The sequence below is a fragment of the Miniopterus natalensis genome, chromosome 11 (assembly GCF_054644295.1).
Source record: "Miniopterus natalensis isolate mMinNat1 chromosome 11, mMinNat1.hap1, whole genome shotgun sequence".
NCBI lineage: Eukaryota > Metazoa > Chordata > Mammalia > Chiroptera > Miniopteridae > Miniopterus > Miniopterus natalensis.
In genome coordinates, this window is record NC_142091.1 from 42,229,054 (window position 1) to 42,355,162 (window position 126,109).

The window sequence follows — 126,109 nt, forward strand, 5'->3', positions numbered from 1 at the left end:
CTGTGGCCAGTTATTAGCAGGCTGGGTCAGAGTCCCTGCTCTGCCTCTTACTTGCTGTGCAAACACAGCAGATCCTTTTCCTAATTTTGGTTCCCTGTTTCCTTCTATGTGTAGATAGTCCAGAAGAAGCCAGTTTAGGATCTGGATTTAGGGTCATCTAGGCAAAAATGATGTTTGTCCCTCATCCCTCCTCTCCCTTACCTCCCACAGCCTCACTTGAGCTAGAAACCCTTAAAAGAGATGCTACTACCTCTCAATTCAGAGAAAGAAATGAGCCCAGCTGGGGTGGCTCGCGGTTGAGCATCGACCTAGGATCCAGGAGATGGTGGTTCAATTCCAGGTCAGGGCACATGCCCAGGTTTCGGGCTCGATCCCCAGTAGGGGGTGTGCAGGAGGCAGCCGATCAATGACTCTCTCATCATTGATGTTTCTCTCTCTCTCTCTCCCTCTCCCTTCTTCTCTTTGAAATCAATAAAGATATATATATTTTTAAAAAGTTCAAAGAAAGAAATGAGACTGTTTCACAACCAGGTCCCCTTGCTTCAAGCCAAGAAGCCCTCTGGTTTTATTGTAAGGAAAACGGGGAGAAGGCTCTGGCCCAGACTTACATCAGAAGCCCTGTTAGTGCCTGCAGCCCAGGAGGCTGTTCATTCTGTGGGGCTGGGGAAGGGCCTTGGCTGCGCTCAGCTCTTCCACATTGCTGTAGCAGTACAAATTGGGGCCATGGATGAGGTACAAGCCGGAGCCATTGGCAGAACATGAATTGGGGCCGAGGGACTTGTCCGTGCACAGGGCCCCATCAACTTTCTCATGGGGCCAAGGAAGCTCTGTCCATGTGGCTTGAGCTCCTGACTTCAGGTCCAGCCACCACAGCTGCCGTCCTGGGAAGAAGGCACCAGATATAATATGGCTTCTACATCATGGGGATCTTGACCTAACCCTTCTCAGGCCCTGATGGGGATCTATGTCATGGAGAAGGAGAACAAGCCACCCCTTAGCACCCAGATGCCCCTCACCTGCCATGATGTGGAGTCGAGAAGACCCAGGACAGATGAAGGCTGCATCCACAGCCTCAAGGCTCATCCCAGGAGGGCTCCCTATTTCCTTCTCCAGTCGTTTTGGATAACCATCTACTAAGGTGTAGCCTCCCTTTGTCAGGAAGATATACACCTGAGCACCCTAGAAGGCAAAGACGTGAATCAGCACAGAGCTGGACATCCTCCCAGTCTCTACCTCAGGTCTCTCCCCCAGCACGTACCTGGATAAGATAGAGTTTATCATCCCAGGAAAAGGCAGCATCCACTGTTAAAGGACCACGGGGCCACTGATGCTCAATGGGCCAGCTATGCCACCCATCCTTGCTGGTGTCCAAACGCCAGTAGTGGGACCCTGTGGGGTATCAGAGGAACCTCTAGTGCTGGTGGTAAAAGGCCAGGCAGTGAAGAGGCAAGTGACAGATACAGGGGTGAATCCTGAGAGGAAGGAGAAAACGCATCCAGAGGCAAAGAGGGAAGAAGACTTGGACATAGAGAAAGACTTGGTTGGCAAGGTTGGGCATTGTGACCTGATTGGAACTGGAGCCAGCAGGGGCCTGACAGAGTCTGCCAGTGGTCCCATGCACTTGCCAGAGCTCCATGGTCTCCTGATACTTAAGTGCTTTGACTATGGCATATACTCTTGGCAGAGGTCTATATTTTCACTGCAGGTCTGTGTTTCATCACAGATGTATGGTCTCATTGCAGCATGCATTCCTGTTACAGGGATATGATCTTGTGACTGCATTTTTATTCATAGCTTAGTAGTCATATCTGATCCAATTTGTCCAGGAGTTAGGTGCAAAAAAAGGATTTTCACTACTCTCTGTTCTCACCTCTATTTGACACTTGTATCTGATCATACAAGTGACTTGGGCTGAGTATAACATGGTTGCTCACTCTTGTCTCTGAGCTGTCCTCGAGTGTGGGTCAGCACCTGTCACTAACCCCAGAGCATCCCAAGGTATCATTAGACAGCTTTTATCAATTAATGCCATAAGTGTAGAGAGGGGTGTCTCCACTGGTCACTCAAAAAAGAAAACTCCTTGGGCTAGTGAAGCTATCTCCTAAAGGTCTAAGGGACCCAATAGCTCTTGGCTGGTTTTCAGTACTGGGAACATCTCATACCCAGGTAATGCTGTTCCCAGAGGTCTGGACAGGAGCCAAGCACCGGGGAAAAGATGGAGCTCCTGAGGATAAGCTCAGGGGGCACCAGAGGACTGGGAAAGGCACAAGAGCAAAGGTAATATGAGGAGTCCTAGGGACCCAGCGAGCTCCAGAGAGGGCACAGGCATGGGAGTAGACGGTACCGGGAGGCCGGAGTTAGAGGCCTGGGCAAGGAGAGGCAAGTTGAACAATATGCATCAGAGGAGAAGAGGGATGAAAGGCGTGCTAAGGATGGAGCTGAAGGACAGAGTAAGGGACACGGTGAAAATGGAGGGAGCGTATCAGGGATGGTAGGCAGGTGAAAGGGGTGGGAGGTGTGGAGGGCAGAGATGGGGGACTTGGGGGTGTCTCACCACTGAAGGCATAGGTGGCACCATGGTTGTCAGACAGCAGTTCAGACAAGACCACATCTGGGTGGCAGCGCACCTCCCCGTACCCATGGTGGGTACCATTTCCACGGTTGGTCCTATTCCTGTTTCCGTGGCCTTGGAGGGAGAAACAGGCAAGGGGGAACAAAGACAGAGGCCGGAGGTCAGATGAGATCTGAGTGGAGGACATGGCTGGGTTAGTGGAGCGCGGGCTTCCACCACACGAGGACAACTGGGAAGGGCCAGAATAGAGATGGGACCAGGGCAAGGGCCAGGGTCTTACGCCACAGACGTAAGGTGGGAGCTGGGGCATAAGGATGGATTCCAGTGAGTCCCAGGGGCCGGGGCTTTCTCACCTCTGCCAGGGCAGGGCATGAAGTAGTCTCGGACATCCAGAGGGTACCTAGGAAGCACCCCTCCGGTGACAGGGTCGAAGCGCAGGAATTGGTTACCCTGGAAGCAGAAGTAGCGGCCGAGCCATCGAATGGCAGAGGAGCAGTTCCTAACGGCAGGCCAGTTACGCTCCTTTTTGGTTCTTGTAGCCAAGTCCCAGAACCACGTGTGGTTACCTTTGTCCAATCAATCAACAAGCATTCGGTGAGGCCAGTCTGTTCCCTCCTCTGTGCTTATGCTGGGCTCTAGGATGGACTAGACACGGTCCTGGCTACTTGGAGCTCACAGTCCAGCAGGGGAACAGTTGAAGAGAGTGATCATACAATAAAATCCCGCAGAAAAGTGCACCTGATCAGCTCAGCAAGGGGAGTGGGAAGAGTCAGGGAAAACTTCCCGGAGAAGGTGACCCTTAGAATCTGAAGCAGCAGTTACAAGGCAGACATGAGGGGGAGACGGAACTCTAGAAAGAGGAAAGTCTGAAGCATGGAGGAAACGGTGCACAGGGGCAGCAGAGGGCTTCTGGGCTTCACATTCAAGGTGAGGGGATGATGAGAGCCGAGGCTGGGGGGTCACTAGGGCCTTGGTCATGGAGGACCGTGTATGTAAGACTGAGGAACATAGATTTGTCCTAAGGGTCATGGGGAACAATGAGGAACTTTTAGCAGTTACACCCACTTACCTTCCCCAGGATAACTTCCTCTCCTTCCCCTACTTGACCTTGAGATCATAACTGGCCTATTTCATTCCTTCCATGTAGTGACTCCACAATCACCCCCATTCCTACCACCACCAGCCACCGTGGCTCCAGCCCCTCGTTCCAGCGTGAGCTGACCTTGGAAGAACAGGATGCCCTCGTCCTTGCACTCTCCCCGGTGGCACTCCACAGCGGCGTCCACTGGGAATGGGATCCCAGGAAACACATCTTGAAGCAGCTTTGGATATTCTTCCTCTTTCTCCTCAGGAGGGTACACCCAGACTTTGTCACCCTGCATACAAAAGCGCTTTTTACCCATGGTGCTCCCCTCGTTCCACCGTCCTGCATTTACACACATCTTTGGCCTGCTGCATGTATACAGTACCCTCTGGGAGCCCCCACACTCCCAGTCCATCTGTGGACACCAATGTGCTGTCCCGTTAAACCAGGGGGGATGGGAACCTTTTTCTGCCAAGGGCCATTTAGATATTTATAATATCATTCTCGGGCCATACAAAATTATCAACTTAAAAATTAGCCTGCTATATTTGGTCAAATATTTCATTGAATTTATTGAATTTTGAGTCCCGCCTGCTGTTGTCGTGGCAGGGCCAGACCAAATGATATGGCCCGGGGGCCGGACGTTCCCTACCCCTGCCTTAAACAAATACATACCCTCAGTTTGTGTAAATCCCGCCACTATTACAATCACACACACACACACACACATCTGGTTTGTACAATGGACACCCCAATGGCACACTTACTTTCAACACCATTAGTGTTGACAAACACATCCAAAAATAGTGGTCCTGCAGTCACTCATCCACTTATACATTCATTTGTTCATTTGTCCATTCATGTATTAATTCAAGAATGACTACTATATACCAGATATAGGGGGTTAAGGGATAAGGCTCTGTCTCTGCCTTCAAGGAGTTCTCTGTACAAATACAGAAAGGGATCCCACTGTCCCAGCCATGTAACACCAAGATGGATGTGAAGTGCACGGGGAATATAGGGGGAGTGTCTGATCTACCTAGAGAATGTCTGGAAAACTTCACGGAGGAGGAAGCATTTGGGCCAAGAATTAAAAACTGAGCAGGAATTTTCCAAGTAGACAAGTATGGAAAAGGTGTCCCCAGCAGAGGGAGCAGCACATACAGAGCATGCTCAGAGTGTCCTGTAGCTGGCATAGTGAATGTGGCGGGGGATGGGAGATAAACCTGAAAAGGGAACCAAGGGCCAGATCTTGAGAGCCACGTGCACCTGGCTTGCAGGAACTGGCACATGGTGGTGCCACTTACTGAAATAGGGAACACAGGAGGAAAGGTCAACTTGTAAGAAAGATACTAAGTTCAGGTTGGGGGGATGCACCGATGGGACATCTAAGTCGAAGGTGTCTGCCAGGAAATTGGAAAGAGATGTCTGGAGCTCCAGGGAGAAATCCAGATCTGGTGCCCACACCAGAGAGAGACCTCAGAGCCAGGGCAGTGGTAGACATCACCAAGGGAGAGCGTATGGAGGGGTTGGGATGGATCCCTGAGGAACATTCAGGGACTGGCCAAGCATGAAAAGCCTGAAAAGAGCAGGAAAAGACACAGGAGGGAACAAAAGCTGGCAGTGAAGACCACCCCAATCTCACAGCGCTCTGTGCAGGTTAGGAGAAGGTGTCCTTCCCCCTGGCAGACACAGCTTGGGCCAGGGCACATGACTCCATAAGCACAGTAGGCTGGGTTTCATCCATCCCTCACCCCCTGGGCCAGATGCCATTGTGTGTGAACAACCTGGGCACCACATGAAGAGGACCTGATGCAGGGTCACGGAAGCCAAGGGAAGAAGTCACCACGAAGGGAAGGATGGCCACAGGGTGAGGAGCAGCAGAGAGGTCTGGATGAAGATTGGGATGCAAAATAGCCCTTGAGGCCCGGCCGGGCGTGGCTCAGAGGTTGAGCATCGACCTAGGATCCAGGAGATGGAGGTTTGATTCCCGGTCAGGGCACATGCCCAGGTTGCGGGCTAGGCAGCCGGTCAATGACTCTCTCATCATTGATGTTTCTCTCTCTCTCCCACTCCTTTCCTCTCTCTGAAATCAATAAAGATATATTTTAAAAAAAAATAAAAATAGCCCTTGATACTGTGCCCGCCAGGCTCACGTGCACACGCTGCCTTCGCCTGAGTTTTTTCAGGAAAGGGAGGCACAGGGGGAGGAAACCTGAAACTTATTGGTAAGGGCTTGGTGCCAGGACCACTTTGGGGAGAGTCTCTCATGTGGATTCCACCACTTCCTGGCCCGGCCCTGACCTTGACCCATCAGTACCTTGATCAGGAAGACACTGTGGCCACCAATGCGAAAGGCAGCATCCACAGAGCTGGTCTTCCACGTCTCTGAGATCAACTCCCGGTCCCACTCGTGAGCCTTCCACACGTACTCCCCTGAAAAATGCACTCACTGAGAGACCCAGAACAAAGTGTTGGCCTACTGAGATAATTACAGAGAAGCTGTGAGCGATATTCTCAGATAATTCCTAAGATTTCCCATCGATGGATACACCCTCGGTAAAAGGGACCAAGTCTGAGGTCCCAAATGCCCCAACCCCAGCCTCTCCTACCTTTAAAAAACAACATGGTTCCATTTTCACTCATAGTAGTGGCATCAAAGCTCCAGCCATCTGAGCAGAGTTCTGAGGTGGAGATGGGGAGATGACAAAGTAAAAGACCAGTCAGATGGTAAAATGCAGAGACACAGAAAGATAGACACACTCAGGGTGTTGGGGCCTCACCGAGCATGTCTGGGTTCAGCTTGGTCCTAGTCCCACCTTCAGCTCCATGCCCAGAGGCACCAGTCCTAGAGAGAAGACAGAGAGATGTCTGGGTCCAATGGACACAATCTGTCTTCCTTAGCTCCTAACCCTAAACTTACCCAGGCCTGAAAACTGGCTCTGTCCCACTCTAGCCCAGATCCCAGTCCTCCTTCCCCAGCATCAACTTTACTCACGAAGAAACAGGGTGGGCAATGGCTAGAGACCAGCACAGGCCCAACAACCCCAGGGCAACTAGTGCTCCCGGTGCCCGAGCCATGCTGAGCTGGAGAGACCACAGGACAGCTCTGGTCACCTGGCTGAACCCCCTTTATAGAGATGGCAACAGTACCGCCCCCACCTCCAAGCCTGCTGGGCATGAGCTGCCTCTAAGGACTAGGCCAATATTGGCTGATTACATCAGTGTAAATAAGGTCAGGGTCCAGGGAGAAATCCGAGTCCAAAACTAACTCTTCCCGGCAGGAGGCCCCATCCCCCTTCAATGACGGTTGAGCAGTAACTTGCCTGCCCATGCCACTGATGCGCAGCTGTGGCTCTCATCGCCTTGGTGATGGATCTGGTGGCCCATAAGATCAAGGAAGTGGGTAAAGTGATTGAAGATCACCTTTCTGGGGTTGGATTTACCTCTGCAATGGGGGAGGAGAAAAGAGGAAGACACTGACCTTTTTGTGTACTAAGTGTTAAGCCCTGCCCCAAGTCAGCTAAAGACACTGATACTTATATATACTTACAACCACGCACACAAACATACTTAGAAACACTCAGAGAACAGCTATTTCCAAGTCTCACCAAGGGCCTTTCTGGGGCATTCCCAGCAACATCAGCTTTTTAAAAAATGTTTATTTTTTAATAGGACCCAGGCATGAAACAGCTCTGGTCACCAACACAGGCAACAAGCCAGCATGAACCAAGGACTATAAGTCTACTTTGCCCTTGACTGATATAAGAGCAACGCCACCAATCAGGTGTCTCCTTGCCCATTGCCAGGCGGTGTGGTGAATCTTCAGCTTTACCCTTGATAAATCAGTAAGATTTCACCGGCAATGCCCAAGTCCCACCCTGGCCCCACCCCACTGGCAACTTCACAAAAATCACCTAGGAGAAAGGGCTGACCGTAATGGCACAGGAAGAGGTGTATCTCTTCCAGAAAGCACTGCTAGTAATTAGGGTTTTTTGGTAGTTTCCACATTAAGGGAAAAGTGCTTTATTTACCCATCACAGAATAAATAGAGTTCTGTAACGAATATTCTGTAACGAGTTTCACAATATTTACAGCAGATTCTTGCTCAAATGCTATCTTCTCAATGAAGCCCTTCATGATCACTTTATCCAGCCATTTTAAACCCGTGTTTGTTTCCTTTATGACACTTATTAAAATTAGAAATTATTTCATCTGCCTACTTATTTGTTTACTATTACATTTTCTCCACCACAAATAGGTACCTGGCATATAATAGGTGCTCAATAATATTTGTTGAATGAAAAATCGATCTCAAGTACTGGCTAGTGTTGCAGCCAAATTTCTGGCAATTTCCCTTCTGGGGTAAGAGGAATATCAGGGCCTGGGAGGGGGGGTGTTATGATGGGAGGCATATTGTGATTGAGGGGTCACAGGCCCCCTTGTCACTGCCCTTCATCTTAGGGTTTTGTTTCTCTTTCCTATGCATATGTTGGCCATCCTGGTGCTGGTCACAGGGCTCAGTATCTCCGCCCCACATCCCTCTCTTCCTCTTGCCCTGGGAACTCACCTATGATCTCCAGTACTTGCTATCTTCAGTACTCCCTGGGGCCTCTCCCAAGCCTGCCCCATTTCCACCTGAGACTCCCTGCTGAGGCCAAAGACAAATATAAGCAGAGTGAGCTATGGGCCAGGCTGACTGGCTCTAGGGTCCCTATTTCCTTAGCCCAGCCTGAAAGGGTCCCGATCCCTCTCACATGGCCCCATGCCCCTGACATCTCCCTATATAACCTTAGCAAAGGTCTCAGATCCCTTCTGTACTCTGCAAAGACTCTTCCAAACAGGAAAACAAAGATTTCTGGGACCTCTGGGACAACATGTCACCAGGCTTTTGCCATCAGGGTCAACATCCTCTCCTGACTTACAAACGTGCCTTGCTGGCCTCACTCCTTCCCCTCGGTTAGTGGGCAAAGCTGGACTTCCCAAGCCCTTGGCAGCATGAGCAATGCCACGGCTCCTGCAGCAGATGCCCGACACCCACCTTCTCCCCTCTGCAGGGCGTCCCTGGCTGGACCTGCTCCACCCCAACTGCTGTGCACTGGGCTCTGGAAACTGCTATGCCCAAGCTCCCACTCACCTCCTCTTTTCCTCTCAGCCTCTTGAATCTTGTAGAACTTTCCTGGGACTCTCCCTCCTGAGCACTTTGCATCAGCAACACCCTCAACAACTGTTTTTAGCTCCAGAACTGTTTCTGTGTGCCCCTCAGGAGATGGAAGCTTTCACACCAAGTCACTAACACCCCCAGAAAACCCCTAGTGAGGGTCTTCAGTAGTCATTTCATTGGGGCTCTGCTCAGACCTGCTGGTGCAGGGGCACGGCCTCCTCTCTGGCCTGGCACAGCTCTGCAAGGGGAGAAAGCACATACACTGGATGATGGGTTTTCAGCTGGGCCTTTTTTTGTTTTGTTAATCCCACCCGAGAATATTTTTTCCATTAAGTTTTAGAGAGAGTGGAAGGGGTGGAGGGTGGGGGGGGAGAGAGAGAGAGAGAAACACCGATGTGAGAGAGACACATGCATTGGTTGCCTCCAGCACACACCCTGACTGGGGCCTGGGATCCAGCCTGCAACCCAAGCACATACCTTTGACCAGGAATCGAACCCAAGGCCCTTCAGTGCACAGGTCGATGCACCAACCATTGGCCAGGGCTGACTTGGATTCTTCTTCCCCGAATAGCTCCGGTTCCCTCACCCCCGAACTATCTCTAAAGAGGGCTTTATGACCTCTTTTCACTGTTTTCTAATTCACTTGTCTACCCTGAGATGGCTTAGATACCATTACAGGAGCCTTCCTCTCTGCCCCAGGAGTATGCCGGCAGGGTCTTCTGCATGGCAGGCACCTCAGGGTGAAGCTCAAGTTCCGAGCAGCAGCCGAGAGGCAGAGGAATAACCATTTGGAAGCCAAGTTGTGGATATGTCGTCCATCTGGTGCTGGTCACAGGGCACAAGGCAACTCTTCTTGGAGGATCCAAGACTAGGCTGGCCTTGCTTCCCTTCTCACTTGAGGTGGCACTTCTCCTTGCCCTGGAACCCTTCCCGGCTCTCTGACCTGAGCTGAAGAGAGAGTGCTTGTCCTCACTTGGCCTGAGCACCCCCTGGAGGCTGCAGGCGTCAGTGCGCTCCCAGCCTTCAACCAGAGGCCACAGCCCAGGAGTTTTTTCCTCCCTGAAACCAGCTCCCCACCACTTTTCTCCCTCACTCCCCTCAGCCTGGCTGCAAGGCCTCATCTCTGCTGCTCAGAGTGGGTTGGGAGCCTCAGTTTGATTTCCTGGGGAATTCAAGCCCTGAAAAATCCAATGAGCTGCTTTTCCATGTAGTCTTCTCAGTACTCCTGACCAGCAGCTTTCTGGTTTCCCCCTCAGGGAGTCTGGAAGCGGGCCTGCCCATGTCTGCATGGAGAGAGCTCCCTCTTGCATTGCCAGGGGCCACATTTAAGCTGGACACTGACCCACTGTCCCTCGGAATGGCCATGTCCAGCCAGCCCTGCTGCTGACACGAGTTCTCTGACCTCAGTCATTTCCCCTGGGCCACTGAGTGCTGGGGTGCTGGGCCTGCTGCCCACGCTGTGTGCTGCAGGGAGCAGAGACTGGACTCCTCCTTCCCTCAAGCTGAGAAAGCTAAGGGGTAAAGCTTCAGGCACCAAAAAGGGCTCACTGTTCCCAAATGACTCCTTCAACATGCACATTTCTGCTTGCTCTGCCTATAACTGGCTTTCCTACATAGTCCATTCGTGCTTCTCTAGGAATAAATCATTATAATAATAATTTGCTCATATCCATGGGCACATGAATGTGCCTGGCACTGTGCTAAGCACTTGATAGGGATTATTTCATTAAATCATATATATATACATATGATAACATGAGTCCCATTTTACAAATGAAGACCCTGCCATTAGGTATCTTAGCCAAATCCCACTGTTAGCAGGTGGTAGAGCTCTGGCTTCCTGACTCCTGGGAGTGTGCTCCACAGCCTACCAAGGGCTGTGCTGGTACGTGTTTAAGAGCCAGCTCTCCAGAAGGATAAAAGGCCCCGATTTGCAGCATCTGTTCATTTCTATGGTGTAAATATTGCGGCCATCTTCAAGCTACCAACAAGACATCCAAACGTGCAGTTGGGAAGAAATGCACAGGAACATGCTACTTACGATGTGGTATTTTCACCAGGCAGATCTGATAGATGTAAATAAGCTCAAGAGCACAGGGCTTAGTAAAATGCAGCAAAATAATCAGGAAGTGATGAGTTCTGAGTTTTATTATCTTTGATTTTAACAAGGTGTGTTTAAATTTTAAGTTTTCATAAATCAAATTTAAATAATGGCTGGGTTTCAACAACCAGCTCTCAAAATTCCTGAAAAGTTGACAGTGAGCTCTTGTAAGCCAGTGCAAACCGGCATAAGGACCCCGCCATCCCCCACACTACCTTAATCAACAGCACAAGGACTTTATCGGATTTATTCGCCTCTACATCTTTAGCACCTAGCGCAGTGCCTGAAACACTGTATGTGTTTAATGAGCATTGAATCTTGTTGTTCCTACTTCCTAATTAGACCTAAACTCTGCCTGCCTCTCTGCCTCCCTCAAAGTGCAAACACCGTTTCTTGTCTAACCAGTGGAATAGCCCCTGCCTCTCTGCTTCTCCTTCCCCTCTGCAATTCCCTCTTTGTAGCAACCACCATCCTCTTCAAAAACATATCTGAAGTCGCCTTACGCACCTGCGTAAAAGTCTTTTTTTCTTGAAGATAAAAGTCAGTTTTAATTCTACTAATCAGAGGATACCACTGTTAACATTTTATCTATCCGGGCCTTTTTCTATTCTTACAACATCCTTTTTAAAATGAAGATATAATTTTATAAAACTTCTCTTTGTCTTAACAGTATATCTCAGATATCAGCATTTTTAAGGGTACATACAATTCCATTATATGCTTAAGCAGAACTTTATGTAACAACTCCTTGCTGATGGATATTCAGGTTTTGGGGAGGTTATTTTTCTATTGTAAATAAAGCTGTAATAAACATTGGCGCACACACCTTTTTGTGCCTTTGCCCAATTGTTTTCTTAGAAAATATTCCTAGAACTGGAAGACCATAGATGGTATTAAGGTATCCATGGTCTTCAAGAGGAGCAGTTTAGAGATGTTCAATTTTCTTATGTTTTTTATTCTCACTTTTCTTCCCTCCCCACAGAGCTACTGTCTAACTGCCAGTTCAACCCATAAGCATCCTTTCATCTTTATCACTTAAACCTTTCCATGGTTTACTGTTGTACTCCACATCCAATCCAATCTCTTTACCTGAGTTAAATGATCCAACTCAGGCCTGACTCCAAACTTGTTTTTCTTTCTCACTCCACCTCCTTCCTCTCCAAGCACCCTGGCCTCCTTTCAGGTCTTCCAGCACACCAAGATCTTGACCCCTGGGGACCTTTGTACCTGTTCTTCTTTTGTCTGGAGATCTCTACCCTTTTTTCCCCCTTAGCTCACACAAAGGCAATTTATTAACAGCAAACAATAATTTGAGGAGTCCTGTTCACAGACAGTGACCTCAGTGACCCACCTTCCTGTGGGTGCTGTAGGAGGGGATGAAGGTGACATCCTCAACCCATCCATCTTCAGAACTTTTGGGCAAAGGTTCTGAGAGCTGATTGGGCTGCTAGTCCAGGGGTCTTGGTCCTAGCTCCTCCTGTGGCCTGGAGTTTGATGGAAGGCAGTGATGCCCAGCTCCTTGCACCTCTGGGCCACATTCTGGGCAGCGACATATGGAGAAGACCCATCTCGGTCAGCCTTTACCTTCATCTCACCAGTCACGTGGCAGATGGTTTCCTTGCCAGAAAGATCCGTGATACAGACAAAAGTGCCGTGGAAGTACATAAAGATATGGCAGACACCAAATGCATTTTCTCCTTCAGCCACCTGAGGTCTGAGGCTGATGACCTGTTCTTCCTTCTTTTCCTTCCTCCTGCGAGGTGCCATTTCTGCTCATCTTCTGCAAACTCCGCCACTGGAAAGAGAGCTCTGTTTCCTCTTCTTAACACAGCTGGTTCTCTCCCCACCCTGTCTCCCCCAACCTGCAGGTCCCTGCTTGAGGCAGCCTCCCCTGCCCACCCTCCTTAACAGCATATTCTCTACATTATTTATTGCATTCTGTTCCTTCCCAGCTTTAACACAACTGTCATTACACATCTAGTTCCGTGTGTTTACTTGGTTGCCTGCCTTCCCCAGTGAACTATAAGCTCCAGAGGGAATAGGCCGTCTCTGTCTGTATTCTCAGGGCCCATCACTCTGACCCACAGTAAGTGCCCAGAAGTGCTTGTTGAATGAATAAATGAACCTGCAGGCCACCTATGGCCAAAGGGCTGTTCTGGGCACGTCCTATACAAGCAAGGTGTGAGCCCTTTCAGGGCCACAATAACTTTCTGGCCTGTCCCAGCAGTGGCTCTGCTGCAACCCCAGCAGATCATTTAAGACCTATGCCAATTAAGCAGGCACAGTCTCCACTGCCAGGCACCACTTCCACCTACTTCTGGGCCCAAGGCTTGAATTGTGAAGAAAACGCCCACAGTGGTCAGGTCTAGGAGGAAGTGAGTGGCCCCACTGTGAGACACCTTCTGCATGGCGTAGGCAGTCTACCTAATCTGGTATCTATGGGATCAGCCCCAGCAGCTTATTCTCGGACTGATAGGGGAGGCAACTGGGACTTCCCACCCAAGAAAGTTCACCATTATTGCCATTTTATTCCCCTGCTACCTTTAGGTGTCTAAAATGTAAGCACATGAGAGGTTGAGGGCTAGGAAGTTGGAGCCTCCATCCTTATGTCACGGCTGATGCTTTGCACAAGATGAAGATGCAGTGGAGGAATAGACCATCATCTGAGAGCTCTCAGGGGAGGCTCCACTGGTGCTGAGTGACTGATGATTGAGCAACCATCTCTGCTGGTCCCGGATTGGCCTCACGCAATCCTACTCATAATCAGATCACAAGCGCAAGCCCTATAAGAACACTTTCTCTAGAACCTTCAGGCAGGTCATCTGTCCCTCCACCTGCCTACCAGGTCCCAATGAGTGGGGACAAAGAGGACCAGGGAGGTGAACATAACTGAGACTTCCATGTTGTCCCCCGATCTCTGCAAAGCCCCCATGGTCTTCCACAGGTCCATGGACAGGCCCCCCTTCCTAGCCCAGGAATTGTGCTACACCAGGACAATGTCTTGAGCTTTCTCATGACCTTGCATAACTAACCTCTCAGATCCATCATTCCCCAAATCTTGCTGAGAGCCTTCTTGGCCAGTCACCACGCAAGGTGCATGGGACATAAGAATAGATGCTACAACTTACCAGTTAGGAATACAACAGCTACAGATTCAGGTCTGGGCTCTGCTCTTCATCAGCAATACACCCTATTTCTCTAAGCCTCAGCCTTTTGTAGAGAGCGAGAATCATAGTCCCTACCTCCCAAATTACTGAGTGCTGGTTGTCATTAGCTCTGGAACTGGCAGACTAGAGCTCAGTGGGGGGTGCTAGAACCTTTGTTCCATGTGGGAAAATGGCAGCAATCTTGGAATGGAGAGCAGGAAGATGAAACAGGGCTCCAGGGTCCCAGGGCTTCCAGGTCAAACTCTAAAAATTGGCCATGGAGTCTTCCACACCCAGCTTCTACCTGGGCTAGCCCAGGTCTCTAAACCCAGGCCTGGGCCTCAAGGATTGCTGTCAGACCCTGACTGTTCTTCCTGCAGGTGCTGGCTGTGTTCAAAACAAGGGTCATTTCCCAGGTTCTTCTCAGCAACAGAGCAGGTAGACAAAGGACTTGCTATTTCTGCACAAGATTCAGGGCCTGCAGATGGGGATTTGGCAGGTGGCTCGGGAATGCAGGGGTTCACCCTCCCTTGCTCTCCTCTCCTAAAGCTTCAAGACAGCAGGACCCATTTGGGAATCTGGGTGCTATGCCTGTCCACTTGTCTTTTAGTCCATAGCTAGTCCCACCATCCCATCCCCTCAGCCCCACCCCACAAGAAAGCAACAAAACTACGTGGCAAACACATTTATTTAATATGGGGGTGGGGTATTGCTGTCTCTGTCAGTGTGTATGGGGTGGCAGGGAGACAACCAGAGGGACTTCTGCTCTGGAGTAAGAGGCTGTTCTGGCCCCAGGCTGCAGGGTGGGGAGCAGACTGAGGGGACAGGGAAGGTGTGTAAAGGGGGTAGGGTGAAGCTCTGCACACATCCTTGGGACCACAGTCCAGGCCCACCCAGTCACCAAAGCAAGAACCGAATAAATAAAGTGCAACCGTGGAGGTGGGAGACGGGGAGAGGGAGGGCACTGGGCGCACCCATGCCCACAGCCCACATTCAGCGCTGCCAGGCCTGGCCACCTGCAGGCCAAACCCTCCTGTCCAATCACCCCTATGTCCGTCCCTCCATGAGCCAGCAGGGCCCCTGTGCAGCTACTGGAGGTAGCGATAGGCCTTAAAGCAGTGGTTGCCAGCATCGGCCACCACCACGTGGCCATCCGAGGTCAGCGCCAGGCCCTGTGGGCCGTACAGTGGCTCTGCAGATGTGTTGATGTAGGACAGGAAGGAACCAGAGCTGTCGAATACCTGGGGAATGAGTGGAGAATGAAGGAGAGCTGAGATCAGGCCAATGAGATGTATATTTGGGGGGGGGGGGGGGGGTTTGCACTGGGCACAGCAGGAAACCACACCTTTATGCCATCCCTGGGCCTTACTCACCTGGATGCGGCTGTTGCCCCAGTCAGCCACGATGATGTTCCCATTGGAGTCTACAGCTACTCCCGTGGGGGCGTTGAACTGCCCGTTGCCCTCGCCATGGGAGCCAAACTTGAAGAGGAACTCTCCGTCGGCACTGTACACCTGCAGGGCAAAGGGCTGGGGACTGGGGACCTGGCCTCAGGCAGAGGGCAGGGTCTTGGAGGAGGGTGGGGTGAAGCCCCAGATCTGCAGCTATAGTCTAGTTTTTCCCAGGCTTCCTATCCATGCACCCCACTGCTACTGGACGTCTCCAGCTGATGTCCCTCAGACATATCCAATCTAAAGCCCATCTTCCCTGGGAAAGCAGTTCTGACTTCTCTTTCAGTGACTGGCAACACCCATTTGGCCATGAGTCATTGTCAACTCCACCTTCTCCTCTGCTTGACAGCCAGTGAGTTGACACAATTGCCGATTCTCTCTCAAATCTGTACCCTATTAAGATATTGCCACTGCAATGGTCCTTATCTGGATTATTGCAAAAGAGTGACCTTCCTGCCTCTAGTCTTGCCCCGGCCAGAGCGATCTAAGGCACCACAGGACTGTGTCACCCCGCCTGCCTGTAATCCTGCAGTGACTCCCCATAGCTCTTAGGCAGAGAGCAAGCTCCTTAAAGGACACACAAGGCTTGTCCTCACGAACCCAGTCTGAACTACTTGTAGTTTCTTGAACTACAGTCCTCAGCTCCTCTGGTCCCCTTTGCCTCGAATCCTCTCCTGTTCTCTACCCTCTGGTTAATTCCCACTGATGCCTTAGGTCATTCTCAGTCTCACCTGAGCCAAATGCTTCTACTATGCCCTCACATTTCCCTACCCTTCCTCATCACAGAATCTATCACATCATATTGTAACATGCCAGGCAACTCTTCTCCACTAGACTATAAGACAACAGGGAAAGTATCTGCTTCATCCATCACTGTATCTCCATCATTTCTAGCACAGTATCTGAGTCAAAGTAGTCATGCAATAAATGTCAAATGAATACTGGTCAAATGAATGAGCTGAAGGGGGGAAAAAAGGAGGCGAGGGAAGACACTCACCTTCACTGAATGGTTATGGAAATCTGTCACTACAATCTCATTCTTGTTGTTCACAGCCACAAAATGGGGCCCTGAAAATATAAAGTGGTCTCTAGGGCAGTAGTTGGGATACTGAGTGGGATGGTGAAGGATATCTGAGATGATAAAGCTAGGGTGTTAGGAGAAGGGTGGGGTCTCTGGGATGATGGTGCTAAGGTACAGTGAAGGGAGGGGGTTCTCTAGGGCCCAGACACAGGAGGAGGGGCCTTTAGAGCTGGAGTTCCCAGGGGGTCCTCTGGGATTGGAGCATCAGAATAGATGTCTGAGTTGTCTCCCAATACCTGCAAAGTGACGGTCAGTGGCCCCACGGCCCCCAAAACGGCCAACCAGCTTTCCATTGGGTTGGAAGGTAAAGACACAGCAAGACTTGTTGTCGACCACAATGATATGTCCATTACGGTCTACGGCCACCCCCTTGGGGCCCATGAGACGGCCAGCTCCAATCTTGGTCTGGAGGAAGGAGATACGTTTTAGGGCCTTCATTCTGCCTGGTGGGGAGAACAGTCCCAGCCTTGCACCAAAGCAGAACCTTGGGCTGGGGATGGACCAATCCAAGCCTGACCACCAGAGGGCACTAGAATGGTCACTTCAGCTGATCACCAGGGTAAGGTTCTCACCTTGAACTTGCCCTCAGGGGAGAAGATGCTGACCCAACGGTTGTCATAGTCTGCCACAATAATGTCTCCGTTGGTGTCCACTGCCACACCTGTGGGGCGTTGGAGCTGCCCTGGTGAGCGCCCTCGGACCCCAAAGCGGAACTTGAACTGGCCTTCGTTGGAGAAAACCTGGAGCACAGGATCAAGGGAGGGAGGGGGAGGAGGGGAGAGACTGTGGGCACAGAGAGAAAGGAGCAGGATCCTGAGGGAGGAGACCCCCCCCCATTCATTCAGTCACTCAACAAGCACCAATGACACCGTGTCAGGAGCACAGAGAAGAATTAGACATGGCCTCAGACAGCAGACCTAGGGGACACGCAGCAGAGGTGTAAATGGGACTGTATGAATATGAAAAGGGTGAAGGAAGTAGTCAGAAAGGGCTCCAGGAGAAGAGGAGATCTGAGCTCATAGCTAAAAAGGATGCTGGGATATGAACTGAAGTTGGCCAGTAAAGAGGCAGGAGGCAAGGCATAAGCAGAGTGGACAGTGTGTGAAAGGCAGAGTCCAGCATGGGCCCTGCTTATCCGTGAACAACAGGGGTCAGGTTTTATCCTGGATGTAATGAGGACTCACTGAAAAATTCTGGGCAGTGGAGTGATGAGATGAGATTTGCATTTGTGGTATAAAAAATGTATTTGGTCACTGCCCTCAGTGCCTGGCACAGAGTTCCTCAAAACCCAGGAATTTCCTGAGTGATAGGAGTGTCTTTTGTCATTCAAAGGAGCTCCTTTTGAGTTTACGCTACAGCAGAAGGCCCCTAGATAGCCTCAGGATGAGGCTGGTCATTAGAGAGACAAAATGATTGAAGGGCTGGAATTTACAGCCCCACCCACCAACCTGTGGGAAGGTGCCTGTGGTAAGCACACACATTAAGCTCTAAAGAAACTCTTGAACGAGATTCAATGAGCTTCTGGGTTGATACTGAGAGAATGGTGCAACCCAGTTCCACAGAGATGGAAATTCCTGCACTAGGGACTCTTCCAGACCTCGCCCTATGTCCATCTTCATCAAGCCATCCATCTGTATCCTTTATCAAGTCCCGTACAGCAAAGTGGTAAACATAACCCAATGTTTCTCTGAGTTCTGTGAGCCCCTCTAACTAATCGAACCCAACGAGGGGGTTGTGGGAACTTCCAATTTATAGCAGGTCTGTCAGTGCATTGGTGACAACCTGACTTGTGACTGGTGTCTGAAGTGGGGGCAGTCTTATGGGACTGAGCCCTTAACCTGTGGGATGTGACGCTATCTCCAGGTACATCGTGTCAGAATTGAGTTGAATTTGGAGAACACCCAGTCAGTGTCCACTGGAGTTGGAGGACTGCTTGGTAGTGTTGGAAAAAACACCTTGGAGCTTCTAAGAAAGAGCACTCTGGGTGCAGGGAGGAGTCAAGACTGGAAGCTAGCCAACCAGTCAGAGGCCGCACAGCGTGCAGGTGTGAAATGATGACGACCTGGTCCAGGGCACTGCTGGCCGGCAGCCGATGGACTCAAGAGCCATAGAGTAGGTAGATTCAACCAACTTGGCAGCAGACAACAAAGGGGTGGGGGTGGGGGAATGGACAAGGATGAGCCCTTCTAGGCTATGGGGCTGACAAGGCAGCCTTCCTCATGGACAGTTAACCTTCCAGCCTCTTGCCTCTGCCTCCTCCGCCTTAGCGCCCAACATACTCAGGTCTCCCCATCCTAGAAGTACCTCCTTTGTTGCTCTTTCCTCTACAGCAGGGGTGGGGAACCTTTTTTCTGCCAAGGGCCATCGGGATATTTATAACATCATTTGCAGCCATACAAAACTATCAACTTAAAAATTAGCTATGAAAAATGCTCCTAGATTTATTGAATTTCAAGTCCCGCCTGCAGTCACCTTGGCAGGGCTAGATCAAATGATTTCTTGGGCAGTATACGGCTTGTGGGTCAGATCCCACCGCTGCTCTACAGCTAAGCCTTCTTGCTGCTGCTTCTTTGCAGCCAAGACATCACTCACCACTTACTGCATAAGTCTCACACCCTGCTTTGTTATAGGCTCTGGGGACGTAAGATGAAGCAGAGCCAGGAGCAGCCTTGGATAACTCAAGTTTTGGGTCTTGGCCATAGCACTCATCCAGACCTGCTTCCTCCTCAGTGGAATGGGCCCCCTGTCCCCACCCCATCCCCATCTCTTAGGCCTGCAGGGCTGTTTGAATTGGTCCCACCAAGGGACATCACTCCCTCCTAATGCGGACCATACACCATGCCCTCACCTGTTCTGCTCTGGTCCCCTGTGGTGGGACAGCACTTGCTAGCATGAGAAGGAAGGGATCACGGACTGGAGAGTTGATGTGAGAGAGACTAAAAGGTCCCCCCAGGTAAGCAGTGAGATTATGTCTGTGCCTCCTCCAGTCTGAGCAGCTCGGTTTCCAACTCGAAACTGATGCAGCTTTGGGGTGGGGGGGGGAGTGTTACTCTTCCTCTCCTATCTCATGTACCCCTTACATCTGGCCAACTCCTATTCACCTTTCGATTCTCAGAATTTCCAGGTCACTTATTCAGAGAAGGCTTTAATGACCAACTCACCCCCTGAATCAATGTATACACATACAGTTAGGTCTCCGTGATATACGCTTTATAGCTCTCATACAACCATCACTTCTGTAACTAAGAATGTGAGTTCCAGACGGGGCAGGAACTGTGTCTGTTCTTTGCTGCTGCATTTGCAGCAACTGGCACATAGCAGACATTTGACAAATGGGTGAATTCCTTAGCTCAATTTCAGGCCAGAGCTGGACATCTCCAGTTGTATGCCACACAGCAATCTCAAGCTCAACACATGCAAAAGTCAATTCATCAGCTTATACCTAGACCTGCTCCTGAACAGCAACACCACCTACCCAGTGCACCAAGTCCTGCCATTCCTGATCCCTCCCTCTCTCTTGACATCTGATGGCTCACCAAAACCTGCCCTATTAGCTTCCTTAAGATCTCTAGAATCTGCTGGTGCCTAGTTTGATCTTTAACATCTCTCTGCTGTATCACAGTAGCATTAAGTAACTTTGGGATCTGAGCCTAGCGGGGGAGAGAGACTAAAACAAAATAAAATGAACCAGTGATCCTCGTAAAGTATGAAAAATGTTACAGCAAAAGGCTGAGGAGCTCTGAGGAGAATATGATTAATATTCTGCCTGAAGGAAATGAGCAAGTTCCAGAGCAGAAATGATAAATTTCTGGACTAAGACAATTACTCAAATGTCAAATCAAATATACAAATCGAATTCTTCACTCAGCCTTCACCATAGACGGGCCCAAAGGAGGAACAGTTCATGAGGAGCCCAATCCTCATGAAATGAGGGGTGCAGATCGCAGTCCATGTGGGAGCCGAGCCCATACCAGGCCTGAAGCCCCCGAGTAAGAGAAGCAGAAACTCAGCTTTGGAATCTGAGTCAGGCTCCTAGTATCTAGGAACTTGGGGTGCAGGTGGGAGTGGGAGCAAAGAGGACTGCTATAGGACTAGCAAGTGTTTGGAAGGCAGGGGCGCTATACCAATTCTGCACCCTTTCAATTCTGCACCCTGAAACAGTGGACAAGCACAGCCCCTCATCGGAGAGACCAAGTGGCACATGTCATTCTGGGCATGCGAGCACGTGCATGTATGCACACCAAGAAGGTTTCCCAAATCTCAGCATTTGTGCCAGAAAGCACCCCTGGCATAAGGAGCAGGGGAAGAGTTTGAGGGTGGAGGGAGTGACTAAGTAGGGCCTCAGCATCACCCCCACTCCCTGTACCCCCCCATCCCACCTCCTCCTTACTATCTTGTGCTGTACCGGGCCTCTCCATTCCTCCGCTCCCAGGAACAGGGTGGGGATGAAGGCTGGCTGGAAATACGGGACTGGGAATATGGTCATGGGAGGGCTCCTGGTAGGTGGGAAGCAGGGGCCAGGGAAGATGTGACACTGAGGTGATGGACCTCTGGCAGAGCTGGATCTATGATGGGGTACTCATGATGGGGTACTCAGGCAGGTCATGAAGAAGTATGAATGTATAGGTGTTGAGAAATAAGGATCTTCGGGGAAAAGTTTTGCTCCCTGATAAAGTGTTTCCAAGAACTGAAGCTCAGGGCAGATACAAACAATCCAGTACAGGATAAACTCAGTGTGACCTCAGCGACTTGGCTCCTAATAGTAACCTACCTCCAGCTCCTCTGGGATCCTTCCAGTTCCCTGAACAACCCCCTCCCGCACTCTCCCACCTCCTGGTTTTTTTGTTGACAGCCTCCACCTGGACAATGATATTTTTAACTAACATTAGAAGGTTCACTAGGTGTCGGGCATGGTACATTATGTCATGTAATGCTTCCAGCAACCCTCTGAGGTATTCTTTTCCTAATTTTACACATGAGTTCACTGAAGCTCAGAGAGGTCACATGGCTTGTCAGTAAGTGGCAGAGCTAGGACTCAAGCCCAGGTGTCTGGTTTCAGAGTCTGAGCTGTGAACTGCTCCGCTGTGTCTACCACACTGGGCTCTGGGTTTACTGCAAGGAATAAACAGAGAAAAACCACACTTTCTGGCTTTAAAGAGCTTGAAGTGCAGCAAAGGCCATGTCCATTTGTGTGGTGGATGCTCTAATCAGGTGTGTGAGGGTCTGGGAGGACCAGGGGCAGCACCACCGGTGAGTGTACACTACAGTCTAGCCACTGAAGATGCCCCTTTTCACAAGGTAACCCCATTTGACTGTCTAGTTGACCAGATGTTTGCAGAGACTGGTGCAGACAAGATACATTCTGGAGTCAGGAAGGTATGTTGGAACACAGCAGGAAAGGGCAGAGCCAACATCCTGACCACATGGTAGTGAGAAGGGAAGAAAGTGAGCCAGTCATGGAGGCTCAAGTGGAGGCAGAGGGGAAGGAAGAATGAGCCAGATCTCTGGGGTACAGGAGCTGGTCTGGGCTGAGCCAGGCCTGGGAGGTGGAAGCCCCCGGCACAGTCAGCGCCGGAGCCTAACTGTGACCGCAGTTCCTGGTGTGGCCAGTGGGGGCGCGGTTGCAAGTGGGTGAGTGAAGGGCGGTGCCGTGATTTATGGCTCTCTAAGGAATGGTACTATGTCAGGAGGTGACCTATACAGCCTGTTTTTTTTCAGGCTATAGCTGAAGGGCCTTTATTTGGTGTTGGGGGAGCTGGACAGGTGCTCACCTGAATACATTGGTTGTTGCTGTCTGCTACAACTATGCGGCCGCTGCTAGCTGCGGACACACCCTGTAAATTGGTGAATTCGCCCTTCTCCCTTCCACGGCTGCCTGTGGGAAAGGGATGGGGGGGGCAAAGAATTCACTCGCAGGTCATTTTGAAACCCCCTTCCCGCTCCGCCCCGCCTCCTGCCTGGGCCCGCCCCTGCCTGGCTCCGCCCCCCGCCGTCTGTACCAACTCGGAACACCAGCTCATCCTCAATGGGGTTGTCCTTCCGCTTGCCGCCTGTGCTGTACATGGAGCTGGGCCTCCGCACCGCCTTCTGCCGCACGTGGCTGCCGGGGCCACCGGGGGACTTAACCCGGCGCTTGACGTCGTCGGGTGAAGGCGGCAGGTCCCCAGGACGCAGGGCACGCACGCGGAAGGGGCTGCCGCGCACCGGCTGGCCGTAGAGCAGCACCGAGAGGAGCAGCTCGCCCTCGGCGCGCGCCGTGTACACCAGCTCGTACGTGCCGTTCTTGTGGTCCACCACGGGCACGGGGAGGCGCGCGCCGTCGGGGCCCGTGAGCTCCGCGCGCAGCTCGGCGCTGCCGGTGCGCACCAGCCGCCCATCCTTGTCTTTGGTAGTCACGGTGAGAGAGGCGGGCTGGCCCACCAGCGCCTGGCGCAGGCCTTCGCCCGTGGCCACCGTCTCGTGTGCGGTGGCGCTCGTCGTGAGCAGCGCGCCCAGGTTGAGCACCGATCGCCGCAGCCCGTCGACCTCGAGGACCAGTTCCAGCTGCGCGTTCTCGTGCGGCCGCTCGGGGAAGGCCTGCGCCGCCAGCGCCGCCAGCCGCTCGCGCATGTGCTTCCGCACCAGCAACACCTCCGGCGCCGAGCCCAGGCGCAGGGCCTGCTCCGCGAAGCTGCAGCTGCTGCCAATGTGTTCCTGACCCTGGCGCAGTGTGTCCAGCTGGGTCTGCAGCACCTGAGGAGGGGTCACAGGTGGGTTGAATAAGAAGACTGGCACGGGGGGCGGGGGTCTCTGTGATGCCCGATGAACTTGCAGTACTATGGCATGAAAGAAATACAAGAGAGTGTAGACAGGACCCAGATGCCCGCAGCACCCTGGGGCCACGTCAGGATAGACTAGGGAAAGGGGTGCCAAGTGTGGAAAGCGGGGACGCGCGGAGGCCATAAGGCCGTCTCCTGGCGGACGGTGGTGGGGAAGGGAGAACACACGCACCTTCTGCTTCGCCCCACAAATGGCCTCCAGGTCGCTGACCAGCGCCTGCTTGCGCTGCTGCAGCGCTTGCTCCAGGTCCTCGAAGGCTGCGCTGATCTGGGCCAGGGCCTCCGCCTTGCGCTCCTGCAGCTGCTGGCTGATGCCCCCGACTAAGGCGATAGCTGCGGACAGCTGTGGCAGGCTGGGGAGGGGAAACATCTCATACCGGGGCGGCTTGAGGCGCCCTTACCAAACCATTCTTTCTCCCCACTGCTGCCCTCTCTCAGAATTTTATCTGTACCCTCCCCAAGGCCCCCCGGGCCCCGCTGGGACGCTCTCCCCGATGGCCCCGCCAGTCCAGGTTCCCCCCAGGCGCCTACCGGCCGCGCACTGCCTCGAGCTGGCGCTGCAGAGCGGCCTTGTGCTGCTCCACCACGTCGCGCAGCAGCACCGTGCCGTGCTCGCGGTGCTCCCCGGCGCGGCACTCGCCGCACATGGCCGTCTCACAGGCCTCGCAGTAAAACTCCATCGTCTGGCAGCATAAAGACTCCAGTCAGGCAATGGCTACACACCACACTTCTTTGCCCCGCCCCGCCCCCCTCTGCCCTCCTCGCCCCTTACCTTCCAGGTGTGCCCCCTACCGGGACCGTTTATCCAGAGAAACACCTCTCACCCACAGCCACTCGGCCCCTCCCCCCTCCCCCCCCCTCCCCCCAAGTCCTGGCCTCACTGGGCCTGCTTGGGCCCACCTTGCCTTCATGGTTGGGGCAGGAGAGGGGGCGGCCAGCCACTGCGCTGAGGGGGTGGGGGTCCTCGGGGTCGTGGGCCCCATCGGGTGCCTGCTGCATCGCCTCCATAAGGCTGCTGATGAAGAAGTTATTCTGCAGCGCGGAGACGCCCTGCTCGGGGAGAATGGACGTCTGCCGACACACGGGGCAGGACAGCGTCAGGCTCTGGGCAGGGATATAGTTCTGGAGGCATCTGGCCAGGGAGGAAAGGAGGGGGTGGAGCAGCGTCAGTGCACAGCTCACACTTTCCGTGGGTGCTGATCCCTCTCCTCACAGGGCTGCCCTTACACTTCATTTGGAAACCCCTCTGGTTGGCGCACACATCTTGTCCGGCCAGCAGATATAAAAGGCCTCATCTCTCAGGGCTGAGTAGAAGCACATCCCTGACCTCTCTCAGAACAGCTGACATACCCGCATTCCTCACCGTGTACACAAACACAGGTTCACCTTTCACAGGTGTTTACAAACCTTTCTCACAGAAAAATGTGCAACTAGCCCGGACTTTATTAACTCATTAAACATTTACTGACTGCCTACTCTTGTCGAATTTGTGCCAAGCTCTAGGGATAGAGAGATGAAGCACAATGCACACCTCTAAACTATTTCCAGTCTACCGAGGAGTATTCACAGAAGTACTGAAATAGAGAGTTCATAGAAGTAAACAGTGTAATAATTAAGGGTATGGATACTGGAGCTAGGCTGCCTGGGTTCAATTCCCAGATCAGTCACTTATTAAACTGTGACCCCTGACAAGTTACTTAACTTTTATGCGCCAAGGATTCTTCCTTTGTAAGATGGGGATAGTACAGACTTCATAGGGTGCTGGAAGATTAAATGTAAAATGCCTAACTCACAGAGAGCACTAAATGTTATAGGATATGAGTATTTGCCTAACTCACAGAGAATGCTACATATTGTAGGCTATTATTTATCATTAATAAAGGGAATACAGTAGACTGCACTGATAAGAAAATGCACAGAGGGACATCTGGCCCAGGGTGGGTGGAGAGGGAATCCAGGAAAGGCTTTAGAGGAGGTGATGTAAGCTAAATCTTCACGGATGAATAATGGTAGTCTGACCAAAGGAAGGTACAGGGAGAGGAGGAAGGGTGTTCCAGACGCAGACGGCATCCAGAAACAGCATAGTGTGGGTAGGGAATTATAAACAGCTCAATATGGCTAGAGACCAAATCAATACAAGGAATGGTAGCAGGAGTCTAGAGAGAGACAGGGGCCAGTTTATGGAGGGTCTCGTGGGCCACACCAAGGAGCTTAGAAGTCATTGCAACAGCAAAAGGGAGCCACTGGAGCACTGGACAGCCGGGTTTACATTTTATCAAGCTCCTCCTCACTGCCTCTCGGTGGAGGGTGACTGTGAATGTGACAAGATGGCAGACAAAGGGTGGTAGCATCATCAACATCATCATCCATTGACCATTTATTAAGCACTATGTGTCAGGCACTATACTTTACACTTTGTTTATATAAACAGACTCAGAAAAGGTAAGTAGTCCAAGGTAACGAAGCTAGTGAGCACTGGAGCCTGGATCCTAATACAAGGCAAAGCATGTGCTTAACCAAAATACTCTTGCAATAGTTTAGTCAAGAGATGAGAAGACCTGGATTTAGGCAGTAGCAATGGAGGCTAAGGTGGAACAAATCTGAGAAGTATTTAAGAAGTACAGCTAGATATAGATGAGCATGCCATCAACACTTCGATGGCCTCTGTAGCCATGGGAGAGGGTGCAATCAGCCAAGAAGGGGTAGGCAGTGATAACAGCAGGACAGAGCACCCAGCAAATACTGAACGAGGGGAGCAAAGAGCAATGGGCAGAGGGACGGTGGAAAGACAGTGTCAGAACAGCAAAGTGAGCAGCACAATTCTAGAGGGAGGGAATGAGTAGTCATCAGTGTCTGCAGCAGCGGAGGAGTCAGGGAACGCTAAGGACTGGGAAATGCCCATCCAATCTGGCCAATGTGAGAGTACTTTTGTCTGAAAGGAAAACAGAGAGATCAGAGTGGTAGGGGAAGAAAACCTTGACTGCTGCCAGTTGAAGAGCGAACAGGAGGTTGGAAGTCTGAGTAAGAAAGGGGTTGAGGCATGAATGATACTTAGGGGGGACAAAGGCACAAACAGTTCTCATTTGTTTGTGATGGGCGCCTTGAGCATGTTTATAAGTTGAGGAGCCAGTAGAGAAGGAGAGGTGGAAGAGACCAGAAGACGTGGGGCCAGGTCTAGAGATGGGGAAGAGGCTCAGATTGGTCTGAAGAAGAGGAATGGACCACATCCTCTGACTGGAGGAGGGAAGAGAGAGACGGATGGATGTACTTGAGCACAGGGGCAAAGTCAGAGAGACTGTGTTTAACTTGTCTCAGGCAAGGTTAGCTGCTGAGAGTGAAGGAGGGAGGATTCAGGAGAACCAAAGGGCTAGGATTAGTCACTGAAGGGTGGAGGGGAAGCTTACAGACTGCCAGTAGCATGTGTGGAGACCATGAATTTGTGGAGGGAATGTCTGCATGGTGCAAACTTTCCAATATCCTCAGTCTTTTCTGTTAATGTTCTCTATACCTCTAGATCTGAACTAATTAATTTTATTTATTTAACAAACAGTCTGTGCCAGGCATGACTCTAAGTGCTTCACAAATATTAACTTATTTGTGACCTAGTTTCCCCTGCAGTCCTCTCAAGTACAGAGTGGGTTTTGTCTCATATTCCACATTCCTTGGGGCCAGAAGGTGGGGTTGAGTCCTCCCCACCCCCAGCTGGAACATTTCTAAATGATTCTTCAGCTCCTTGGAAGTTCACGCCTCTGTCTACACCACCCCTCCTTTTCATTGTCTCTGCTGCCTTAATGGTTGCTTCCCCAGTTGCTAAAATCTTGCGTCTGGCTTACTGTCTTCTGTTCACCCCTGTCCAGTAATCTACCTCCCCCCAACACACACACACACACACACACACTCTCTCTCTCTCTCTCTCCTAACATCAGCTCCAGTAGCTCTGACATCCGTGAGGTGACCCATCCACTATCAGGATTTCTTAGTTCCTTAATCTCCTTACCCCCAGTGATCTTTTCCTCCACTTCACCTCAGCTGTCCACTCCCATGCTCCCACCACCGCCCATATCCCATCACTCGTCACTGCATCAACTCTAAACTCTGCATTTCTACCATTCCACTCTGTTCCCCAGTAGCCCTCTGCCCATCTCATGGAATCTGGTGTTCCTCCTGCAAAATACCTTCGAACTCATCAAGACCTCCTTACTTTGGTTGAGCATACCTGGCTTACAATAGCTTCCTAACTGGATTCCTGTTTCTACTCTTACTTCTCTACAATCCATTCTCAACACAGCAGCCAGAGCAAGCTTTTAAAAATCTAATTTATATCACATTATTTCCCTGCTAAAATAAATCATCTAATGGTTTTCCACTGCATTTAGAATAAAATCCAAACACTTTCCTAAGACCACCAAGCTACTCCATAACTGTCCTGACTCTTTTGGACCTCACTTCATCCCATGTTTCCCCTCACTCAGCCACACTGGCTGCTTTACTGGTCTCTGAACATGCCCATTTACTCCCTCCTGGAGGCCTTTGATGGAACACTGCAAAGAATTTCCCATTGCCTGGAACAATCTGCATGTGTCTTGCCTCCTTCTTATCCTCAGATGTCAGGTCAAATATTACCTCCTCAAGGAAGCCTTTCCTGATGACTCTATGTAGAAGAGCCCCTGGCCCAACCACCTCCACTTACTCCCTGTTTATTTCCTACAAAACACTTAGCACAAGCTGTGACTCACCTAATTATTTGCTTGCTTACTACCATTCACTTCCCCCTAGAACATAAGTTCTTTAAGAGCGGGGACCAAAAGATAAATGAGTGAGGAGTAGTTAAGAGTGAAGGCTCTATAGAATACTATAAACAATTATACTCTAATGAATTGACAAACCTAGAAAAAATGCATAAATTCCTAAAAACATACAACCTTCCAAGGTAAAGCATGAAGAAACTGAAAATCTGGATGGACTGATTGCAAGTAATAATACTGAATCAGCAATTTAACACTGCCCCCAAAAAAACAAAAGTCCAGAACCAGATGGCTTCACATGTGAATTCTACCAAAGATTTAAAAAAGAGTTAATACCTATCCTTCTCAAATTATTCCAAAAAAAAAAGGGAAGAAATGCTTCCAAACTCATTTTATGAGGCCAGCAATACCCTGATACCAAAACCAGACAGAGGCCCCACAAAAAAAGAAAGTTACAGGCCAATATCCTTGATGAACATAGATGTAAAATTCTCAACAAAATATTAGCAAACCAAATTAAAAAACACATTAAAAGATCATACATCATGATTGAGTAGGTTTATTCCAGGGATGCAAGGATGATCCAACATCCGCAAATCAATCAACACATTAACAGAACAATAAAATTCATATGATCATATCAATAGATGAAGAAAAAGCATCTGGCAAAATTCAAATTATTTACATTAATTTATAATTTTAAAAACTCTTAACAATGTAGTGGTAGAGGAACTGTATCACAACATCATACTCAATGATCAAAAGCTGGAAGCTTTTCCTCTAAGATCACGAATAAGACAAGGATGCCCACTTTCACCACTTTTATTTAACTTAGTATTGGAAGTCTTATCCATATAAAATTAGGCAAGGAAAAGAAATAAAAGGCATCCAAATTGGAAAAGAAGTAAAACTGTCACTATTTACAGATGGCATGGTATTTTATAAAGAAACCCTAAAGACTCCACCAAAAAACTATTAGAACTAATAAATAAATTCAGTAAAGTTATAGGATACAAAATTAATCTATGGAACAATTTTGTGTTTCTATACACTAATAAGCTATCAGAAAGAGAAATTAAGAAGACTATTCCACTTACATTATTTTCAAAAACAATAAAATAGCTAGGATTAAATTTAACCAAGGCAGTCAAAGACCTGTACTCTGAAAACTGTAAGACACTGATAAAGAAATTGAAGACAACACAAATAAATATAAAAGTATACCATGCTCATGAACTGGAATAATTAATATTGTTGAAATGTCCATTCTACAGAAAGCAATCTACAGATTCAATGCAATCCCGATCAAAATACCAACGGCGTTTTTTACAGAGCCAGAACAAATCATCTTAAAATTTGTAGGAGACTACATGATAGCCAAAGCAACCATGAGAAAGAAGAACAAAACTGGAGGTATCAGACTTCTTGATTTTAAACTTACTACAAAGATATGTATAGTAATCAAAACAGTGTGGTACTGACACAAAAACAGATACATAGATCAATGGAATAGAAATAAACCAAATAGAAATATATGGTCAATTAAACTATGACAAAGGAGGCAAGAGTATACAATGAATAAAAGGCAGTCTCTTCAATAAATAGTGCTGGAAAAACTGGACAGCTCCATGGCAAAAGAATAAAGCTGGACCACTATCTTATACCATATACAAAAATAAATTCAAAGTGGATGAAAGACTTGAATACAAGACCTGAAACAATAAAAATCCTAGAAGAAAACATAGGCAGTAAGCTCTTTGACATTGGTCTTAGCAATATTTTTTGGACCAGTCTCCTCAGGCGTGAACAACAGAAGCAATAATGAACAGGTGGGACTACATCAGTGTTACTGATCACAGGATCATGAGACATGAGGCATGGACAAAGCGAAGCCACGATGGAAAACTCAAGAAGTTTGGACTTTGCCCTTTGGACAATGGATAACTGTTGAAGGAATTTAAGCAGGAAGTTAGTGACAAGATGGAACCTGTTTTATTTTATTTTTATTTTTTTAATCCTCACCCCAGGATATTTTTTTCATTGCTTTTCAGAGAGAGTAGAAGAGAGTGAGAAACATCAATGTCAGAGAGACACACTGATTGGTTGCCTCCCACTCGAGCCCCTCCTGGGCCTGGGGATGGAGCCTGCAACCAAGGTATGTGCTCTTGGCTGATGCTCTAACCACTGAGCCACACCAGCCAGGGCTGGAATCTGTTTTAGAAGCCTCATTCGAACTGTGAGGGGGATGGAGGAGAAGCACAAGTGAGGAGTCAAGGATACATACCAGTTAGAAGGCTATTGCTGCGTCTCAGGAGAGAACTAGTGGTGACCTGAACTGGGGGCAGTAGCTGTGTGGTTGGAGAAGGGGGATAAGATATTTAGGAGGCAGAATCCACAGACCTAGATACTGACTGAATGTGGAAAAGAATGCAGTCCTGGGCAGTAGAGCTGGAATCTGAGAGAACAGGGCTAGAAGGGAAGCAGAGTCCCTGGGGCAGAGCCAGGATTCCGTGCAGGCAGGAGGCAGAGGGAAGGCATGCATGGAGACAACAGTAAGAAGACCCAGGGACCAGGTTATTCAAGTCAGAGCAATGAGGGATGAGGGCCGGAGAGAGAATATTGTCCAAACACAGAAGTGATCATGTTTAAAACCCTGCAAAGGCTTCATGTGGCTCTCTGGGAAAGATTCCCTAACAGGTCCACACAGCTCCACGTGGTCTGGCCTCAACCTTCCTCTCTAGCATCATCCTGTGCCACTCTCAATCACACTAGCCTGGCTCCTGCCTGGCCAGGCCTCCTCTAGGCTCTCTGACCTGACACAGTCACTCATGCCACATGGCCTTTTCCCATGTTCTTCCTTCTGCCAGCAATGCTCTTACCATTCCCTCAATTTAGTTAACTCCTACTCAGACTACAGACTGCACCTCAAGGAAGCCTTCCTTGATTCTCCAAACTGTAAGATCCATATGCTAAGCTCTCATAGCTTAGCACTTTATTTGCAGCACTTAAGGGTGCAACATTACATTTACCTGTAGCCTGGCTATGTGATTATTTGAATACTTTCTCCTTCACTATACTATTAACTCTTTTTTTAAAAAATTTTTTAAATTTATTGATTGATTGTAGAGAGAGAGGAAGAGAGGGGAGAGAGAGAAAAACACTGATTTGTTGTTCCAACTCATTTATGCATTCATTGGTTGATTCTTGTGCCCTGACCAGGGATCAAACCCACAACCTGGGTGTATTGGGATGATGCTCTAATCAACTGAGCTACCTGGCCAGGGCTATACTGTAAACTCTTTAAGAGCAAAGATATATCTGCTTTTGCTTATCACTGCTGGGGACAGGGCTGGCACACAGTAGTTGCTTGTTACATAAATATGTGTTGAATGAATGAATAATGGATAGAAGCTTAGAGGCTGGAAGGGGTTGCCTTTTACCCAGTGCCCCAGGACAACAATGAAGATGGGCAGAGGACAGGCCTAGCTTCAAATATCCTCCCACTGATCACAAACTCTTCTGGTTCCAGAGCTGGTTTAGAGTCTCAGCTCCAACTTCTCTGGCGCTGTCGAAGGCGGTCTTGGGGCTTGGGAAGGAGGCAGAAAAGCCCTATTCTGGGCCCCTGCCATAACCAAGGCCCAGTGTTATGAGCTTCCTGTTCTCTCATGGGTTCTTGCATCAAACCTCATCTCCTGCAGGGTGGGGTTTACCTGTTCTCTGCATATGTACACAAATTTCCCTCTTATAGATTTACACATGCCACTCCCCTCTCAGGGGGCCCTGCAAGGCCTTCCTCCCTCCCAAGACACATACCCCCGTACCTCTCACAGAAGGTATGCAGGCAAGGCAGAACCTTGGGGCACCGGTACCGATCCAGGCAGATGCTGCACACCAGGAACTGCTTGTCCATGGGCTGGACCTCCGGGCCAGGGCTGTCCTGCCTCTTCGCCATGGTGCCCACGGATGGCTCCTGCCACTCACAGCAGCCTGTGTATGGAGAAATGGTCAGCACTAGGGAAGTCAGCACTCCCTCCCCTACCTGACCCCCCACCCCATTCAAATCCCCTGCAGAGACCTAGCCCCATTTTGTCCCTGCCAGGGGCAGGACAGGCAGTGAGTGATCTGGAGGAAGCAGAGTGAAGCAGGTGGGCTGAGTAACCCATGGTTAAGAGCACAGACTTAGGGTTAGATTGAGTTTCAAACCAGTTCAGCCTCTTACCAGCAATGTGACCCGGCATAGTTCCCACAACCTCTGAGCCTCAATTTCCTAATCTGCAATTATGAGAATAACAATCCCTAACTCAAATGGCTGTTTTGAGAATTGCAATAGAGCACGTCGGTTGCATGGTACACGGATGCCCACTCTCACTGACACTCCCATCCTATATCTCCTCTGCCTCCCTCAAATCCTCCAGGAGACCTTCCTGATGGTGTGTCTCTCCTCTGACCACCTACAGCCTCTCCTACCTCTGGCCCCCCTCTCAGCACAACTGCCCAGGACTGCATTCTTTTCCACATTCAGTCAGTATCTAGGTCTGTGGATTCTGCCTCCTAAATATCTTATCCCCCTTCTCCAACCACACAGCTACTGCCCCCAGTTCAGGTCACCACCAGTTCACTCCTGAGGTGCAGCAACAGCTTTCTAACTGGTACGTATCCTTGACTCCTCACTTGTGCTTCTCCTCCATCCCCCTCACAGTTCAAATGAGGCTTCTAAAACAGATTCCAGCCCTGGCTGGTGTGGCTCAGTGGTTAGAGCATCGGCCTGCCGACTGAAGGCTCCTGGGTTCGATTCAGGCCAAGAGCACATACCTCAGTTGCAGGCTCCATCCCTGGTCCTGGGAGGGGCTCAAGTGCGTGGGAGGCAACCAATCGATGTGTCTCTCTGACATTGATGTTTCTCTCTCTCTTCTACTCTCTCTGAAAAGCAATGAAAAAAATATCCTGGGGTTAGGATTAAAAAAATAAAAATAAAATAAATAAAACAGGTTCCATCTTGTCACTAACTTCCTGTTTAAATTCCTTCAACAGTTATCCATTGTCCAGAGGACAAAGTCCAAACTTCTTGAGTTTTCCATCATGGCTTCGCTTTGTCCATGCCTCATGTCTCATGATCCTGTGATCAGTAACACTGATTTCTTTTCAGTTCTTGGAAAACTCCTCCTTCTCTCTTACTACTACGCAGTCACACATTCTGTTCCCTCTGCCTGAGACCCTCTTCCAAGCTCCCCTTTGCCTGGCTGACTCCCACTTGTCTTTCCAATCACTGTTGTAAACATCACTTCCTCCAGAAGGCCTTCCCTGACTTCCTGCCGTCTGGGTAAGGCACTCCACCTTTGTGTCCCACAGCACCCTGTATTTCCTCCATCCCAGCCCTCATACACTCTACGGTAATTTTCTTGTTACTTCTCTGCTTCCTCCACTGTACGCAGAGTTCTTGAGGTCAGGCGTTTTATTCCTAGCACTTAGCACAGAGCCAGACATAGGATTGATCTATAGTTACTGAATTAATTCAGTAATTTGACAAATATTTATTAATGCATAGGCATTTGGGATAGAGTGATAAACAAAACAGCTATGGCCACTGTCCCTATGGTAGAGAGGTGGTGGCCTATTTTAAAAGTAAATAAACAAATGCATAATTACGAATCGGGAAGGGGGGGTAAAGAAGGAAAGGATGCTATGAGGAAGAACAGTTTTTTGATTGGGTGATCAGGGGAGGCCTCTCCACACAGATGAGTTTTAAGCAGAGCTCTGAGGGATGGAAGGAAAATGGTAGGGATGAAGGCGGAGGCATCAGAGAGTGAGTGAGGGAAGTCATTCTGGGCTAAAGGAGCAGCACATATGAAATTTCTGAGAGGGCTCATTAAAAAATCGAAAGGACTATGCAGTTACAACAAAGTAAATAAAAGGCAAGAGGTGCCCGGTCAGCGTGGCTCAGCGGCTGAGATTTGACCCATGAACCAGGAGATTGAGGTTCGATTCCTCTTTAGGGCACATGCCTGGGTTGTGGGCTCGATCCTCAGTAGGGGGCGTGTAGGAGGCTGCCGATCAATGACTCTCTCTCATCATTGATGTTTCTATCTCTCCTTCTCCCTCTCCCTTCCTCTCTCTGAAATCAATTTTTTTTAAAAACTAAAAAATTTTTTAAAAAAGGCAAGAGGTGAATTTGGGAAGATAGGCTGAAATGAGATCAGGAAGGACCTTGATGTTAAGAATCTAGATTTTCTCCTAAATTGGAAGAGCAATGATGCAATTTACAAAAAATAAAAATAAACTAAAAAGCTACTTTGGCAGCTATGAGGATTGAAAAGGAGCCAGAGTAGAAGCAGGGAGACCAGTTAGGCAGCTACCCCAGCTCTTCAGTAAGACGCTGGGTATTAGCAGAGCTACAGGTAAGAAGGTATATTGATTTGAGAATTACTCCTGAAGTTAAATCAAAAGGGACTGGATGTGAGAGGGGAAAAGGAATGTCAAAAACAACCCCTCCTTGCCCTGGCCTGTTTGGCTAAGTGGTTTTCTCCCTTGAACAAATGGTGGGCCATGCACAGACAGTAAGAGCTTAGGGGGTGATTTTGGGCGTTCTGTCTTAGATACACTAAATTTGAGGTGCCTGTGTGATATCCAGGTAGAGATGTCAAGTAAAAAATAGAATGTAGGAGCTCAAGAGAGAGGTCTGGGTTAGTTACTAATTTGGAAGCACTGGCATGTTAAAGGCACCTGAATGGATGAGACCACCTAGGGACAGAGAGTGGAGAGTGAAGGAGAACCCAGAGCAATGGCAGGGAAACCAGGGGAGTGTGGGACCAAGGAAATCAAGAGAAGAGAGTGATTCAAGAAAGGAGTGGTGAGATAAGATGAAGATTGAAGAGTGTCCACCAGGTTTGGTTGCGGAGGAGTGGCAGGGTCAGAAGCCAGGTTAGAGTGACTAAAAAATGAATAGAGATAGAGAAATTAACACAGTGAATGTAGACAATGAGTGAAATCTTGCCATGAAGAGAAGCAGAAAGATAGGTGGAGTACTTCAAAACAGGCAGTGATTAGGAGCAAGTCAACACTATCTGTGCCTGGCTATGAGCACCACGGGCCTCTCTACCGATAACGGATGAACAAATGTTTGCATGCATGCAGTGGGGCCATTCCAGAGACTTCTCCAGGCTTGAGGAGGGATCTGAGGGAGGCTGGGCTGTGTGTGTCTTCTGTTTGAGTGAGGGTGGACATGGGAAAGTAAGGAAGGGATGCCTGAGAGCATTCTCTCCTGATGTGGACACTGGAATTCTGAGGTTCTCTCTCCAGAGGTGACAGGTTCTGAATCTGGAAACTTAATACAAGAACAACATAGCAGGAGGGAGGACAGATTGAGGGCTGGTAGAAGAAATAGGAGGGCAGAGCCAAGCTGAAGCTTCTGTCTGAAGGGGAGGGCAAAGAGAAAGAGTAGGCGTGGCCTACTGGGCCCTGCTGGGGCAGCTGATGTCAGGCTCCTCCTCTCTCCAAACCCCAGGGGCTCTCCCAGCCAGTCACAAAGGGGCGGGGATTGGGCTACTTCCAAGGTCCACCAGCTCCTCCCGAGCTTCCCCTTCCTGCTTCGGTTCCCCACCCAGGCTTGCCCAGCACCAGCGCAGCCTCTGAGGCCACAACGCTGCCTGGATCCCTAGATTCCCTTTGGGATTTCTACTTCCACCTCTCCCATCCCACTGTGCCCTACAAATCTGCCCCCAAGGTCCTATAGTCAATGGCTTAAGTGGACTGTTTATCACAGCAGACACTGGAGGACCTTGAACTCAGAGCTTAGATTTCACCCTCTTTCCTACTGCCATCCCACGTTGTGTGGCTCAGTTCTAAAGGCACCTCATTTCCTCATTCGGCATTCATTCAAAACCTCTGTGAGGCCTGGGAATACAAAGATAAATAGTCGCAGCTCGGCCTTCATGGATTCCACAATCTAAGAAATAGATCACTGCAGTGCAATGTGGTGAGGGCTTTGATGGGGAAGCACAGATTGCTCCAGGAGCACAGAGAGCACCTAACCTAGATGTGGGGTGGCGGACAGGGATGCTGGAGGTTGGAGGACAAGGGAATTCTCCTGAAGAAAGTCTCATTCAAGCTGAGAGCTCCAGGATGAGTGACAGTTAGAGAGAGCATGGTGCCTTCCGCATCAGGAGACTGAATGATATACCGGGACAGGGGAGGGCTAAGAAACAAGATGGGTTGGTAGGCAGGAGCTAGATCACACAATGCTTTGCTGGTCTTATTAAGGAGTTCAGACTTTACCCTTCCCTGGTAGGGGATTAAGGCTTTATCCAAAGAGCAAAGAACTCTTTCTTGTGGAGCAGGGGGTAAGTATAGAGTGATAGAGCTACAAAGTAAATTTTTTACTGCTGTGTGGAAAATTGTTTAGAGGGGACACACGTAGAAAGTTATGAGACTGCTATGATATTCCAGAGGAGAGATGATGGTGATATTGACCAGGGGAGTAGCAAAGGGAAGGCTGAGAGAAGGGGATTTCATAGAGAGGAGTCAATAGAACTTGATGGCTTAATGGTCTGATGTGAAGAGTAGAGGGAGAAGAAAGAATTAGAGATGATTCCTAGTTTTCTGGACTGAAAACTCTGGAAGAAGAGCAGTTCGGATGAGACGGTGTTAGGTTCTGTATTTAATAAGATGAATCTGAGGTGTCTATGGGATGTTCGAGAGGAGAGGTCTAGCTGGCAGTTGGAAAGATAGGCTGGAGCCTAGGAAAGAGGTCTGGCCTGGAGATAAATATTTGGGAGTTGGTGGTGTAAAGACGGTGCCTGAAGCCATGGAAGTGGATGGCATCACCCAGTGATGAGAAAGGAGAGCCTGTGACTGTGCCCCAAGGAACCTCAACATTTAAGAGATAGGCCCAGGAAGCAAAGCCTGCAAGAAATTAAAAAGGTGTGGCCAGAGAGGTAGTTTGATTGATAGGTTGATCAGCTGATCAAATAGTTCATTTTCCTACTTAGTCTGGCAGTGGGGGGAGGTAAGGGGGAAATGGTACTTTGAATTACCAGGAACAGAAAACAGGGAGACTGTGAAGGCCAAGGGAGAATAAAGCTTCCATGGACAAGGAAACGATCTCATTGCGAAATGCTGCAGAAAGGTCCCATGATTTAAAGCCTAGGAGAAGCTGTGATTATCTTCAGAGTGTGGTTTCCAGGGGCTGGAGGAGAGGAAGCCAAATCCAGGGGGCTGAGGAGGAAGTTGACTGTGAGCAAATGAAGACAGCCAGTGCTGCTGACTCCACTAGATCCTTGACATCTGCAAAGGATGTGTTTCAAGGCTTTTCAGTTTCTCCAAATTCTCAAACAGCATCTAATTTCCCCCATGACTTCCTCCTACAACCTCAGGAGAGTCACAGATGTACAGCTGTGAGTGGAGGTAGATAACCAAGACATTGTTAAAAAGTGGATGCAAGAGGTCATCTAGGCTCACTTGCTTCCTAAAATGACTCACTCCAGTTCACTAGCCTCCAGGTGTATTTGATTATTTGAGGCCTCAGCAAAATGTCAAATGACTGCAGGTTACAGTCTTCAGGGCTTCTCTGGAACAGATGAAGCCTAGGAGGGGGTAAAGTCCTCAAAGCCAAGGAATCCTTTCAATAAGGTTGGTGAGGAAGGAGAGTGATGAAATTCACAGTACCATCTCCCTCACCATTGCCAAACTTAGTAGGTGAACAAACTGCTCAATCAGCTGATCAACCTGTCAATCGAACTTCTCTGGACACACTCTGCACCAGGCCCTTCGACTTGGAACTGGAGATGCAAGGCTGAAAAAGACATATTACCTGTCCTTCACAAGCTCTCAGACAAGTGTAGAACTAGACATGGAAATACATAACTACAACGTGATAAGTGTCATGATATTGATGTATTCAAACTACTGTGGCAGCAAAGAGGAGGAAGTCTCTGAGTCAGAAGGTGGTGGAGGGGAATGAACAGGCCTCCAGAGGAAGGGATATCTGAGCTGGCTCTTGAGGGACAACTAGGAGTATGATAGGTACATTGGGAAAGCTGAGCAAAGGAACAGAAGCATGAAAAATTAAGAAACATGGACCAGGTGGGCAAAAGAGCAAGACTCAAAAGGGTAGAGGCTGTATCTGATGCTTTCATGGCCACTTAATGTGAGTTCTCCCGCTTGCTCCCTGGCTGTTCCTTCACTGCCCATTCCTTAAATGTCTAGTTCCCCAGGGCTTTGCTCTAGGGCCTCTTCTCTTTCTTACTCTGCCAGGGAAATCTCATCATCTCCCAGGGTTTTAGTAGTTACCATCCACTTGCTAAGAACTCCCAAAGCCTCATCTCCAGTGCAGAAAACTTTCTTGAACCCCAGCCCTGTATATCCAACTGTCTATCTTGGACATCTCTACATGGAAGATGCATGGAGACTAGCCTAAAACTGAATTCATGTTCCCTTAACCTACTCTTCCTGCTGAATTTCTCATCTCAAAAACAGGCACCACCATCACCAACTCTGGGAATCTTCTGTTCCGCTCTTCTTTCACCTTTCAGATATAAACTATGACTATCCTTGATTCCGCCTCTAAAGTGTGTCTAGTGACCGGCCAGCGTAGTGGCTCCGCGGCTGAGTATGGACCTATGATCTAGGAGATCTCGGTTCGATTCCCGGTCAGGGCACATGCCTGCATTGCGGGCTTGACTCTCTCATCATTGATGTTTCTATCTCTCTCCCTCTCCCTCTCCCTTCCTCTCTCTGAAATCAATAAAGACATATTTAAAAAATAAAATAAAAATAAATGTGTCTAGTAAGACTGGGCAAGTTCCTACTTCATCCCCTTACTTGTAAACTGTGTGTGGGGGGGGGGGTGTGGGGGGGGTGTCTTTTTGTTCCCAAATCTGAGATTCCCAAGGTTCTCTTTCCAGCCAAAGGTCCCTACAGATTGTAATATATATATATGCCCATGCTTAAACTCCACCTTTCACTACCTTGAGGATTTCATTGCTATTTTCCACGGTAAGGCTAAGTGTGTTAGAGGGTGGCTGCAGTTGCCCCCACATCCCTTCCAAAATAATTGTTTGCTGAGTGTAAGGAACCCATGACACCCCCTCTGGGCACCCTCTATTCTAGCAGTATGGTTTTGCTGTTTTTCTGAACACAGGCTGTACTATCCCAACTATGGGCCTTAGCTCAAGCTCTTCTCTCAGCAAGAATGCCGTTGTCCCCTAAGTGGCCGAGGCAGCCCCTGACACACAGAGGGTGCTCAGTATACACTGGTGACAGGAGAGCCATGTTTAAATCACTGCAGTTCCCTCTCACCAGAGAGCAAAAGCAAAGGCAATAACAAGATAAGTGAACAAAGCTCCAAGGAAAAAGACCCCCACGTAACATAAAAAAGCTTTCCCACAGCAGAAAGTAGTAAGTGCTCTGTCACTGGAGGCATACAAGCCAAGAGAGGCAGGGCACCTGTCAGGCCTGCAGCTCTGATTCCAATTCTGCAGTAAATCAGAGCCCTGCTTAAGGGATGAATGGCCACTGGTGAGCTGGACAGACAAGCAGGGACAGACCTGTGAAAAAGACCTCTGCACCTGACCTAAACTTCCCAGATCTCATATTCCTATTGGGTCAATCCTGAGTTCATGCTGTCAACATGAAAGACCCCCACACCAGCAACAAGCCCGGGACTGCCTTCAGTCAGAATGACCTCCCTGGGGTGCAGCCTGCCCCTCCAGCCTGCAACCATCTGTCCCTGCAGGTTTGCAGCCCAGGATCTAGCCAAGTCCAGAAGGGAGGAGGCCAGACCAGGGAGGGGCCTGGGGTCCTCCAGGCGGGTCACAGGCTGCAGAACTGCCGGGGGTGGGGGGGAGGTGTCCTTTCCTACATGAAACAGCCTCCGGATGAGGCTTCCTGCCCGGGGAGCAGCGCTAGAGGAGGAAAGAGTGTCCTCCATCCTGACCGGGGGCCTTTTGGTGCCTGGGGAGGGTGAAGGGGGGCGGGGTGGGGGAGAGCAAGGGGTAGGAGTGTAGACAGCGGGGAGAAAGGAACCCTTCAGACAGGCTGGGCCACAAGATTCCAGAGTCCCACTCAGCAACCCCACCCGCGCCCGCGCCCGCGCCCGCGCCCCCGCCACCCTCGGCCGCAGCGTTCGACACCCGCCGCCAGCATACACAAGCTCCCAAACCCCGCGCTCCTCCAAGGAGCCATCACCCATCCACCCGCGCCTGCCCCCCTCAAACATGGACCTCACGTGAGAAACCGCAGCCCGAAGGATCCCCCCACTGCTCCCACGGACACGGACACGCCTCGCGTGGACAGCCACAGCCACAGCTCTGAAAAGCATCCGCGCGCCCACCGCGGACGCTCGGGCAGACCCGCGGCCCCGGCCCCGGCCCCAGACCCCGCAGACAGGGCTACAGACGCACCCCTGGGGGCCCGTCACACTCACCGCGGCGGCGAGGATGCGAGGGCCGAGGCCCGGACTGCGGCCACCCGAGGGCCCGCGGCGCCGCCCGCGCCGCCCCCGCCGCCAGCGCCCGTCCGCCGCCCTGCGCGCGGCGCCGCCCCACGTCCCTCGCCTCCGCCGGTCCTCGCGCCGGCGCCGCCGCCGGACCCGCCGCACAGGCCGGAGGGAGGGGCCGGGGCGGGGCTGCGGGCAGCCCGGGAGGGGGCGGCGCCGGGACTGGGGACCCACCCCCGCCCCGCCCGCCGCCGCGCAGGCCCCGCCCCGCCCCCCAGCCCCTGAGCCTCCGGCAAAAACTGCCCGGTCCAGCCGGCCGGAGAAGCCGGGAGCCGCCTCCCGGATCCCGAATCCCGGATCCCCGGTCCCGCCAGCTGCCTCCGGCTCCCAAGGGCTCCAGGGCAGGGCGGCGCGGTGCGTCTGAGGCCGCGAGGAGGCTCTGTCCAGAAACGGCAAGGGGACAGCAGGGACTTCGGACTCCGGGGGCCGGTCCGGCTGCCTCCCGGAGGTGCCCTTCTCGGCTTTCTGGGGGCTCCTACGGAATATGCTAGTGTGGTCTCTGTGGATCGTGGGAGACAGGAACCGTCTGTGCCTCGGCATGGATCTCTGGGCCCAAGGAGGGAGGGCAGTGCCCAGGGCTCTGCAAGGTGGGGCCCTCCATTCGGCTCTAGTTGCCTTGCTCTCCCTCAGGAGCATCCTGGCGGGGACCCTGTGGTTCAGACCAGGCAGCGACTCCAAGGACCAGAGCAGTTCTCAGAACTATCACATGGTGGGAAAGCGGCCCCCGTGGAAAAGAATAAAAATTATAATAACAATTAACAGGGATTGAGTGCTTACATTGTGCCAGACACATAACGAGCCACTTTATATATATTATCTCTTTTAATACTCACAATGTTAATAGGTAGCTTCTTTTATTAGCCGTGTTTTACAGCGGAAGAAACTGAGGGCCTGGCTCCCCAGACGTCCTCCCTAATCACTCAGCCAGAAAGTGGTGTAACCAGCGTTCGAGTTCTGCGCTTAGGTTCTGCCTCCAGTCACTCGGAGATTCATCAGTACCCTTCATGTTCAAAACTCCCCAGTGGCTCATAAAGTGGGGTCCTGTATGTGGGCCATCCCTCCCCTAATAATCAAGCACCAGTCAGGTGACTGCAGGCTAACCAAAGCCCAGGGAGCCTGCCTGGGAGCTGCAGTATCTGTGACAAAGGGCAAAACTGGCCACTGCTGAGAATCTGCTGGCTGGGTTGTCCCCTTCCTCCAGCCCTCCACACAGGTAGGGGACAATGTGGAAACATGCTGGAGCTCTCCTCAGCCAAGGAGGAGAGGTGATGGGATCTGGGCTCTGGCTAAATTAAAGTGCTGCTGGGGAACTTTCTTACCTCAGACAAGGTTCAGATTTGGGTTCAACAGGGGCCCTGGAAACTGCCTCAACCTCTCATCCACAGGAGTTTAGACACTCAGCACAGGCGTTCCAATGCTTGTGATACGCCCAACAGGATTCATGCTTGCTTTGGAGGCTGCATCAGAGCTACTAGACTACCCACTATGAGGGAACTGGGGTCTGTATTATATTATTTTAAGCCTCACAAGGACTACTTTCCTCAACCCTAGGCTTCTTCTATGCCGTCAAACTCCTGCTGAAAAGGTTTCAAGGCTCCTCTTCTCCAAAGGGCAAAAGTCCTTAATCGGCCTGAAGTGACCTACCATGATCTCTTACTACCTTACCTCTGCAGTCTTCCTCTAGCCACTCCCCCCTCATGTTTCATTGCAGTCAAACTCAGTTCCTCCAGGTTCCTACTAGGGGCCTTCACATATTGGCCTCTCAGCCTAGGATGCCTTTCCCCTACTCTTTCTGGCTGTCTGTTCACCCTTTAAGTCTCAGCTTTCCAGTTGACATGCCCATCTCCACCCCAGTCTAGGGCAGATGCCCCTCCTCTGTGCTCCCATAGCTCCCTGTATCCTAGTACTTAGCACTGTATTGTAGTTGCCTGGTTACTAGTCTCTATCCCTCACTAGACCATAAGCACTGCGGGAAGGGACCATGCTTTATTCACTGATGTTTCCCCAGGGGCTAGTGCAGTGCCAGGCAAGTAAAAACACTCGGTAAATATTTGCTGTACGAATGAATGCATGATGGTCAGTGGACCCAACTCCCTTGGGCCCTGTGCTAAGATCCTTAGCTATCTTGGTGCTGGCCTAAAAGACAAATAAAGCTTTGGTTCAAACTGGGCCTGGGGGAGGAGAGTAGGTCCTCAGGCTGTTCTTGAAAACTGTGACTTCAGTTGTCTGGCCCCAGCTTTTCTGACTTGATAGGACTTTGGTGTGTTAGACTGAGCATTTCTCCACCCAGCCCACCCTCCTAGAGTCCCCCACAAATTGACCTCACTGGGCCTGCTTTTATGAAAGGTTTATTCCTAGTGCTAGGTCCCAATCTTCCAGGGCTCTAAGCACAATTAAACTGGGTGGGTAGGTGAGGGGAGGCCCATTTAGATGCAGGGCCAGAAATGGGGCTCCCCATTATTCCCACCCCTTTGGTCCCAGTCCCCTTCTCTGCAATGGGCACGCACAGAGGGACGAAGGGTATTGGAGGCAACATCATTGGCCCAGGGGAGCCCAAGAAGAGCTGCCATTGGCTGACAGGGCCTTTTGAGGCTCTGCCATTGGTCAGGGGGCACACCCCAGGAACTGGGGATAAGCCTGAGTGATTCCATTGGCCAGGGAGTCGTTTTATCATAGCCTTTGGCTGTGGAGTGGAAGGAAAAGATCTGGGAATGAAGCCCAGTGGCCAGGAAGATAAGGGACAGGGCAGCAGCTGCTGGGCCTATAGGCCCCATCCCTACCCATAGCAATGTGGGCAAAACTGGTGTCAGGCCCCAGCCAGGGAAAAGGAGCCCACATCAGAGGGCAGGTGGCAAGGGATGTCCCATGTCCGATCTCCCCCACCCTGGGACTGTCCCTCCCAGTGTCTTTATGATAGCCAGGTTGGGCTGGGAGCGGCTCACTGCTCCTCTAGCCAGGAGGGCTTCTCAGCTCCTGGAGGCCTCAGCTTGATGTTGAACTGCTGCAGGGTCTGCTCCAGTTGTTTCTGGTTCCCAGCAAAGTAGGCAGACACAGCATTGTGGAAGAGCAGCAGTTGCTTGTGCATCACCTTGATCTGAGGGTCCAGAGGGTCAGCTGAGGCTGGACTCAGGTGCCCTTCTTGAGGGGCAGAGCCTGACACCAGACCAGGGGCACATGCACTCTGCTCTGATGGTGCTTTTGGGGTGGGGGCTGAACTCCACCAAGGGTGTCAAAGGAGAAGGGTCAAGCTGATGGGAGAAATCTAACTTGATTTGCTGCGCCTGGGGTTTTGGTACCACAGCTCATGATCCTGGGACCAGCAGCCAATTCTTTAACAGAAAAGGGCCAGGAACTGGAAGGGGGGAGACCTGCAAAGGTCCAGGGGTTAAGGGGGCTAGGGGAAGATCCCACTCCTTAGTTAGGCTGCATTTCCCCATCCAATGATGGGGAGGGTCTAGGGGAAGAGTCAGTGTTACAGATGGGAAGGTGGGCTGTGGTCAAAGGGGTGGGGTTGGCACCTTGTTTTCTTCCAGGAACTTGAGCTTGATGGCCACATCTCCCCGCAGCTTCTCATATTTGTCCCGATGGGCCTGGAAAGTGGCCTGGGCACTCTCAAGTCGACCACGCGTCCCTGCATCCCGGGGGCCTAGGCTCAGCTCCTCTAAGTCTGTTCGGTAGGCATCATATTCCAGCCTGGGGAGGGGATGATACAGGCTCATTTCCACCCCTTTGTCCTTCACACTCTCCTTTCCTTCCTGAATTCTTATGCCCCTAATCTCAAACTCCTACCCAAACCAGCCAACTCCCCAAACCCCAGGCCTTGCCATGTCCACACCTGGCAGCTTCATACTGTTTGACAGTCATGAGTGTGTCTTCCATGGTCTTGGTGACCAATGTGTTGATGCTAGAGACAAAGAAGTTCACAGCCCCTAGTAGTGTCTCTCCATTCTTGCACAGCAGCTTCTGTGTCTCTGCATTGTAGCCAAATTCCTCCTGAGGGCAGAAGGGAGGGGCAGGCCTTAAGAAAGAATCCTCACCTGACTGGGGCTGTAGGGCCCTTCATTACCCTCTTCCCCATGGAGGAAGCAGGCATCAAAACTGAAACAACCAAGGACTACCTTCAGCAAGGCTCTCTTAGCCAGAAAGTTAGTGGGGCCACCCTGGGGATGCCTGGGGTGGGAATGTGGGGGTGGGGTTCTCAGACAAGTTCACAGGACTAGAACAGAGAAAGCTAGTGCAGCAGGCAAGGGAGGGGCTCGGATTAGGCTGAGCACCAAAGGCATTCTCACCAATGCAGAGAAGGGTTACTTGTGAGGCACCTAGTGTGCCACCTCCCCCAGCCCCTCCAACTTCTGGACCTCTGTACAAACCCTTAGGCTGCCTCCACAGGTGAGTGCTGCTGGGGGCAGAGCTGGGCCCACCCTGTAGGGGTTCTCCCTCTGGGCTGCAGGAGGGAGGGAGGGAGGGAGGCTGAGGGGTGACTGCCTGGGAGGGCCTGGGCCCAGTCCCCCCACCCTCTTTGGCCTGGCCAAGGCACCTGAAGCTCTGGGGACTTCTGGCTGAGGTCAGCAAAGGCGTCACCTAGTGCATGCTGGGTCTGCAGCAGGCTGTAGAGGTGGGCTGTCAGTGACCGGCCCAGCTGCAGGACACTCTCATACTTGCGCTTCGTCTCACGCAGCAACTCAATCTGCAGCTCTAGCTCCAGGTCCACAGTCCGAGAGCCTCGGCCAAATCGCTCTGATAACAGCTGCTTTGTACACTGATCAGGAAGTGGGGGAACAGGTCAGAGACCCCAGCACTCTGCCCCCACAACAGGTATCTACCCCAGCACAACCAGGCTCCTAGTCTCAGCCATAGATGGAATATTAGGATCTAGGAGAAGGAGAAAAGCTACCCAGGAGGAGTTTGGGGGAAGGGAGAGGTGCTTGAATCCCACCTTATAAGTGTTGATGCCCCATTTCTTGACGATGTCAAACTTCTCTCCAGCGATGCCCCGAGCCACCTCATCTCCGGGGCCAGCAGGAGTGGCACTGTGAGATGGATGGCGGCCAGACCCTAAAGGACCAAGTTCTCTGACACCAGCCTTTCTCAGATACAACCAGACACCTCTGTGGCTCCACCCATACTTCCCTCCCAGCACCTGAAAATGACTTTCCTAAAGAAGCAGAAGCTAGAGACAATTAGATTCTCCTACTCACTAGGAGGAACTCATATCTTGTGCCCTGAGACCCAAATCCTAATAAATATCTGGACTCCTTCTGATGTGGTGGTGGGGATTGGAGGGGGAAGGAGAAGGGTGCTACTAGTGTATAGGGGCAGAGGAAGAAGAAGGAAATATGCTGAGTGTGGGGTGGGAGGTCAAGGATGGTAAGAGGAAATCTGGTTGACATTCCTATGTGGTATCCTAGTCTGTGTGACATTCAGGGCAGTTTATTCCTCTAAACTTTACAGTCTAGAGTAAAACTCTGAAAAGTCTCATAAAGTTCCAAATCAGCATCAAGCTCCAGAGCAGGGGGAACTTCTGTGGAACAGAAGTTGACTTAGGTGGTGGCAGCAGAGAAAGGGTACATCTCAGGGGAAGTAGCAAATGGGCGCAGCTGGACAACCCTGGGAACTGGCCTTGGGGTGAGGAGAGTCCATAGGGCTCATACCAGTAGAAGTTTCCAAGATCTCTAGAGATAATTCAATCTTTCTTAGCCATATCCTATGCTCCCAAGAACCATGCCTCTCCCCGTCTCCACTCAAGCTTCCTGTCCTGTTCTGATCATTCATACCTGTGGGGATGAGTCCATCACCAGAGCCCCCATAGCCACCAGACACAACGCTGGTTTCATTGAGGTTGGGTCCTGACACCATCACCTGCTGGAGGTCCTATAGGCCAGAGAAGAGGAGGCTTCAGGAACATAGGGGCAGCTGAAGCATTTTGGGGGTGAGAACAAGCTTGGATTGAAGCATCATAGAGAGAGCACACAAGGGAAGTCTGCACAGAATCAGAATGAAGATTTGTAAAAAGATTGAAGGGAGTTAGATAAGTTAGGGAGGGTGACTAGAACAGAGTGAAAGCCTGCGGATTATGAGTTGGGATCCATAACTTGAAACAATAAGGAGAAAAATCAAACAGAAGCACCTGCTCCAGCCCATCATCCTCAGGAAGCTGCCCAGCTTCGCCATTCCCATGGATGGGGATCTCCATTGTGGCCGCCTTCCCTAGGATCCCGTCCGTCATGGCTAGGGAAGGGACTGGAATCAATGTCTCTGCCCCAGCGCCCTGCAAAGCCCAACACAGACAGTTCTGGAAATTGGCCAGGAGTCTATAAGAGAAAAGTCTCCTCTACCACTTCTGAGGTTTTAGAGGTTGTCCCAGGGCTTGAGTCTTCTGGTTTGGCTACCACTCCTTTCCTCAGGTCGCATATGTATCTCTCCCCTCCAAGGTGCACAGTTTTACACATGCACACCCAGGCCTCAGGTGTCTTCTCATGACCCTCTAACCCCACCAGGACTCCATGATCATTCATGCATTCAATCATTCAATAGGCAGTGAGTACCTACTATGTGCCATGCACTATTTGAGGCCATGGAAATACAGCAGTGAACAAAACAGATAAAATCTGTATTCCGTTGGCGCTTATCCCCATGCAAGTGTTTCTCCCCATCAGGAGATGAATCCCTTTCCAGGGCTCAGGTATGCCGTCCACGGCTTGGCCTTTCACACTCCTTTAGTATCTCTTCCCGTTTCCTTCAAGCCATCTCCTCCTTCTCCACCCCATGCACCTCTTCCTCGGGGCCCTCCCCACCAGGCCTTAGTTGAATCCGTTGGTGTATGTTCTTGGCCTCTGGGAAAAGCTTCTTTTCTCCAGGACATAGCTGATCCCTTCCAAAGTCAGTTATGCCTCCCCAGGTGTGTTTCCCTGCCCCCCCACCCCATACACCTGGGCATCAGGTGTGTTCTCATCCTTCCCTGGGCTCAGAGGTATCTTGCCCTCAGGACAGGTTCATGCGTTCAACTTCCCGTCGACCAGGTATGCCCCTCTCACCTCGGGCTGGGCCGCTCTTCCCCTCAGGGCGCCAGGCCCGGGCCGCGCGGGGACCTCGGGCTCCAGTGCCCGTCGCGATCCTAGCAGCAGGTCAGGGATTCGGCGGAAGTGACGTCCCCTCCCGGGCAGAAGAAGCCGGCCACGTCGCAGATAGTAAGGGCGGAAGTGACTTTAAAGCTGGGGGCGGGGCGATCCTTGAGCCAACCTTTCAGTCCCTGGGATCCTGGAGAGATTACTTCCGGGGCGTGACTGAGAGGCCGTAACGGAAGTGAGGGCGGGCGGCCGGGCGTGCGCCTGGGGCGGGATGGAGCAGCAGCAGCAGCAGCTGAGAAACGTGAGTAGTAGCTGAAAGCGACCTCAATGCCTTACATTGAACTTGCATCCCCGTCCGCAAGGCGGGGACCCCGAAGAGCCAGGGATCCAAGGGCTGGGGACACTGGGCAGCGGTGCGCGGTCCTGGGAAACTTGGGGGTGGCGCGGCCTTGAATGGCGGTGTGGGCTCCCTTTTCGCTGAGTTCTCGGTCCCCTCCTCTCCCAGTTGCGGGACTTCCTGTTGGTCTACAATCGGATGACGGAACTCTGCTTCCAGCGCTGCGTGCCCAGCCTGCACCACCGAGCTCTGGATGCCGAGGAGGTGGGGAACCGAGTAGGGAGCTTCGTCCTGCGAGTTAACCGTAGACTGTTTTCGTCCTGCCCCGAGCCCCCATCAGCCCGTGGCCGAGGTCTTTCTGTGACCCTCGCCCCTAGGCTGGGACGGGAAGGAAGGAGACAGACCTGACAGGACACCTCTGGCCTCTACTTCCACCCTGTCTTTCCTCCAGGAGGCCTGTCTGCACAGCTGTGCCGGGAAGCTGATCCACTCCAACCACCGCCTCATGGCCGCGTATGTGCAGCTCATGCCTGCCCTGGTACAGCGCCGCATCGCAGACTACGAGGCTGCCTCAGCCAGGCCCGGTGTTGCGGCCGAACAGCCCGGAAACTCGCCTGCAAGCAGCTAGCCATCCCCCACCCCAGGGAGGGAGGCACTGGATGGACCCTCAGGTGGAAGGAGCCAGTGCACCTTGGGCTGGGTGCAGCCTGTATATAGAGAGCAAGGAGTTGCCTGAGAGCTGGGTACTGTGGCTCCTTTTCCTGGAACTAGTAAGCCCGCTTTTATTCTGTTTGGTTTATGTTCTGGGCAGGGAAGCTTTGCCCGTTTCATTAGCACCATCCTTTGTTCTGTCAATGCATGTCTGCTGGCTTCAACCCTTGCAGCAGAGAAATTGCCTTCTATGTGTAGAAGAAAAAGTCAGCATTCACTCCCAAGCACCTGGTTAAAGCAAGGTCTGTGGGTACAATTTTAAGGTTGGTAATCGCAACAGGAAGGTGGTTCCTGGCCAGATGACAGAGAAAATGGGAGCTCTGTCTAGCTGTCATTAACTTAAATCTGTCTGACTTCAATGGCTCACTTGTGAGCTGGGTATGCATTCATTCATAACTTTTTTTTTTTACTGTGTCTTACAAAAAGGAATTCTGCTAGATTTAGGGAAAGGAGGAGGTATCTAACGACAACATATCAAGAAATCACAGGATGTTTAGGTACTACCTTTTTACAAGTCAGTAGCTCCAGAACAGATGAAACCTATAAGTTCTGGGTATTCATTCTGAAACTAACCATATCCCCAGGTTGTTCCTTTCTTACTAGTTTCTGTCTTCCTGAATGAGCAATAAAACATTTAAGCAAAGAAGGTATTTGTGCTTGTCTTCAGGGGCTATCAGAAAGGGGAAAACTTGGGGGACCATGTTCTGCAGTATGGTCAAATTTGAGAAAAAGAAACTCAAGGGAGAAGTATATGGTGGTTATTGTGGAAAAGGGGATAAAGCGAAGTCTTCAGGACCTCTTTAATGTTACCTTCATGTCTCACTGCTTATTTATAACCTCCTAATTCCAGCTCTTCCACCCTCTACCCATGTTGTTCCCGCTGTGATTTCGAATTCCAACCTATCCATTTTTATTGCCTCCCCATTGGGGAATTTACTTCTATATTCAGCAGTGTGAATGTCCTATCACTCCATCACATTTTCTTGCCGCTCTTGTGTCCTTTTGTATCATTCCAGCTGTTTAATCTTTTCTGTTCCTCCATTCAAACTGCTAGAGAAAACCACAGCTGTATAATGAATGCCACTAAGTATGTAAGGTTTCCAACCTCAGCCAAACCCTCATTACCAACAAGCAACCCTTTGTGGTTTCCTGGTCTATTTGCTGTCCTTAATCACTATGGCAGTTATTTACACCTTCACTGCTCTCCTTAATTCCTCACCTCACTCTCAACTGTTCCCCATCAGGTGACCATGTTTCATTTTTTAAAGAGGAAATGGAAGCTCTTAAGACATTGTTTCCACAATAATAAAAATAACTTCTTACAACCACCCATAAAGCACAAAGTTTTCTTTGTACAGATCAGGAGATTGAAATTCTCTAATAGTAGACCCTGTATTAAAATACAGATCTGACTTTAAAATCCATGTTCTTTTTACAATACCAGGCTACCTCTCAAAATAGTATCTATTGAGCCCTTACTTTGTATAGGTTCTGATGTTGGTTTATGTCATGCTTTACCTTAGTTCATCTTTATGACAAAACTACAAGTAGGAGATATTATCCCCCACTTAACAGATGAGGAAGCAAGAATCCAGAATGTACTAGAAGCACATCTTACACATAGTTACCTGTTGAGAAAAGTGTCTCCAATTAGCTTTTTGCCTTTTTAGCTGCTATCTCTTGAACAAATCTTAAATAAAAAGGTTTATTAGAACGTAAAAGTTGCTGATCAGGAACTTCCTTACCAAGTGTCTACCCAATAAAATTCTTTCCTTGGAAAGTATAAATGCAGGTAAAATAGCTTGTGAATTCCCAATTTCCAGAGACAGGGAAATGGGGACCTGGGATGTTGCACTACTGTTGGATTTCTCCACATCAACATTTGTGGGTGCCCCTGCAACAAATGCCCATGTAATTAAACTTCCAGATGATTGTGGACTATCTGTGTTTCTGTGTCACATAATTACTGGAGAAGGGCTAGAAACGTAAAAGTTCTTTGAACTTCCAGAGCTATTTGCTTAACTCATCTGCACCAAACCTCTCCCTAGACATGGAAAAACAAGTGTCCCTCAGTCTGATCCATCAGTTAGTCCCTTTCTTAAATTTCCAATCTCTTCTGTCCTGGTTCTTTTCTCTCAATACTTGGAACAACTTCATTCCTACCATCCATCTTCCTTCACCACTGGAGTCTCCCTCAGGTCTTGCCATTGGCATAATTGAGCACATGTGATGTTTCAAGCACAATGAGAATAAATATCGACAGAAACTGATCCTGTTACCACAGATGCTGGAGAGAGGGTTAGTATTCCTTTCATTCTGACTTGAGAACATAACGGCCCACTCCTTTGCAAAGTCTGATTCCTTTGAGGCTATTCAAGTATACCACCCTCTCATTATTTGTCCTTAGGAACTGCCCCTCCTACTTTCCTCTAGGTAGCTGACCCTTGGTCTTCCTAGCCACTCAACATACTTTTATGTTTACGGGGACACTTCATTCAATATTTTGGTCTCTCAGTTCTTTGACACGGTGATTTCGCCTCTCTAAGGCACCCATTCTTACAGTTCTATCCTGGCCACTGTCTTCACCCAGCTGCTCTATCTTCAAAACACTATTGCTTGCACCTAATTCACTGACCACTCCTTACGCTTTATTGCACTATTACTCTACTATCATTCTTTGATTTCACTGGAGCAGTCAGGCCATTGCTTCTACCTTCTCTTTAGATTCCTATCCAGCTGAAGTTCTAGTGATTCTCTTGGAATAGACTCCATTCCTTACCTCTCATCCCTTCTATGCTTAGGTAAAATGAAACATTTGTCTGTGTCTGCACTTGGACAGCGAAAGGCCACCCAAGGAAATCACTATAAGGCAGATTTATATCACTAGGAATCCACAGTTACCAACTTCACATGGAGTCTGAGCCCCTACAATCCCACTGGGTTTTTCCAATCATCTCTCCTGCTTGCTGCAGTGAGTATTCCAAACCAATATTCTTTAGCCTCTTATTAGCCTCCCCCCCCCCATCATTCTCTTCACTTTCTGCAGATACTTACTTTACTCAAAGACAAAAGTAGAAGCTGTCAGTTGAGAACTCTCACAACATCTGATCACCTGCCTACATTGGCATCTTTCTCCTCTATCCTGTCTAAACAGGGCCAGCATTCGTCTTAGGGCCAATGCCTATTCCTGTGCCCTGAATTGTAGTCCTTTCTTTGGGAATCCTTTTCCCCCTTTACTAAATTCTCATCAGTGTCTAAACACGCTAAAGTCTCCCCTTTTCAAAAGACAAACCACTCTACCGCATTTCCCCTCCAGCTACCGTCCTGTTTTTTCCACTTTGCACTGAAAACAGGTGGATACTTTGGCCCTCTCCATCCCATTCCTCCTCCCAGCTTGTTTTGACTTCTACGGCTTTTGTTTTGTTGAAATAGTTCTTACTGAGGTCACTCTGGCTCACAAGCAGCCTTCGTATTCCTAAGCCCAGCGGTTATTTCCCAGTCCTCAGCTCCCTTCACTTTGCAGTAGCATCTGGTAGTGTTGACGTTTCTCAGCGTCCGTGGTGTTCACTGGCATCTGCGATTCCACCCGCATGCTTCGCAGCTTCTTAGCCTCTTTTGCAGGCATACCCATCTCCAGACTTTAAAAGTTTCTCTAGATCCTGTTCTTTCTCAGTCTACTTTTTCTAGGATTACTTTACCCCCACTCTGAGCTTTGGTTACTGATGACCCCCAGGTCTCTCCTATGAGCCACTTGATTGACCTCTCCACTTAGGTGTCTCAAAAACATCCCCGACTCAACATGTTTCCTCATGAACTTTCCTCCTGTGCCTGGAGGAAAGAACTTATCCAGTTACAGAAGCTAGAAACCTCGCTCATCCCTGCGCTCATTGCCTAGTCCTCAGTTTACATTTCTGAATGTCCCCTGATCCTATCTGCTTCTCTCCATCTTCACAATCTCCCACCAGGGTTATTGCAATTGCTGCTTCTCCGCATATCCACTTTTGTACCTCTCCGATCTGCTCTCCATTTATAGATGAGAAAACAAACTGATGCTTAGAACTTCATAATAGTTTCCCATTCTTAGGATAAAAACTGACATTCGACATAAGACAAGGCCCTGCATGATCCAGCTCCTGCCTGCCTCAGCTGTATCTTATCAGTGACTCAAACACTGGATTGTCAATATTGTTCGTTGAATTGGACTGAACCATACCTCCTCTCTCCTTCTGTCCCTCTGTCCCTCTCTGTGCTCTAACCACACTAGCCTTTTGATTCCTCTAACCTGCCATGCACTTCCACCTCAAGGCCTTTGTACCTGCTGTTTTCTGGCTTGCGATGCTTTCCCTGTACCTACTTTTTTTTTTTTCTCAAAGATGTTTATTGATTCTATCCATAATGGTAAAATATTAGAAACAACTTGAATGAATGGATAAGCAAACTGTTCTGCATCGCTAGAGTAAAACTCTATGTAGTCATTTCAGTTCGGATGTGGATTATGATGAACTACTCATTCTTGAGTACTTAGTTCAAATACTCTTTCCTCAAAGAACTCTTTCCAGGCTGCATCTCCCATAAGTCCTCATGTTTTTGGCATGTAGCACTTCTAACAGTTGCTCATGAGGTCAGAGTCCATGTTTGTATTGCTCACCATTGCATTCTTATCACAGTGCCCGGCATAATAAATGCTTGATAAATATTTGTTGACTGAACATCTTTCAGTCTCCTCCCAGCTCAATCTACTATTCATATAACAAAAGAAAGACTTCTTTTTTTTTTTTTAACATGTCTTTATAGATTTCAGAGAGAGGAAGGGAGAGGGAGAGAGAGGGATAGAAACATCAATGATGAGAGAGTCGTTGATTGGCTGCTTCCTGCAGGCCCCTCACCAGGGATCAAGCAGCAACCCAGGCATGTGCTCTGAGTGGGAATACAAAGCATGATCTCCTGGATCATAGGTCGATGCTCAAGGGCTGAACCACGGCTGGTCAAGCAGGAAGACTTCTTATTAAAAGAGACAGAAGTGAATCTGTACTTAACCTCTGCTCTCTTTTTTTCCATAGCACTATCACATAATAGTTTATGCATTCTGTTTATTATTTATTATTTGTCTTCTTCACTAGAATGTAAGCTCCATAATTCAATTTTTGTCAGTTATCATTTTGTACACTGCTATAACCACCCAAAATAGCATCCAACACAGTTGATGCTCAGTAAATATTTGTTAGTTAAATGAAGGCAAGAGAGAATAGTTACAGAGCAAAGGTCTAGAGCTTGGCTTTAGAGAGGGAAGGAGCATCCCTTATTGGTAACAAGAAGGAAGGAGGAATGGGTGAAAGCAGATCTAAGTCGTTTTTGATATGGTTTTGGGAGATTGAAAGAGTTCCTTTTAAATAGTGTGTGTGATGGTTAGTTTTATGTGTCAACTTGACTAGGTTGCAGTATGTATCCCTGTATCCTATTAGTTCTGTTTCTCTGGAGAACCCCGATTGATATAGCATCTGGTTTTTGTTTTGTTTTTTAATAGGAGGTGAAGTTATCAGAGAGTAAAGTAGAAGAAAATGGAAGATGAGAGTGTGCAGGCGGTTTGAAATCGTCTTTGCACAGAATGGAAGAGTGACCTGACAAAAGAAACAATTATATTTTTAGGCAGTGTTGAGGGCTCAGTACAGGTAACCAAACAGAATTCCCCTCTGTCCTCGTGTGTCTGGAAAACCATGGTTTGAAGGCCTTAAACATGAAGGCCTGCTGTGGCTCTGTGGCTCTGTGGCTCTGTGACTCTGTCACTCTTCTTTGGCCTTTTTGGAAAGGGCTGCCCGGGCCCTGTTTATGCCGCCACTGGCCCTCTGTGGCTTGTTCACCATTCTGTCAACAGCACTCTGCAGAGTGCTGTGAACTACAACACAAGCACATCACTAACACACCAGTCACATCAAGTGCCTATTATCCAGCAGGCTCTATTCTGAGCATTTTACATACATTAACTCATTTAGTCTCACAACCCTACAAGGTAATAGTAGTATCTACTGTTATTATCACCTTCATTTTACAAAAAAAAAAATGAAACAGGTAAAATATCCCATGACTAGTAAGTGGTGGAGCCAGGTGTACAATCCCAGCAGTGTGACTCAAACCTGTCCTTTCTCACTTATGAAGACTGCTAGACATTTATGCAGTTGTTGCACAAGTATTTTCTGATCACCTACTCATGGTGCCTCACACAGGGGCTGGGGAGAGAGCATAGAGAAATCAGAATCTGCCACCATGGAGCTTATGTTTCTAGTCAGGGGAAACAGACAATAAACAATTAAATATTTATATGCGATAGTAATAAGTGCTATGGAGAAAAAATAATGCAGGGTAAGAAGGATAAGGAAGGTGGGGAGAGTTGCTATTTTATATTGGGTGGTCAGAGAAGAACTCACTAATACGGTCTCTGGGCAGAGACTTGAAAGGAGGGAGTAAGCCTTGGGTACATCTGGATGAAGAGTGTTTGTGGTTTAAGCCTCTAGTTGTCCCTAGAATCCATTGTCCCTTTCTCTTTCTTTCCCTTTCTTTCTTTCCCTTTCTTTCTTTCTTTCTTTCTTTCTTTCTTTCTTTCTTTCTTTCTTTCTTTCTTTCTTTCTTTCTTTCTTTCTTTCTTTCTTTCTTTTTCTTTCTTTCTTTCTTTCTTTCTCTCTCTCTCTCTCTCTCTCTCTCTCTCTCTCTCTCTCTCTTTCTTCTTTCTTTCTTTCTTTCTTTCTTTCTTTCTTTCTTTCTTTCTTTCTTTCTTTCTTTCTTTCTTCTTTCTTTTTTAAAAATATATCTTTATTGATTTCAGAGAGAGCAAAGAAGAGGGAGAGAGAGAGAGAGAAACGTCAATGATGAGAGAGTCATTGATTGGCTGCCTCCTGCACGCCCCCAACTGGGCATCGAGCCCGCAACCCGGGCATGTGCCCTGACCCAGAATCAAACCCCATTCGCCTGGGTCCTAGGTCAACGCTCAACTGCTGAGCCATGCCCTGCTGGGCATCCCCTTCTTTATTTACTAATAGAACCCTGATTTTTATCCAGGCACATGGCCACTGAGAATAAAGATTAGTTTTTACAGCTTTCCTGAAGCTAGGTGTGCTTATGTGATTGAGTGATGTGTGCATTGCCAGATTGTGCCCTTAGAAGTAAGGATATGCTTTCTCCTTTCTCTTCTGACCCATCTTACTAGAAGTAAGGGTATGCTTTCTCCTTTCTCTTTTCACCCATCTTACCTAGCAAACATGGTGGTAAACTGTCTTAGACCTTAAAGACCAGGACCAGTTCCTTGGAAAAGGCAGAATAACTAAAAGGCTGACCTATTAGTCTTAGAGTGATTATACTTGGACAGTTATATGAGAGAAACAAATAAACTTCTATCGTGCTTAAGTCATTGTATTTTGGGGGTCTTTTTGTTCTTACAGTACATGTGTGATGGGAAGAATTATAAGGTGGTCCCCAAGATTTCCCACCCCCTGTGTATATACCCTGGATAATTCCTAGGACTGTGAATATGATAGATTTTACTTCTGTAATTAGGTTATATCATCTGGCATACTTCACTGGAAGAAAAGGAGATTATCTGGTGGGTGTGGCCTAATCACATGAACTTTTTAAGAGCAGGAAGTTTTCTCTGGCTGGATGCAGAAGAGGACATCAGAAAGATTTGAAGCATGAGAAGGGTTTGAAGAACGATTGCTGACTTAGAAATGGAGGGACCATGTACGAAGGAAGGCTATGTCCTCTAGGACTTGAGAGTAGCTCCTGGCTAATAGCCAGGAAGAAATAGGGGACTTCAGTCCTACAACCACAAGGGATTGAATCCTGTCAACAACAGGAAGACAGTTTTCTCCCAGAGCCTCCAGACAAGAACTCAGTCCAGCCAATTCCTTGATTTCAGGGTTATGATACCCTGAGCAGAGAACCCAGCCAAGCTATGCTGGACATCAATCTACAGAACTGTGAGATAGTAAATGAGTGTTGTTTTTAAGCTGCTTAGTTTGTGGTAATTTGTTACACAGCCACAGAGGTATGTAGGCTCTGAAGTGGGAGCATGCTTGGTGTGATCCAGGCACAGCAGGAGTCGAGTGAATGGGGAGAGAGAGTAGGACAGATAGCAGTTGGTAGACCTTCATAGAACTACAGCTTTTGCCTGAAGGATGATAAGGCATTTGTGAGTTTTGTGCAGAGGAGTGACAGGATCTGCAGAGCAAATTGTAGGGTGAAGGTTAGAAGCAGAGAGATCAGTTAGAAAGCTGTGGAATAATCAGGCGACAGGTGATATTGGCTTAGACCAAGGTTGTAGCACTTGAAGTGATGAGAAGCAGTTGGATTATGGATATATTTTGAAGCTATAGCCAATGGAATTTGCTGAAGGATAAGACATGGGATTTGGGGATGGCAGGGGAAGGGAGGGAGAGAGAGAAGGCAAAGGTGACTCCATCCCTGGACAGTGTTGTTCAGTGGTTAGAGCATTGGCTCAGGCACCAAAGGGTCTTGGGTTCAATTCCCAGTCAAGGAGACACATACCTGGGTTTCAGGTTCTATCCCAGCCCAGTTGGGGTACCTGTGGGAGGCAACCAATCCGTGTGTCTCTTTCACGTGGATGTTTCTCTCAGTCTCTCCCCCTCCCTCCCTCTCTCCCTTCCACTCTCTAAAAACCAATGGAAACAGTATTCTTGGGTGAGGGGTAACAAACAAAAAAGGTGACTCCAAGGTTTTAATCTGAGCAACTGGAAAAATCCAGTTGCCGTTTACTGAGAGGGGGAAGACAGTGAAGGAAGCGGTTTCTTTGGGGCGGGGTGAGGGCAGTTAGGAGTCTGGTTGTAGACACTTTACGTTTTTAAGTTTGAGACACTCATCAGATATCCAAATCAGCAGCTGGATATGCAAATCTAGGTTTCAGAGCCCAGGTGGGACTGGCATATGCTGAATTTCTATTTTTGTTTCAATCATTCAGCCCCACCCCCACTCCCCAATTTGAGCTGCTTGTGCTGAAAAATTTTGTCTTATGGGGGGGGGGGTAGGTGGGGCAGGTGCATATGGGGGGCGGGCGGCGGGGTGGTCTCAGAGGTAGGTCGGGGTGGTGCGGGGCGCTGTCTCAGCCGCTCAGTGAATGGACACAGGCGCAAGGATCCCGCTGCCCACGAAGCCCCGGGATTGCTGCTCCCGCTCCCCGCGGCCGCGCGGGGCCGTGCGTGTCCCCGGGGCGCCCGGCCCGCCCCCGTCCCTGCGCCCCCGGCTCCTCGGGCTCCGGCCGCAGCGCTCGCGGGGCTCTGGCAACGGCTCCAACAGCCGGAGACGGAGCAGCGGGAGTCCGCAGCTGGGACCCCTTCCCCTCGCCGGGCGGGCCCCGGGAAGGCCCCCGCCCTCGCCCCCGAGGCCCGCCCCCTGCGCGTCCCGCCCGAGTTCCCCGCGGCCCCCTCCGGTCCTCAGCAGCCCCAGCCCCCCGCGGGCAGGGCTGGGCTTCGCCGCGCCGCCTGCGACCTGCCGCTCCCGAGACCGCGGCTCCCGCTGCCCCCGGGCTCTGCGCGGGCCTTTCCCTGTGGGCATCGGTTTCCCGCTGGGGTGGCCACAGCCTGCGTGGGGGCGGCTGTGAGAAGAGTGAGTCTGTCCAGGACCCAGCCTGAGTCCCTGTTTCCCCAGCAGAACCTCCCCATGAAGCCTCACCGGCAGATCTGCGTCTCCGCCCTTCCCTTGTCTCCTAAACCCCGTCAGCCAGGTGAGGGGGACAGTGTCCTGGGTGGGGGGGAGGAACCTGTGCGGGGAGCGCCCCCACCTCTGTCCTAGCGGGCTTCGCACCAGAGCCTTTGGGGAGGTTGTAGGTGGGGCTGAGGGTCCCAGGAAAGGCCCTCTGCTGGTCTGGCTCGACCTCGCAGCCCCCATTTCCCTGTCCTAAGTCCCTCCTTTCTTCTTTCCCTTAACCCTGTTGACCCTGGCCGTCCCTTGACCAGAGCCTAAGGCCCCCTTCTCTGGCTCCTTTCCTGGGCTGGGCAAGCAGGTGAGGCCCAGCAGCCGGCGCCCTGGAGCTGGCAGTCGGAGCCTGAGCAGTGGGCAAGGTCTGTCCGCCAGCATTTGAACGCCCAGCTCCTGGTGGTCTCGGATATGCGGGTAGACTCGTCTCCCGAAGAGGCATCAGCTGCTGCCCTTGAGCCTCGGCACTGCCAGAGGAGACAGGAGCAGTTCCTGAAGGCAGTGACTCAGTCGCTCCCGGGGCTGGAGCTCCTGGTAGCTGAGCTCCGAACTCTGTTCTCAGCTGTGCTGCAGGATGGCAGCCCCCAAGCCTGGCACTACCTGTATGCAGTGCTGCGTCTGCTGCCTCCATATCGTGCTCTGCTGGCCGGCCACCTTGATTTGCTGCCCTTCCTGGAGCAGCTGTACCGCTGGGCACCCTGGGTCCAATCCCAGCTCCAGCTGGACCTGCTAGATGCCATAGACCAGGCCTTTCCCCCAGACTCGTCTTTGTTAGAGAGCGCCTCCCATGTGGACTGCTGCCTTCAGAAGCAGAGGTTCTGTCCAGGCCCCCCACTCCCGGCATGCCCTTTTGTTCGGGCCAGGAGGGATGGGCAGCGAGGAGAAGCGGAGTTAGCCACGTGGCTACGACCACTGACTCTGCCTGAGCTACAGCACAGCCTGGGAATTGTTGGTGCCAAGATGGCTCTGAAAGAGGCACAGTGGCAAGATGGCCTTAGCCTTCTGCCCTTGGCACTGGGGACAGACATCCCTGTACAGTATGAGAGCAGTGGCACTGGCGACACAGAGCAGGAGCCTGTTGGAAGAAGAAAGACTAAGTAAGTGAGGGACCCAGTCTGGGGTTTTGAGCAGAGGAGAGAAAGAGGCCTGTTTATGGGTGCCTCCTGGGTTGTTTGGTTGTCCAAAGCTACCCCTCTACTGACTTTAGGGATTAGCCTAACCCTAAGCCAAGCTGGTGTGAGGCTGCTCCTCTCTTCCTTTTTGTCTGCAGAATTAACCCAGTGGTCTTAGTGTTAACTCCCGTAGGAAAATGCAGAAATTCATGAAAATCAAGTCAGCTATGTGGAAGCCAAAGCTTCAGAGGACAGCTTGAGTTCCCAGAGTCTCCAGACTTCTTTCTCAGATGGTCCTGGAAGCCTCCTTAGTTCTTCCCCTCTCACCCATAATCCCTGAGCCTCGCTCCCGGCTGGCCTAGTGCTGGGTGCTGGACGCTGGGTACAGGTCTTTTCCTCGGGATGTTTCTAGGTGAGTGCTTGTCTGAAGTCTTCCCACTAATGTCAGTGTGAGCTAAGCCAGCTCCAAGGCAGCTTAGAGCTGCCAGCACTGCCTGAGGGCACTTCCATTCTGATCCTTCCAGGGTCTTCTTCCAGCCTTGCCAGTGTGGATATCCTGGCCCCTTTAGTGATGATCTCCACCCCCACCCCCCCGCCCCCCAGTCTGGCTCTCATTGTTTTCTTCAGGACTTCAGAAAGCCAACAGAAGCCTCTTCTTCTGAGAGCTCTCTAGCTCTAGTCTTGGAATCCCTCCCTGTCCTCCGGGTTGATTTTCTAAGTGCTTTGCCCCTTATCTGCGACACATTCACTATCTGGGAAGAAGCGTAGTTTTACCTTTAATCAAGCTCGACTTTGTAAGTTTTTGTTCTAAGTTAATGGCTGGGTCAAGTTTTCCCTGAAGCCTTAGAGCCCTAATGGTGGACAGATAGGCCCTGGAGGCCCTGAGGGGGGGTAGCCAGTGCCAACAATTCATGCCTTCAATAACCCCAGCCGACTTCCTTTTACACTGTGCCCTGAGTGCAAGTTTCCTTTCCTTGGGGAAGTTAATTGAAGTGAAATGGGCTGAGATGTTGGGAAGTTTTAAAAACTCTGCCCTCTCTTTGGAGCTGGCGGTAAACCTCTGAGGCCTAGCAAATATGGTTTAATTTGCATGCATTTTTCTGGGACTGGTCTCCCAGACATTCATTCATTCAATAAGTATTATTGGATTGGATACTTAATGTATATCAGGAACTGCTAGATGCTGAGGATACAGAAGTGAACAAGACAGACTCAATCCCTTCCCTTGAGTCTCACAGCTTGGTTAGGGATATAGATGTTAAATAAATCGATACAAGTAACATACAATTACAAATTGTGCTAATAAAATCAGGAACACTGCCTTTCCTCTGGCTGCTCCTCTGGTGTGTGTGTTTACAGTTAGGGGAAAGCATGTCAGAGGAATTTGGGTTTAGGCTAGAGTCAAAATATCTTGCAGGTTAGGAGGTGAAATAAAAGGAGAGTTTTAAGGAGGAGGGAGCAGTCAGTATTGTTAAATGCTACTGAGGCAAGTAAGAAAAACCTGAAAAATGTTCGTTGAATTTAACAACTAGGAGGAGGTTGGTGAGAGCCGTTTCAGTGCTGTGGTGTGAGGAGGAAGCCAGTGCATTCAGGAGTGAACAGGAGATGAAGTGGAAATCACATTTTATCTTTCTTTTATGAAGCTTGGCTTGAAAGGGAGAGAGAGATATAATAGAACAGTAGATTGAAAGAAGAGTGATGTCTGGGCAGGACTCTTTTAAAAAAAAGAATGGAGAGATGTTCTTAAGACAGTGCTTGAGAAGTGGGTGTTTGATAAATATATGTAAAGCCTAGCAAATGTGGTTTAATAAATATAGGCTAATGGTAAGGAGAATAGATTGAAAATTCCTCATGAAGGAGGGAGTAAGGGATCCAGAGTGCAAATGGAGGGATTAACCTTGTAGAGAAGAAAGGAAACTCACTCCTCTCAAATTGGGGGGCAAGATTAGGATGGGAGTAGGTATACATAAATATGTGAGAAGGCAGCTGAACTTGAGGGAGTTAGTTCATGGCCGACAGCCTCAGTTTTCTCTGGACAGAAAAGGGAGGAGACTAGGGCCTTGGCAGGGTTGGGCATGGGGCAGGGGTTGGTGGAGGCCTGGTGAGCAGCTGAGGACACTGAAAGAGATAGCTTCCTGAGGACCGGCACTAAGTCCTTAGAGCAGAGTGAGCCCACAGTTGAGACTGGACACCAGAGAAGAGCCAATATTCCTGGTTCTGTGACCTTCTGAACCTACTTAGATCACATAGGACTTTAATTGTTAAGGAAATGAACCTTTAATAGCATTTACACCATTGCGATGTCCTGATCCAACATCAAGGTCATAAACCCAATTGTTGATATGAACTTTACAATAGGACTGTACTGTTATCCCTGGGGTAACTTGTTCTGTTGACTTAGGTTTGGGTCAATTAATGACACTGGTATACTCTGACTGGTTAAGTCTAAGTTTAATTATCAGAGATGTGTGTGTGTGTGTGCATGTGCTCACTCTGAGGTCACTCCAACCAAAATTATAAGTCCAGATTATTAACATTTGCTTTCTTGATAATTACTTTCATATCCATTTTGTTGACTGGTGTGGTAGAAGTGTAAGAAGACTGAGGGGGTTGAAGGATGCACCATTGGATCCTGGCTGGAAAGGAAAGGATGTGAAGCTAGAGGTTGGGTGACGATGGGGGAAGAGCAAGAAAGAATCACAGGCCTGGAGATCATGTAGGGTCGGAAAGTGAGTATAATGGGAGGAAAGACAGAAGACCTAGAAGGTGAGGAAGGTTGCCAGAGAGGAGAAATCCAGGACTGTGGGCTCGCAAGGTGGTGAGTCTGGAAAAGAAAAGTACTCCCATTACTTTCGCTCAGTGTTACATAATACTTACCTCACAGCAATTACAATCAATCCGCAGTGACTGGTCATTTATCAGAAAGGAAGGAGTTGTCCGTGCACATGCCCCTGTGAATATGGTTGCCTGGCTGTGTTGTATCATGGGCTGTATTTGCTCGTGTAGGTGGTAGCGAGGCTCTGACAGGGCCAGGTCCTCTTGGGCACCCGACCTGGCTCCCCCTCTTAACAGTAGCAGCCTGAACCCTTCGCTCTGCCTCGTCTCTCCTGACTTTTTCTCATCCAGGTCTCAGCTTGACTCTGAAGTTTCCAGAAAGAGGACCTTCCGAAAAAGCAGCACTGATCTCTTGCCACCGATTTCCCTCCTGGGTAGCCAGGCAATGACCATTTTAAAGACAGAGAGGCAACTGAAGAAGATCCACTTCCTCTATCTCAACGTGGCTCCTGGCCGGTACTTTAGGTAGGAGCCTAAGGGGGACCTCTTCTCCTTCCACTCCCGGGTTTCCTCCCCTGCTGTGTCTCCCTCTCCTCTCCTGCACCCCCCCCACTTCTCCCCCTCTCCCAGCCTCCCTCCCCCCTCCCCTCAACCTCACAGCCTTTTGTCCTAGCCAGCCTCTTCTCTGCTCTGTCTTCTTGTTCTACCGAGAAGGATGGAAGCCTTTGGTCATTACCTCAGAAAGGAATTTAATGGTGACCTCTCCCAACTCCAATGCATGAATCAGGTGTTTGTTTAAATCTTTACAGTATCAGGGAAGTTTTATGTTTCCCAAGGCATACTGTTCCTTAGACTGAACCAAAATCTGCTCTTTTAACAATTACCTCCCAGTCCTAGTTTTATCTCTGGGGCTATAAAAACAAGTCTCCCTCTCCCATGTGACTCAAGAGGCATCCATTCATTCTCTTCTGTTAGATCCAAATCTTACATATTTTCAAAAGCCCTGTTCAGGTTTCATCTCTTCCCAGAAGTACTAATAATAATTACCATTAGTCGAGCTTTTCTGTACACCATACATTGTGCTAATAAACACATGAGATGTGTTGTTTAATCCTAGCCTACCAGGTAGATGCTATTATTATTTCCATACATGAGATGAGTAGACTGATGTATAGAGAGGTTAAGTGACTTGTCCAAAGCCACATAAGTGGTAGAAACAGGACTCAAACCTAGGACCGTCTTAACTCAAAAGTCCATGCTTTTAAGCAGTATCAGGTACACTCTCCCAGAGAGCCTTATTTCCTGTATACACCAATGTCTTTCTCCTGCACTTGGGTAGCACTATTGATCTGTATCATCCATTCATTTACCGATCAGTTCATTTAGCAAACATTCACTGAGAGCATGTGCCAGTTATTAAGCAACTGTGTCTTGGTTCTAGCTTTGCTGTCCTCTCTCTGCTTCATGATACTTGGGCTGAGACTGCAAACTTTATTTCTTGTTTTTCAGCTGGCTTCCCATTAGATTTGATTAATAGGGGGTGCTAGAAGGAGACTGGACAGCAGGATAAGAGAAGGGACTTTCTCCTTCCTTTACTTGCTCTTCCTGTCCGCGTTACCCCAGAAAAGGTCCTTCCCCCTGGCAGCAGCAGGCGCTTGCTAAATCAGCCTCTTTGTGATCCTCACAGGCACCAATGCCAGCCAGGTGACACCTTCCCATCAGAATTCTGAGTCTCAACTCTGCAAGGCCCCTTCTCCAGAATCCTTAGGTGCTCGTAGCAGCCAGGAAGCATTGCCTTAGAAATTCAAGTTCCAACTCTACAATCCCTCCTCCAAGCTCATAGCTTCTACAAACCCAAACCTCTCCCCTTTGTTCTTTTAGTTCTTGGGCTGGCATCCATTTCCTGCAGTTATTAGCTCTGTGCTGCCTTAGTGCTCCCTTTTTGCTTTCTCAGTCTTCTGATACCATTTTAAATAATAATATATATATGTTTTTGTTGATTTGAGAGAGAGAGAGGAAAGAAGGGGGAGAGAGGGAGAGAGAGAGAGAGAGGAACACCCATTGGCTGCCCCCTGCACACCCCCTACTGGGGATGGAGCCCACAACCCTGGCATGTGCCCTGACCTGGAATCCAAACAGCGACCCCTTGGTGCCTGGGATGATGCCCAGCCAACTAAGTCACACCCGCCAGGGCCTCTGATACCTTTTAAAAACCATATTCTCTCTACTGAATTCACTTTGTTGCAATCCCTAGTGTGATTTCGGTGTTCATGACTGGACCCTGACTGATGCAGTACTTGGGATCATGAGTAGTCCCCAGGGAACGAGCCTCAAACTATGGGATTCTGATACTGCTCTGGTAGTGTCCTTGGCCTTGCGCAGTACTGAGCTCCTTGCTAACAGGAAGTAGGACACTAGTAATCCACGAACATGTAGCACCAGCACAAATAATTAAAGGATCCCTTTTGGTGGAATGTGATAAGCTACCTACTGCCACCTAGTGGCTGGTACACTTGACTGTCTGGCAGCCCTGTGGGATGAGATGCCGGCTGACCTCGGTGGAAAGCTCACAGACAGAAAATGATAAGCTTAGGGCCTTACACTATCAGCTCAGTCATAATCAGAGAAGCAGTACAGTCAAGGATAATTAGGCGCATAGAGAAATAAGAAACCGTGAGCAAGAGAACTGAAAAGGCAGTGAGTAATTACAGAGCCAGCAGCTGCCCTGCGTATAAACTGTATTGAATGTGGAATGCAGGCATATTTCTCTGAAGTAAGAGAATTTAGTAGGACTGTAAGATGGCTCTGGGGGTACCTTGTTCATGAGCTGGCAGTTTCCTCCTTTTGGCCTGTGTCTAGTCTTCTTGTCTGCCCCTGTGTTTCCCGGTTCTCAGTTACTCCAAGCTCATTTCGTGATTATCTCTGATGTTGTTTCAGTGTCTAGAGATATATGCATTTTATTATTTCCAAGATGCACATTTTCCCCCCACATTTCAACATCTCTGAAACTGTGATGTACCTTGCAGATCAATGGAGTATCGTATTGGCAGCCTTTTTTATTTTAGCAATTCATTAAAAAATGCTGCATCTTACAGCTGATGGCAGTCGTAGATTTGGGTATCTGGGTCTGGAGATATGAACTTCCTGGAACTGCCTAGGGGCCTTTTTCTTTCTTCCCATCTATCCTTGGCTTCTATTTCTTCTGAATAATAGTTGTTCCATCTTTCTACTTTGAAGATCATTCTGCTCTTTTTACCCCTCTTCCCACTTTCTACTGCCTCCTTTTTTGGTATCATTATTTTTAAATCTCCCTTCCTGAAGTCTGCACAAGTTCCCAGGGCCTCACTGATCAGAGCTCTTTTTTAAAGGCCTTACAGCCTGGTGGTGGTGCCCCCAAACAAGGTGAATCCTGAGCACTACATCTTCTCTCCCTTTGGGGTTCTGCATGTACATCCCGAGGAGGACACTGAGGCCATGACGCTGGGTACCTGGCACCGCCACTCTGTCCTCTGGCAGCAGCTCCAGTTCATCCCATTCTTCAAGAATTGCCTCTTACGCAAGGCCTGGGCCTGGTAGGTGATGGCGGGTGTGGGATTTGGGGGGAAGTGTTGCAGAGAGCAAGCTGCATGTCGCCACTGCCCTCTTGTCTGCAGCTGGAAGAAGACTGTGACGCTTCAAGGCCTGCACCGGTGCCGGGTGTTCCTGGGGAGGCACCTGCTCTTGGCCGTGCCCCACTTTGGAGCAGCGCTGCTCCACATCAGCAGGTGAGGTCTTCAAAACACAACTTCGATGGATTTTAAAAATCATTTTATAAAAAGGAATAACACGTTCCTTGTAGAAAACTTGGAAAATACAAAGAAGCACAAAGGAAAACAGTTTTAACCTCTCCACCCATAAATAACCACTAAACATTTTGTTGCACAGCCTTCTATCTTTTTTCTATCACACATATAATTGTGATTAAACTTTACGTATTGTTAAGTAACCAGTTTTCCCCCTCTAAATAATATATTCTGAACATATCACCATACAATTATGTATTTCTACATCAGGTTGCCCCAGATCACACAATTATTAAGTATCACATCTGGGGATCTAACTCAGGGGTTTGAATCTGAACTGTCTGCTCTTTCCATGGTATTACTGTGATTCTTTCTTTGGAAAAGCTTAGTTATTCCTATTTTCAGTACTCTCTTGCTTTCTCTGCACTTCTCAGCCACTCCAATTATCTCCTGTGACAGGAGCTATGGAAGAAATGCCGTGGGTTAGGTGCAAGACGTTACAAAGTGCGGGGACTAACCTGGAGATCACACCGGACTAGGACAGTCATACTCGGTTCCAATTGACTGTTGCCATTGGGAATATAGGTCCAGAGTGTCAGCTACCTTATTTTTCAGGATTTCCTGGAAATCCACATTTTTTGGTAAAATTTCTTAATTTTACCTGGTTAGCTCAAATTTTTATTAAAACACTATGCTGGCCAACTCTAAGTTGTACATCTGGAAACCGTTTCAGTCTGTATCTGGCCCATGGGCTACCATAAAGTTTGTAAGCTATGCTCTGGGCATCCTCCAGTCTAGCCTCATCATGATGGTGTTAATGAAAAGCTCAAGGGCTTGAAGGCTGGACTGATTGGAATTTAAATCCTGGATGCTAGCAAGGGACTTTGCTCTTTGGACCCTCAGTTTCCTAATCTGAAAACTGGAGATAAAGATTTCCGCTACACAGCTGTAGTGAGAATTAAGTGAGATTGTGAATATAAAGTACCATGTTCAGTGCCTCTTAATAGGTACCGAATAAATGACACCCATTCCGATCATTTTCTGCTATTGGAGGTCTTTCATCTCTTTCAAGGATATTTAGAGATGCAGTGTTTTCAGGGCGGGGGTGGGGGGAGAGTGGATAACAGAAGTGGGTTTCCTCAGGGATCGTCAGCCCGTAGGGAAGTTGCAGGTTGATCACCTTTGATTCTAAAACTCACCTATCCATCTAGTCCTCTAAGGCCCTCAGCTTCCCCTGTTCCAAGGAGGAAGCCTCTGTAGTCTTTCCTTCTAAGTCAGACCTTGAGATCTAGTTGACCCTCTCTCCTGACAGAAAGGTCACTCAGTGTAAATTTGCACATACCCCAGGCCTCTCCCAAAGAATTTCCCAGCCAGCAACTCCTTGGGCTTGGAATTCTTCCAGAGAACTCTCAAGAGGAAGCTGTCACTGTCAGTCACTGGGAATATTATACTCTTTTTAAACCTTTGTTCATTCTGAGGTGAGCTGGGCTAGGAAGAGGGCAAATATGTCCAAGGGGAGAGGGCTGAGATGCCGGCTCTGACCCGCGTGGCCCTTGATTCCAGGCTTCTGCAGGAGCTGCACTCTGTGTCCTGGCTCCCCCAGGAGCTAGATGAGTGCTACGAGCTGCTGGACCTGAAGCAGGCGCTGGCCAAGGAGAACCACAAGGCCCTGCAGCTGCTTTCTCGCTGCCTGCGCCTCTGCACGTCCATCCTTCACATGGTAAGAGGCTCCAGTTTAGTGTAAGCCTTTTCTCCAAGCTGAGCTTGCCTGAATTCCAGCCTCCTCTTGGCTTAAGCTTCTCCTGGGATCCCCTGGGTGGCCTGGACTCTGCAGCTGCCTCAGAGCCATTGTTCTGCCCTGCTCTGGGCTGGTTGGATCAGCAGCAGGTGGGCAGAGACTTGGACTCAGCCTTTCCCTCAAGGTTGGTTCCGGCCTTGAGCGGGGAGGAGAGGAACATAACAGCACGTATTTTTCAGTGGTTTGCGCCGGGGGCACTAGGGAATCTGAGAGCTGGAATCTGGATCTTTCGTGCTGCTGGGCTTATCTTTAACCCTGTCTTGCAACTTTGGCAGGTACTGTGGCTGGTAGAAGCATCTGGTGACCGCATCCTTCCTAACTTTGCCTGCTTTGCATCTGTGGCATGTGCCTCCTGCTGAGGGCTCTGGAAGGCCCTGCTATGTACTTGCCTCTTGCCCATGACCTCTCATCATAGTTTTTTGTCTGCCAGGTGGGGCTGGATACGCACAAAGCTCTCCGGCTAATCACCATCTGCAGATAGTCCGGTCCTGAGAGAGAGGACGCACCCAGATTTTGTGAAAATGAGAAACGATGCGGAGGAGGCCCTGGTACATTCATGCAGGGAAATGAATGGTCTCTATCCACCAGACAACGGCTGGGCCTGGCATTGCACTGGACTGAGTGGGGCGGAGGTGGGGGCGAGGTGCTCCAGGGCCTTTCCCTGCCTCCCAGGTCCTAAACCCCGCCTTTGTTTCAATGTCACAAAACTAGTTACAACTCTTTTATGACTAGTCAGTAGTTTATTTTTTTATGAAGGTATAATTTACATGCAGTAAACTTCCAGTGTACAGTTTGTTGAACTATTTGCATATATATATACACATCCATGTAACCGACCCGGGTGTAGAGAAGAGAACAGTTCATCGCCTCGGTAAGCTCCGTGGTACCTCTCTCACCAATACCCCCCGAAGGTAACCACTACTCTGACCTCGGTTACCATAGATTAATTTTGTCTAATTTTGAATTTCACATGAATGAAACCAGACAACATATCAGCATATGCTCTTTTGTTTGTCTTTTTTTTTTTTTTTTTTTTGACTCAACATTATGTTAGTGAGATTTATCCATAATGTTCCAGGCAGCAGTAGGACACTCCTGTAAGCTATGTTGTGTTTTCCGGTATGAATGTACCACAGTTTGTTAATTCTCCTACTGATCGATCTAATTTTCGCTATTATGAATAATGCTGCTATGAACACTCTGGTACATGTCTTTTGGTGGACATAAACACTTATTTGTTCGGGGCATATATTCCAGGAGTGGTTGCTGGAATATGGTATTTGTATGTCTCGCAATGCCAAACAGTTTTCCAGAGTGGTTGTACCAGCTTATAGTCCCACTAACGACGCCTAGGAGACTTCCAGTTGCCTATGGTTTCACCAGCACTTGGTATTGTCAGAGTTTTTAATTTTAGCCAAGCTGATGGGTGAACAATGGTATCTTACTGTGGTTTTAATTTTGTTTCTATTAAACCAGTGATGTTGAACACCTTTTCGTATGTTTATTGGCCATGTTGTACCCTCTTCTGTGAAGTAGCTGGACTCTCTTGCTCAGTTTTAGTTGGGTTGTCTGTCTCTTTCCTATTAATTTGTAGGAGTTCTGTATGTATTCTGAATATGAGTCCTGTATCGAAATTATGCATTATAGATATTTTCTGCCAGTCTGTGGCTAACCTTTTTACTATTTTAATGATGTCTTTTGACTAACAGAAGTTCTTAATTTTCTTGAAGTTCATTTTAGCAATCTTTTTTTAGTCCATGCCTTTTGACCAGGTTTAAGAAATCTTTGCCTACCCCCAAAGTCATGTAGCTATTCTCCTATGTTTTCTGAAGGAAATTTTATTGCCTTTTTAATTTAGGTCTATGGTCCATGTCAAATGAATTTTTATGTATGGTGTGAAGTAAAAGTCAAATTTTATTGTTCCTATTTATGAAAAAGACTGACTTTCACCACTTAATGAAAGTGATGTCTTTCTTAAATCAGGTGGTTATATAAGTTAGTATGTGTGGATCTGCTTCTGGATACTTTTCTGTTCCACTAGTCTATTTGTCCAGACTGTCTTAATTATTGTAGCTTTATGATAAGTCTTGATATCTGATATTGCAAGTCCTACAACTTTTTGTTATTTTCTAATAAAGTTTAGAATTAGCTTGTTAATTTCTGCAAAGTAATTTATTGTTTTTGTTTTTTTTATTGTCTTGCTTTGAATCTATAGATCAATTGGAGGAGAGCTGATATCTTAACAGTATTTTATTCCCTAATCCATGCACATGAGTCTCTTAATTTATTTTGATTTCTTTAATTTCTCTTAACAAAGTGTTATGGGTTTCCTATAGAGGTCTTGAATATATTTCTTTAGACTTATTACTAGATAATTAGTATTTTCTTGTTGCCATTATAAATGGTATTTTAAAACATTGTTTTCTAATAGTTGCTACGCCATACACAAAAATTAATTCATGGTGGATAAAAGACTTAAGTGTGAATGGAAAATCCCAAAATCTTTCAGAGGTAATATCTCAGAGTTTCTTAAACAAAATATAAAAAATTATAAGCCATAAAGAGTCAATAAATGTGTCTATATTAAATTTACTTAAATTTACTTTTTAAAAAGCACCATAAAAAGAGTGAAAAGACAAGCAAGTGCAACACGTGGAGCCACTTTCTGTGCTGCTATGTGGAATTGAAAATGTCCCTGTTGGCAGTCACCCCAAGTGTGTGTTTGGGGGTGCATAGGGGAAGGGGAGGATCAGGAATCATCGCAGCTGGTAACCAAATTGTTACTGAACCAGTTTATTATCTGTGCTAAAGAAAAGCATGCTGCCGCCCATTAAACTGTAGCACTACTGAATAACTAAAATAGATTTGAAACATTAAAGAAATAATATTGAATGTGAGTGTTTAGTAGATACCTTATATCAATTTTTAAGGGAGCTCTCATCAATTCCTAGTTTGCTAAGAGGTTTTATCATGAGTGGGTGTTGAATTTTGTCCAATGATTTTCTTTTCTATTTCTATTTAGGTGATCATGGGATTTTTCTCCTTTAGTCTATCAATGTGGTGAATTGTCAGTGTTAGACCACCTTTGCTTTACTGGAATAAACTCATTTTCTTTCTTTCTTCCTATTTCTTTCTTGTGTAACTTTATTTTTATATCATTTCAAAGTTACTAGGAGAGTTGCAAGGATAGTCTAAAAAACTCTCATATATTTTTTTTACCCAGATTATCTTGTCCTATTTATTTTTTCATTCATGCCTTTTCTTTCTGTATGTATATATTCATTATTTTCCTGAACTCTTTGAGGGTAAGTTGCAGATATCAAGTCCCTTTACCCCTAAATATGCCAGTGTGTTTTTCCTAAGAAGAAGGATATTTTTCTTCTATTATTACAGTACAGTGATCAAAAATTAGAAGATTTCACTTTGATATAATTCTGTTATCTAACTCAATCCTTTAAAAAAGTTTTCCAATTATGCCAACAGTGTCCTTTATTGCTATGTTTTTTCCTGCTCAGGATCCAACCCAGAATGATGCATTGCATTTGGCAGTCAACCATCTCGAGTGCCTTTCATATGGAACAGTTCCTCTGCCTTTTTTCAGCTCCTTGTCTTACTATGGGGCAACCCTACAATATGACATAGGTTCCAAAGGCGCCTCTCCCTCCAGGTCAGACCAAGAAAAGCCTTAGCTGAGCTCTTGCTTGGCCCTTTCCCCTTCCCTGTTTTGCTTCCCTCTCTCCCTTAGGTTTTCTGAAAATAGTTCACATTTTCAGGAAACACATCACATTTCAATATATCACATTTCCCCAAATTCCTGTCTTAGGGTCTGCTTCTAGGGAACTTAGCCTGAGAAGGTGTATTAGACCAAGTCCAGGCATTGTTTTACTCAGTTATTCTGTAGCCAAAATGATTTGTCTTATCCACTGATTCATTGTTTCTGAGAGATGTACAGGGTGGAGCAAAAGTAGGTTTACTGTTGCTTGTATGGAAAATAACACAATAATTAATAAATAATAATATAAGAATAAACCGTTTTGCCTACTCACAACTGTAAACCTCCTTTTGCCCCACCCTGTTTGTTAAAAGTCTCCTCCTATGACTAGATTTGTTCATTTCTCCTGATATTCTTTCATTTGCAACACATGTTTCAAAATCATGTTGCCAGGCGCGTAAAGGTTCACAGCAATATTCCTTGGTGACGTTACTGATATGAAAAAGCCTTTATTCTTGTTACTGCCTCTCTATGAGAGTCCTCTCCTGCTTGATCTTTTCTATCCCTTTGTTTCCAGCCTCCCTTTTGTTATTTTTGTTTTATGTGTATCTCTTATAAATGGCTGGGAAACATTTGGTCTGAGAGTCTGCCTCTTGCAGTAGGTTTATCTCACTTATTATGGTTACTGATAGCTTTGGGCTTATTTTTCCCATTTTGTTTTGGTATTTTCTATTTCCTTTGGATCTTCCTTACATTTCTTGTCTTTTATTGAATTGTTTACATTTTTGTTGCTATCACTGTCCTCCAATGATTTGGATATTATACTTTTATTCTTCTCAGGGTAGCCCAGGAACTGCTCAGTGCCTACTCACCATTCCTAGTTTTAGGATCTTGATTTTGTTTATTTTCACAGACGCATAGCTTGGAGGAAGTCATGTAACTTAGATCTGGGCAACGAAACGTAAGTGAGAGTCACTGGGAAAACTTTTCAAAAGAGGCAGATCCAACTGGAATGTCCTTTTGGACCTTCAGTCCTGTGTTACCACCTAACCCTTAGATAAAATTTCTGGTAATAGAGAAACCATCTCACGCGATAAAGGTGAAAGTCATATTAAGGATGGAGGAGGAAGACAGGAGCTTTGTTCTGATTGATATTATTGGGCCAACATGCCATTCAGGGACTTCATATTGCATTAAAGAAATAAACCTTTTACTTGCTTAAGCCGCACTTTTCTAGCCTTCTCTTATTTGCAGCTGAATGCATATATGCTTATACACCTGCCCAACAGGTGCTGCTGTTCAACTTACATTTTTATAACTATGACTCTTTCATGTCTTTTTCTAAAAGCACCTTCTCGGAGAGTCCTCTGGTCACCCTGTTTAAAATTGCAACCCCCTTTATCATCACCAGCACTCCTGATCCCTCTTTCCCTGCTCTGTTGTTACTGTGTTTTTTTTAAATAGCACTCATTACATTTTTACATACAATATAAATTACCTTTTTACTGTTTATTGTATCTTCCCAATAAACAGTAAACAGGGTAGGGATTGTCACCTGTCTTATTCACTAATATATCTCTAGTGCTTGTTATAGGGCATGCCATATAGTAGGTGCTCACTGAATATTCGTTGAGTGAATGAATGTCAAGGGTGACTTTGTACCCATGTCTTTCTCCCAAGCAGAATAAGAACCTTAGCACTCTCCTAATTTCCTTTCCCTCTTCTCTTTCTCTCTCCACCCCCTACCCTTTTCATTGTGCTCATATTGATATCTCTTGGAATTTTAATTCTGACTTCTTATGAGCATTCTTGTTTTACAGTCTACCCCTTTGGAATTAACAGTATGTTTCACAAATGTCTTTGCTCATTTAATTGTCTTATAGACCGCTTCACCCTCTTATATTATTTTTCTCTGTCAGAAATATACTACTTTTGTTGGGTGGGGGTTTTTCCCAGAGAAAATCTGTAGATGGTAAATTTGTGGAGTCTTTGTATATCTAAAAATGTCTTCATTCGCCCTCAAACATCAGCGATACTGTGGCTGGATACAGAATTCCAGGTTTGAAAGTTGTCCTCAGAACCTCGAGGATACTGCCCCTAGTGGCGAGGTTTTGCATTGCATTCTGAGGATGTTCTGTTGTAGTTACGGTTCGTCTGGTTTTATCTTACTTGGCACTCGGTGAGCTCTTTCATGTGAGGTGATATGTTCCTTCTACAAATATTTACTGTGGAACTGCCAGTGCCCAGCACTGGGTTAAGCAATAAAGGAGTGAAATGAGGAGTAACAGAGGCCTCCTCCTCGAAGAATTTACAGCGTAACGGACGAGTCACACAACCAACTAGATGATGAGGAGGCGCTGGACTTGGGCGGTGAACTGGGAGGCACTCGGCACTGGAAGTGCCGCTGGCGCATAGACGAGAACATCTTGCCAAGTCTAAAGGCACGTGTGTGGGCGAGGCGCCCAGGCCAGGCCTCCACTGCCTTGTGTCTGGGTCTCAGAGACTGGGACCTGAGCTCAGGGTTAGCAGAAAACAATTCACAGACACCACTTAGTTCTAGTCACAAGCTCTATTGAGCATCAGAAGTGACAGGAGAGCAGCAAGGACAAAAGTCCATTCGACCAGGAGTTTCTTCCTCGCGTCTCCCTTCTGTCCCTCAGCAGGACAGGCCTAGAGGGGTGATAGCTGCCAGCAGCCTCTGCAGGCTGAGAACCCTCCCAGGCGTGAGAAGAACCCACGAAGAAGCTCCCAGACTTTTGTCTCACATACCCCCTGCCTCCCAGAGAAAGCCTATGTCAGTGCACAAAGACCGCTCCGGCTACCACACAGGCCAATGCTCTGCTAGTCAGCAGGCCACACCACCCCGGCCCAGTGGTTAAAGTCCATGCCTGGAATTACTGTGGCTTTACTTATCCTAACTTTCTCTTTCTTTGTCACGTCCTGCGAGTGAGGTGGTGGTTGCATGTGTGGTGGTGGGCAGGCAGTCAAGGGCCAGATGGCGGGGAGCGGATACTGACATCTAGCCCCACACCCAGGAAGGATCTGACCTGTGCCATGTGGGCCCCTCTAGTCATACATGCACAAATTTCCTACTTGAGTTCCACCCTGGGGGCTTTTAGTAGACAGGCCTGACCTATCAAATTAGCACACTGTGGCTTCTCAATATATGTTCTCCATCTCACATCTTCTCTGGTCACTTAAGCATGTCTGGGGCTAATCTCTTCTAAAAAGCAGCCCTCTGTGTGTATATCTAGGTTCTAGTTTTTCAGCTCCAAGACCTGAGAGTTTTGCACACACCTATGGGGGGCCAGTTTGCTCTCCATTCCCCTTTCTCCAGGGAGTTTTTTATTTTCTATGCTGGCAGGTTCATGAGGATACATATCAAATGCAACAGGGCCTACAGGAGCGAGTGAAGAACTGCGAGAGGATCAGAACAGGCCAAGGCTCCATATACCTTCAGAAGATGCAGCGCCAGCATCTGGAGCGGAAGCTGAAGCGGGCAGAGACCTGGCTGCTGCAGCTGGGACAGCTGGCCCGCCTGGTGAACTTCATGATTTGCCAGAGCCTCGTGTCTATCATAGAGGAGAAGATAACCTCTTTTGTGGCCAACACCCTGCAAGTGAGATGGTGGTGGCATGTGTGGCAGTGGGCAGGCAGCCAAGGGCCAGATGGCAGGGAGCGTGTACTGACATCTAGCCCCACAACCTCTCCTGACCCTTTTCTGTAGGCCCCAAGGGAGAATCCCTTTCTCTCAGCACAGCTGATCTTTGACAGTGGTGGCCAGCTGTCTCAGGAACCCTGTATTGAAAGCATGACTGAGATTCTAACTGGGCACCTACAGTTTATCAAGGCCTCTGCTCTGAAGGTATTATGGATTGGGCAGGAGCTGGTCAGAGGAATTCCCAAATTTTATTCTCTAAGAAGTTCTCAGTGAGGATTTGAACCCTCATTGTTTTCCATTTCTGCCCCTTCCCCATATGGTGGCATGAAGGTAATGCAGTCTACAGACCTGAAGACTCCCCCGGATTCCCTGTATCCTGAAGGTATTTAAGGAGACTTAGGCAGGGGGTAGGAAGGGTGGAAGCGGGGGAGGGCACATGCAGTGTGCTAATGGCACTGCCTTAGAGTCAGGCCTTGGGTGTGGATGGAGCAGTTCTAACCTGAGTACTTCCTTCCCCACAAGAGTGGCATAAACAATGAAAACAATTTTCTCACATAACAAGCAGTCACAAGGTAGGTGCTTCCAGGGCTGCTTTGGTGGCTCAAATGTCATCAAGTACCAGGCTCTTTATACCCTTTCCTAACTCCTTCCTGGGTTTAGCTGCAGGTAAGGGCAGATCCTCTTAGAAAGGTGCATGTGGTAAGAGAGGCTGCAATCAAAAATGTCTTTTCGCCCAGCCTGCTGTGGCTCAGCGGTTGAGCATCAACCTAGGATCTAGGAGATGGAGGTTCAATTCCCGGTCAGGGCACATGCCCAGGTTGTGGGTGTGCAGGAGGCAGCCGATCAATGACTCATCATTGATGTTTCTATCTTTCTCTCTCTCTCCTTTCCTCTCTCTGAAATTAATAAAGACATAGTTAAATAAATAAATACATAATAACAAAAAAGTATTTTCATCCTCAGACTTACTGCCTCATAGCTGCAAGACAAGCTACAGTTCTAAGCATTCCATTCTCAAGCAAAACCAGGGGGAAGGGGGAAGCAAGGTTGGAGAGAGACAAGAGCCAAAGGAGGGAGGCGAGGTAGAGAGGACTCAATTGGGCAGTGAGATTTGATGGTGACCTGGGCTGGGGAGAGGGACAGGCAATGGTAGAGATGGTGAGAATGGTTGCATTCTGGATATATTTTTAATGTAGAGCCAACAGGATTTTGTGAGAGCTGGGTGTGTTGTTGTGAGGGAGGAGTCAAAGATGACTAGTTTTTGAGTGGAACAGCTGGAAGAATGGAGTTCCCATTTGCTGAAGTTGGAAGACTGCAGGAAGAGCAATTTTGGGAAGGAGAAATCAGAGCTCATTTCTGGCCCTGTTAAGTTTGAGGTACCTTTTAGACATGCAAGTAGAGATGTGGTGGAGTAGGTAGTTGTTTAAATGGGATTGGCATTCAGGGAGAGATCTGAGCTAAAGATAAATTTGGAAGCAAATAGATGATATTTAAAACCATGAGTCTGGATGAGCTCACTTAGAAAGTGAGTACAAGGTAAGAGAAGAGATCTGAGGACTGAGCTGGGGTGGGGAGGGTCACTATAATGTTTAGGTATTGCTAGTAAGGATCTAATTTCTAAACATTTTGATGCTAACCTCCCTCCCCCTTTTTGGTATAAAGTTTTAATGCAAATATTGAAATTGTCAATTAACCGTTTCCTAAGAAGTTAAAAGGGAGGCCAGTTTCAAGGCTGTCTTGAGGAAGATACCGAGAACTGGCACGCTCAATATCCTTTCCACTTCCTCCTGCAAACTGCACTTCTCAGACCCCCTTGCAGCTAGAGTGCTTTTGTTTTTCAGCTCTTCCATGTACTTGCAACCCACTTAATAATCTATAAATTCCTTCCTGCTTACACTAGCTAGAGTAAACTCTCTTCTCTCCACCTGAACCCTAACTAATAAATTCCCTCTGTGGGTCTGGCGTACTGTGTTTGTAATATAGATGTACATGTACCTCTCTCATGAGCAGTGTGTGTGTGTGTGAGAGAGGAAAGAGAGAGAGAGAGAGAGAGGTCGTGTGGGGGCCCTGGAGGGCACTCATGGACAGTTGTGGCGTGTGTCCCACTAGGAGAAGATGAAGAGGAGGACTCGAGCATGGAATCCCTGATGCCCAAGTCCCAGGGCCAGCCCAGCGATGCTGTGCACATCTTCTGTGGCCCGAATGTAGGATTGGTGTGGCCCTGGAAGTCTCACACAATCACTGAAGCCCTGGAGGTCCGTGGATACCGGCTGCGGGGCCAGTACTTACCCCCCAGTTACAAACAGCTGCAAGAGGACCTGGATAACAGCCCTAGAATCCAGCAGGCGCTGACTATACAACAGGCCCTGCTGAAGGTGAGAACAGAGGCTTAAGGTGTGGGAGGATGCCTACCAATTCCCATTAAAGTCATCCCCCTCTGCCCTGAGCACCTCATCTGCCCCTAGGACATGCTGTGGGAGGTGCAGGAATTCTGCAGGGAGCATCACTGGATGACAGGCATTCATGAGTTCCTGCAATCCTGGGGGCCTCAGAAGCTGGAGTCTATGAGAGGTTGTCCTATCAAGAACTACGTGATGCTGGTGAGCCACCTGAACATTTGGCAGAACCGCATCTCTAATATACCTGTCAAGTTGATCACAAAAGGCAAGTTGCTGCTGCTGAGCTGCCACGATGTGCAGGCCGACGTGGGTGAGTGCTGTTTCCCCTCCCTTCTTTTCCTTCTGCCTCCTTACCTCATCCACATGGCTCCTTGGGCCTGGAATGTCCACCAGGGACCTTAGCTGCACGCCCTTCAGTGGCCCCGTAGAGCTTCCCAGAGCCCCAGGTCCCAGCCCCTTCCCTGTGCAGCTGCAGGTATGACCATTGGAGAGGACAGCCTCCATCTGTTTGGGCTCTGCTCCGTCCCCATACTCCTTTGGGATCAGGTTCCTGTCACCTGACTCTTTCTGTCCTTGTGGCATAGAGGTGGTTCAACCAAACGTAACTGAGAAACATCTTAGTTTCCATTTCCGGCAGAGACGAGATACTTTCGGACCTATGCTTTCTTTATGAGGGTGGGAGGCCTTGGAGCTGGGGCCCGAAAGAGTCTGCTTGAAAGTACTTGCCTGCCCAGCCCTCCCTGCCTTAGCTCTCCAGCAGGTGAAGCACAAGCCAAACCTGCCCCCCTCTTTCCCGGCCCTGTTCTAAAGGGGGGGCAGTGTCAGGCTGGCAAGGGAGAAACAGGGAGGGCCTGTGGTTGGCCTGCTTTCGTTCTGATCCAGCTAGGGGCAGCCTCTGCTCCCGGGTTACTTGGAAAGCCTACGTTCTTTCTGGTTTGTTGGCTTTTTGAGCCTTAGTCCAGGACCGACTGGCTTCTTCATAAAAAAAGAGCAGAAGGGGAGAGGAAGTGCGGGGTCCGGAACCCTGGCTCCGTTCCTCAGAGTTGTGTGGCCTCAGGGTACTGAGCGGCAGTGTTACTTGTAACGTGGAGAAAATAATGAAGCCACTTGGGCCATGGAAGGGGGTTAAATGAGGTTTTCCTCGGGATACCCCAGCTTCGACCATGGCGCGCAGTAGGGGCTGGCTCTTTTTCGCGTCACCTTTTCTGTCTGTGCTCGTCCTTCTTGCTGACCTAGTTTCATCCTCCCACCCCCGCCCCTCTCCTCTCCCGGGCTCCCCTGGACAGCGCATGATACAGTCGCCCACCCCGGTGAGGGGCCCTCGGCAGAGGCTTGACCTCACCCTTTGCCCTTTACTCTCCAAGAGCCTCCACATCCAGCCTGTCGCCAGATCAGTTCCACTCCTCTGCCTCCTAAATATCCCTCAGGTCTGTTTCCCCGCCCATGTCCAACGCGACCTTCAGGACCGGGTACTGTACCAGCGCTTTGCTCCTTTACGCCGCACAGTGTCGCTGCTGAGCTGCCCGCTGCGGCCGCCTGCTGCGGGGCCCAGAGCCTCGGGGCGGCAAAGGGCAAAGGCCTAGCTCCTGTCGGGAGCCAAGGGAACGTTTGGAAAAGGATCGGTTAGCACCCTGGTGTCCTCTCCAACCCTGGTGCCCCTCGGCAGGTTCCCTTCCTCTTGGTTTCCTCAGCCCTTGGTGCCCAGTCCTCTTGGTCACATCCTCCAAGACTCTTAAAAGGCTGTACCCCGAATATCTCAGTTATGTACCCCTGGAACTCACTATCCCACCTTCCAGTAGAAGAAATGCTCACGGGGTGAGCTGATTTACTTTTCACCCCTCAGACGTAAAATAAAACAAACAGAGTGGAGCCAGGTTGCCTGAGTTTGAAACCTTGCTCTGCCATGGTGTGAAGTTGTTAAAGTTACTTAACCTCTCTGAGCCTCACTCCGTTTGCTTATCTGCAAAATAGGGACAATAATAGTATCTACCTCAACAGGTTTTTGTGAAGATTAATTGGGTTAATACAGGTAAAGCAGCTGACATTGTATCTGGCATGTAGTAATACTGTATTTCACGGTATACTTTATAGTACCATATTTCTATATTGTGTTTTGCTTTTCTGTGCATTGTTTTAACATCCCTGAATTTAAGGAGGTGTATTATGATGGCAGCATGTCAGAGTTTAGGTAGCATCACTTTTTTTCTTTTTCGTGGTCTGTAAAATAATGGTGCCTCTTACAATTAGTAGTATCTTAGATTTGATGAGGTCCCATATTGCTATTTTTCCTGCCCGCAAAGACAATGGGGTTGCTCATATCGCCAAAGGCAGCTTCCCTGATCATCTCTTAGCCCCGTGTCTTCTTTCCTTTAACCCTTAAACATAAAAGGCAGAGTACATACTCTTCTCGGTATCTCTTCTACTAGAGCAGAAGCAGTAAGATTCCCCAAACAGAAAACTCACCTGTGGTGGGCATTCTGCTGTTCATGACCATGTCACCCCCATACCCTTGCACATGCTGTTTCATCTGTGTGGTGTGCCCTTGCCCCTTGGAGCACGAACTACTCAACACAGGCAGCTCCAGGGCTCCCCTTTCTGAGGAGGCTTTTCCCAGCCTCCTCAGGCTTCCTCTTCTCTCACTATGCCAGGTTGAGGAATCCCGGGCACTTATCACACTGGTTTTTGATGACCTGTTTATGTATCTGTCTCTGACACCATATTGTAAGCTTCTGAAGCTGGAAACCCTTTCTGTCACTCCCTCCCTCCCTCCCTCCCTCCTGTATGTCAGTGCCCAGCACAGCCCCAGTGCATAGCAGCTGACTGGACACTGGGCAGAGGTCCAGTAAGTGTTAGTGAGCGAGGGCACAAATTCATGGTCTGGCACCCCCTTCCCACTCCCGCTCGGGGCTCACAGCACTCCCCCAGCACCCCTTTTTGGCGCACCCTTTAACCCCTAACCCTCTCCTCTGTTCAGACACCAAACTGAAGAACATCAGGAAGGAAATTCTCGCCCACGTACAGAGTGAGTGCTGGAGCCGCAGCCAGCACCTGATGAAAGAGCTCAGAGATTTCGTCGAGATCTTCCAAACCATCAGCTCAGACATTCGTACCATTGCCAGCTGCTCCCAGAAGGTGGGCTCTCCCCCTCCTCCCTTCCCAGCCTACCCAGGGCCCATCCTGCTCAAATGCTCAGCACACTCTTCAGGACTCAGCCGAGCTCCCCATTGGGCTTGATGCCCTTAGACTGTGCTCATACGCATGACCTGCCCTTGCTGACTCTCACCCTGCTCTCCTGGCTCAGTCTCCTCAGGGTGGTGGGTGGTCCTGGTGTGACGAGAGAGACACAGTCCAGGTTTCAGAGACAAAAGATCTGCTCTGTGGGATAGGTCAGATAGGGATCTGTGGCCCTGTCATCAGCGTAATGACTTGGTGGGGGAGGAACTGTGCTTTCTGCAGAGAGACGTGGGTCAGATGGGACGTGATCTCAGATTGCCGCTGCTCCCAGTGGGTTAAAAGGTGGCTGCTGGAGCCTGGAGCCTCCAGAAGGTGGGAGTGCCCCTCAGGGATGGGCCCAAAGAGGTGCCCGGGGTTGGGGGGGACGGGGTGTTGGTCTCATGCTGCGGGCCTTGCAGTTGAACGAGGCCCATGATCAGTACGGCAAGCTGGAGGAGCGAATGGAATACATCCGGTCACTCCACGAACTCATCCGCAACCACTTCAGCCTCTTCAGTGCCGAGACCGAGGCTCTGGACATCTTGGTAAGAAGGGAGTTCAGGAAGTCACCCATCCCTCCCTGTCCCCCACCCCCACAACCACATCCACTTGACGGCCCTGTGCTGGCCCCACAGCTCCTGGATCTGTGGGAGGCATTTCAGTTTGAGAGGAGCCAGGCCTCGGAGTTCCTGCTCAGCAAGCAGCATTCCCTCGTGCCCAAGCTGCAGCAGCTGATGGGGGCAGCCTTGGCGGAGCTGGAAGGTCTGATCCAGAAGGCCCTGTCCAGCCCCTTCATGGACCCTGCACAAGAGCAGAAGAGCATGGAGAGCCAGCTCATCTCCCTGGAGCATCAGTTCCAGGACACCGTCAGCCGCCTTAATGAACTGCGCCATGCCTACTCCACCTTCACTGGTACTAAGGGTCCCCGCCCCCTCTCCCCCCACCCTGTGATAGACTCTGCAGCTGAGATGAGGGTTTGGACTCAAGGTCCTGTGTGTTCTGGGTGACTCTAAGCAAGTTTTGGGAATCTTACGCCTTCATTAGTCTCTTTTATGTGTGAAAATTGCAGGAAAAAAAATGTTCACACATTGGATATAGTACGGTGCTCAGGGCAGGGAGATGGGACTCACAGTGTGCGAAGGAAGAATGTTCCTTTAGAATGTGCTGGGGTCGGAGGCTGAAATCCTGTGCAGCTGGATGCAAAGCTGTCCTTGTTGCAGTACTGACCCTTTGTGTAGCCCTGGAGGCCCGGTAAACATCCGTCTTCATGCTCCACGGAGGTCTTCACTGCTTCCAGCCCGTGTGGAATAGAGGCCTCACTGCTCCACAGGAGACCAGGGCACAACTACTGGTCTTACCTCTTCCATGCAGTGATGGAGCTCGTTCCCTTCTACCCACAAAGAACTGTGTGGGCTCAAGTTTTTTCTTTCTCAGATACAGTCACTTCATCAGTCCTTCAGAGGGCACATTGTTTCCCAGTTGCTTCTTGGCCAGCCACACTATTACCATCTCTGCCCATGGGGATCCCCGGTCCAGGGCCATTGGCCAAATGTGAGATGTTGGACACTGGGACCATCCTCAAGCAGGTGACTTTTTCTTTTTCTTTTTTTTTTTAAAAAACATATCTTTATTGATTTCAGAGAGAGGAAAGGAATTGGGAGAGAGATAGAAACATCAATGATGAGAGAGTCATTGATCGAGCCCACAACCCGGGCATGTGCCCTGACCGGAAATCGAACCCCAATCTCCTGGATCCTAGGTCGATGCTCAACCGCTGAGCCACGCCCGGCCAGGCAAGGGACTTTTTCTTTGGCTAAGTATCAGGAGACCCTCATCCCATACTCTGACATAGACCGCAGACCTTCCCTTTCTTGCTGGGTTTGGAGATGTTTGTTAAAAAAGCAGAGTAGTGGACGTCTGCCCTGTGGTGCTAGGCCCAGGAAACCCCACAGCACTGCTTTTACTTCCTCCTTCCATCCCTGTCTCCTCGCCGGGCTCCCAGGTTTTGTTAACATCATCTAGGGTCTTACATTCAGATAATTAATACCACTCTTTATTTTTCATTATGTATCTTTCACGAGTTACTTTTTTTAAAATATGTTTTCATTGACTTTAGAGAGAGAGGAAGGGAGAGGGAGAGAGATAGAAACATCGATGAGACATCAATTGGCTGCCTCCTGCGCGCCCCCTACTAGGGATCGAGCCCACAGCCCGGGCACGTGCCCCGACGGGCAGTCAAACCAGGGACCTCTCGGTTCACGGGACAACGCTCAACCTCTGAGCCACGCCGGCTGGGCTTACTCATTACTTTTGACATTTGCTTTGTTTTATAACCATGTTAACAACTATTTTGACATCTGAGGATTCATGGTTTTGTTTATGCATTACCACTTAAAAAAAACACACATATATTATTATTATTTTTATTCTTTTCTTGGATGGCTGTAATGTTTGAGGGTTTTTTTTTTCTAAGAAGGACATTAGAGCAGTTAACATTTCTAGGGTCCTATGCTGAGAATGACTTTCTAATGTCTTTATATCACAGCTTGGCTAAATATTGAGTTCTGAGGTTTTCTTCAAACTTATATATTGTTTCATTGTCTTCCAACATGCAGCATTGTGGACAAATCTGATATCAATCTGATTTTTCCTTTGTAGGTAATGTGCTTATCTATTATTTGATAATGGTTCTTATATTTGCCCTTGTCTCCTTCCAGAATTCTTATTTGTACATTGGGTGTTCTGGATCTCTCCTCCATTTCTTTTATTTTATCATCACTCATTTCTTTTTTTTTCAGTCCTCACCGGAGAATAGTTTTCCCATTGCTTTTTCAGAGAGAATTGAAGAGAGAGAGAGGAGAAAGAGATAAATATTGATATGAGAGAGACACATCGATTGGTTGCCTCCCACACAGGCCCAAACCTGGGCTGGGGACCTGGGGCTGGGAATTGAGCCTGCAACCGAGGTACGTGCCCTTGGCTGGACTCGAACCCAGGACCCTTCAGTCTGAGGGCCGATGCTCTAACCACTGAGCAAACTGGCCAGGGCCATCATCACTCATTTCTTCTTCTTCTTTTTTTTTTTTTTAGTTCTGGGGAAATATTGTGAGCTTGTCTCATAAGTTTCCACTTTCTGTAGTATCTATAATTTCCATTGCATTTTAAAACACATATATGCATGTTGCATGTGCCTTCATGTTTATGAGCACATGTACATGGATATAAGTGCACGTCCATAATAGCAAAGATCCACACTGTGCCTGGTCTTGGTTTCTAATACCATTCCTGTGGAAAGGAACCAGGGCTCCCTGGGGAGTGGATGATTCCAGGGCTGTGGCAGGGCAAGTACAAGATGAGCCTGGAAAATCTTTTAAACTAGAAAGTAAGGGAATATTAAGTCCTTTTAAAAAGTGATGGGAACATGTCATGAGGACATAGAAGGGACACCAACTGGCCAAATCTGGGACAATTTGAGTATCAAAGTACAAAGTAAACTACTAGAAAAACAGGAATTTATTATCCACACTAATAATAAGAAAAGCTGTGGGAAATGTTCTTTTTTTTTTTTTTTAAATGAGTTACATTTTATTTTATTTTTATTTTTTAATATATCTTTATTGATTTCAGAGAGAGGAAAGGAGAGGGAGAGAGAGAGATAGAAACATCAATGATGAGAGAGTCATTGATCGGCTGCAGCCTGCAATCCGGGCATGTGCCCTGACCGGGAATCGAACCCTGATCGCCTGGATCCTAGGTCGACGCTTTAACCACTGAGCCACGCCCAGCCAGGCAGTGGGGAATGTTCTTAAAGGGGTGGGCAACCTAGGCCTGAGGTTTGCCTGGCCAGGTGTGGCTCAGTGGTTGACCATCGACCTAGGATCCAGGAGATCAAGGTTCTATTCCCCGTCAGGGCATGTGCCCGGGTTGCAGGCTCGATCCCCAGTAGGGGTTGTGCAGGAGGCAGCCGATCAATGACGGCTCTCTCATCATTGATGTTTCTCTCTCTCTCTCCCTTCCTCTCTCTGAAATCAATAAAGACATATTTAAAAAAAAAAAAGAATTTAAAAAAAAAAAGAAGGTGAGGTTTGAGTTGGAACTTGAATTTGGCGAGGGAGGGAGCATATGGTTCCCTGAGGGAAGACTGCTCCAGAATGAACTGCCAGTGGAAGATCCTCAGCAGGGGAGCGCTCCTGGTATACCTGAGCCACAGTGAAGAGCCTGCTGTGGCCTGAGTGGAGTGAGTGAGATGGAGACTACTGCCATTGCGTTGTCTCAGATATTCTGTCCTTGGAATAACTGTCCCTTGAATTTTCCCCTTCTCCATTGTCCTTCTGAACAATTTTAGACCCCCCACCTTGGCAATTTTGGGACCCTCCCTTTTGTTATCATGGGCTCTTGACTGACCATTCCCCACCCTGGCCCCCGCCCCCACATATGGCCCAGGCCTCAGCCAGCCTTGTCCCACAGGGGATGAAAGTCCTGTGTCCTTGCCAATCTGTGGGATCCATCCTATCAAGCAGCAGCAGAGCATCTGGCGCCTATATCGAGTCATCTCTGAAAACATTAGTGAATGGAAGTGCATGGCTTTTGCCAAGGTGCTGACACCCTTCCTTGGAGCTCCTGCCTGGGGATGGAAAGTCTGCAGGGGAGAGGGGTGGGAAGGGTCTCCAGCTGACAATGACCCCTTCACCCTGCAGTTCAACCTGCCTATGGCCCAGGAGAAGATAGAGGGCTGGCTCACAGAGGCGACCCAGATGAATGCCACCCTAGGGCTGCACAGCCCGGTTCTGCAGTGCACCATACGCCTTCTGGAGGAGTTTCGCAGCTACCTGCCCTTGCTTACCAAGCTGAGCAGCTTCCAGCTGCATAGCCTCAGCTTACAAGCCCTCCTCCGAGGTGTGTTTAAGTAGAGTGTGGAGGGGAGGACATACGGGTTAGAACAATGCAACAGCTCAGTTCCCTGCCACTCCTGTTGGAAACACCTTCCCTCCCTGGGTTGCTTCCTGCCTCCTTCAAAGTACCATGTGGGTCCTCCCTGCTCAACTGGGCTGGCTCGAGCTGGAGTCTGAGCTCTGGGCTCTGTGCTGTGCTCAGGGCCTTTGGTTCGGGGTTCTTGACTCTATGCTCTACTCTGAGATCTGCTGCATGGCTCTGGGTCCCAGATCTGCCATAATACCAGTGTTGCTCTGACTTGTTGTCCCTTCTACCTCTAGCCCTAGGGCTGGGCAGTCTCAATGTAGAACTCCTAACACTGGGCCAGCTGCTCACTTGTCCACTGCTGGAGTTTGCAGATCAAATCAATCAGGTACGGCCCACTGGAGGGAGGGAAGTGGTCCAGGGTTCTGTTCGCTAAGTTCTAATAGAGCCAGTTAAGGCCCAGCAGCCCCTTGAGACAAGGGGGGAGTAGATATTGGCTTGTGGAGTGGGGGGTTGAGATTGCTGTCCTGCCTGGAGCATACGGGGATCTGAGACTGAGAGTATGCAACCCCCACCAGGGGAAGGAAGTGGGTGGCAGCTCCGAAGTTGTGGGCACACAGGATGGCAGATGTGATGGACGTACTATCTGCTCAGCTGGAGCCTTGCAAAATAGTGGGTGTCAGGGCAGCAGCCCTAGGTCAAAGTGTGCTGCTGATGGCCCAACTTTGAAGACTGCTGGTCCCACTCTTTCTCTCTGAGACCTCCACTCCCCTGAGCCCTGGCTCTTAAGTGCCAGCTTCAGTGCTATCCCCTGAGCCATTACCGAGCCCCAGTTCCTGAGACCCAGCTCTTCCAGATCTGGCGGAATGAAAATGAACACATTCATGCCCAAGAGACCCTGCAGCAGCTGCAGCAGGCCTGGGAAGGCCGCAAGCTGCGCCTGCTCAACTTCATCCTGCACGTGCCCTACGAGCCCCAGACCTCGCAGCGCTCCAAGAGGCATATGCACCGCACTCACAGGGACATAGTGGCCAAGGATAGTGGCACCTTCATCCTTTCAGGTGAGACCAAGCCCTTGTAGCCCAGAGAAAGTCCCCGGCTGGGGACCATATTCATCTACCACCTCCACCCAGCCCTGCTAGATCTGGCTCCTCTAGCCAGGTCCCCATCCTTGCTGGACAACCTAAAACCCCATTCTGTTCTGAGACAATGTCTTTCATGTAGCTCCCATACAGTCTTAATCTTGGGAGTCCCTGCCCCCTCGCTCCCACCCAATGCCTGGCCTCTTTAGCAAAAGTCCTCTGCTTTCTGAGTGTATTCAGAAATTCCTCATTGCTGCATCTCTCCACCTTTGGCTGCTCTGTCCTCTAGAATGCACCCTGTGGTCTGATCTTTTGCCCCACTCTTTCATTCCTTTTTCATTCCCTCATCAAACCCTCTGAGCCAAACGCAGGAGACCCTGAGATTTACGGACAAAAGTCCCATCCCTTAGGCGCTCCAGTCCATTGATAGACAATAGAATAGAGATAAGTGCATGGTGGAGCACCTGAGGGCAGCAGACTCTCAGAAAGGAGACAGCTTCAAAGGACCAGGGAGAGTCAGAGAAACCTTCCCTTCCCTTCCCTTAGGGAGAGGTCTTTTGCTGGCTTTTGAAGGAGGAGTTTTCTAAACTTGCAAGAGGGAAAGGGCAGGCCAGGGAGAGGGAACAGCATAGTATAGGCCCTCAAGGTGGCATAGTTAAGGAATTGCCCGTAAAGGAGAAATTCTCTTTTCAACACAATTGAAACCCAACTGGCAAATTCAAAACGTTAGTTACATGGGGAAATCATAAAATATGATGCATACATGGCTTAGGATGTTTTTAGCTTAAACCATGTAAATGTACATTTATTTATAATCTTTTAACCTGGGACAAGAGCTTTTCTTTGATTTGCAGTCAACAGATAGAAGTTTCTCACTTCCTTTCTTGCATTAATTTCAGTTTCTGTAAAGTTGAGCAGTGACATGAAGACATTTGTAAAGTTACCTGAGTACAGAACTTTTCTAGATTTTTATTATAATTTCCCAATTTTTGAAAATTGGCTGGCCTATACCTAATTTAATATATTTTTATCAACTCACCTTTACTGAAGCCTTCCATGGTTTCCATAGAATCAATAGCTCTTTTCCCACCCATATTTCAGTGGTTAACATAATATTAGATTAAATTCTGGAATTGAAATTATAACTCACATAAGCAGGTTTTCCAACATACTGTGGCTCTTGGTGAGCACATAGTTCAACTAGTGGAAGAAAACAAAATGTTTAGGTCCTCTAAAGAATAGCTGGGGATCTGTGTCAGTGTATTTGGGGTATTAGCCACCCTGCCCTTGCCTCATCTGACTGCCAGCTCCACTCAGCTGGATCCTGCCCTTCCTTAGATTACAGCAGCCTGCAGGATTCCATCCAGAAAAGTCTTCAGGTGTTGTTCAAGATCCTGGTCACTCAAAAGTTGGGAGACTTACACAAAATAGCTTTGGAGTGGGTGACCATCCTGCGTGACCTGAGTGAGTGCAGGCCTCTAGCTGGGCTGATGGGTGGGACCTGAAGTGGGATGGCCCAGACGGATGGGTTGAGAGGTGGGGATTGGGTGGGGAAGATCTGAGAGATAGACTGAAGACCTCCTTCAGGGCTACTTTTTGGGCTGAGGTGGCCAGGTCTTTATTCACAGTGAAAATTTTCTCTCCTACAAGAAAGGTCCCTGGGTCCTGGGTCCTGGATCCTGCTGAGCAGAATATTTTGGGGTGGGGGCAGCCTGAGAGGTCAGGAGCAGGCTGGACCCCCTTGCAGAAGCTAGAACCCTAGTATCCCTCCAGCATTCCTCTGGCTGCTCACACAGGTCACATACTGCAGGTGTGGGTCACTTTCCAGCAGAAGTGGATGTTTCTGAATAAAGTTCTGCATGAGATGATGATCCAGTTTCCCAGTTCTGATCTGGTAGGGAAGGGGGAATGAGACAGGGTGGACCAAGACTACTGAGCAGTGGGGCACAGTGCCTGGGGAGCTGCCTCTTTACATCCACCCTCACTTTTACCCTCTCCCTCACCACAGAACTCCCGTTTCAAGGCCATGGATGATCAGTACCGGACCCTGATGCAGACCTCTGTAGCTGACCCCCTGGTCCTGTCACTTGTAGTGCCCAGTGCCAAGCGGAACCCTTACTACCAAGGCCAACAGCTGCAACAGCTGCTTCAAGCAGGCTCAGTGGAGCTGGAGGGCATCATTATGGCTCTGCAGAGCGTGCTCTATGGGTTCTGTGTTCACTTTCCCCGCCTTTTCTTCCTCAGTGACATTGAGCTGGTGAGCCTACTCGTTGCCAGAATGGAGCCATGCGAGGCCCAGATATGGGTAAGGCGCTGCTTTCCTCATGTGCTCGCTGTGAGCTTCAAGTCCAGTTCTACTGATGAACACATGGATGCCCCAGAATCAAGGCAAGACGTGCAGCCTCAGGTGGAGTGCCTCGCAGTGCTAGGGGCAGGTGGGGAGGAAGTGGAGCTGCAGCAGCCCCTTCCTCTGCATCCAGATCTCCCCAAGTGGCTGGCCTCTCTGGAGAAGGGTCTGCGTTTGGCACTGGTGCACATGCTGCAGGGCTGTGTGGCTGCCCGTCTGCGAGGCGGTGTGGTTCTGGCCCCATCCCTAGACAAGGCCTTCAAGGAGCTGCCCCAGAAAGGCCAGGTGCCCCTGCAACTGAATGTCCACCACTGGCTGGATTTAGTCGAGGCCTTCCCCTGGCAGTGTGTGCTGGTGGCAGAGGAGGTGGTATGGTGGGCCGAGATGGAGGAGGCTCTGCTGGAGGAGAGGACCCTGGCCATGGTCCGCACACATGTGTGCAAGCTGGAGGTACTGGTGCGTTTTGTACGGACCCAGAGGGCCTCCCAGGGTGGGCAGTCCCTGCCCTCTGTCCGCCAGGCCAGCCTGCTCAGTGCCCTACTGGCCATGGCGGTGACCCACCGGGATATAGTACAGCTGCTGAGGGAGCACCAGGTCAGTGATCTGACAGACTTCCACTGGGCCCGCCAACTCAAGTACCACCTGGGCTCACCTCACATCATCCCCCGAAGTCCCCTGCAGAGTCTCAAGACCACTGCATCTATGGACACTTCTCTATCACCAGCTGGGTGCTGGATAGAGGTGCTGGGCCGGTCCTTCCTGTACAATTATGAGTACTTGGGTCCCAGACTGGGGTCTCTGCCCAGCTTGCTGCCTGAGCGGCCAGCCCTGGTGCTGCTATTGGCCCTGGAGGAAGTGGCCTGTGGGACCCTACTGGGCCCTGATGGCATAGGCAAGGCAGCCATGGTGAAGAGCCTGGCACAGGCCCTGGGACGCCAACTGGTGATAATACCCTGCTTGCCTCAGACAACGGCCCAAAGTCTGAGCAACTACCTGAATGGTGCCCTGCAGGGCGGAGCCTGGCTGCTGCTGGAGGCAGCTCAGCACCTGCCCCTTGGCTTGCTCTCTGCCCTGGGCCAACGCCTGGCTGAACTGCACAACCTCTATGCCCCACTGTACCAGCAGGCTTCCCGAAGCACCAGTACCATCGACCCAACCCACCCCCACCTCCTTGGCAGTGGTTTCTTTGAGAAACATCATGTGGACATGCGCCTTGGCTATGGCTGTTTCCTGACGTTACGTGCCCTGAGCCCTGCCGTGCCTGCCAACCTGCGCCTGCTGCTGCGGCCTGTGGCACTGACACTGCCAAACCTACAGCAAGTGGCAGAGCTCACTCTGCTGGGTGCAGGGATGCGGGATCCCTCCCGCATGGCTACCCACCTATCCAAATTCTTCTTCCTGGAGCACGAGCTGGTGCCTGGGCCCCTGCCCTACCACTTGCCGCTGCTCAAGCAGGTCCTCACAGCCATGATACAGGCTCTAAATGTGACCAAGGAGGAACCTAGCACCCAGCCACCCCACAGCCTTGCTGCCATTGAGGAGATGGCTCTACTGCGTGCCCTGATACGCTCACCACTGTTCAGCATCCTCGATGGGGTCCGCCTTCACAACCTCCAAGAGCTGCTCTGTGGAATCTTCCCCAGTGCCAGACAAGTGCTGGCAGAGCCTGTGACCCACAAGCTGAGGAAGCCACTGCTGGTGGAGGAATTGCAGCAGGCAGGTCTGCATCCCACCCCCAATATTTTGGGTTCCCTGGAGCAGCTGAGCCAGGCCCTGGACCGGGCCTCTGGCATTTTGCTCCTGGGCCCTGCAGGCAGTGGCAAGACCACTTGCTGGCACAGCTTGTTTACAATCCAGAATCAACTGGCGGGCATAGAGGGCACCTCAACATGGGGCTGTCCACTTGTGGAGATTACGCACCTGTATCCCAGTGTCTTCAGCACCCAGGAGTTACTGGGGTGGCAAGAGGGCCCCTGCTGGCACCAAGGCATCCTCCCCAGGCTGCTTCATTCATCCAGTCAGTGTAAGACTGTGGACCCAAAGAGCAAGGCACAGGAATCGGTGAGGATCCAGCACTGGATAATATGTGATGGGGCCCCCAGTGCTGCTTGGCTGGACGCTGTCACTTGCCTCCTGGGTAACCCCCCCCAGCTTATCCTCCCTAGTGGTGAGCAGATAGAACGATCCCCAGATACTTTTTTCTTGATGGAGGTGGGAGATGCAACAGGGATGTCCCCCAAAGTGGTGGGCCATTGTGCCCTCGTCTGGTGCGGTGGGGAGCAGACTTGGCAGGGGATGCTTAGCGTCCTGATGGCAGCCCTGCCCCGTGAGTACTGCCTGCAGCCCCAGACGGTCACCGAGCTCAACCGCCTGGCCAAGGTGCTGGTGCCTGCAACGCTCCGATTCCTCACCCGCGAGGGTGCCTGCTCCCTGCTGCAGGCACACGGGCAGGTGGCTGTTTGCCCAGGTGTGGCCGAAATCACCAGCCTGGCTCGCCTCTTGCATTGCCTGCTTGACCTCCACCTACGCATAGATGAGGAGACACATATGCCAGGTGAAGGGAAGGGAAAGAGAGGGCTGGCTTGAGATCTATGGGGCCTTGAAGATAGTTGGCATATGGCTAGAGCCTGGGGCACGGGTTCTTTGGTGGACTTGGGCCTGGGGACTGAAAGTAAGAAGTAACAGAGCCAACTCTCCTCCCCTGTTCCCCTTCTTCTTACTGGGGCTCCTATTCTGGCCATGGTGACCTTCACAAAAGACCTCAGCCATAGTGATCCTGTAGCCTCAAGCTTCAAGTCCTCGAAAACCAGCTCTCTGACCGGGTCCCTGGTTGACAGCAATGATCTGCCTAATAAGCACAGGGAGCACTTGCTGGTTGTGAGCAGCTTTCTTTTTGCCTTGATCTGGGGCTTTGGAGCCCACCTTCCCTCCAGGTATCTACTGGGGTGGGGAATGGGATACAGAGGGCTGAGATGGACTGGCCTGTGGGAGTCAAACCCAGCGGACATCACTGTCGGGTGGGTGGGGTGTCACAAACGGAACTGTTGTAACTGTCTCACACTTTTGCCTGTTATGTCCATCTGAAGGCTCTGGCCCCTCTTTGATACCTTCCTGAGGCATTCTATTAGTTGCCTCTCCAACTATCCTGAGCCACCAGTCTCAGCCTCGGTGTTTGATCTACATGTATGCCCTGAAGATGGGACACTGGTCCCCTTCACTGGCCAATACATGGGCGGCCGCATCAAGGGATCTCTGGGCACCTTCAGCCCTTCTCCCCAGGTGTGAGGACAGTGTGCAGGGAGGGGGGGGCAGGGGCTCAAGGGGATGTCCTGGGAGAGTCCCCGTTCTAGGCCCAGCTCAGGCCTGCCTGCTCCCATTCTTTGATATGTTTTCACACTCACAAGAACACATGAAGTATTCTGCAAATAGAATGTTAAGACAAGATCCCTAGACCTTTGCTTTCACCTAGACTACTGTCCTGGAGCTGCCACAGTAAGTCTTGCTCCTGTCCTGCAGGCTGAACGGCTCCTGTATGTGGTGGACCTGCTTCTGTCAGCAGGACACCCAGTGCTGCTGGCTGGAGAGGCAGCAACAGGGAAGTCAGCCTTTGTGGAGGTGCTGGTGGAACCACATCACCCTTACGTGTACACCCCCATCCACCCTGCCTTCAGTACCACCCATTTTCGCCTTCTGCTGAGCCGAGGGGTCCAGGGCCAAGCGCGAGCCAACCCGTGGCCTGGGCAGGCCCTGAGTTCTAAAGGCTCCCTCCTCTTCCTGCTGGAGGACCTGCACCTGGCGGCCTCCGGTGAGGAGCTGGGAGGAGGGGAGGCAGGCGGCGCTGTCCCCTTTTGAGACTATAAAATTCCTAGCAATATTCACAGAGTCTCAAATAAATACACGCCCACAGGCCAAACCTCAGTGCTCCATGCTTAGTATTTCCTCATTCTACATATGTTCCCTGACCAATCTTACTCTTCTCAGGGACCCTTCCACCATCCCTTTGCTTGGATACTAAATCTTTATCTCCAATCCAGGCTTCTCTTCTAAGCACCAGATCTGTTTATCCAACTACCTAGTGCATATCACTACCTTGCTGTCTCATTGCACCTCAGCTCTAACCCTGACTTCTTCACCTTTTCCCCCAAACCTGCCCCTGTGTGTCGTCTGAGTAACTGGCACCACCATTCATCCAGTCATTTAAGTCAGAACTCTTGTTGATATCTCTCTCATCAATGTGTCTCTCAATTTTGCTTCCTAAATATCTCTAAACTATTTCCACTTCTTTTTATTCCATTTTCCCTGGTTCAGATTGTCATTACCTGGAACTTTGGCAAATGCCCTTGCAAGGTTCCTTATGATGAGGCTTTCTCGGAGAGAGAAACATCGATGAGAGAGAGACACATTGATTGGTTGCTTCCTGCACGGGCCCCAACTGGGGGATTGAACCGGCAACCCAGGGATTTGCCCTTGACTTGTAATCGAACCCACGACTCTCTAGTGTATGGGTCGATGCTTTAACCACTGAGAAACACTGGTCGGGGCAAGTTCTACCTAATCTTGACAAATAGTGGCAGGCAATACCTCCAGGAAGCCTGAACTTCCAGGCCTAAAAACTGATATATAGATCATTGGAATAGAACACAGATCTCAGAAATAAACCTTTGCTTGTATTGTCAATTAATTTATGACAAAGAAGGCAAGGATATATACAATGGGGTGGAGACAATCTCTTCGATAAGTGGTGTTGGCCAAAGCGGACAGATACATGCCAAAAAATGAAAATGGACCGCTTTCTTACACCATATACAAAAATAAACTCGAAAGGGATTTTAAAATGTTAGACCTGAAACCATAAAACTCCTAGAAAACATAGCAAGTAAACTCTTTGACGTAGCTCTTAGTAATATCAAGCAAGGGAAACTAAAGAAAAAGTAAACAAATGGAACTACATGAAATTAAAGGTTTTTGCACAGTGAATCAAAACAATGAAACAAAAAGACAACTTACTGAATGGGAGAAGATATTTGCAAATGATAGATCTGATAAGGGTTAGTATCCTAAATATATAAAGAATGCATACAACTTAACACCAACACGACAAACAATCCAATTAAAAAAACAGGCAAAGGACCTGAAAAGACATATCTCCCGAGAGGACATACAGATGGCCAACAGACATATAAAAAGATGCTCACCATCACTAATCACCAGGGAAATGCAAGTTACAACCACAATGAGGTATCACCTCATGCCTGTCAGGATGGCTACCATCAGTAAATCAACAAATAAGTGCTGGTGAGGATGTGGGGAAAGGAACCCTTCTACATGGTTGGTGAGATTGTAAATTAGTGCAGCCACTATGGAAAACAGTATGGAGACTCCTCAAAAAATTAAAAATAGAGCTGCCATATGATCCAGCAATTCCACTAGTGGGCATTTATCCAAAGAAAAGAAAAACATAATTCAAAAATGTATATGCACCCCTATGTTCATTGCAGTATTACTAATAACAGCCAAGATATGGAAGCAACCTAGGTGTCCATCAGTAGATGAATGAGATGAAGAAGGTGCGGTGCATATACACACACTGGAAAATGAAATCTTGCCATTTGTGGCAGCATGGATAGACCTAGAAGATATTACGCTAAATGAAATAAATCAGAGAAAGACAAATACCAGATCATCTCACTTATATGTGAAATCTAAAGAAACAAAATAAATGAACATGGAAGTTATGCTTACACTGTACTGAAGTCTATTAAAGTGTGCGATAACATAACTAAAAAATAATGTACATACCTTAATTTTAAAATACTTTATTGCTAAAAAGTGCTAACTATCACCTGAGCCTTCAAAGAGTCATAATCTTTTTGTGGTGGAGGGTCTTACATTCAATTTGTAAAAACACAATATCTGCGAAGTGCAATAAAGTGAAGAGCAATAAAACAAGGTATGCCTGTACTTAATGGTGAATACTGAACATTTTTTTCCTAAGTTTGGTCTCAAGGCAAGAATGTCCACTGCTTCTATTCAGTATTGCACCAGAGACCCACATTAGTGCAGTAAGATAAGAAAAAGAAATAAAGCTTTTTAAAGTAGAAAGGACAAAGTAACACTGCCTCTACTGGTATATGACATGATTTTCTACATAGGGAATCCTAAGGCATCTACAAAAAAACAAACAACAAACAAAACCTACAAAACTACTAGAATAGCCCTGGAAGGTGTGGCTCAGTTGGTTGAGCGTTGTTCCATGCACCAAAAGGCCACTGGTTCGATTCCCTGTCAGAGCACATGCCCAGGTTGCAGGCTCAATCCCCAGTAAAGAGTGTGCAGGAGGCAGTGGATCAATGTTTCTCTCTCTCTCTCTCTCCCCCCTTCCTCTCTCTCTAAAAAAAAAAAATCAAAAACATTTTTAAAAAAACTACTAGAATAAATAAGTGAATTTAGCAGGGTCACAGAATATAAAGGCAGTCTATTGAAAACATTAGTATTTCTATAACCTAGTAACAAATAATTGGAAATCAAAATTTTAAAATATTGTTTAAAATATCATCTAAAATGTTAAAATATTTAGGAATAAACTTCATGAAAGATATACTGATAATTACTAAATATTGCTGAGCTAAAGGAGACTTAAAAAGATACACTATATTCATGAACCAGAAGAGTCAATACTATTAAGATGCTCATTCTCCCCAAATTGATCTATAGATTCAGTGTAATGTCAATCTAAATTTGAGCAGGCTTTTGGCAGAAATTGAAAGGCTCATTCCAACACTTTTGTGAAAATGAAAAAGACCAAGGAAAGCCAAACTTCAAAAAAGAAAAACAAAATCAAAGATCTTAAACTAGTGATTTCAAGGCTTACTATATAGCTACAGTGATCAAGAGGACGTGGTATTGGTATAAGGACATGGCTATGGAGTAATGGAATAGAACAAAGAATCTGATGTATGGTCATATTTGGTCAACTGGTTTTCCACAAACATGCCAAGATAATTCAATGGGGGAAAGGATAGTCTTTTCAATGAATGGGGCTGGAACAACCGCATATCTATGGGGGTTGGGGATAAATGAACCTTGAATCCTAACTCATGACACACACAAAAATCAATTATAAACAGATTACAGACCTAAATGTAAAAGCTTAAAGATTATATTTTTTAAATGTTGGAGAAAAATCTGTGTGACCTTAGTTAGATTTCTTAGACAAGACACAAAAAATCAATTTGACCAAAATTAAAACCTTATGCCTTCAAAAGACACTGTTAAGAAAAATTTTAAATATGCCATAGGTGGAAAATATTCATAATACATATATCTGACAAAGAGTTTATATTCAGAATATGTAAAATAACTCTTACAACTCAATAAGAAAACAAACCCCATTTTTATAAAATTGTACAAAAGAACAGACACTTGACAAAAGAAAGATATGTCACCAATAACACATGAAAAGATTCTTATGCTATTAGGCATCAGTGAACTGCAAATTAAAACCACCATGAGATAGTAGTTCAAACCTGAGACTAGTAAATGTTGGGAAATGTAGAGCAACTGAAATTCTCACACTTTGCTAATGGAACTGTAGCATGATACAACCACTATGAAAAGAGTGTGGCAGTTTCTTATCAAATTAAATAGATACTTCCCATAAGACGCAAGAATTCTATTTGTAAGTACTTACCCAAGTGAAATAATATAATATGTATGTTCTCAAACTTCTACATGAATGTTCATAGCAGTATTATCCTGAGTAGTCAAAACCCAGAAACCTAAATGCCCATCAATGTGTTGATGGATCTACAAATTGTGATATTTTCACAATAGACTACTACTCAGCAACAAACTGGAACAAACTACTGGTACACACAAAACATGAATGAATCTCAGAATCATGCTGAGTCAAAGAAGTCAGACATGGTAAATTATATACTGTATGACTCCCCTTATAGAAGTTCTAGAATAGGCAAACTAATCTATAGTGATAGAAATTAGATCAGATAGAAATTCCTGGGACAGCCCAGCCGGGCGTGGCTCAGCGGTTGAGCGTCGACCTGGGATCCAGGCGATCGGGGTTCAATTCCCGGTCAGGGTACATGCCCGGGTTGCGGGCTCGATCAATGACTCTCTCATCGTTGATGTTTCTGTCTCTCCCTCTCCTTTCCTCTCTCTGAAATCAATAAAGATATATTTAAAAAAAAAAAAGAAAGAAAGAAATTCCTGGGACAGTGTAGTGGGGGAGCTGACTGCAAGGGGCATGAGGGAACTTTCTAGGGCGGTGAAAATGTTCTAAATATCACTGAACTATACTTTCTATACTTTTAAAATGTGTACATTTTATTTTATATAAGCCATGTCTTAATCAAGTTGACTTTATGAAAGTGTGCATATGATATAATTTCACGCTCTTTGTGATGATTGCATTTCCCCCCTATTTTGGTCAGATTAGGCTTACATCCATCTCAGCTTCCAAACTTTCCTATTCATTAACCTTCAGTTAATGAGTAATTGGTCATAAAGGTGGAATTTGGGTGAGAAGAGAGAAAAAATTACTCACTTTTAGGGAGAGTGTGTGGGAAAGAGAACAACTTAGACATGACCAAGTTATCCCAGATGGACCAAGCCCAACACATCAGATGCACAAAATTCCTTTAGAACCCTATGTGTGCGGAAGTAAGCCGAGTGAGGCAGAGACAGAGGAGCAGGGTGACACTGCAATGTGGACTCAGGCATGTCCTCATGTAATTCTTAATGTCCCACAGACCCAGAGAAGAGCTGTCAGCCAGTGTTGGAGACTCTGCGCCAGGCCATGAGTGGTGCTATGTTTGCCCATAGCACCTTGGAACTGCAGAAACTTCAGCCTATAGTCAACTTCCTTGCCACAGCCACAGTGCCAGGCTTCTGTGAGCGTCCACTGGACCCACGCCTCTTTCGACTCTTTACAGTGCTGGCCCTGGCCGACATGACCCAGGCCATGCTGCTCAGCAGGCACACGCCTATCATCCAGGCCTGGCTTGAGCGCTTCCACTCTGTGGAGCGGGAAGGTCTTCTAGCAAGAGCCCTGGTCTGCGCCTCCGTGGAGGCCTGGGAGGCTGTGGGCAGCTGTTTTATGCCTTCACCCCTCCACCCACACTACCGCTTCTCCCTGCACTCTGTGAGCCAACTACTGGGCAGCCTGCAGCTGCTGCCAACTAGAACGGGCTCCCGAGGTTTCCTGGACTATCCCAACCACCAGGAGCACTTACGCCGGGTGTCAGGCTTGCGTGGCACCCGCCTGACAACTATGATGGCCATGCGCAACATGGTGCGTCTTTGGCTGCATGAGGCACTGAGAACCTTTTGTGACAGGCTAGACAGCCCTAGGGAACGCACCTACTGTGCCAAGCTGCTCCTAGAAGTAGCTCAGAGTACCTTCTGCTGTGGGCCGGTGCCCCAAAACCTGGGCAAGGGCTATGAGGAGGAGGAGGAGGAGGAGGAGAGGGTGCCCGAAGTGGAGTCTGAAGGGGAGTTGGCCAAATGGGAGGGCTTAAGCAACAGCAGCAGTGAGACAGAGGGGGAGGAGGACCCTCCTGGCTTTTGGGTCACTACAGGTTCACCCTCCAGTGATTCAGGTCTTGCATCAGCCATAGCCCCAGTAAAGAGGGAGGAAATAAGTCAAAAGATAAACCAGGAGGAAGGCACAACAGCCCCCAGCTATAAAGCTCAGCTAAAGAGATCTAAGAATTGGTGGCAGAAGGCATCCCAGATGGACTCGGTCACACCCCTGTTGTTACCAGTGCTACTACTCTGCCCCCAGGAAAAGCCCTCAGACCTGGTCTTCAGTCGGGAGCTGATAGTAGGTTCCAACTCTGATAGCCCCAACTTGTACCTGGAACGGCAGTGGGAGAGCCTGGGGGAGCAGCTGGCTAAGTCAGCCGCTCAGCTAAAGCTGAGTCCACACCTTGCCAGGTGCCGCTCGATGGCCCAGCACGTGGCCCGCCTGGTCCGGGTCTTGGCCAGGCCCCGGCAGCACGGGCTGCTGCTCTCAGGGGCCCTGGGCACTGGGCGCTGTACTGCCATCACTTTGGCGGCTAGCATTTGTCAGGCTCACCTCTTCCATCTGCCATGTGGGTCAGAGGAGGCCATTCTCCAGTGTCTATGGGATGCCAGCTGGCATGCTGGCATGTTAGGCCAGCCAGTGGCCTTGCTGGTACCCACGGGTGTGGATCTTACCACCCTTCATCGTCTGCTGGCCTTGGCCAGCTCAGGCAGTTTCCCTGACCAGTACACACAGGCACATCTGGACAACATTGAAGAACATCTCGTCAGGGAGAACCTTAGTGTCAAGCAGACCATCAGGAAGGAAATGCTGTTGCAGAGGTGAGGCCAAGAAGCCCATTCTAGGGGCTGCTCTACTCTTGCTCCATTCTGGCCAAAAGGCTAAAAAGAAAAGTAGGGGTTGCTGTGAGGGCTCAGAAGATCAGGGCTGAGGATTCAGGGTTGGGACCTGGGGTCTGTATGGGCAAATAGGGATAAAAGGGGAGGACAGTATCGGAGCTCTCGGCCCACAGGTTCTACCAGCAAGTGTGCAGCCACCTGCACATGTTCATCCTGATCGGAGATGACCAGGCCCACAAACAACTGCCCTCCACCCTTTTCCTGAGACTCCTCCAACTGGGCATCGCCAGCATTGACCGCTATGAACCCTGGGACCAAGATTCCCTGGTCTCTGTGGCCCAGCACCACCTGGAGGGTGTTCAAAATCTACCCCTTGGTGACGGTGAGCACTTTTTGTCTGTCCTTGCCACTCATCTCAACCAGGCTCTAAGGAGGATGATTATTTAGCTTTCTCTCTCTCTCTCTCTCTCTCTCTCTCTAGAACCTAGTGAGCCCCTCTCACCTTTTCTGCCCTCCTTCTTGAGCCAGGAGAGGGTCCCTTTCCTTTCCCATTCCTCTGTAAGCTCACTAGTCCAGGCTAAAGCCGTGCCTGTTGCAGAAATCTTGAAGTACCCAGACCTCCAGGCCTCAGTTTCCAGTGTGGCCAAAGCCATGGCTCTCATCCACCTTTCGGCTGCCAGCTACCATGGGCACCTGTGCCCTGAATTGCCACTCGTCACCCCCAAGACCTTCCTAGACTTCCTGGACACCTTCGTGCTGCTGCAGCAACAGATGATCCTGAAGATGCAGAGCAAGGCCCAGCGGTGAGTGGCCCATTCCCTGCCCTGTACCTCCTTCAAACCCTCTCAGGTCCACTCACTGGCACATTGTATCTCCAGGGTCCACGACGCCCTGGGGAATCTGACAGCACTACTTGAGCATCACAACAGCCAAACCAACCAGCTCTCCATCTTGGAACAGGAGCTGAAAGACTCCCTCATGGTAAGGAGAAGACTATGGGCCAAAGCAGAAGCCCACAAGGGGACTTTGGAGAAACCCACCAAACTGAACCTTAGTTCTTGTCTCTGGAGAGCCCCCCTTTCCCCATGGGGTCCTTCTAATCCCTGCTGCTTCCTCCTTTAGAACTTAGACTCAAAACTCCCCGTGACACAGCTGAGGCCTGGCTGATTTTTCTAAATACATAAAACCCAAGTGTGAGCTTCTGCTGGCCCCTAGTACCCTGACTGTGTGAAGTTCAGAATGCTCCCCAAGATCTCTGTAGATTCCATCAGGGATGGAGTAGGGATTACATTCTCTCGGTCACCTCTCCCTCTGACCCTCTTCTTCTCCTGAATGCTCTGTCACTGCCAGCTGGCACACTTCTCGTAGCTAACCTCTTTGCAATACCACTTTGTCCCTCTACCTCTTCTTTCCACAAAGCACCAAATATACAAGGCTGCTGTGTAGCGTGGGGAACTGTGGATGGGTGATGGCATTAGGGGTAATTGACATTCTAGGACAGAACCAGAAATAGATTTAAATGGTATACGAGTCCTCAATGTCCTCAGCCACCCTCCCCTACAGGGAATTTCCCAGTGACCCTCTTTTCTCTTCTCCCCCCATCTCCTCAATATCTGCTCTACAATATTATTCAGCCACCCCAATTTTCTTTTACAGCTAGCTACCCAAATAAAATTCTCACATAAGAGATTTTTTTTTCTAGTCCAAACCCTAAATCCTGTTGCTTTCTAATACAGAGCAATTCTTCTTTGAATAAACTAACCTCTCATATCTAGCTAAAACTGGTGGGAGTGAGGTCATCACACCGTCTATATAGCCAAATACTCCCAGTGAAAGGTGTTTTCCTAAAATGAAGAGAGGTGTGTGTTTTTTCTTTTGTTTTATTTTTAATGAGAGGAATTCTGAAATAGCTTCCCCCCCCCCCCCCTTCTTGCTACGTAAGACTTTGATGCAGGTTCAGGGATAACTACAGAGAAGTGAAGTAGTGATGACCTCACAAGTGGATAATCTAACTCATTTTCTACTGGGCTTTCAGGCCTTACAGCTCTAGCACCTAACCTGCCTCTTCTGATTGGTTCCCTCGGGGCTATCACCCAGTGTGGCTCAACTCTAGGGGCATGGCTTACATTGCATCTACATATGTGGTATTCATTGCTTCTATATAAATGGTGTTCCCTGAAGTTCTCATGGGACTGGTGCCTCCTACCATCCACCACCGGGAATTACTAGTTAGATTGAACCTCGAGACTTAGTAGAGATGCCAAAAAAAAGAATTTTGTGGAGGAAGAGTAGTTCTCTCTCTCATGTCTTCTATATTCCACTTTTTTGTCTTGGGCCCTACCTTGTCCCAAAATGATTAATACCAGAAATTGTTGATCTGTTTTAGGGGTGCTATTATTATTCTTTGATCCCCTGGTCAGTTATATCAGAGCACAACACAAGAGATCCAAAATATGGATAAGAGATGTTCATAGTCTCAGGGGCATTCAGTGTCAGATCCCTTGGTCATTCACTCAACAGCCACGATAGTGTGTGCTGCTCTCAGTGTTCCCAACTCTAGGAAATGGCACCAACATCCACTTAGTCATTTAAGCCAAATCCCAGAAGTCATTCTGGATAACTCTCTTCTCTCTCTCATATTCAGTTTGTTCATTTATTAATTACTATACTCAACAAAAATTAATTGAACTCCACATTTTTTGTCCAGGCACTCATTAATAATTATGTCTATTTCTACACATACATCTTATATTTACATCTAGATAGATAAATAGATAATAGATGATAGATAGATAGATAGATAGATAGATAGATAGATAGATAGATGATAGATAGATAGATAGATAAAATCTTTGCCACAACTTTCTAGGGTGTCCATCTTTTTTCCCATTTTACAGATGAGAAAACTGAACTCTAGAGAGGTTTAGAATGATTAAATGGGATCTTACATGTAAAGCATTAAAAGTGCTGGCACATAGTAAGAATTCAATAAAAGTTAGCTACTATTAATATTAGGTTAGATTGTCTCCTAATAAGAAAGATAAGGCATTGTCCTTGCCTTTGTGCTGCCTAGTTTACTAGGAGATATACATGAATCCAGGCAACTATAAAACAGAGAAAGTCCAGGATACCCTGAAGTATCAAGAAAGACTTAGAGAAAGCACAGTGCCACAGTAGGCGCTCAAAAACATTCCTTAAATGTGTAAACCAGTGAAGTACATCAACATTGATACCTGAAGATTAGGTAAGATTTTGCATAAATGGGGGTTGGGGAGGAAGATTATCACAGGCTGAAGTAACCGTGTGTGCAAAGGCCCAGAGGCAAGAGGATTTGTGTGCCACATTGGAGGAACTGAAAATCAGGAATGGCTGCAGAGTAGAGCACTGGGAGAGGAAAAGGGGATGACATTGGGAAGATGAGTAGAGGCCTTCTGGTCATGGAGGCGTTGTAAACCAAATGAAAGAATGCCAAGTACGGTAAGGGACATGATGATGATGATATGTGTTCGGGTTTTAGGAAACCAATCAGGCTACAGCATGGAAAATGGATTAGAGGAGGGGATTAAGAGTGGAGGCCAGTACAGAAGGTCAGGAGTGAAGAGAGCATAGGCGTAAGTGATGGTTACTGGGGATGGGAGTAGACATGAGAGGTGTTTAGGAGGTAGCATTGGAAGGAGATGTGTTGGGTTTGAGGGGAGGAGAAGAGATGGTGTCAGGGTAACAATTAGGTTTGGGAAACTGGGGTGTATTTTGCCACAAGTCTACGAAAAAGAAGACATGAACAGATGAGTAAGATTGCAAGAGATCTGAGGAGGCCAATATATTCATTTTTGGACTTGTGGAGTCTGAGGGGCCTGTGAGACAACAAAGAGGAGGTTTCTATTAAGCAGATGGATACAAGGGTGTGAAGCTTGGAAAAGAATCCGTCTAGAGATAGAGACTTGGGAGTTGTTAAAATATAACTGGCGATCAAAACCATGAGATTAGGGAGAGTGCATGGAAATGTGGGGTGAGAAGAGAAAAACATGCTGAGGAATATGTAAGGGATTACAGAGGAAAAGACTGAGAAAGAGCAGCCACAGAAGTTGGAGAAAGCCAGAGGAGAACATGGCATCATGAAATCCAAGGGAGGAAAATGGTTCCAGAGGAAGGAAACTGTCTCTGTGACAAATGCCACTAAGAGGAAGGGAACTGTCTCTGTGACAAATGCCACTAATGGGTGAAGTAAGAGAAAGAGGGCAGCATAAAGGTCGAGCATGTAGGCTTGGGATTCAGACTGCCTGGGCCTGTGCGGCAGGTCAGGAGAAGTGGCCACCAACTCGGGGCTGCGTCACTAGATGTAGAACTCACAGGCAGCAAGTGACAGCTCCAGAGCTCAGTCTAAATCTGTGGCTTATCTGGAGTTCAACTTGATCACCCTGACGATTATGTGAGGAGTATCCTGGAGTCCCAAGCCTGTGGGGTCTTCCCTTGGGGTCTTCCCACCTGGTCTAGGAGCTGGAGCTGCAGCCTGGATCTCTGTTCACAGAACCTCAGCACATTGAATCAGCAGCTAGAGCAAGGCAAGCTCCTGTACAAGCGGCAACTGGCAGAGTGTCGACATCAGGAGAACCTCATTAAGAACCTGACCAAGCAGTGTGACGCCCTGCGGGCTCAGCATGAGGCTTTCCTGGAGCAGGTGGGTTCTTCCTGTTCCCTGCCCTGCGCTGCTCCTCTCCTGGGGGAGGGCAGCCTCTGATAGGATGCCCAGAGGAGAGGATGGGGCGATTTGTTATGGGATCTCCTAGGGGAGGGGGCAAAGGTAATAGGATGGCTTGAGGAATGGTCCCTTCATGAGGACTCCTAAGAGGAGATGATCCCTCTTGGGAACACCTTGAACAAAGAGGGCATTTCAGGAGCTCACTTCAAGAGTGAATCTCTCCTCATTTAGATGGGCAAGGCATTTCTTGGGCCCCTGAGCCAGCTGAAGGTGACTGACTTTGAGGAGATACGGAGCTATCGAGCACCACCAGAATCTGTGATCCAGGTGACCGACACACTGTGTGACCTGTTCCACCGTGAAAGAGGCTGGGCCAGTGCCAAGCAGCTGTTATGCACTGAGGATTTTTATCAGGTAGGGAATGTGGGACATAATGGATGAGGGGAGCGGAGGCATAAAAGGGAGACTTGACAAGGTAAGAATGCCGGAGTAAGGTTCCGAGCATCTATGTCATCCCCATCCCTTTTAACATAAACTCTGCCAGGAGCTGGTGTTCTTCCCCAAGGAGAAGATGACAGACTCGGAGGTAATAAAGTTAAGCCTAGCTCTGAACGCTCCAGGTATGAGAGATGCAGCCTTGCGGGCAGTAAGCACACCTGCAGCAAGCCTGGCAGCCTGGCTCTGGGCCGTTCTGCACTACAGGCTGGCCCAGCACCGAGTACTGCCCACCGGCCTGCTGCTGCGGCAGGTCGAGGCAACACTGGCTCGGGAGCAGGCCCACCTGGCCCACTACCAGTTCCAGGCGCAGAGGCTCCTAGAGCACAGTTTGGCCCTGACTGAGAAGCTGGAAGATGCCCAGGCTTCCCACAGCCAAGTGGTAGAGAATTTCAGCTTGGCCCAGAGTAGCCAGTATCACAAGTGGCCCATAAAGTCTGCGTTGCTCATGCCCAAGCATTCCTGGACTACAGAGCTCCAGGTAACCAGCCCCTCCCAGATGTCCCCCTAAGTTCATTTCGGCACCACTGCCCGCGCTTCCCTGCTCCTCCCAGTGCCCTCACGGCTTCCCCCTGTCTCATCCTACCTCCTGCCACGCTTTCCTTCATACCCTGCCTGGCTGCCTCTCTGCCAGGCTCTCTGCCTCTGCCCTCCTCCCTGGCCTACACACCCTCTGGTCTTCCCTTCCACACCAGAAGCTGAAGAGGCAGTGCATGACTGTGTTTGGAGATGCCCTCCTGTGTTCAGCTGCCATCACTTACCTGGGTCCCTTCCCACCCCTGCGGCGCCAGGAGCTACTGGCCAAGTGGCTGGCTCTGTGTAGAGGCTTTCAGGAGACCCTGGGCCCAGACGATGTGGCACAGGCCCTGAAGAAGAATCAGAAATCTGTCATCACACCACCAAAAAGGCCCCTGCTCTCCACACGCACTCCCTTTAGCCTTCTGGCCTTACTGAGCTCCGAATCCGAACAGTTCCAGTGGGATGCAGACCTGAAGCCCCAGGCAAAGTCAGCTCGCCTGGCAGGCCTGCTTCTGCGAAGTCACACCCACTGCTACAGTTGCCGTTGGCCTCTGGTGCTTGACCCGAGCAAGCAGGCCCTCATCTGGCTGAACCCGCTGCCTCTGGAACATACTAGATGTTTGTCCCCAGCTCCCACCAAGGGCAGAGGTAAAGCCAGGGGTAATAATCACAATGCTTCTCGGGTGTCTGAACTGCCCAGCCCTGTAACCATAGTGATCTTCCCTTTCATAATGAAGACATTAAATTATTGTGGCCAGGGAGTCCCGCATTTCACCAGCCTATTAAATTACGGCGCATTTACATCTTTTGGCCCATACTGCAATGATTCGGAATCAATGTGACTGACCAGTCCATGACCTTCTGCTTCCCTGGTCTGCTCAGCACTACTGCTCAGCGCTCAGAGCTTTTTAACCCAAATTTGTCCTACGTCAGGAATTCTGGGGAGACACTTCTATTGGTTCTGCTTGGATCAGAGACCCATCTGGGTGGAATGTGAGAAAGAACATTTCCTAGCGGAAGGAAGGGAGAATGTTTATTTCCCAGAGGAAGGGGTTAGGGGTGAGAATAGCAGACATCTTCAATGGAAAGTGTATAATAAAGGGGTCTGTCACATGGGTTCTATAATCAGACTATCTGGGTCAAATGTCTGTCCCTTGCTAGCTATTCACCCAAGGCAAGATACTTAATCCCTCTAAGTCTGTTTAGTTGCCAATAAAATGAGGATCTTAGTTGTACCCATCTCATACAGTGTTGTGAGTAGTAAATACGGTAATTCACATAAAAGAGGTTCACACAGTGCCTAATATAAACTAAGTTCTCCAAAATGTTAGTCATTATTACCTCTAATAGATTGTTGCCACCATCGTTACAGTCCATCCCTCGGCTCCGCACTACTTTACACTGTGCCCATGCGCCGTTACAATGCCCGCTTAGAACTATCGTATCGGTAACTATAAATGAATTCGCCCCCTAAGAGACACCCTGTTGAATACAATTCTGAGTCCAGGAACTCTGAATGGTGTCCATTGCTCTTGATTAGATCTTGATGTGGTTCTCTGTGCTTCTGTAACCTGTGGTAGATTACATGCCATCTCACTGCACCAATGCACTTGATACGCAAAGTGAAGCAAAATGGAATCAAGATAAATACGATAAACTTCCTGCTTAGAAACTGGGAAAGGGTAAGAAACACTTGTTTCTTGTCTCTAGCATGTACTTACTGTATGTCAGATAGACAGTAAGGCAAATGATTAGCATTATTCACTGGCTATGGAATTCTTGGACAGCTAGTTCAGCCACCCTGGGTTCTGATAAATAGTATAATTTTCTTTGCCCATTGCTCCCAGGGCTATCTACAACAGGAAAGTTGGGCAAGAGTCTCTTGTTTGTAGCTGTTCTGCCTTAAATGTTTATTTCCCATTGTAATCTGCAAGAGGGTTTAGGATTTGCCTTAAAATTAAGCAGAGACAGATTACTTGTTACCAGACAGGGGATTTTCTGCTTCACCCCATTAAATCTCTCATCTTTTCCCTGCAGACTTCATTTGTAAGGACTCGTTAGCTATTAACCAGTGCCAGAATTCTTGGTACATTCTCCTTCTTGAATTTAAACCATGCCTTCTGGCTTCTGTCTCTTACCATTGGTTCTGGTATCTCCACCAGTTCCACTAAGCCTTGGTGTGACTGTCATCCATCTAAATCTCAGCCTTCATCTCAGAGCTGTAAGTAAGAAAATAGTCTGAGTAGTGAGCTGAGGCTGATTGGCCATGGACTGTAGCCCCTATTACTTTGGGCTGTATCCAAATCAAAGGTGGAGAGGGAGACTATTATCTTTGTCAAGCAGGAAGTGTATAGAGAGAAGTGCTTGGAATGGACCTGGAGAATCAGGTTTTCCTAAGTAGCCCATAATTTCTTACTCTATGCAACATGAAGTAGAGAATCATTTTTTACAAATCAGCAAGGGGCATGACTATCTTATCATTTATGGTCTGAAATTGCTTGATATGAGCAGAAAGGAATTTCCTTAAAGTTTCTCTCATCTAAGCAGAGAAGTAGCCAGCCCACTCCAATATCTTCTAAATCCACTAAAGTTCAGTGAGCACATGGTCTAAGTCCCATGAGATAAGCCTGCTTCTTACCTACCATATAGAAAGAAAAACTCTCATTGCTCCTCCAACCTCCATCTTGCTGTATCAGGTAGGAATGTTATCACTACCTGTAATAAAACCCAGCTTACCATGGTTTATACAAATAGGGATTTCCTTATCTCACATTATAAAAAGTATTGAGATAAGTACAGGGCTTCAGTGTTGCCTCCAAGCACCCAGATTCTTCCATCTCTTGCTCTACGATCTTTAGCATGTTGGCTTATCACATTATAGAGGGTTGAATGGTGGACCCCCCAAGAGATATGAATGGAACCCCTGGACCCTATGAATGTGAGCTTATTTGGAAAAAAGAGTTTTTGCAGATATAATTAAGGACCTTGAATTGAGATCACCCTAGATTGAGTTGGCCATAAATGTAATAAGTGTCCTTATAAGAGAGAGAAGAGAAGGCATAGGTACACAGAGGGAAGGCCATGTGAGGATGGAGACAGATAGTGGAGTTACGTAGTCACAAGCCGAGGAACTCTTGACACCGCCAGAAGCTGGAGGAAGCAAGGAAGGAGTCTCCCTTAAAACCTTCAGAGGAAACGCAGTCTTGCCGATGCCTTGATTTTGGACTTCTGGCCCCCAGAACTATGAGAGAATAAGTTTCTGTGGTTTTAAGCCACTGTATTTGTGGTAATTTCTTATCGAATTGGCCACTATCCCTCCAAGCTTCATGTCAGAATTGCTGAAAACCGTTTCTGTCCCTTTTGTCGGGAAAACAAGAAGTCTTCCAGAAGTCTGAACAGTCAAATGTGGAGGCAGAATGTTGGCTCCCATGACCTCTGTCCTCCAGTGCAAACTCCTATAATTGTGTTCTGTTATGTGGCAAGAGAGACTTTGAAGATGTAATTAAGGTGACTAATCAATTGATCTTAAGATAGAGATATTATCCTGGATTATCTGGGTAAGCCCCATGTAGTCACCTGTGCCCTTCAAAGAATAAAGGAGGAAAGAAGAGAAAGTCCAAAAAATTTGAAACCATTGCTGGCTTGAAGGTGGAGTGGGCTACAGGGAAAGAGTGGGAAGGAAACCATAAGCCTGGAAGAGGCCCCAAGTCCCAGATGAGAACTCCAGTTAATGGCTTGATTTTAGCCCAGTGTAACCCTGAGCACAGCATCCAGCCACGTTGTGCTGGGCTTCTCTAACTTACAGAACTAAGATAATAAACAGGTGTTGTTTTCTGTGTGTTTGTTTTTTTTAGAGAAAGAGAGAGAAATATCGATGTGAGATAGAAATATCAATTGGTTGCCTCCTGTATGCACTCCAACCAGGGATCAAACCCAAAACCCAGGCAAGTACCCTGACTGGAAATTGAACCCACAACCTTTCTGTGCACAGGATGACGCTCCAACCAACTGAGCCACACCGGCCAGGGCACAGGTTTTGTTTTAAGCTGCTAAGTTTGGGGTAATTTGTTAAGCAATAGGAAATGAATGTACCAAACTGTAGACCCGGCAACCTCCACTTGCTCACTTGTTAAATGCTTAATACTTATAAAAATTCTTAAATTCTTTAATACTTAAAAAATAATAAGTATTTCTCTTTTCCGGCTCCTGTGGTAGATGAGGCAAAGGAGAAGGGGTTGGGATGCCTGTTGGTCAGCCAAACGTCTCTGGCCACCACATTGCGCAGGACTTGGCTAATTCCAGCGTTGGTGGCCTTTCACTTACAAGCTCTGATTTCTGTATCAGTGATGACTCTTTTAGTTGTTAGTGACAGATTAGCTTCAGCAAAAAGGGTCATGCACTGACTCTTCTACACAGAGAGAGGCGGAAATGGAGCTGTTTCCCGCTCACCAGAAGCCCTCCCTGGGATTTTAGAGTAACAATGACGACAGTTAACATTTATTGACTGCTTACGAGGTCAGTAAGCAGCTGAGTGCTTTCTATGTGTGATTTCATGTCCTCTTCACAGTAACCCTCTGAGGGTCTCCCTGATACCAACCCCATTTTGCAGATAAGGAAACTGAGTCACAAAGAGCTTAAGTGACTCCCCTCATGAAATGGAGCCCTTGGGTGAGTGGTGCCCCGAGCAGGCTAATTCCTCCTCTGAGAAGGGCTCCCCTGCATCTTTCTGCACAGGGGAGGGCGACGGGAGAAACCAAGAAAAAGAGTATGGAGAGGAGGGCACGGAAGAGGAAGACAAGAGAAAAGAGCAGAAGGCAGAGGAAAGTGGAAAGGAGGAGGCGGGCACGGGGGAGAAGCAAGCGCCGGAGAGCCCGGAGGACGGGCCCGAGGGGCGGGGGGCACGGCCAGCCTCCGAGGACCGGCCTCCGCCCGCTCCCTGCCTCCGCGTGCTCTCGGGCTCTGACCCAGACCTGGGCCCTCAGCTCCTGGAGGCGGCTGCCTGTGGTGAGAGTTGGTTCCCCCACCGTGTCCCTCTTCTGCCCCCCCCCCCCGTCGCCCCTAGGCCTCTCATACCCCACTCTGATCTCAGCAGCCACCTTCCTCCTGGGCACTGACTCTGTGGGACAGCCTTGGGGCAGCCCTGCTGTCAGCCGGAGGGGAGCTCTTCAGCGGCAGAGTTTGCCCATGGGGGGCCTACCTGCTGGCATGGTGGGCAGGGTGCCCTTGCTTCCCCCTCACAGGCCTGCCCGTGCTGCTGACCCACATGGAGCTGGGCCTAGGGTGCCAAGAACTGCAGTGGCTGCTGCAGCGGGGGCAGCTGAGCCCAGCCCAGGTGCAGCCTGGCTTCTGTCTCTATCTGAGCACTACCCTCCCCCTCCGTGCCTTGGAAAAAGGTGAGGCCCGGTGGGTAAGTGGCCAGCATAGCTTTGTGGACACACTGGGCCCCTAGCTTCACTCAGTCCGGCCCAGAGCAGGCTCAGGCCTAGAGCAGGGAACCATGCTCCCTGTGAACCCCACCCTCTGGCTCTGTCAAGGGGAAGGGGTTAAGGGTCTCCCACATGATCCCAAGCGCTAGGTTGTGAACTGCTGAAGGGGCTGAATGTGCTGGATCTGGGCCTGAACATGGACATCCTAGAAGAACAGATGCTGCATGAAATCTTGTGCGTGGAGCGTCCCGAGCTGAAGAACCGCTGGCAGGACCTCAAGATGGGAGCCCTGGATACCTTCAAAGCTGTGGAAGCTGCTGAGGTGCTCAGGGGACTGCTGGATGGGTTGGGATAAGCTCTGGAGGGGCCCAGGTGTGGGGATGGAGAGGCGTGGAGCTGATAGGGGACTGTGTGGGAAAGGGGCAAATCCATGCAACAATGACTGTACGCAGGAGCGGCTCTTGCTGATGCTGCTGTTCCAGAACACAAACAGTAAGGATCTAGTCAAGTTTCTGCGGGACATGGTAAGGACCCAAGCAGAGCTATGTCAGCTGCATGTCTACTACGAGGAGCTAGAAGACCTGAGGCTGCAGGAGGTGGAAATGTGGGTACCCTATCGGCGTGTGGTCCAGCATGCAATCACCATTATCAAGGCCCTTATCCCACTGCACGACCTGCTCCCACCTTTCCGTATGAGCCCAGAGAACTGTCTGGCAGCCACCAGGAGGGCTCTGAGCAGCATGAAGCAGTGTGAGGGCCATCGGGGACAGGACTTGCCCAGCCACCTGCTACAGCTGAGAACACAGCTAACCCAGCAGCTGCTTGGCAACACCGTGGCTGAGCTGGGCCTGACCCATATGCCCTTGGTAGGTGCCTTGGGTGCTTTGGCTCTGCTGCAAGTGGCAAGGAAGGCATCACATCTGGAGGGGCTGGCGCTTTGGCCTGGACTGGCAGCCTCTCCCAACATAGGCTATAGCAAGCCAGTCCCAGATGTGGCTCGACCAGCCTGGCTAGGGCTGAGAGCCTGGCAAGAATGTGGAATGTTAGAGCTGCTGCCCCCATTTGCGGGGCTGCGTTTATCCCTGGAAGGTCACTCCAGTGTTTGGCAGGCTTACCTGTCATTGTCATCCACAGTGCTGGGGCCTGCACCTGGACCTGGGCCTGATCCACTCAGCCTCCTCCAGAAGCTGATCCTGTGGCGTGTGCTGAGACCTGAGTGTCTTGCAGGTGCCCTGGCAGATCTCACCACCAGCCTCCTGGGCCGGCCCCTGGATGAAAACCTGAGTGCTTCCACTATACCCTTTGAACACAGTGAGGCTACTCAGCCCCTGCTGATCTTGTTGCCACCACCCGGTCACCCCACAGCCATCTTGCATCCCCTGACTGCCATCCAGAAACTGGCTGCCCAGCACGAGCAGGTTTGAGCCAAGCCTCTTGGCCACTGAGCAGCCAGGCTCTTAATGGGTTAGGATGGGGTGGGGGTGGTACCTCCCAACATTCTCATGGATCTTTCTGGATTACTCAGAGATTTTGGGGGTCATTGTGGCTTTACTCTGGGTCCCTTCCATCACATTAGGACCACTTCAAGTTATTCTGACATCTCTGTGTGGTCCCCAGGGGCAGAAGCATCTGGAGGTGATAGCCCTGGGCTCTGAGGCCTGGGACCCAGTCTCCGTTGTGGTCAGTACTCTCCGTCAGGCTATGCACAAAGGGCACTGGCTGGTGCTGGAGAACTGTCACCTGATGCCTCACTGGCCAAAAGAGCTGCTACAGCCCTTGCTGGGACTGCTGGATGGAGCCAAGGGTGGGTTTGCTGCCAAGAGACTTCCTAGAAAACTCTCCTTCACTTGGGCCTGAGCTGGAACTCTCAGGTCTCATAGCCAATCCCTAGCTTCAAGCCTGTCCCCTCTATCTATCTAACTCCTGACCCTTAGCCTCAAGTCAGATCTCTAGGCTTGTGCCTGACCCTCTCTAACCAGTGATTAATCTCAGTCCCATGTCTGACCCCTAGTGGTCTCGGACCTCGAGTTAGAACGGCTTTTAGCCGAACCTGCAAGCAGGAATGTGGTCCACAGAGACTTCCGCCTTTGGCTTCTTGTGTCTGCAGAGGCTATTTCTTCCTTACCAGGTGAAGAACTGCCCCGGTCCCCCCCAGGCTGGGAGGGGGGAAGGCAATTGCACTGTGGGAGGGGGGAAGGCAATTGCACTGTACGAACTCAGCACTCTCCTTCCTCCCCAGCTGTGCTGACTCAGCACTGCATGCCTGTGTTCTGGGAGCAGTCCCTGGAGCTGGGCCACATCTTGATCAACAATGTGGAGTTAGCCCAGCAAGGACTTTCTGGGCAGCCCCTTACCAGGACGCTCCCTCTGCTCTTCCTACATGGCCTCCTGCTACACCGGCAGCTCTATGGAATGAAGCTGCAGGCACACAGGGGACACTGGTGAGGGCCCCACCCATCCTGCTCAGTCAGTCGGTCACACAGCAAACACTGAGTGTTTTCCACAGGCTGGGTTCACCTCTGGGGAGCACCAAAGTGTGAGGGCAGGGGGAAGCCAAGGAAAGCTTCTCCAAGGACTTTGGGATCTTGCTTTGACTTGAGTCTTCAGGTGGAGATGGGGCCTTTCTGAGCAGAGGGAATTAAGCTTAGCAGGGGTGAGAAGATGGCAGTGTGCCTGAGATGGACGTGCTGAGGGTTGAGTGGGAGAGGTGAGGCTTGTGGTAAAGGGCCTTTAAGACCATGGCAAGGGGACTGACTTTATCCTGTTTTAAGTAGGAGAAGAAATATGACCCTATTTGTCTGTTGGAAAGATCACTCTGCCTTCAGTGTGGAGAATGGACCAGATAGGGCTGGGCTGGAGGCAAGTAGAACAGTTTTAGGAGGCTCTGGAAGTCTCAAGGGAAGAGAGATCATGGTGGTAGGGGCTAGGGTAGTCACAGCAGGAATGGAGAGTAACTAAGGGGTGAGGAAAGAAGGAGTCAAGGGTGGCTCCCAGATTTCTGCTGTGAACAATTGGGTGGCCGGTGTGGAGGGATATGGTGATTTCTATTGAAAGCAAGTTGTATTTGAGGTGCCAAGTGACAATGACTAGTGAACCATGAGTCTGGAGCTCAGAAGAGAGGTTTGGGCTCGAGAGAAAGATGTCAGAGTCCTCAACATATAGATGGTTTTGAAACCCTACTTCTTGTTCTCCTCCCCCAGGAATCAAGTGACTCTGACCCAGGTCCTTCAGATGCAAGACCAACTGTGGGCCAGCCTTAGCAATCCCCATGCTGCCATGCAGGAACTGGCCGGTGAGACCCTTCCTGTCCCCCATGCAGTCATCTGCCCCCAGGAGAGCCTGGACAAGGGTGGAGGTGGGAGTACTGAGCCAGGGACATCATTTACAACTTTGGTTTGGGAAGTGGTAGAAACTGGAGGGGCTGGAACTGAGGGCCTCTGCCTTCAACTTCAGCTTCAGTTTTCTATGGGGGTCCTCTGGGAGACAGCAAGGACAGGGAGGCCCTGATTAGCCTCATACATACCTGCTTGAGCCCCAGCAGGGGGAGTTGCGACCACCCCCACACGCCCCAGGATCTGCTGGCCATGCTGATGCCCAGCCCAGGTAAGCTCCAGTCAGGTATCTGCGTTGGGGGGGGGGGGGAGCAGTGCAGTGTTACCCTCCTGGGAAGGTGACTGGTGGCGACAAAGGGGTAGCAGGGGCAATAGTCACGTAGTTATCAGGTGATGGCTTAAAGTGTCAGAGGAAGGCCTACCCCCTGGGTCTGGGGCGGGGAGAGTCCACCTTGTCTCTCGCTCCTCACCTCCACCTCCAAGAGCTGGGCGAACTGGATGCTGCGGCAGAATGCAAGGCCCAGATGCACCTGCTGCCCGCACCGCCTGAACCCGCGACCTGTGGACTGGCTGCTGGCCCCCAAGCCTGGCTGTTGCGACGCCAGAGCCGCGCTCTCCTGAGCGCCCTGCGACGGAGTTCACCCGCTTGGGTGCCTGCGCCCCCGGATGGCTCCCGGCGCACGGAGAGGCGGCTGCGGCAGCGCCTGGGGCTAGCCGCGCGGAGGCTGGAGTCCTTGCAGGCCCTGTTGGCTGAGACCACGCGCCAAGGCGGGTCTGGCGCCGGGGGGACGGTGAAGGGGCGAAAGGACCAGCGGACCGTGGAGGGCTTCCTGCAGCTGGAGGTGCTGGAGCTGAGCCAGCTGGTGAGCGCGCTGCAGCGGGACCTCGGCTGCCTGGGGCAGCGGCTGAGGGGCGCGCCCCCGTGCGCCGCCCTGCGCTGTGCGGCCGTGGCCCACGCGCTCTGGGCCGGCCGCCTGCCTCCGCCTTGGAGGCGCCACGCGCCTGCCGGGCCGCAGCCGCCCTGGCACTGGCTGCGGCAGCTGTCACGCCGTGGGCAGCTGTTAGTTCGTTACCTGGGCGTGTGCACTGAAGCACCAAAGCGCACCTTTCACCTGTCGGCCTTTCGCCACCCTCGGCGCCTGCTGCTCTCACTGCGCTGGGAGGCCGCCTTTGCTATGGGAGCCCTGGACCGGGCTGCCCCCAGCCCCAATGTGCCTGGTGGCCAAGGCTCCAGCTCCAGTCATTTTCCCCATAAACGTCGGGTGCTGAACAGCAACCCTCTGCACCTCCAGGTATCCCCCAGCAGCCCCTTCATTTCCAATTCCACCCCCTCAACCTCCCTGATTACCCTTTGCAGCTAACCCACCTTGCCTCTTGGGGATCCTGCCCCCCAGCAGCCCCATCTGCTTCTCTGATCCCACTCTAGAAGACCCCTTAGCTTCCTAGCCCCTCCTAACTAGCTTCTGGCTCCCCCAGGTGGTGAACAGCCCGAAGCCCGCCGTTCCAGAGATGGGCCTGCTGCTGGTTGGGCTACAGCTCTGGAATGCCCAGTGGGATCCGCTAGCAGGGGCCTTGCAGGACGGCCCCTCCAGCCAGCCCAGCCTTCTGCCTCCAGTCAGCGTCAGCGTTCAGGCCAGGGGCACCAATGACCTGCCACCCCCTGCAGGCCTGCCTGTATATTCCTGTCCTGTGTACTTGGAAGGGTCCCCGGGCACTGCTAGGCTGCACAGCAGGAATATCCTGGTGCATCTGCCCCTGCCCACCAAGCTCAGCCCCACCATCTGTGTTCAACGGAGAGTCCATGTGTGTAGCCCACCCCTGACCTGAGCCTTAAACCAAAATAAAGGTGGAGTGATCCAATGAAAGAGTTCTGAGATTTATAAGGAGTGTACATGCGTACGCACTGAGAGTGTGACCCACTGAGGGAAAAGCAGTGTGCACAACTGAGGAGAGAAGAGGTGTGTTCACAGGGAAGGTAGAAGAGCATGTGTGTCTGGCAACAGGGAGAGGGGAATGTGGGGACACTATGAAGAAAGGGGCCTGGTATTGGTCATAGGCAGATCTGGGGATGGCTAGGACGCAGGATCCCAAATCCTTGCCCAGCTCTCTACTGTGGTCTCAGCATTTGTGTTAAATCCACAAGGGGTATTGTTAAAATATATATATCTTTATTGATTTCAGAGAGAAGGGAAAGAGATAGAAACATCAATGATAAGAGAGTTCTCATTGATCAGCTGCCTCTTGCATGCCCTCCACTGGGGATGGAGCCCACAACCTGGGCATGTGCCCCGACCAGGAATTGAACCTTGATCTCCTGGACCATAGGCTGATGCTCAACCACTTAGCCACACCAGCTGGGCACACAAGGATAACATTAGAACTCAAAATTATTTCTTAAGGGATTTACTGGTATTATTGGTATTGCTGCCCTAATCCTGCCCTACCAGTCATCCCTTCCTCTACAGTGGATAATCTGAGTGAGCCATCTACACACACACAAAAACAAGCAAAATAAGATACAAGGTCCTATGTTCGCTGAACAATTATTTGTTGAGTGCTTCTTTGAAGCAGGTACTCTGCCAGGCACTAATAAGGTTGTTCTAATAGAGTGAGACAGACAATAAAAGACCAACATATAAATAAGTTAAATTTGATGATTTTTAAGTGCCAGAAAGAAAATAAAGTAGACTGATATGTTAGAGGGTGACTAGAAGGGAGCAGTTAATACAGGTTGGGTGGTAAGGGAAGGATTCCTGAATATTTGAAAGGGAGGAGTGTTTCCAGTAGAGCCCTTGGTAGGTGCAAAGGTCTTGAGGCAGAACAACCTTGGGGTGTTCAAGGAACAGAACGTGAAGCTGGAGCATAATCAGTGAGGGGCAGAGTGAGTCAAGAGGATGGAAAGGTATAGAAAGGGGCAGATCACAACCCTTTATAGAAAGGCTGGGGATTGAGCCCACAACCCGCACATGTGCCCTGGCTGGGAATTGAACTGTGATCTCTTGGATCCTAGGTCGATGCTCAACCGCTGAGCCACACCTGGCCAGGCACAACTGACGCCTTTTAACAAAAGGTGGTGCAGAAAGGCAAAAAGCTCCACTTTCCTCAGAAGCCATTCCCTTTTCTTTCCCATGGTCAACCAGGGGCATGGCTGTTCCTTCAGGAGAGGAGATTAGCAGAGTACTGAAGAAGTCCTTTTGGATAGACGAACCCTCTATCCATGTTTACCATCACTACTGTTTATCCAGTGGGAGCAGGGAGTGACAGTGAGGTACCTGTAAAACCATCTGAAATTGGTTGGTACAGAATATTTTCTACAATTCCACACCATTCTCTGGACTGAAATTCATTTTTGAATTATGCCCAGCCCAGTTATTAAACTGAGTCAATTAGAGATTATAAAATAAATACCATATGACAGTATAGCCCAAATACAATGTAAAAATATTCCAGATTTGACAATTTCACTACTGAAATTGTCTACCAGATAAATTGAAATCCCATTAAGAAAGTCCCAAACAATGAAAGGAAGTAGGAAGTAAGACTCAGAACAAAGGGGAGAAATGTGTGTCGTCCTGTCCCGATGGATGGGACCAGATGGAGTAGAGACAAGAGAGGGAGGAGTGGGACAAAATCATCGTCACGTGGGACTTTGAGAGGGAGCAGGAAACTGGCACACGGGGGCCAAAGAGGCTTTGGCCCTTTTCCCTCGAGGGGCTTTAGAAGGGAACTGCTCTGCAGTGTGGACCTCCCTTGGCCCCAGGAGCATTCTGAGGGCAGAGCGGCATGGTCAGGAAGAGGTGTCCTATTGGTGTGGATGCTGAGTAGAGATCCTGTAGGCTCAGTGGAGTATGGAAATCACTGTGACCCGCAGCACAGAACAGTGTTGTTGCGAGGAGGCCAGATCAGCAGGGGAGGGGCACAGGCCCTGAGAGCTGAAATGGACCAGGCCACGGATTCATCAGCTTTCGAAGCAGATGCTGGCAGAGCGCCCGGGCAAGAAACTGGGCCAACTGCGCCCAGAGGATTCAGCTTGTGCACACCCGAGAACCGGCGCTAGGCCAGGGGACCCCTTCCTTCTGAAATCGAAATCCCTTCCCTCTATTCCCAGATGCCACTTTGGAGAGGAGCAGAGGTAGAATGGGAGCAATTTGAGTTTCTGGGCATTTATTTCAAGGAGGGTAAATCAAACCCAAAGAGACTGAATTACATTTATTTCTAGCCTCTTCCACTATTTGGTGGAGTGCAGGATGGAAACTATTTGGTGGGACGCAGAATTGTGAGGAAGACATATCAGCAGTCGAGAAAGGAGCTAAATTGTATTTGCATATCCAAATTTATGAGGAAATCTGTGATCGGCTCTGTACACTTCATGCACTAATCATCCAAAGACTGAAAATGTCGTGGGTTAGCACGCTGAAACTCACCTGAAACTCAGTTATTTCTGCAGCTTTTCGGTCTAATTTGAAATCCTCATTCAGAAATAGGGTAAGTAGAGGAAATGTCTGAAATATAAAACAGTACCATTTTCATCCACTAATGCCCAAGAAGCACTGGTATCTACATGATAGGTACTATTATTATTCCATTTTACAAATGAGGAATCTGAGACACAGATTCAGTAAATTACCCAGGGTCAGAAAACAGCAGAGCCAGTTTTTGAATACAGGCATTTCTCTGCAAAAGCCATTCTCTCCACAGCATTCTGTTGCCTCTGGGGAGGCAGTGGGAAAACAGGACTTCTCATGCACTGTTGATGGGGGTACACTGTGGTAGTTATCCTGGGGAGCAATATGGCATTTAATTAATACACTGTTCTAGCAATTCTGCTCCCAGGTTTATATCTCAGAGTCACACACAAAATGCATTGGGAAGTGTTCAGTCCTACTCTACTTTCTGAAGGAGTCTGTGTAGGATTGATATTACATAATGTAATTTCTTCCATCACTGGTTGATAGAATTTGCTAGTAGAGCCATTTGGGCCTGGAGTTTTTTGTTTTGTTTTATGGGGGAGGTTTTCAATTACAAATTCAATTTCTTTAGTAGATATAAGATTATCAGGTTTTTGACTCTTGAGTTTGAGAGTTCTTTATTATTATAGATGCTAGTCCTTTGTTAGGTATGCAGTTTGCAAATATTTTCTCCCAGTCTATAGCTTCCTCTTAACAGAATCTTTCATAGAGCAAAAGTTTTTAATTTTGATGAAGCCCAATTTATCCATGTTTCCCTTTATAGATCAATCTTTTGATGTTGTTTTAAAACTCTTTGCCTAACCCTAGATACCAAAGATCTCTCGTTTCTTTCCTACAGGATTTATAGTTTTCTATTTTACATCAGTCCATGATCCATTTTGTGTTAATTTTTGTATAAGGTGTGAGACTAAGTCAAGGTTCTTTTTGTCTGTCTGTTATTCATTTGATAATATTTATTGAGTATTTACTCTATGCCAGTAATACTAGAACAGTATTTACTGTTCTAGTCAGGGGAGTTACAGCAGCAAGGCAGAGCAGGTCCCTGCCCTCATTCTGCTTCATCTTTTTTTTTTTTAATCTTAGTATTTTTATTGAGATTTTATTGTTCAGGTTCAAGTGAATTTTTCTTTTTTGGCTCAATTCCTCCACCCGCCAGCCCCCTATCTCCTGACAGCTGTCAGCCTGCTCTCTATCTGACTCTGTCTTTATTGTGCTTGTTAGTTCATTTTTTTCTTGGTAGTTTTAAAATAAGTTTAATTTCCTTAACAGTTACAGGGCTATCTAAATTATTTATTACGTATTGAATGAGTTGTAATACTTTTGGGTTTTTGTTTTTTTTGAGGAGTTGTTCCATTTCAACTAAGTTGTCAAATATATGTGTACAGAGTTGTTCACAGTATTCTTTTATCTTTATCATTTATATCTGCACAGTTTGTAGTGATAGCTATTTCATTTCTGATACTGATAGTTTGTATCTTTTCTCTTTGTCTCTTTTCTCTAGTCTTACAGGAGGTTTGTAATTTTATTGTCTTTTCAAAGAAACAGTTCTTTGTTTCACTGGTTTGTTCTATTGTGTTTTGTTTCTTTTCAATTTCATAGATTTCTGCTTTTACCTTTATTAATTTCCTCTTTCTGCTTGTTTTGGATTTATATTACTCTTGCTCTTCTAGATTATTGAGGTGGGAACTTTGATTATTGATCTGAGACTATCTCTTTCAATGAATGCATTTAGCACAATAAATATCTTTCAGCATTGCTTTAGCGATGTCTCACCAAGTTTGATGTTGTGCTTTCATTTTAATTACATTCAATGTATTTTTAAAATTTCCCTTGTGACTTCTCTTTGACCCATGGATTGTTTAGAAGTATATTGTTTAGCTTCTAAGTGTTTGGAGGTTTTCCTGTGACTGATTTCTGATTTAATTTTATTGTGGTCAGAGAACACACTCTATGTGATTTGACATTTGTTGAAATTTGTTTTATGACCCAAGATATAATCTATCTTGATATATGTGCCATGGGTACTTGAAAATGTGTTGTGTTGGGTAAAGTGTTCTATAAATGTCAACTAGATCCTATTAGTTGAAGGTATTATTGAGTTTTATATAAATGCTCACTTTCTGTCTAGTTGTTTTACCAATTATTGAGAGGTGTTGAAGTCTCCAACTTCAACTGTAAATTTGTCTATTTCTCCTTTTAGTTATATCAGTTTTCACGTGTTTTGTATGCTGTTGTTTGGCGTGTATACATTTAGGATTGTTGTCTTCATGTGCATTGACTGTTTATCATTATATAATGTCCTGTCAATTTCTTTTCTACTGAAGTCTACTTTATCTGATAACATAGTCACTCGTTTTCCTTTGGTTAATATTTGCATTATGTATATTTTTCATTCTCTTACTTTCAATTTGCCTATATTGTTATATTTAAAGTGAGTTTCCTATAGACAATATTTAATTGGGTTGTTTTTTTTACCACTCTGCCCATCTCTGTTGTTTAATTGGTGTCTTCAGATCATTAACATATAATTGTTTCAATAGGGATTTCTTCATGTTTATCCTGTTTGGGGCTGTTCACTCTGCTTCCTGAATACATGTTTTTGTCTCTTACCAAATTTGGAAATATGTCGGATATTTTTCATCAAGTGCTTCTTTGGCTCCACCCTCTTTCTTATCTTCTGGGATTTTGATGACACATTAGGCCCTTTGTTGCAGTGCCACAGGATCCTGAGGCCCTGTCTGTATCTTTCATTCTATTTTCTGTTGTTCAAAGGGAGTAATTTGTATTGTACTTCCTTTCCCTTTTTTAGTTCTAAAATTTCCATTTGATTCCTTTTTGTAGTTTCTATGTCTCTGGCAAGGTTCGCTATCTATATACTCATTGAGGCCAAATTTCCCATATTTTCCTTTCATTACTTGAACACATCAGTAACAGCTACTTTAAAATATGACAGCTAAATCCAATACTCGAGCCCACTGGAGTCAGTTATTATTGCCTTTTACCCTAAATAAAAATTACTGTCTATAATTTATTTTTTATAATTATTACAGGGTTATTTCCTATTTACATTATCTGGTAATTTTGGTTGAAACCTGAGTATTGCGGATTTGTTGTAACTTTTCATTTCGTTATGTTGTGAAGATTTGTTGTTACGGTGGGCATTTTGGGGAGGGGGGTGGGTTCAAATGTTTGTGAACTGCCTAGTGACCAGTTTGTGGTTCTGACAAATAATGTGAACACCTCTTGTGCATGTGCACACATTTCTGTTGGAAATATAACTAGGAGTAGAATTGTTTGGTCATAAAGTATATATACCCTCAACTTTAGTAGATAATGCCAGACTCTTTCTAAAATTTTCAGTTTATACTCCCTCCACCAGGGATGTGAGTACATGTAATCCATGGGAGGATTCACTTTACTCCACATCTTTGCTGTCTTGTGGCATTTCCTCCAATTCCAGCATATGTGTAAGGTTATGTCATTTGGTGTTGCTTTGTGTTTCCCTGATTATTAATGGGACTGACCTTTTCATGAGTCTGGCTATTTAAAGATCCTCTCTATAAGGTACCTGTTTAAATCTCTTGTCCTTTTTTTCTGTTGACTTGTATTTTGTTGCTGTTGTTGATTTTTAGAGTTCTATATAAATATAATATAAACATATACTGAATTGTATTAATTGCTCACAGGCCACTGAGATATAAGAAGGGGTGGGAGAGATAAATATATTTAAAATGTTAATATTTTAGATTGGTCTCAGCCATGTTACAGGAAATAATGGAACATATTTACATCAGATTATTAACAATGTAGAAGGACCCTTGAAGGCCAAAAAGACTGTGCCAGTCAGTGAGACTCCCAAGATGCATATTAGTAAATAGTAAGTTGGGTGTCCCTGCTTCATCAAGAACACGTCATCTTGTGAACATGAGAATCAAGAGACCAAGAGAATGAGACCTAATCACTAACATCCTCAAGTCCCCAAACCGATGCCCACAGCCACCTACCTTCAGGTGTCGACTAATGTGGGAAGAAAAATCTGATTTAAGACATTATTTAGTAGGATTTTTTTTGGTCACAATCAAAATGTGACTGGTAAAATAAGCATCTCAACTTCCCGATGTGAGCATTTCCCCCTTCCCCTAATTAAGATTAAAATTAATGGGCCAGGTGGGAGGCTATTTACTAGCATCTCATAAGATAATGAAATGTTTGAAGCACTCAAAGAAAACAAAAAGGTTTTTGTGACCAAGAGTAAGGTAAGGAGGATAGGATGTGGGCCCAAAGATATATCCACCAGGATATATGATGCTAACTGCCCTAAACCTCCCAAAACCCACTAATTTATTGCAGTAGACGTTCATTCTTTGTTCAAAGTTCCATGCAGGTGTTTTTAGTCAGGCAGTTTTCCTCCCAAGCAGTGACTCAGGTATCCAGACTTCTATGCTTTTACTCCATCACCTTCACACACGGGCTTCAAGGTCACCCTGGAAGGTGGAAGACGGCAGTGGGAGAACGTGGGGAAGGCCCATCTGCTCTTTAGCTGCCCTGGTCTGGTGGTGAAATAGCACTGCAACTTCCTCTTCATTGGTGAGGCCTGCTCACAGCCCCGCCCCGATGCAGAGAGCTGGGAAGTGGAGCTTAACCGCCCAGGAAAAGGACATTTTGGTGAGCACCTAGAAGAAGAAGTGATACTGGTGTAAAGATCTGGAAGATGAACATCAGGGAAAGAGTGCTCTAGAAAGATGGAGCAGCTTGTACAAAGACCCAGAAGTAGAAACGGATTAAGAGTGATGGAGGAATGAAAAGAAATCCTGTGTGGCTAGAGTTCTGTGAGGAAGGAATGGGTTAAGATGCAGTTGGAGAGGGAGGCCTGGGCGACATCGCACAGGGCCTGGGAATGAGGTTGTCTTTTGTTTCCAGAGCAATGAGAATCCACTGAAGAATTTTAAGCAGATAAGTGACAAATCTGATTTACATTTAAAAAAGATCACTTGGCTGTGTGCAAAATGATTGCTTTGGGGAGCAGGAATGGATGCAATTAGACAGTAAGGTGGTTATTGCAATTGTCAAATATCCTAGAACCAGGTGGCCAGTCTGAGAAGTCACCTGGGAAGGACAACCTGGGGATAAAAAGCTCTAATTATGGGTCTCTAAAAAGCTGTAAGGGCCTTGTGCAATTACAGAAATGGTTGAGTGTTTGGAGCTGAGCTGTGTCTCTGCCAAGATCATGATGCTTCTCTTGGAACTGTATTCTCTTAGGACTGTGTTACAGGAACAAAAGCTGGAGCTCACCAATATCTGCAGAAGCAATTAGCCTTTACAGGGGATGCTAACAAGCACAAGACATCCATTGCTATCCAAATCCAACTTGATTCTTGTCTCTCACCCCACCCCCCAAATTTCCTTATTTTGGGAGTACTCTTCCCCTGCTGGGGAAAAAAGTTGCAGCAAGCCCAGGACTTTTCAGCTCATTCTTGGTTAACAGTCTTATGCTCATTTTATGATACAAACACAATCTCAAGTGATTAGAATGTTTAATCCTATGTAACAATAAATAATCTGCCCCTGCTGTAGCTTTAACTATTTTCCCTTCCCAGCTCTGCTCCACTTAAGTCCAAGAGCTTGCTATGAGGAAGGGCAGAACAATCTGTATGCTCTCTGCTCTTCTCACCTCCTCTCCACCTAATAGCTGCTGACTGCTTTAGGCCCCAGTGCAGAGAAGGCAGGGAATAAAACAGTTCTTGTTTGACTGAGTGGTTCTGTGCCCTATGGACCAGGCAGATATTTAAAGGGGACACCCTTAACCCTGGTGGATGCAGCTTTATTCTGGGTGGTCTCCTGCAACTTCCTCCTCAGGCCACATGGCACACTCCTGGCTTCTTTGTGTTGAGGTCTCTTTGCCTCTTCAAATGGTCCTATTGGACAGGACCCAAGATAACCCATGCTTCCCTCTCTCCTGCAAGGTGTGTAAGATACACTCATACATTAGGCGCCATGGCAAATTCTGGGAATGCAGGCCAATGCAAAAGCAGCAGCACTCTTCTGGCTCCACATCGAACCAGTGAGTGAGCCTCTGCTTGCCTTTCCCATTTTCAGGGCAGGAGTCAGACTCTGGGCTCACCATTCCTTGGCTGTAGGATTAAATGCTTCAAGTGTCCCAAATGGTCCTAATGGAGTCTCCAATTAGACTTGAGGTAAAAGGGCAGAAACCAGCCTGCCCCTCAGAAGTGGGTGGGTTCTGACAGTCAGCTGTACTCTGTCTCACAGTAACAAGCTCTCTAGAAAGCAATCTTGCACCAGTCTCCTCCCATCCTATCCTCTTTTTGACCTTGAACCTTAAGTATGCTATTAATACTAGCAATCATAGGGCACAGAGCCACTGTACTTTCCTAAGTCATTCATTCCCTCTCTTAGAAACAATATTCATGTTCTCCTCTCCTCAAAACTCCAAAACCTCTTCCCCTATTCTCACTCTCAACCCAAAGTCTACTTCCTGCTTCATTGAGAAAAATCAAAGCAACCAGAAAATATCTCAAACCCTATCCTGATCCTCTGAAAGAGAAACTGGGCGAGGGTTTAGCAATCTGCAATATAACAAGCCTCCCAGATAATTCCACTGCACTCTCAAGATGGAGAACTACTGCCTTTCACAATGGGGCAGCCCCTCCCGCTCCCGTTTGCCTCTTACTACTCTTGCCACTTCTTAGATTTGTTCTCAAGTCGTTTCTTAAACTGGTCTCATTGTTCTTTAAACAGATGGCATGCTGTTATTTCTTAAACATGTATCACTCTCTCTTCAGTCTAGGCTCTCTACATTAGACACTGAAGTTCAGGCTGGACTTAAACAAAAGCTTGTCCTGAAGCTGATGATGGATGGGGGGTGGGGGGGAATGTGGATCTGGCTCAGATTGCTTTCAGAATCAGGGTGATTGATAGGGCCACTAGTGGGGGCTGGGCTGAGGTAGAGTGAGCTTGGGATCTGAGTCAAACCCAGAGAGATATTTACTCAGGTGGCTAGTGGCAGAATAGGCCAAGAGGGAATCCAAATTATAAGGGGGGAAAGCAAAAGAGGGGGGAGGGCAGACCCCAGCTGTTCTGCTGAGCATGCTAAGAAAACAGGGAAGATTAGTTAAGATCTAGGAATATAAACAAACAGCATTTGGGAAAGAACACAGATCTGGAGATATAAAAGGTGATGTGTTCTACAGTGAGATGTCCCGCTACTCCAACACATCCCATGGGCATGGTGGCTTACCTCCCCATTACTCCAGGAGGCTCCTGCCCCATGGAGCTGCCACAATAGTCTCTCCCCAGTAATCCCCAGTGAGTCCTGACAAGCTAGAGAGGACTGTCAGGGTATTTTATCTTAGCTGCCTGACAGCCAGCTCCACTCAGCAGCCTCACATCACCTCCCAAACGGGAGTCTCTAGTAAGCTGTGTGAACCCTCAGCACTTTTAAAATTCATGCCATCGGCCTCTCCTTCACTTTGTCTATAGACCTCTTGGATCTGCTCCCTCCCTC

General features: G+C 48.6%; 5 protein-coding genes and 2 pseudogenes across 5 annotated transcripts; 2 read left to right on the forward strand and 5 right to left on the reverse strand.

Annotated features, from left to right (window-relative positions):
• Positions 1-621: 621 nt before the first annotated feature.
• Positions 622-6,737, reverse strand: HPX (hemopexin). Its single transcript, XM_016217277.2, has 10 exons — positions 6,655-6,737; positions 6,440-6,504; positions 6,269-6,340; positions 5,977-6,092; positions 3,795-3,948; positions 2,926-3,138; positions 2,555-2,686; positions 1,259-1,389; positions 1,017-1,179; positions 622-881 (listed from the first exon to the last, which is right to left on the reverse strand). The coding sequence occupies exons 1-10, from the start codon at positions 6,735-6,737 to the stop codon at positions 622-624; spliced, it is 1,389 nt and encodes a 462-aa protein (XP_016072763.2).
• A 588-nt stretch (positions 6,738-7,325) lies between these two features.
• LOC148091987 (small nucleolar RNA SNORA48) lies at positions 7,326-7,468 on the reverse strand (annotated as a pseudogene).
• Positions 7,469-12,245: 4,777 nt separating this feature from the next.
• Positions 12,246-12,721, reverse strand: LOC107540478 (small ribosomal subunit protein uS11 pseudogene; annotated as a pseudogene).
• Positions 12,722-14,737: 2,016 nt separating this feature from the next.
• Positions 14,738-40,638, reverse strand: TRIM3 (tripartite motif containing 3). The gene is made up of 12 exons (XM_087821707.1): positions 40,581-40,638; positions 31,984-32,149; positions 24,318-24,549; positions 23,949-24,100; positions 23,590-23,770; positions 22,599-23,331; positions 22,371-22,474; positions 17,172-17,339; positions 16,836-17,004; positions 16,516-16,586; positions 15,441-15,581; positions 14,738-15,308 (listed from the first exon to the last, which is right to left on the reverse strand). The coding sequence occupies exons 2-12, from the start codon at positions 32,112-32,114 to the stop codon at positions 15,156-15,158; spliced, it is 2,235 nt and encodes a 744-aa protein (XP_087677833.1). The 5' UTR covers positions 32,115-32,149; positions 40,581-40,638; the 3' UTR covers positions 14,738-15,155.
• Positions 40,639-42,983: 2,345 nt separating this feature from the next.
• On the reverse strand, positions 42,984-47,769 carry ARFIP2 (ARF interacting protein 2). Its single transcript, XM_016217289.2, has 8 exons — positions 47,687-47,769; positions 46,780-46,920; positions 46,427-46,523; positions 45,589-45,707; positions 45,190-45,411; positions 44,488-44,645; positions 44,171-44,345; positions 42,984-43,746 (listed from the first exon to the last, which is right to left on the reverse strand). Exons 2-8 carry the CDS (start codon positions 46,876-46,878, stop codon positions 43,591-43,593), a joined length of 1,026 nt encoding a protein of 341 aa, XP_016072775.1. The 5' UTR covers positions 46,879-46,920; positions 47,687-47,769; the 3' UTR covers positions 42,984-43,590.
• A 188-nt stretch (positions 47,770-47,957) lies between these two features.
• Positions 47,958-49,413, forward strand: TIMM10B (translocase of inner mitochondrial membrane 10B). Its single transcript, XM_016217286.2, has 3 exons — positions 47,958-48,020; positions 48,225-48,320; positions 48,508-49,413. The coding sequence occupies exons 1-3, from the start codon at positions 47,991-47,993 to the stop codon at positions 48,682-48,684; spliced, it is 303 nt and encodes a 100-aa protein (XP_016072772.1). The 5' UTR covers positions 47,958-47,990; the 3' UTR covers positions 48,685-49,413.
• Positions 49,414-58,749: 9,336 nt separating this feature from the next.
• On the forward strand, positions 58,750-115,945 carry DNHD1 (dynein heavy chain domain 1). Its single transcript, XM_087821708.1, has 41 exons — positions 58,750-59,563; positions 62,705-62,878; positions 65,722-65,925; positions 66,007-66,117; positions 67,699-67,855; positions 75,010-75,264; positions 75,373-75,510; positions 75,637-75,688; positions 77,416-77,681; positions 77,772-78,015; positions 80,680-80,837; positions 81,338-81,830; positions 85,386-85,513; positions 85,616-85,814; positions 86,132-86,223; positions 86,692-86,896; positions 88,256-88,381; positions 88,714-88,811; positions 88,926-91,824; positions 92,020-92,197; positions 92,351-92,543; positions 92,781-93,069; positions 98,033-99,629; positions 99,821-100,029; positions 100,246-100,450; positions 100,526-100,628; positions 104,176-104,325; positions 104,578-104,760; positions 104,891-105,322; positions 105,537-106,054; positions 110,111-110,364; positions 110,601-110,753; positions 110,930-111,108; positions 111,239-112,204; positions 112,404-112,590; positions 112,798-112,914; positions 113,026-113,227; positions 113,987-114,078; positions 114,240-114,389; positions 114,602-115,410; positions 115,595-115,945. The coding sequence occupies exons 1-41, from the start codon at positions 58,878-58,880 to the stop codon at positions 115,943-115,945; spliced, it is 14,202 nt and encodes a 4,733-aa protein (XP_087677834.1). The 5' UTR covers positions 58,750-58,877.
• The last annotated feature ends 10,164 nt before the right edge of the window (positions 115,946-126,109 follow it).

Coding starts and splice junctions, on each gene's coding strand:
- TIMM10B (XM_016217286.2), top strand. CDS start 47,991: ATGGAGCAGCAGCAGCAGCAGCTGAGAAAC. Junction 48,021..48,224: donor AGCAGCAGCAGCTGAGAAAC/GTGAGTAGTAGC, acceptor CTCCTCTCCCAG/TTGCGGGACTTCCTGTTGGT. Junction 48,321..48,507: donor GAGCTCTGGATGCCGAGGAG/GTGGGGAACCGA, acceptor TCTTTCCTCCAG/GAGGCCTGTCTGCACAGCTG.
- TRIM3 (XM_087821707.1), bottom strand. CDS start 32,114: ATGGCGAAGAGGCAGGACAGCCCTGGCCCGGAGGTCCAGCCCATGGAC. Junction 23,332..23,589: donor TTTGTGGGGCGAAGCAGAAG/GTGCGTGTGTTC, acceptor ACCCCTCCTCAG/GTGCTGCAGACCCAGCTGGA. Junction 17,340..22,370: donor GCAACAACCAATGTATTCAG/GTGAGCACCTGT, acceptor CCTGTGCTCCAG/GTTTTCTCCAACGAAGGCCA.
- DNHD1 (XM_087821708.1), top strand. CDS start 58,878: ATGCGGGTAGACTCGTCTCCCGAAGAGGCATCAGCTGCTGCCCTTGAG. Junction 100,030..100,245: donor AAATCTACCCCTTGGTGACG/GTGAGCACTTTT, acceptor TGCCTGTTGCAG/AAATCTTGAAGTACCCAGAC. Junction 104,761..104,890: donor GCACTGAGGATTTTTATCAG/GTAGGGAATGTG, acceptor AAACTCTGCCAG/GAGCTGGTGTTCTTCCCCAA.
- ARFIP2 (XM_016217289.2), bottom strand. CDS start 46,878: ATGACGGACGGGATCCTAGGGAAGGCGGCCACAATGGAGATCCCCATC. Junction 46,524..46,779: donor AGGATGATGGGCTGGAGCAG/GTGCTTCTGTTT, acceptor TCTGGCCTATAG/GACCTCCAGCAGGTGATGGT. Junction 45,412..45,588: donor GGGGCATCAACACTTATAAG/GTGGGATTCAAG, acceptor CTTCCTGATCAG/TGTACAAAGCAGCTGTTATC.
- HPX (XM_016217277.2), bottom strand. CDS start 6,737: ATGGCTCGGGCACCGGGAGCACTAGTTGCCCTGGGGTTGTTGGGCCTG. Junction 6,505..6,654: donor ATTGCCCACCCTGTTTCTTC/GTGAGTAAAGTT, acceptor TCTTCTCTCTAG/GACTGGTGCCTCTGGGCATG. Junction 3,949..5,976: donor ACAGTGTCTTCCTGATCAAG/GTACTGATGGGT, acceptor TTTTGTATGCAG/GGTGACAAAGTCTGGGTGTA.